Genomic DNA, 118,998 nt, shown 5'->3' with positions numbered 1-118,998 from the left:
CACTCATTTCCATCCTTGATGGGCACGGCGCTCTGAGATCCATCGTGTGCACGTCTAAAGCGTCGACATGCAGTGTCGTGCAAAAATATAAACCGAAGGGGGGAATGAAAATCCCCCCCAAATGCGACTGCGGCTCCACGTCGCCAAAGCCCGGAGTCGTGGTCCTGAGCCACTGCCCCAAAGGGATCGCCCAACGGGGAGAACGGAGCAGCCACTCAACGACCTCCACAAACACCATCATTCGGCTCAATCAACTGGGCCTGAATGATGGCTACATTGCTGAATTTCAAAGACAATGCCGTATATAATTATCACAGCATGTTTGTTTGCATGTTCACCGCAAGTACGTGTGGTTTATGCACACGTTATTCTTTGTTAAAGGTGTCTATTTGGTGTTTGAACATCGCCATAAAGGGTCAAACCTATTATTATTTTTTTCATATCTGCATTGATTTTTGACGTCATCTTTTTGTACATTCAGCCGTACGCACAAAGGTTGCGGGTGTGACCAATAACCACGCATTTACACTGCCGCCTTTGTCTCCCCGAGCACGGATGCTTCCACGCCGCGTAGGGCGCGTGCTGAATGAATTAATTGAGGCTGGGTCGACCGAGATGGAGGCGGAGAGGCTCCCAGGGGTCGCAGGTCGAGATGCGAATCGTGAACGGGAACCCACCAACTTGGTCGGTGGTGCAGTGTGCCAACCACTGAGCCACCGCTCCAACTACGGCATGAACTCGCGGCTCTGCTGTGTACATTACAACTATTTAAAATGTTGTGTTTTTTTTTTTATTTGGCCAGGTAAGGCCCACTGAGCTGGCCACGAATGATAGTCCATCATGTGGAAATGTATCGTAGCAAAATACTCTAAACGCGTGGTGCTTCTAAGTGTGGAGGGAAAAACCGGAGGACCCGGAGAAAAATCCACGCGACCACGGGGAGAAAGAGACACCGCAAACTCCAAATACACAGCAGCAGGCATCGTCAGGGTCGGGATCGAACCCACGACCTTCTGTATAGCAGGTGAGGTCGTTAACATCTCCTAGCCACCGTGGTACCCGTCGTCACCGTACATGCATTCGCACGCGGGGGATTTCTCTCGTACGCCACGTGCCAATTTTTTTCCCATGAAAAGCATTATTTTATTAAACTCGTCTTTTGTATTATCTTCTCACTCATTGTCTGAAGCACATTTTTGCCACACATTTCTCTTCCCGCAATATAGGTCAGTGATGCTATTGCATTATATCTACCTTTGCGTAGGCTATATTACGTACGTATATTTTACACACAACAACAATAACAACAAACAGCCGCCATTGGCACGTTTGCTCACGTGACAAAAGTATTAATTTTCTGTGTCGGGTGGAGGGGGGTGTGTACGACACATATTCTACTTACGCGACCTGACCCACAAATGAACAATGCATCATTCCAATCATATTGATCGCGAAGGACCCTCCACGTGTCGAGCGTTGCCCTTGCCTTACACCGATTCAAAGGCACGACCTTGCGGGGTGTTTCCCTGTCCCGCTGTAAACGTGCAGGCGGCCAGCAACACGCCACAACACAGCGCCGGTGAGAGGTGACACTTTGAGCGGAGCGTACAATGGGTCATCCCATTTCAGGCGCTGTGTGCCACAGGACCTCCTCTCTCTCTCTCTCTGGCTGCGTGCCCCCACCTATATCGTTTTTTTTGTGTATATACTGTCACGTATGAATTTTTAGGAGTCCACTGTGCACTTTTAAATACACATTGAAAACTCATTTATAGAGAATTGCTTTGTCGTGTGCAGTATGCTGTCCTCCCGCACTTCTGATTAGCACGGTTGGCTACGTACGGTGCTAAAGAAGTTTAACATACACACAGTGTGCGCAGTAAGACCCCGGTTTACGTCGGGGATGCGTTCCTGAAAGGTGAGACGACGAATATCGAAACGACGTAAACTCAAAGCGGTTTACCAGCCGTAGGTGGTGGTGGTGGTGGTGGAGGCGGCGTTGGAGGGGGAGGGACGATGCCATCAGCGACGTGAGTGTGGCGCTTGAGGCTCGCGGTGTTAAACCATCAAGTGGCGTCGTGTCTGCGAGACGACGTAAAAGGGGGGTGGGAGACGTAAATTCGGGGTATTCCCGTGCGTGTGTATGAACCTCAGGCGCGCGAGACACAGGGATCATCGCTCTTCGCCCAGACTCCAGACGGCTCGGGCGAGTGAGGGTGAGTGAGGGTGAGTGAGTGAGGGTGAGTGAGTGAGGTGAGTGAGGGTGAGTGAGGGTGAATGAGGGTGAGTGAGTGAGGGTGAGTGAGGTGAGTGAGTGAGGGTGAGTGAGGGTGAGTGAAGGTGAGTGAGTGAGGGTGAGTGAGGGTGAGTGAGTGAGGGTGTGTGAGTGAGGGTGAGTGAGTGAGGGTGAGTGAGTGAGTGTGAGTAAGGGTGAGTGAGTGAGGGTGAGTGAGTGAGTGAGGGTGAGTGAGTGAGTGAGGGTGAGTGAGGGTGAGTGAGGTGAGTGAAGGTGAGTGAGGGTGAGTGAGTGAGGTGAGTGAGAGTGAGTGAGTGAGTGAAGGTGAGTGAGTGAAGGTGAGTGAGGGTGAGTGAGTGAGGGTGAGTGAGGGTGAGTGAGGGTGAGGGTGAGTGAGGTGAGTGAGGGTGAGTATGAGTGAGGGTGAGTGAGGGTGAGGTGAGTGAGGGTGAGTATGAATGAGGGTGAGTGAGTGAGGGTGAGTGAGTGAGGGTGAGTGAGTGAGGGTGAGTGAGAATGAGTGAGTGAGGGAGAGTGAGGGTGAGTGAGTGAGTGAGGGTGAGTGAGTGAGGGTGAGTGTGGTGCGTGAGGGTTAGTGAGGGTGAGTGAGGGTGAGTGAGGCTGAGTGAGTGAGGGTGAGTGAGTGAGGGTGAGTGAGGGCGAGTGAGGGTGAGTGAGGGCGAGTGAGGGTGAGGGTGAGTGAGGGTGAGTGAGTGAGGGTGAGTGAGTAAGGGTGAGGGTGAGTGAGGGTGAGTGAGGGTGAGTGAGGGTGAGTGAGTGAGGGTGAGTGAGGGTGAGGGTGAGTAAGGGTGAGTGAGGGTGAGTGAGTGTGAGGGTGAGTGAGGGTGAGTGAGGGTGAGGGTGAGTGAGGTGAGTGAGGGTGAGTGTGAGTGAGGGTGAATGAGTGAGTGAGGGTGAGTGTGAGTGAGGGTGAGTGAATGAGGGTGAGGGTGAGTGAGGGTGAGTGAGGGTGAGTGAGGGTGAGGGTGGGTGAGGGTGAGTGAGGGTGAGTGAGTGATGGTGAATGAGTATGAGTGAGGGTGAGGGTGAGTGAGTGAGGGTGAGTGAGGGTGAGTGAGGGTGAGTGAGGGTGAGTGAGTGAGTGTGAGGGTGAGTGAGGGTGAGGTGAGTGAGGGTGAGTGAGGGTGAGTATGAGTGAGGGTGAGTGAGTGAGGGTGAGTGTGGTGAGTGAGGGTGAGTGAGGGTGAGGGTGAGTGAGGGTGAGTGAGGGTGAGTGAGTGAGTGAGGGTGAGTGAGGGTGAGTGAGGGTGAGTGAGTGGGGATGAGTGAGGGTGAGGGTGAGTGAGGGTGAGTGAGGGTGAGTGAGTGAGGGTGAGTGAGGGTGAGGGTGAGTGAGGGTGAGTAAGGGTGAGTGAGGGTGAGTGAGTGAGGGTGAGGGTGAGTGAGGGTGAGTGAGTGAGGGTGAGGGTGAGTGAGGGTGAGTGAGGATGAGGGTGAGTGAGCGTGGGTGAGGGTGAGGGTGAGTGAGAGTGAGTGAGTGATGGTGAGTGAGTATGAGTGAGGGTGAGGGTGAGTGAGTGAGGGTGAGGTTGAGTGAGGGTGAGGTTGAGTGAGGGTGAGTGAGTGAGGGTGAGGGTGAGTGAGGGTGAGTGAGTGAGGGTGAGGTGAGTGAGGGTGAGTGAGGGTGAGTATGAGTGAGGGTGAGTGAGTGAGGGTGAGTGAGGGTGAGTGAGTGAGGGTGAGTGAGTGGGGGTGAGTGAGGGTGAGTGAGTGAGGGTCGGTGAGGGTGAGTGAGGGTGAGTGAGGGTGAGGGTGAGTGAGGGTGAGTGAGTGAGGGTGAGTGAGGTGAGTGAGGGCGAGTGAGGGTGAGTGAGTGAGGGTGAGGGTGAGTGAGGGTGAGTGAGGGTGAGCGAGTGAGGGTGAGTGAGGGTGAGGGTGAGTGAGGTGAGGGTGGAGGTTGAGTGAGGGTGAGTGAGTATGAGTGAGGGTGAGTGAGGGTGAGTGAGGGTGAGTGAGGGTGAGTGAGTGAGTGTGAGGGTGAGTGAGGGTGAGGTGAGTGAGGGTGAGTGAGGGTGAGTATGAGTGAGGGTGAGTGAGTGAGGGTGAGTGTGGTGAGTGAGGGTGAGTGAGGGTGAGGGTGAGTGAGGGTGAGTGAGGGTGAGTGAGTGAGTGAGGGTGAGTGAGGGTGAGTGAGGGTGAGTGAGTGGGGATGAGTGAGGGTGAGGGTGAGTGAGGGTGAGTGAGGGTGAGTGAGTGAGGGTGAGTGAGGGTGAGGGTGAGTGAGGGTGAGTAAGGGTGAGTGAGGGTGAGTGAGTGAGGGTGAGGGTGAGTGAGGGTGAGTGAGTGAGGGTGAGGGTGAGTGAGGGTGAGTGAGGATGAGGGTGAGTGAGCGTGGGTGAGGGTGAGGGTGAGTGAGAGTGAGTGAGTGATGGTGAGTGAGTATGAGTGAGGGTGAGGGTGAGTGAGTGAGGGTGAGGTTGAGTGAGGGTGAGGTTGAGTGAGGGTGAGTGAGTGAGGGTGAGGGTGAGTGAGGGTGAGTGAGTGAGGGTGAGGTGAGTGAGGGTGAGTGAGGGTGAGTATGAGTGAGGGTGAGTGAGTGAGGGTGAGTGAGGGTGAGTGAGTGAGTGAGGGTGAGTGAGTGGGGGTGAGTGAGGGTGAGTGAGTGAGGGTCGGTGAGGGTGAGTGAGGGTGAGTGAGGGTGAGGGTGAGTGAGGGTGAGTGAGTGAGGGTGAGTGAGGGTGAGTGAGGGCGAGTGAGGGTGAGTGAGTGAGGGTGAGGGTGAGTGAGGGTGAGTGAGGGTGAGCGAGTGAGGGTGAGTGAGGGTGAGGGTGAGTGAGGTGAGGGTGGAGGTTGAGTGAGGGTGAGTGAGTATGAGTGAGGGTGAGTGAGTGAGGGTGAGTGAGGGTGAGTGAGGGTGAGGTGAGTGAGGGTGAGTGAGGGTGAGTATGAGTGAGGGTGAGTGAGGGTGAGTGAGTGAGGGTGAGTGAGGGTGAGTGAGTGAGGGTGAGTGAGGGTGAGTGAGTGGGGGTGAGTGAGGGTGAGTGAGGGTGGGTGAGGGTGAGTGAGGGTGAGCGAGTGAGGGTGAGGGTGAGTGAGGGTGAGGGTGAGTGAGTGAGGGTGAGTGAAAGTGAGTGAGGGCGAGTGAGGGTGAGTGAGGGTGAGTGAGTGAGGGTGAGGGTGAGTGAGGGTGAGTGAGGGTGAGCGAGTGAGGGTGAGTGAGGGTGAGTGAGGTGAGGGTGAGGGTGAGTGAGGGTGAGTGAGTGAGGGTGAGTGAGGGTGAGTAAGTGAGGGTGAGTGAGGGTGAGTGAGGGTGAGGGTGAGTGAGGCTGAGGGTGAGTGAGGGTGAGTGAGGGTGAGGTGAGTGAGGGTGAGTGAGGTCGAGGGAGTCTCCACCCTGAGGCGACTCTTTGAGGACTGCGTCGTGACGACACTTGTGGAGCAGCAGCACCCCCGTCTCGCGTCCACCACCACCACCGTCTCGCGTTCACCACCACCACCCCCGTCTCGCGTCCACCACTACAACCACCACCGTCTCGCGTCCACCACCACCACCCCCGTCTCGCGTCCACCACCACCACCGTATCGCGTCCACCACCACCACCGTCTCGCGTCCACCACCACCACCGTCTCGCGTCCACCACCACCACCGTCTCGCGTCCACCACCACCACAGTGCTGTGCGGCATCTTGACATTTTGTTGTTTTTACCGAAATCAAACAAAAATGACTTTTATTGTTATTTTGATTTCCGGCTCCTGGGCTAGGTGGGGGGTGAGCGAGGAGGGTGAGGTGTAGGCGGACGGGAGGGGTGAGCGAGTGGGTGAGGGACGAGCGACGTGGCAGAGCGGTGAGCGGGATTCGTGACTCTGGAGGGCAGGGGAGAGGCGAGTGAGGGGTGAGCGAGGGCTGGAAGCTGGTGGGGAGGGGAGGGCTATGGGGAGAGAGAGGATGGAGCTGGGGCTGAGACCGCGGGGCGTGTTGGTGTTCCCATGCCGTCAGGCGCTCCGCCTCAACGTCTCTAATTGAGGGCATAATGAATAATCAGCCCCCGCCGCCGCTGCTATTGACAGCGCGGAGCGCGTTCGTGTCGAGCGAACCTCGACGGCTCGGCCCGCCAAATCCCACGGCGACCATCCTCATTCCAACACCGTCAGCTGCACCCGGGGGGCGTCTCGAAGCGGTGGTGGTGCAGCAGCAGCAGCAGCTACAGCAGCAGCGAGCACTCTGCGCTCCGAGCGACGAATCTGTCGGAGCCGAGTTGGAGTGACAGGTCACGGCTCACGGCGGATTGCGAGTGACGGCTTCGTTCGTCACTGAACACTGTCCGGGTGGCTGGTAGACCGGATTATTGCGCTGGCTGTGATTCAGTTTAGCTTCAGTAATTTGTTTTCCTTCCCTAGAGCGTGCACTCCCATCGTGTTTTTTTGGTCGCGTGCCTTGTTTGTTATTGTCACGGTGCGAGCTGCCCCGACTTGACATCTGTGCTCCGAGCGCTTTATCGCTCGGAGCATTCCTCCGGCATGAATACATCTTCTGATTCCGAGGTGCTATGTGACTGAGTAGCCGTAGCCATAGCGAGATGAACACTGGCTGTGGGGTGTGCCGAACCAGACAGCCTCCGGCTGATATCAAGCCGCTCGTGGCGAGTGACACCGAAACAACACCACCACCCTCCCCCCCCCCGAGCGACACGCTGTTGGGTGGCCTTCATCCAGCAGTGAATTGCCGAAGTGTCACCGGTCTATCCCGAAGCACGTGGTTGCATGGTGAAATGCGATTTCAACCGTATTAGCAGCAGGGTACACGATTGCTCCTACATTAACCTGCAGAGTGTTTTTTGCGGACCTGCCACCTAATTTGTCTGATTTGCTCTCCAAAATTACACTAATTTGCAGTCCTCTACAATTTCCAATTCTTCATTTCCAAGTAAGGCATTCGGGGATCCATTCAAGGGCACCGAATGGACCGGGTGGGTGCTTCACGTGTGAGCGGAGACTGGACAGGGGTGGGTAGTAATGTACAGGTGACCCTTCAGCACATTCACAACAAGCCGACTTTACACTCACATAATATACAGTATATGAGTGTACTATGTACATCGCCAATTATGGCAGTCCTATAAATACAATCCCCATCCTCACTTTAGGAATGTTGAATGGGCAGCCCTGGCTGCTTAGAATCATCGACGACACCGACACCCTGGGCATAATATAATCAACATGAGTGCAAACATAACTTTAAAAAACCTGAACGCAAACTTAACTGAACTTTCCCGTGCCTCCGATTATCACGGTTGGCTACGCACGGTGCGAAGGAAGTTCAACATACATTCATACATTGACGGGTCAGGCAGTGTCGCACTTACATAACGAAGTTGAGATTACTACAGCTCGCAGAGCCGGAATAGTTATAACGGACTGGCTGGGATGGTTGTAACGGACTGGTTGAGATGATTGTAACGGACTGGTTGGGATGGTTATAACGGACTGACTGGGATGGTTGTAACGGACTGGTTGGGATGGTTGTAACGGACTGGCTGGGATGGTTGTAACGGACTGGTTGAGATAGTTATAACGGACTGGCTGGGATGGTTGTAACGGACTGGTTGAGATGGTTGTAACGGACTGGTTGGGATGGTTGTAACGGACTGGTTGAGATGATTGTAACGGACTGGTTGGGATGGTTGTAACGGATTGGCTGGGATGGTTGTAACGGACTGGTTGAGATGGTTATAACGGACTGGCTGGGATGGTTGTAACGGACTGGTTGAGATGGTTGTAACGGACTGGTTTGGATGGTTGTAACCGACTGGTTGGGATGGTTGTAACGGACTGGTTGGGATGGTTGTAACGGACTGGTTGTGATGGTTATAACGGACTGGTTGAGATGATTGTAACGGACTGGTTGAGATGGTTGTAACGGATTGGTTGAGATGATTGTAACGGACTGGCTGTGATGGTTGTGTAGTATTTATAAAGACGAATAAACTTCTTAGGAGGCACACTCTGTTTATTGTCATTCCTTTCTTATACAGTCCTTAACATACAGAGGAGTATCCAGTCCCCTCACCCGATACCCTAAGGAGGTACAGCCTCCGGACTCAGCATAACCTACACACAGGTCTCCTTGATACCTAAGGAGGTACAGCCTCCTATCTTGGCGGGACTTACACGTCTACCGCTATCCCAGAGTCCTCCGGCTGGGACCTAGGGGAGGCTATCTGACCCACCGCTGGCCCGGTGGGTCCTGACCACTGGATACGCCGAGCCTTAGCCCTCAGAAGGGCTGGAAGGCTGGTCCAGGGTCCTAGCTAGTTTTCAGCCCGGGCTTTAGTCTTCGTGTAGGGAGAGAACTCCCCGAGCTCTGCGCGGTCACCCTTCTTATACTCGTTTGTGGCCAGGTACAACCAATCACACATTCCCACGTGGAGCTGGCTGATTGGTTCTCCCCAAACTGTGGCTACGATCCACTTCACCTCGTCTGACCCAAACCGTTATGTACACCGAGGTAACGCTGCACTACCCCCTTGATACCTGGTGGCAATGCAGGTCACCGAACAGTACGTATTTAACACCTCTACAGTTGTAACGGACTGGTTGAAATGATTATAACGGACTGGTTGTGATGATTGGCCCTGGCCAGGAATCTTATTTTAGTCCCAGGTTCGGAGCACAGTGCACTAACCACAGCGCAACTGCTCCTACCATTGGCACCAAATTATTTCTGTCGTTTTCGACAATATTTGCTCATGTTTATATTATATCTTAACAATCCTGCGACTTTCACTTGAAAGACACATCTCACGCTGAACGTGCACAAATAACTGCTTTTCGCCATTTGCTTGCCTATGAAGTAGTATCTTGATTTTTAAGCTTTCGTGACTGCAGGAATCCATACTCTTTGGTTCTTTCTGTAAAGTCACGTAGGTAGAAAAATACTGTGCTGTGAGGCAAGCGCGTCCATGCAAGAGAACCACCGCAATGGTGGTCGCGCCAGTGACACACACAGCTCATCACACAGCCAGAACCATCGAGACATCGAGGCTAAGGGAGCAGAGGGGGCCGTGTTCGTAAGACCCCAGCCCGTTAATACAGAGGCACCTAGCAGGGCAATGCCACTCAGAGAGTCGGAGATAACAGCCAAACGGCAGGGAAGAATGGAAGCACTACAGCAAGTTACGACTTTGCTTGGTTAATAACGTCTACCCACGTGATTTCACCGAAATCACCAATGGATTCCTGCGGTCAAGAAAAGCTTCAAATCAAGATTGAACCGCCTCCAACGGGTGGACTTCCACATGTCTGTTAGAGCTTTTTAACAGACTGCGAGACAAGAAGGCTCACCTGATCGAGTCGCTCACCTTTCTCAAGAGATGCCGCGACAACAAGGTAATACCGATCGATGGTTCTGGCTGTGTGATGGGCTTGGTGTCTCAGTGGCGCGACCACCGTTGTGGCGGTGGTTCTCTTGCGTGGACGCGCTCGCCTCCATCACAGCGCAGTTGGCAGCGCCGCAGCAGCTTGTGTTACACATAGACGTGACTTCAACTTGCTAATCCTCCTAAACTCCCTGCCTAACCTCTCTCATCAACATAGCGCTAACCTCCCATTAACACTGCTGCTGTGCGCATATGCGGGGATGATACTCTTATGCGGCGGCGGAAGCTCATTTCATGCTAATCACTCCCTAATCTCCCCCATTAACACAACTGACGTGCATGCGTGCGGGGATGGAATTCCTTTCCAGCTCAGACCCCGCCTGCTTGCCCATCGCCACGTAAATAACCTCCTCCTTGTTGTTGTAACAGCTCTCTCGCTGGTTCAGCACCTCCACTGCTGGATTATTTTTTCCGCCTGAGGATGACCGCTTGTGTTGCGATCGAAACGTCGTAATACGTAGTTTTTATTTCATTTTATTTTTCTACCTACGTGACCAAAGAGTGTGAAGTAGTAGAAACATTTTAATATTTTTCGGCATGGGCTTACGAGCCTCAGAGCCCCTGCTCTGCACGTGTGTTTAAACATCCCCACACAGGTCTGCAAAGAACACAGGAAATGTCATTGCATATCTGTCATTCGTGTGAACCACCCACCCACACACACATTGCATGTGACACGCATACACAGACAAAGATCCCCCGTATAGCCTTAACAGACTGTAAGGGCAAGTGCTCTGAGCAAGTAGCATCTATGAAGGCAGGGACGGCACACGAGGGGGTGGGTGGCCAGCACTACGCCCTGCCGCCTTTGTATCCCTAAGTATTATGTTGAACTTCTTTCGCAGCGTACGTAGCCAACCGTGCTAATCAGAGGTGCGGGGGAAAGGTCAACAAATTAAGTGCTGATGTTTACACACTGCACCAGATACCCATTTTAGGCTGAGTCGACCTAGGGGAGGCTCAGCACTGGTTCGCATGGAACACAGGTCGCCGGGTTCCTAGCGCCGTGCGCTAACCGCTGCGCCACCGCTCTCCACACATCCAAAATGACAAGACCCACTCTGCACCGGGTACGTGTACTCGTTTACAGCCGAGTCGATCTAGGGGAGGCCCAGCACTGACTGCTTCATAAATTGGCCGCTTGCGATTTAGCCGTGGGCAGGAATTGAACTCAATGTGTGTGGGTTCGTAGCGCAGTGCGCTAACCGCTGCACCACCGCTCCCCACCCACGCACGCGTGTATTACAGTGTGGTCAGCTTCGACACAGCGGCTCGCACACTGCGCTACGAACCTGCTAACTACAGTTGGATTCCCGCTCACGGCCACCACCGGTGACAATTACCTGCACCGGTTCTGGGCCTCTCCCCTAGGTCAACTCAGCCTCAAGTACGCACCTGCTGCGGTGTGTAAACATCGCCACTGGGGAGACGAAGGCGGCCGGGCGTGGCGCTGGCCACCCACCGCCTCGTGTGTGCCACAGTGCCGGCCTTCAACAGGGTCCTCGCTAACAGCACTTGCCCCAACAGTCTGTTAAGGCTATACGGGGGGACCTTTGTCTTGTGCGTTGCTTGACAATGCTGGCTGAGTGTGTGCGTGTTTCGAGGAGGTGGCGGGGGGGGCGAAACGAATGCAGTCATCCAAGCTCTCGCGAAACGAGACGCACGTAAACATTTTTTTTTACGAACAAAACTGCTCGCATCTACACGCCGTTAAAATCGAACGAAGAACGTAACGAACAGTGTGTTGTTATTATGTTTTTACTCGATGCGGGAAGTCCAACAAGGTGGCATGATTGTTTTGTTAAAGCTATTCACAGTGGCATTACGTCTAAATATAATGCAGGACGCCAAACAATATTCATCTGATTATACTTCATGTTTCCGATATCCAGATAAGTGTTTTTCATCGGAAAAAAACGCCAGACAACCATGTATCTGATCATTGGCAATGTACTGCTTTTTAAAGTAAATCAAATGAATAATGGAACTGTAATTTGTGGTGACTGAAAACTACAAAATGTTCCAGGCGTATTCCGTTTAGCCAGGCGAGAACTCAAGAGACCGACATGGAGTCTCATTTGCAATCGTGACCCGGCTCACCAAAAATTGCAAAATAACAAAACAACTAAGTACCACAATAAATAAAATACAAAGTCGGATCAAAAATAAACTCGTGTTACAGAATAAACCGAAAATGGTGCACATACACAAATATTAAATACAGTATATTTCCCGTAACAAACGTCACGATTAGGGAACGATTGTGTGTTTTTGCTCACCCCACCATATTATTTTGTATGTTATCTCACGGAAATCCTTTATTTGTAGAAAAATATATATTTGTATATGTTTAACTTTGTATTATTAGCATCATGGTTGCTGAGCACAGGCCTACAATCGTCAAGCAGCCAGCAACAAACAGCACAAATTAAAGTTCTGAATAACACACGACTTTAAAACTTTTGAAGCTGCATTGAAGCTCAGTTTGTGTGAGTGCACGTTAGGAAACAAGAACGCCGCAGTCATAATAAAGTATTAAAGCTTTCGTGACTGCATAAAATTACTCATTGGTTTTTTCGGTAAAGTCACGTATGTAAAAATACAATAAAATTATATTAAAACATTTATTGTATTTCTACATACGTGACTTTACCGAAAAAACCAATGAGTAACGCCGCAGTGGTTTAGATTCGGGTCCCTCCCGTTCGATTCGATCACCCGGCGATTGAAAAACTGGGCCTAGTATCCCCCCCCCCGATCAATCTGTCCACCCGGGAGCAGTAACGAGGCCGTGGTGGGGTAAAGCGTGGGCCACTCCCACCTCTTCCAGGCCGTGTGTCACCAAGGCGTGGACGGGTAGGTAGGGCCGAGATATTCTCAAGAAGGGACCTCTCTCCGGCAGAGTTCCTTCTGCCGGCAGTGACGTGGGCAAGCAATTTCAGGGCTGCGCTATTTGCTACCAAATACTAATATATGAATTTGGCTTATCGGAGGCGGCCTTCGGGTTTGTGGTGGTGGTGGTAGCGGTGGCACGGTATTTGTCTTCAAAGCCTTTTTGGCAAAGCCCTTAAATTAAAGTTCGTATGCTACTCCAAGTTCCAAAGACTTTGTTTAATAATCAGCGCGTCAACATGGCAGGTTTCCTAATCGTCGCAACTGAAATTTGGAGTGAATAGCAAATCTGTAAAAATGTTAAAACACGTTTTTCATATGTACATACGTGCACATTTACCAAGAGGAAGCAAATAATATGGCTAATAACATTAATAAATAAAGTCCAGGGTGATGGTAAAGTGCCCCGTGAAGTTGCTGGTCTCTTTCATTTGGGGACTGACCAAAGTGGTGGAATAAAACTCGAATGTAAAGAAACGCGCGGAGAGAGACGGGAAGGGGAACGCATTAATTCGAGAAACAAATCGGACATCGGTCACTTCCTCGTAACCATTTCGTCGCTAAATCCGTAAATGGTGACAACATGAGAGCAGAGAGATAGTGCGCAGTTTGTGGGCCCCACGTGTGGATCCTTCCCAGAAGCAGACTCTGCAGCGGTGAGCATTGTTGACTCAAACTGCACTGATGAGTTCTAACAAGGATGAAACCGCCCTATGAGTTGTCCATCCTTGCATATCGTCGCCGCCGCCGCCGCCGCTGCTGCTGCTACCATTCGGTCACATTTGCTCAGGTGAATTTCGATGTGTGACCTGAGGCAGGAGAACTACACTGTGCACGACTTCAGGAACTGCTGGTGAGCTAAATCTTGACCTAAAGCTTTCGTGACTGCAGGAATTCATATTCTTTGGGTCTTTCGGTAAAGTCACGTAGATAGGTTCAAAGCAATAACAAAGAAATACGACGTTTCGACACAAGCGGTCGACCGCTTGTGTAGCGATCAAAACCTCGTAGTTTTTTTTACCTATCTACGTGACTTTACCGAAAGGCCCAAATAATATGCTGATGAGCTGTTGTTTTGTTGTTGTTTTTTGTTGTTGTTGTTGTTGTTGCAGGAGGCAACAAGGGCTGAGTGCTTTCTTTTTTTTACAGGTCTACACTTTGCTGTTGTGGTCGTTGTTGTTGTTTGAAACTGCAGCCACCGTTCCCATAGTGTCCACGCCTCGAGGCGCGTCCGCCAACACCAAGGACTCATTCGTAACCAGCCCTGCTCTTTTCTGTCTCGCGTTTTCAACCAGCGCACGGCGATTCTCTTGTTGCTTCCCTCGCACTGCTGCAGGCTTTAAATTCCCTCCCCATTGTGAGGTCGTTGTAGTTGTTGTTGCTACAACCTTGCTCAATTGCATTGCTCACTTTGAAGTGTGTCAGTTGATCATCTCGAATATCTCTATCAACGTGTTCAGCACGCAGTAGGCTTTCACGACCAGTATCATCCATAATAGAGGTTGTTTTGGGTTAGATCGCGTAAATATAGAAATGTGTCGTTAAAACCCGCCACCACCCGACACAGCCGACTAGTAAGGTATGTCACGTGAACAGAACGTGTCAATTCGTCACTAGTACAGCACACCGGTTGTGTGTTAGATAATGTAAGTTGGCTCATTAATCCCCCCCGCCCCACATTGTGCAAGAGCGCAGAAGCGTGGTCACCACAACAGGAGGACTTCTCCACAAATCTGGCTGTCGCCTGATGAAGCTAGTTGTAATTACTGGCGAAACGTCGTACTCATTGTAAATGTTGTGGCTTGGCTCTCCAACACACAACCGGTGGTGCTGTACTAATATACTACACTATACTACTATACACTAGTGCTGTACTAGTATACTACACTATACACTACACTATACACTAGTGCTGTACTAGTATACTACACTATACACTAGTGCTGTACTAGTATACTACACTATACACTACACTATACACTAGTGCTGTACTAGTATACTTCACTATACACTACACTATACACTAGTGCTGTACTAGTATACTACACTATACACTAGTGATGTACTAGCATACTACACTATATACTACACTATATACTACACTATACACTAGTGCTGTACAAGTATACTACACTATACACTACATTATACACTAGTGCTGTACTCGTGACGAATTGGCCACGTTATGTTCACGTGACAACCCTTACTAATTGGCTGTCGGGTGGTGGCAGGTTTTAGCAACACATTTATATGTATGCGCGATCCAACCCAACAAAACCCCACCTCTATTATGTTTCATGGTGACGTGAGGTCTTATCTGCGTGTCTATCGTAGGTACGCTCTGGTGGTCAGCGGTTGTTTTGTGCAGAGCAGGTCTTTGGAACTTCGCTCAGCAACGCTGTTTTTTTTTAGGTTTGTCGTAATTTTTATGCCGACAAACGGGAAAAAAACCCCAATGTGGGAAGCCTGTCGCCTCCGATCTTTAGCGGGCAGCTAACCACCTGAGTTAGTGAGTTGTTTGGAATGCAATCACACACAACAATACGCTTTTGCCACATTTGTGCCGTCTGGTTTGTATTGTCTGCCTCGACTTCATCGCATCGTCCCTTTTGGAAGCACTAATTCAGCGTCGGTCTAACCACAGAAGAAATAATCCAGAGCCCTGGCCTATTTATGGGATCGTGGGCTTTGACCAGGTCAATAAAGCTGAGACGTAGGTCCTGTTGAAATTCTAGACACCTCTGCAGTGGAGAACTGTCCACCGCTCATGGTGACTGGAGCCAGAACGAGTCCACCGAACCTCCTGCATACCACGTAGGTCTAAACGGTACCGCTCCAGCTCCCGACAGAGGAATGAAAGCTGCTCCTCCGCAATGAGCGTTCGCACAATCCACGTGACCACGCTCAGTGTTTTCCCGGCGTTCATTGTGAAAGCCTGAGCAGAGGGGAAGGGTCTGGCTCGGCCAAGCCGAAACGGGTGTTTCCACCGTGGTTACTGGTCAAGGTTCGCGTTCAAGTCAAGGGGTTACCAGCCCCACTTACACGCTGAGCTTGTTACATACATACGCACACAAAAAATACAAAGACAAAGATCTCCCGTGTAGCCTTAACAGACTGTAGGGGCAAGTGCTGTTAGCGAGCACCTATGAAGGCCGGAACGGTACACGAGGGGGTGGGTGGCCAGCACCACGCCCGGTGGTGATGTTTCCGCACCAGGTACTCATTGGAGGCTGAATCAACCTAGGGGAGGCCAGGGACCGGTTCAGATAATTAACGTCGCTGGTGTTTGCCGTGAGCGGAAATCGAACCCGGGTCGCCGGGTCCGTCGACGGCATCGCGCTAACCACTACACCACCGCTCCTCGCACACACAACAACAACCGCCATTCGCCACTAAGTAGCGGTGACGTCACCACGACGCTTGTGCCAGGCCATGTGCACTTTGAGGCCACGTGAAGTGTCGAACGCCCGCGGGCAGGAGGTCACGGGGCAGACCCAAGTGCCACGGGTCGACTGACTAAGATGACTGAGACGACTGGCTGATGCACCACCTGTGCCCCCTACTGTGCAAACCTGCTGTGCTTTAGCCACCCGGCGCTCCGCTCGTTGTTGTGAGCGTCGCTCCTCCGCCCTCCGTTGTTGTTGGAGGGCGACTACCTCCAAATGCCCAGTAGCATCCTTCACGAGCCTCCTCCACAGAGCCCGATCTTGACACCGCTGGTACCAGTCATCGGCAAGTCCACTCAGCTCCACGTCCTCCTGTACCACATCACTCCATCTCTTCTCTAGCCCGTGCCGCGCCCGGTTATCCCCCTCGATCCGGCCGAGCAAAAGCTGTTTCGGCATGCGGTGGCTGGGCATGCGGGCTACATGACCCAGCCATCGCAGCCTTACCTGCCGGAGCTCACCGATGGGACCTTGCCCAGATCTTGTCCAGATCACACACACATACACACACATATGTACGCTCACCCTCACCCCGGCATCACCACACTCAAACAGTCTAAACGCGCGACGTTAATTCTAAATGTGGAACGAAAAAACGAAGGACCCGGAGAAAAATCCACGCGACCACGGGGATAGAGACGCGCAAACTCCAAATATAGAGCAGGCGTCAGGGTCGGGATCGAACCCACGAACCTCCTGCATACCGTGCGAGGTAGTTAACATCTCCTAGCCACCGTGGCGTCTGTACACCACACCGTACAGAGCCACATCACAAACTACAACATCCGTCGTAGACCGCATTACACCTCGACTATCTTATCAGAATCAACATCTTTATTTATCCTGGAGAAACCCGATGAGCTGCGAAGCACTCGACTAAGCGAGATCAACAAACAAACACACCGAGTTAACAATTGGGGGGGGAACCGTTTTGCTTGATCATGGCTCGAAGCACAGCGAGTTTCGAACATTCCACGGACTTCTCGGCCGTGATAGAGATTCGCTCTGCCTCTATCACGGCGACAAAGACAAAGATCCCCCGTGTAGCCCTTGACAGACTGTTGTGGCAAGTGCTGTTAGCGAGTAGCACCTGTGTGGGCCGGTGGCCAGCACACCTACCCCCCACCCATGTCCCAGAGTAAATCGTCGATGCCGGAATAGGCAGAAAACTCCTCCCCACAGCCCTCCCACAACTCCAGATCACGCGTCCTGTAACCCACCACCCACCTCTCCCCACTCCCCACCCCTCCCCACTCCCCACCCCACTCCACTCCCCACTCCCCCCCACTATCCACCCCACACTCCCCCCCACTCTCCACCCCACACTCCCCCCACTCTCCACCCCACACTCCCCCCCACTCTCCACTCCACTCCCCACTCCCTACCCACTCCCTACCCCACCCCACACCCCACTCCCCTACCCCCCAGCCCTGAGTGAGGGAGCGTGGCCCCGGCAAGTCTCCTTGCACAGCGCGTGTCCCGCAGTCGGACAGGACACGGCTTGGAGTGTCTCTGTGTGTCCCGTCTTGTCACGCCGCCCCCCGTACCAGCTCGTCTGTCTCCCTACATAGCTCTCCGTCTGTGTGTCTCTGTGTCTCCGTCTGTGTCTCCGTCTGTCTCCCTGTGTCTCCGTCTGTGTCTCCCAGTGTCTCCGTCTGTGTGTCTCTGTGTCTCCGTCTGTGTGTCTCTGTCTCCGTCTGTGTGTCTCTGTGTCTCCGTCTGTGTCTCTCTGTGTCTCCGTCTGTGTGTCTCTGTGTCTCCGTCTGTGTCTCCCTGTGTCTCCGTCTGTGTGTCTCCCTGTGTCTCCGTCTGTGTGTCTCTGTGTCTCCGTCTGTGTCTCCCTGTGTCTCCGTCTGTGTGTCTCTGTGTCTCCGTCTGTGTGTCTCTGTGTCTCCGTCTGTGTGTCTCTGTGTCTCCGTCTGTGTCTCCGTCTGTGTGTCTCTGTGTCTCCGTCTGTGTGTCTCTGTGTCTCCGTCTGTGTGTCTCTGTGTCTCCGTCTGTGTGTCTCTGTGTCTCCGTCTGTGTGTCTCTGTATCGGAGCTGTCACTCTCCACTCGTGTCCCGTCTGACTTGGGGCTATTCCCACCCCGTGTCTCTCGTAAGCTCACTGTGTGTCTATCCTGTCCCACCTTCGTGGGAGTTTGCGTGGAGTCGCTGAGTCGACGGGTCGGGCTGAGTTGTTATTGTTGGTTTGTTGATTTGTTTTCGTGATCGCAAGTGGCAAGAGGCGATTAAGGAGTTGAGAAGTTGTAGAGCGAAGGGCCGTGTCGATGCTGCTACACGCAGGGCACGATTAAAGTAAGTGCGTGGCACACACTACACACACACACTACATACACACACTACACACACTCTACATACACACTACACACACTACATACACACACTACATACACACACTACACACACACTACATACACACACTACATGCACTCTACATACACACACTACACACACACACTACATACACACACTACACACACACTACATACACACACTACATACACTCTACATACACACTACATACACACTACATACACACACTACATACACACACTACATACACACTACATACACACACTACATACACACACTACATACACATACTACATACACACACTACATACACACTACATACACACACTACATACACACTACATACACACTACATACACACTACACACACACTACATACACACACTACATACACACACTACATACACACACTACATACACACTACACACACACACTACACACACACTACATACACTCTACATACACACACTACACACACACACTACATACACACACTACACACACTCTACATACACACTACACACACTACATACACACACTACATACACACACTACATACACTCTACATACACACTACATACACACTACATACACACTACACACACTACATACACACACTACATACACACACTACACACACACACTACACACACACTACATACACACACTACATACACTCTACATACACACACTACACACACACACTACATACACACACTACACACACTCTACATACACACTACATACACACACTACATACACACACACTACATACACACACTACATACACACACTACATACATACACTACATACACACACTACATACACTACATACACACACACTACATACACACACTACATACACACACTACACACACTCTACATACACACTACATACACACACTACATACACACACTACACACACACTCTACATACACACTCTACATACACACACTACACACACAACATACACACACTACACACACACACTACACACACACTACATACACACACTACATACACACTACATACACACACTACATACACACACTACATACACACTACATACACACACTACATACACACACTACATATACACACTACATACACACACTACATACACACACTACATACACACACTACATACACACTACATACACACTACGTACACACTACATACACACACTACATACACACACTACATACACACTACATACACACACTACACACACACTACATACACACACTACATACAAACACTACATACACACACTACATACACACTACATACACACTACATACACACACTACATACACACTACATACACACACTACATACACACTACATACACACTACATACACACACTACATACACACTACATACACACACTACATACACACTGCATACGCACACTACATACGCACTACATACACACACTACATACACACACTACATACACACACTACATACACACACTATATACACACTACATACACACAATACATACACACTACACACACACTGCATACACACTACACACACACTACATACACACACTACATACACACTACATACACACTACACACACACACTACATACACACTACACACACACTACATACACACTACATACACACTACATATACACTACATACACACTACATACACACACTACACACACACTACATACACACACTACATACACACACTACACACACTCTACATACCCACACTACACCCACGCTACATACACACACTACATACACACACTACATACACACACAACATACACACACACTACACACACTACATGCACACTACATACACACACTACACACGCAAGACAGTACATCCACACACTACATACACACTACACACATACACTCTGCATACACACTACATACACACACTACATACACACTACATACACACACTACACCCACGCAACATACACACACTACATACACACACTACATACACATACTACATACACACTACATACACACACTACATACACATACTACATACACACTACATACACACACTACACACACACTCTACATACCCACACTACACTCACGCTACATACACACACTACATACACACACTACAACAACAACAACCGCCATTTGCCACTAAGTGGTGGTGACGTCACCACGACGCTTGTGCCAGGCTATGTGCACCCTGAGGCCACGTGAAGTGTCGAACGCCCGCTGGCAGGAGGTCACGGGGCAGACCCAGGTGCCACGGGTCGACTGACTGAGATGACTGGCTGATGCACCACCTGTGCCCCCTACTGTGACAACCTGCTATGCTTTAGCCACCCGGCGCTCCGCTCGTTGTTCTGAGCGTCGCTCGTCCGCCTTCCGTTGTTGTTGGAGGGCGACTACCTCCAACTGCCCAGTAGCGTCCTTCACGAGCCTCCTCCACAGAGGCCGATCTTGACACCGCTGGTACCAGTCATCGGCAAGTCCACTCAGCTCCACGTCCTCCTGTACCACATCACTCCATCTCTTCTCTAGCCCGTGCCGCGCCCGCTTAGCCCCCTTGATCCTGCCGAACAAAAGCTGTTTCGGCATGCGGTGGGTGGGCATGTGGGCTACATGACCCAGCCATCGCAGCCTTCTCCGCCGGAGGAGCTCACCGATGGGACCTTGCCCAGATCTTTCAAGGATTTGTGAACTCCTCACACAATCCAGTCTGGTTAAACCCAGGATGGATCGTAGGCAGGCCAGCCTAAATGTTTCTAGCCGGCGAAGATGTTCCGTTAGGGGGGTCCACATTTCGCAAGCGTAGAGAAGGGAGGGAATGCCTGTGGCCGAGAAGACCTGAAGCTTAGTGCGGAGCGACAGACCAGGTAGCTTCCACACAGCATTACACAACCGATGAAAAGATATTGCCGCTCGACTGATTCGGAGTGAGACCTCTGCTGTTAAACTGGAGCCAGTCATAAGCACACTGCCCAGGTATGGGAAACTCTCCACTCTCTCCACAACTGCCCCATCACCGATTGGGAGTTGTGGGGGTGGAGTGTCCGATGGTACAAAATACCCAGTCAGGTGCTTAGTTTTGGTGGGGCTGATGGTAAAGTCCCACCTCTTAGTGACACGCTCCAGTCTCAGCAGCAGCGTCTCCAACTCCTCCTCTGAATGAGCAGCTATTACCAAATCAGCATACATAACGTGGTTGAGCAATAGGGAGCCATCCCTTGACCGCACCCGGGTGTCGATCAGCCTCCCATTATATCTGTACCATATGGAGATTCCCCCGGTACAGCTATTGAAGGCTTCACGAATTACGTGAGCCAGAGGATATCCCTGTCGCACCCCAAGGTTGACAGGGAATGGCTCTGACTCCCGGCCACATAGTTTTACCCGGGCCCGCTCACCATCATGAAGGTTCTTAATGATCGTGAGCAGAGGGTCAGGTACTCCAAAAGCACAAAGAACAACCCAGAGCCCAGGCCTACTGATGGTATCATAGGCCTTGACCAGGTCAATAAAGCAGAGATGTAGGTCTTGTTGGAATTCCCTACACCTCTGCTGTAGCAGACGGACAGAAAATATGGCATCTGTGCAGGACCGCCCTTTCCTGAAACCGCATTGGGGCTCCGCAAGCCTCTCCTCAGCATGCCTGGCAAGGCGATGTTGAATAATCCTTGCCAGGACCTTTCCCGGCACACTTAGGAGTGAGATGCCCCTGTAGTTGTTACAGTCTGTGCGGTCCCCCTTCTTAAAAAGTGGGACCACCAGGGCATCCTTCCAATCCTGCGGAACCCGTCCAGTGGTCCAGACTGTTGTTATGATGTCATATAGGGCAGTCTGTGCACAAACGCCGCCCTCTCTCAACATTTCGCTTGGGAGATCATCTCTGCCCGCTGCCTTTCCTGGTCTCAGACTCCAGATCGCCTTCAGTACTTCCTCAACAGATGGAACCTCAGCCAGCCACTCACAGGGGGTGACTTCTTCCAATATTTGAGGCACCGCAGCCTCAGCAGGGTCATCCTCACTTTGTGCCACGATGTTTTCCTGGCTGAGGGATTTTCCCTCACCCAGGACCTCACAGAAATGCTCAGCAAATCTGCAAACCTGTTCCTGGGGGTCGGAGATTGGGGCACCGTTTTTTCCCCTAATGATGGTAATAGGTGTGGCGCTGCAGATTACTTTTTTGATGGAGTTAAACAGAGATTTGTGATCACGGGCCACTGAGGCAGACTCCATCTCCTCAGCAACCCGTGACCACCACCCATCCTTGCAGCGCCTCATGGCTCTCCGAACCTCTGGGCAAAGGCTGCGGTAAGCCTCCTCATTCTCTTATGTGGGATTCTGTAGCCGATGACAGTGGGCCTGTCGCTTTTTCTCAACCTTCCTGAACACCTCCTCTGTCAACCAGGGTCTCTGGGGAGGTCTGGACCGCGTACCCAAAGCAGCCATTGCAGCTGCATGAGTCACAGTCCTAAACCTCGCCCATTTACCCTCGACATCAGGAGGAGTCGGGGACGATGCCAATCCCAGCCGCAAGCGATGTTGAAATTCTCGCTTGCAACTTTCATCAGATAACTGAGACCAGGCCACTTTAGGTTGGAATGGGGTCCTGGGTGTACACCCACCACCGGAGTGGAAGAATGGCAGGCGCATCTTACAGATGACTAGTCGATGGTCAGAGGGCAGATCAGCTCCACGATAGGTCCTGGTGTCAAGGACATGGACTCGCATCCGCTGGTCCGTCACTATGTAGTCCAGCAGATGTTCTTGCTTGGACCCGGCATGCATCCATGATGTGTGGATGCTCCGATGCCGGAACAGCGTGTTGGTAATTACAAGCCCATGGGCTGCACAAAAATTTAGCAGCCTCCAACCGTTGTTATTGAGCTGATCTGGCCCATGCCCTCCAATCACTCCAGACCAGGTGCCAGTATCATGACCAACTTGGGCATTGAAGTCACCCAACATGATGACTCTATCCCGAGGGGCCACTTTAGCCAGCACCTTGGACAGGAGATCATAGAAGGCATCTGACTCATCGGCTTTACCTGCATCCCTCCACGGATGTTCATCTTCGGTGGGGGCATAAGTAACCACGACCACCAATCCTCGCCTCCGGTTAATGGGAAGGCGAGCCCAAAGTAGCCTGGGACTTACAGCTTCCCACACCTCACCGCCACGCTCCCACGCCCCCTTCATTCTTTTGTTCAAAAGAAGAGCCACACCCTGTTGTTTGGCAGTTTGCTGCCCCGAGTAGAGGACTGTCCACCCCTCATGGTGGCAGGAGCCAGAGCCGGTCCACCGGACCTCCTGAATTCCACACAGATCCAGGCGGTACCGGTCCAGCTCCCGACAGAGGAGTGGCAGCCTCTCCTCCGCAGTGAGCGTTCGAACATTCCACGTAGCCACCCGTAGTGGCTTTTCGTTGTTTCTGGAGGAGCCCCGAGGGTAGATATTTAATCTCCTGGCTCTGCCAATTGGGGTTTGGCCAGGAGACGTCATAGACGCCTGGCCCCCCGGGGCCTCTGGCACAAGCTTATTAGTTACATATTTCAGTTTAACTCGTGGTTTAGTGGTAATTAATTGAAGGTGGAGGGGTTACCAGCCCCTAACACCCGTCCAGAGCCCCCGTTTAGCCCCTGTGGTGGACACATATGCCATGAGGGGAGGAGCCAATCAAAATTGGACCTCCCCCCACAGCACTGTCCACGACAGAGTTGCCCATCCGGCACCGCGAGGAGGTAGGGGGTTGTTTTGCCGGACACACACTACATACACACTACATACACACGCTACATACACACACTACACACACACACTACATACACACTACACACTACATACACACACTACATACACACTACACACACACACTACACACACTACATAGACACACTACATATACACTACATACACACTACACACACACAATCTACATACACACTACATATACACTACATACACACTACATACACACACTACACACACTCTACATACACACACTCTACATACCCACACTACACCCACGCTACATACACACACTGCATACACACTACATACACACACTACACACACACAAACTACATACACACACTACACACATACACTACACACAACATCCACACACTACACACTACATCCACACACTACATACACACACTACATACACACTACACACACACACTACACACACTACATAGACACACTACATACACACACTACACACACTCTACACACACACACTACAGTGAGGGAAAAAAGTATTTGATCCCCTGCTGATTTTGTACGTTTGCCCACTGACAAAGAAATGATCAGTCTATAATTTTAATGGTAGGTTCATTTGAACAGTGAGAGACAGAATAACAACAACAAAATCCAGAAAAACGCATGTCAAAAATGCTATAAATTGATTTGCATTTTAATGAGGGAAATAAGTATTTGATCCATCTGCAAGACATGACTTAGTACTTGGTGGCAAAACTCTTGTTGGCAATCACAGAGGTCAGACGTTTCTCGTAGTTGGCCACCAGGTTTGCACAAATCTCAGGAGGGATTTTGTCCCACTCCTCTTTGCAGATCTTCTCCAAGCCATTAAGGTTTCGAGGCTGACGTTTGGCAACTCAAACCTTCAGCTCCCTCCACAGATTTGTTCATCAGATTAAGGTCTGGAGACTGGCTAGGCCACTCCAGGACCTTAATGTGATTATTCTTGAGCCACTTCTTTGTTGCCTTGGCCGTGTGTTTTGGGTCATTGTCATGCTGGAATACCCAGCCACGACCCATTTTCAATGACCTGGCTGAGGGAAGGAGGTTCTCACCCAAGATTTGACGGTACATGGCCCCGTCTATCGTCCCTTTGATGCGGTGAAGTTGTCCTGTCCCCTTAGCAGAAAAACACCCCCAAAGCATAATGTTTCCACCTCCATGTTTGACGGTGGGGATGGTGTTCTTGGGGTCATAGGCAGCATTTCTCCTCCAAACACGGTGAGTTGAGTTGATGCCAAAGAGCTCAATTTTGGTCTCATCTGACCACAACACTTTCACCCAGTTGTCCTCTGAATCATTCAGATGTTCATTGGCAAACTTCAGACGGGCATGTATATGTGCTTTCTTGAGCAGGGGGACCTTTCGGGCGCTGCAGGATTTCAGTCCTTCACGGCGTAGTGTGTTACCAATTGTTTTCTTGGTGACTATGGTCCCAGCTGCCTTGAGATCATTGACAAGATCCTCCCGTGTAGTTCTGGGCTAATTCCTCACCGTTCTCATGATCATTGCAACTCCACGAGGTGGGATCTTGCATGGAGCCCCAGGCCGAGGGAGATTGACAGTTCTTTTGTGTTTCTTCCATTTGCGAATAATCGCACCAACTGTTGTCACCTTCTCACCAAGCTGCTTGGCAATGGTCTTGTAGCCCATTCCAGCCTTGTGTAGGTCTACAAACTTGTCCCTGACATCCTTGGAGAGCTCTTTGGTCTTGGCCATGGTGGAGAGTTTGGAATCTGATTGATTGCTTCTGTAGACAGGTGTCTTTTATACAGGTAACAAGCTGAGATTAGGAGCACTCTCTTTTATTCAGGTAACAAGCTGAGATTAGGAGCACTCCCTTTAAGAGTGTGCTCCTAATCTCAGCTCGTTACCTGTATAAAAGACACCTGGGAGCCAGACATCTTTCTGATTGAGAGGGGGTCAATTACTTATTTTCCTCGTTAAAATGCAAATCAATGTATAACATTTTCGACATGCGTTTTTCTGTTGTTATTCTGTCTCTCACTGTTCAAATAAACCTACCATAGACTGATCATTTCAGTCTATAATTTTAATGGTAGGTACAAAATCAGCAGGGGATCAAATGCTTTTTTCCCTCACTGTACATACACACACTGCATACACACACTACACACACACTACATACACACACTACGCACACACTACACACACTACATACACACTACATACACACACACTACATACATACACTACATACACACACCATGACATACCTGTGCACACGTCACACACTACACGCAAGAACATAACCACGTGTACACACCGCGCATACACATCACATACACACCACATGCATACACACCACGTATACATAGACACGTAACATATACACCACGTATACACATCACATACACCCTGCGTATACACACACATCACATACACCCCGCATGCATGCACACCACATATACTCATCACATACACATTGCGTATACACGTCACACACACACCACGCATTCACATACATCACACACACACACCACGCATTCACATACACACACACACACACACACCACACATTCACATACACACCACGTATTCACATACATCACACACACCACGCATTCACATACATCACACACCACGCATTCACATACACACACACGCATTCACATACACACACACCACGCATTCACATACACACCACGCATTCACATACACACACACCACACATTCACGTACACACACACACACCACGCATTCACATACATCACACACCACGCATTCACATACACACACACCACGCATTCACATACACACACACACCACGCATTCACATACAATCACACACCACGCATTCACACACACACCACGCATTCACATACACACACACCACGCATTGACATACACACATACACACCACGCATACACATACACACCACGCATTGACATACACACACCACGCATTCACACACACACCACGCATTTACATACACAAACACCACGCATTCACATACACACACACCACGCATTCACATACACACCACACCACGCATTCACATAGACACATACACACCACGCATTAATATACATCACACATACACATCACGCATTGACATATACACACCACGCATTCACATACACACACACACCACGCATTCACATACACACACCACGCATTCACATACATCACACACACACCACGCATTCACATACACTCCACGCATTCACACACATTACACTACGCATTTACATACACAAACACCACGCATTCACACACACACACACCACGCATTCACATACACACACACCACGCATTAACACACACACACCACGCATTAACATACACACACACACACCACGCATTCACATACATCACACACACCACGCATTCACATACACACATACACACCACACATTGACATACACACACACCACGCATTCACATACACACACCACGCATTCACACACACCACGCATTCACATAGACACATACACACCACGCATTAATATACATCACACATACACACCACGCATTGACATACACACACCACGCATTCACATACACACATACACACCACGCATTGACATACACACACACACCACGCATTCACATACACACACACCACGCATTCACATACACCACGCATTCACATATACATACACCACGCATTCACATACACACACACACCACGCATTCACACACACCACGCATTCACACACACACACCACGCATTCACATACACACATACACACCACGCATTCACATACATCACACACACGCCACGCATTCACATACACACACCACGCATTCACATACACCACGCATTCGCATATACATACACCACGCATTCACATATACATACACCACGCATTCACATACACACACACACACCACGCATTCACATACACACATACACACCACGCATTGACATACACACACACACACCACGCATTCACATACACACATACACACCACGCATTGACATACAATCACACGCGCGCGCACGTAGCACGCACGCATCACGACGCACGAGTGACAGAGCTAGAGGCACGCGTCCGTGACGCCCGCAACAAGCCGCGCGTTCTTTCGCAGGCGCGTACGGCGGCATCGTTCACAGCCCACCTTGTGTGTGTTGTTGATGTTGTTGTTGTGTATAACGGGTTCCATGTTGGCCACCCGAAGCCAGCAGAGCCGCCACCATTCTAAGCACGGCGTGTATGATAATGATGATCGGGCCCTTGGTGAGGAGGAGCCTTCGGTATGGAAATCGTTGGGGGATAAAATAGTCCCACCCGAATCTACTGAAAAAAAAGCTCAGCACGTAGGTCATTGGCATTGCCTTCAAATAAAACAAAAAAAACATACGGATAATATGCGACGTTTCGGGCAATGACCCTTCACAGCACACGTATGATATGCAACTATGGTTTGCTATGAAGAAGGGCAGTGTACAAAATGGGACCTTGATGTAACTGCTCACCCCGAGCTATAACTACCCTGATAGTGTGCCATTGTTTTTGTACTGTTCGCATTTTGGGAGTTCTCTGGTCTTAACACTGGTCGTGAGACTATTCCCATAAAGAAGGCTGTCTCTCGTGTAGGTCAGTCAGTTTCAAAGACAATGCCATATATTATTATCAGAGCATGTTTGTTTGCATGTTCACCAAAGTACCGTGCGTGCGGTTGATGCGGACTTTATTCCTTGCAAAGGGTTTCAATTTGGTGTTTGAACGTCTGAGCACTTTCTGTTTTATTGCCAATTTGAACGAGCGACGGTTAAAGTCACGTGCGACGTCTTTAACAATCATCGGGCAAGTGCGGCACGTAATAACAATAATTTGAACGATTGAAGGCAAACCGGGAGTGAAAGCGATGAAACGCAGTGAAGGAGAGGCTAGGCACAGCAGAATATGGAGTTATTTTGGTAAAATGAAATTTGATCCTGAAAAGCAACTTCTTTTACGAGTGTGTCAAAGTGGTCAAGTTTTGTGAGCGATGGATATTACCCGCTGTGACATGGATCAGAAACGTGGTGTATGTATATGTGAATGCGTGGTCATGCGGCATTAGACTACGGTAGAAAGAGGAAAGCGCTGGGTGAGTCGCAAGCGGAGTAGTATCTGAAGCCTCGAGTCTTAACCGGTTAGAGTGTGGGGAAGGAGTTTACTCATTGCAACCCAAACATGCCAACGTTCCAATGTAGCAGGACCCTCCAGAAAAGGAGCCTCAAGACTCGATAAGGCTGTTCTGGGCAGACAAGTGGGCAGGGATTACATTACGAACGTGCAAGCCAGAATACAGCTTCCCTGCCGGTCCAAACCAGGTATTCTGCAGAGTCCCAGAAGGGAGCTTGATTGGTGTGCAGAAGGATGCTTGGTGGTCAGGTTATTAGAGGTGTAACAATGCATTGATCCATTGATAAGTATCAATTAAGATAAACACATGCACCGAATCATGTGCGTAATAGTTTAAAAAAATTATACCCTATGGTTCTTTCGGTAAAGTCACGTAGGTGAAAAATAAATAAATAATACGGAATTCGTTTCAATGTGATGTATGGAAAGTGATCACTTGACCCCTTGCGAGTGGTTGCTGCAGTCGACTTCACCGAATCGCCTGTTTGGATAAATTGTTAAGACCTCTACTGGGTATCCAAGCCTGGGGTGATGGTTTTCCGTAATGAATGCACGCAACACAAAGTCCCGTTAAATCTCGTTACGCTGCTCAATTTCATAAAATTCCAGCCTCGAGAATGAAAATCAAACAGTTTACCTTGTCACGTGACGGACATTACTTACTCTCTGTGGAAGTTACTCTGTAGAAACGGAGGTCACTTGAAGCAAAGCGAGAGGTAGCTCTGTGATATCCGCTTCTGCAGAGCCGTTCTCTTAACACGACGAACAAGCTGCAGTAACTTGGGTTAGAGCTCCAAATGGAGACTTCTTACTCAGAATGCGATGACAATAGCACCATAGGGATGACATTGAAAAAGAGGGATACACATAAGAAATAAAGGCGGCTATTAGCACGGTTGGCTACGTCTACGGTGGTGCGAATGAAGTTATACATACTCTTTGGTTCTATTCGGTAAAGTCACCAAAGAGTATGGATCCTTGCAGTCACGAAAGCTTCAAATCTAGAAGTTCTACATACATGCTTACAATGCGGTTTTTCCCAACACGACATTTCCCATTCAATGAGGTCTGCCTGTATTCTTAGAATTCACAGTCACATTCTTTTTCAGGATCACTGACACAGTACTTATAAATTATTCCTAGCCGATGGTCATTCTCCTGCTGAATGAAGGCCTTCATGCTAATGTCGGCTGTTGCTTGACCATACCTCGCCATGTTTGATCAGTGCAGGTTGGTGAAAGAGAGAACCCTAACTGGGCCAGTGCAGATAATTAATATCGCTCGTTATCGATGTTACAAGCGGCTAGGAATCAAATTCAGGTCACCCGGTTTACAACTTAGTACGCTAACTGCCGCGCCACCACTGCATACACACTTTTTACCGTAAACAATAAAAGTAAATTACGTGCTTATGTGAACGGAGAACTTCTCAACAGACTTGTCATTGTACGAAGAAATGCGGCCATCTGTGGAAGGGTGGTTCTATTTAAATATATTTCGTGAAATAATGCTCCCTTTGAACCTTGTTATGAACCTTAGAAGGCGACCCTTTGTTTCTATCATTGCGCAATGCCTTCGGGTCTTTGTCTGGCCTGGACCCTTAATTTGGTCTCAATTTAAACGTTGAGATGACACCCCCTCCCCCCCTTAGGCAATTAGCGGCGATGCAAGCAATTTAAGGGGTTATTTGGCACTTAAAACTGCCTCGTCAAATTCAGAAAGGGGGTTTCTCACAGATATGGATGAATTGGGAACCTCTCAATAACTGATTAACTGCAAATAAGTACGTATTTGCGATGAACTGCGAGATTGTGAAATCCTGGCATAAGCAATTCCCCCCTTCGTCTTTGTGCGATCAGGCAGAACGAGAGACCGCAGGGGCGTGAGATGATTTCCCAACGACCGCAAAGCCCGTGGCAGTGACCTCACAAGCTGTTTAACAAGGCCAGTGAGCTCTATTGCAGCTCTCAGCCCCACAGCCATTACCCCCCCCCCACTCCGGTCTCATACCACCACACTGGGGTAGACAGACTGGTAATTAGGATAGAACTGGCCTAGAGCAGAGTGCCCATGTGGCCACGGTAGCTTGTCCTGGGAACATGATTTCTTATCAGATTGTAAACTGGGCTAGCAGACCCGCATTTCATTTTCGAATTTGGTCTTATTTCCACATTTTTATTTGCAGCTATGCAGTTGGTGCCACGTGCGTTGGTTCGCTACTCTCGCAGTGAGGGGAGCATCACCACCATGTGATCGAGAACAGCCCGCAGAAGGTGATGTCTCAGAACTACTTCCGAGATCCCATCAAGTTACCTCTTATCCACTGCTGGACTTTCCCACACACCATGCTTACGGAGGTGGCATTCACGTGGCAGTCAAATCAACAAGAAAAACATTTTGGCTCTCAAGAGTTTTCAATTTTGCCGCATTAAGTGACCGTCAATTCACTGCACTTGAGAGCCAGGTTTAATAACGGGAGGCCCAAAACCCAAACATGACCCCAGGATGGCAACGGCATCGGATGTCAGTGGTCCTCTGATCCCTGAGCCACCTGACTTTCCTGAAGTCGGTTACCAGGTTGCTGTCCATTGTGTCCGGCACTTTTACGCGACTCGCTGTGAATGAATGGGACCGTTTGCAGTTTTAAAAACTAGCGCCGAGCCCCACTTGCTGAGCCTGTGGCCAAAAAAAGCCTACGACGAAATCACACCGTCCAATCTCATCGGATCTGAGAAGCTAAGCAGGTTTGAGCCTACTCAGTGCTTGGGAGGACATCCTGCCTTGGGGTATTGGCTGCAAGTTCAGGAGATGGCAGTACGGAGATAGATTAAGTCACGTAGGTAAAAAATAAAGCAACAAAAATCACGTTTCGGCCACAACACAAGCGGGCCTTCATCAGGTGAAGGGACCAGGCTGTCCAGAGGACAGCGTTGGAGTGAAAACAGCCAAGCCCAGGTCGCATCCTTTAAGCTGTGTGGGAGGGAACAAGCTTAAAGGACGCGACCTGGACTTGGCTGTTTTGACTCCAACGCTGTCCTCTGGACAGCCCAGTCCCTTCACCTGATGAAGGCCCGCTTGTGTTGTGGCCGAAACGTGATTTTTGTTGTTTTATTTTTTACCGACGTGACTTTACCGAATAGAACCAAAGAGTATGGATCCTTGCAGTCACGAAAGCTTCAAATCTAGAAAGGAAATAGATTATTTAATCTATCCACGCGGAGCTGCGTCGTCCGCTCGTAGGCACGGTGTGCTTTCTCCGGGCACTCGAGATTTTCTCTCACGTGAAGCTACGAACGCTCCGCAATGGAATTGACGACCAAAACAATCCAAAGCACCATTTCATGCTCGAGTGATTACAACCGCCTTCATCGGGCGGTTAGCCAGAATCACCGGCGAAACGGCACGCTACTCAAACTGGAAATGTTGTGGCTTTACTCTCCAACACACAACCAGTATGCTGAAGTAGTAACTAATTGACACGTTTTGATTAGGTGACAAACTTTACTTATTGGCCGTGTCGGGTTTAACGACACACTTATAGTTATGCGATCTAACCAAAAAAATACTTTTATCACGGATAATATTGGTCGCGAAAGCCGACCACTACGTGCCAAACTGGTGCCGTTATATGAGACATGTGGCGATCCGGGGTCCGGCTAACTGGGATTTTACTGTTACAAAGTCAAGTGGTGGTCACACCTGTGCCTCACGGCGAGAAGGGCCTTAGACACCAATTCTGGAGTGTGTACGTTCTCCATCCGTTCTGAATGGGTTTCCTGCAGCTTCTCCGACTTTCTCCCATAGGTAAAACAAAGACACCCCATACAATGTAACCGGCATCGGCCTAACATCCAAGACTGAATAACCACCTGAAAATTTGGGATTCCACACAGTCGTAGCAGCGTCGCCCCCGTTACTTTTTGCAGGACCCTCCTTAAAAGTAGTCTTGAGGCCTACTGAGGCTTTACCTGGGTACAATTAAGGATATTGCAATGATTATTAAACGAGCTGATATCTGCAGCAAATCTGCAGCTGTTGGGGCAAGTGCTGTTAGCGAGCATCTATGACGGTCGTTACGGTACACGAGGGGGTGGGTGGCCAGCACCACGCCCAACCAGTGGCGATGTTTACACACCGCACCAGGTACTAATTTGAGGCTGAGTCGACCTAGGGGAGGCCTAGGTCCGAATCAGATGATAGTCACTGGTGTTGACCGTGAACGGAAATCTAACCCTCGGGTAACCGGGTTCGTAAGTGCAGGGCACTAACCGCTGCACCACCACTCCTCCCACACACATGCGCACACACACGGACACACGCACACACATGCACACAATAATCTGGAGATGCAATTCTTACAAAGAGCGGTAAATGAGTGTCACGTGCCGTGGCGCTGGGTGAGATGAAACTGGACTTCCCGGGCTGGGCCAGACTCACTTTATCTGAACACAAAAGAGTCGGCGGCTGCATGAGACGCAAGAGAAGTGAGGAATGTGTGATTGTTGGCTTGGCTGATGATGATGATGGTGGAGATATGGTTTGATGATGATGATGAAAACGTCTGACGTGCTGCATGTTGCTGATGATGACGATAAAAAAAAGAATCTTTGATTCCGATGATTATGAAAATAAATGTGCCATGCTGTTGATCAGTTGAAGCAAGACCATCATGCTGAAATGTTTCGTGTTGTTTAGAGCGGTGTTGATGATAATGAAAATGATTGATGCTGATGGTGGTAAGCATCACAAGCTGCCTGCTTTGGCATTATACATCATCAATCTGACATCTACCTGCACGATCTAACCCATTAGAATCGCATTATTTGTTCTAACGGTCGTTGAAAGATTATGTATAAGATAGTGATCGTGACGATCACGACACCGATGCAAAGCAACCTGAGTGGCGGAGCTCAGAGCGTCACATCTTGGCTCTCCATCAGTATCCCACAAAGACAAAGGTCCCCCTTATATACTTTACAGACTCTTGGGGCAAGTGTTGTTCGCGGGCAGCACCTATGAAGGCCGACAGGGCGCACAAGGCGATGGGTGGCCAGCAACACGCCCGGCCGTCTTTGTCTCACCAATGCTATTGTATGCACACCGCATCAGTGACTAATTTGTGACTGAGTCTAGCAAGGGGAGGCCCAGGACTAGTTCAAATATTCGCCACTGTTATTGGTCGTGAATGGGAGTCAAACTCGTGTCGCCAGATTTGCAGCGCAGTGCGCTAACCGCTGCACCACCGCTCCCCGTACGTGCACGCACACGCGCGTGCATCTCTCGCGAAGAATGCCACCGGACACGCGCGAGTTCTTTGTCCCGATTTTTGCGCGCCTGCCAATCTCTCGCCGGTGGGGTGGCGGACAAGGAGGGAGGAGAAGGAGGTCTAAGAGCGCGCGTGTGTCATACGTGACACACGCACGCGCGCACAAGGTGCGGCTGATGGTGCCCGACAGTGACGATGATGCAACGGACCGTTCCGTTCACTCCTTGAGCGTTATCACAACAATGATACCTACACATCGTCCTTGACACACGTAGCGCAGTTCTGGGCAATTGATGATGCCCTCTCAGTTTTCACATCATCTTGTGCACTAAATGTTGCCACCCATGATGCACCCTGTCCTCCAGAAGTGCAATTTGAAATTCAACATTTATAAACTTCTGATAAACCCCATGCGTTCTCTACATTTGATGCTGACAACAATGCGAGAGACACAGCCACAGAACCACAAGACACTCGGGATTCAAACCAGAATCGCTGGAGGAGATATAAGTGCAATAGAGGAAAAATATATAAATGCCTGGTAAAATTGAGAAATGTGCATCAAAGTCTTACGGGGAGGTTAAACCAAGGACCATGAGGAACAGATGAGGCAATTTATGAATCTAGAGCATTTGTAGAGCTCACTAGCTGCATTGAAATATCTGTGGTTTCTGCAACCATCTTTAAGCTGTCTGATCTTCATTCTCTGTTTGTGAATCACCTACAAGGACTTGGGCTTCAGGAAACTCGTCAGCACGACCACACTAGACAGCCGATTGCTGGAATTCTTTCCAGAGGCTTGGGAACAAGATTTATGGCAGAAACACTCTTTAACCTTTTTTTTTTTAGAGAGGGACCGCTATCAGTTTGTTTACAATTTCCACCAAGACGGAGCATAGTGAGTGCAGACCACCTGTGATGATGCCACCTTCTGGAAGTCCAAATACACGCTCGTTCTGACAGCTATGCCTGTGTCTCAGCTGTAGCACTGAAGAATACTGCTGCCGCTGTACCTGTGCGAATTTGACCACTCCAGAGCTGCGTATTTGAGGCCAGAGGGACCGGATAAATAATTGCATTTGCAGCTTATTGGAAAAGGCCAGCTCACGAATGATGATGCCATTGGGTGGGCTGCATGTCATGTCTCTCTGCAGCCTCCTCTCAATGACCCTCCAGATTTTACTGTACTCCTAACATCTTTTCTGCGAGAAATCTTAGACTTCGGCCACGATCACTGCTGCGTCATGCACAGTTCATGACTCTCACCTCTGTGAGCGAGGCCAAAATGGATCTCTTTTGGACAAATTATCAGGCTGGACGGGCTGTCTACCAGGTTGGGATTTGGGTCACAAGCACCGCGCCACAGCAGCTGGCTCCTTCTCCAGAGGGCTTTTTGGTTGGACCAAAATGGACAAATCATGGATGGCAATTTGGATAGCAATTCCAGAGGTGTCTAAAGCATGTAGAGAGCTGATCAAATGTTCCTGCAAAGGATATTGTCTCAACTGCTAAGTGTGGAAAAGCCAACATACATTGCACTTTGCAAATGCAAATCGAAGGAATCTGTTATAGAAGACTGAGAAACAGCAAGTTGTACACCACTTCTCAAGTTCAAATGGTGGAAGGCTGTAACATTATTGGAAATATTAACGGTTATGATTCTTTACACATTTCTGTAGCTGGTTGGGACATACTAACCCTGCTTCAAACAGCTTGGTATATGTCTTCCCACTGATAGACGGCTATCTTGAACACTCTCAAACATTTAGGAGGGCTTCTGGCCTTTTCTGATTCCAAGGACTTACAAGACACAAACACTACATTTGGTAATTTTATCCACTGTGTAACTTAATTATATATTGTGGCCAATGGTCAAGTTTATTTTTTTTACCAAGCGAGATCAAGATAGTCTCATTTACAAGAGTGACCTCGGCCATTAGACTTGTCAGTAGGGAGCAAAGATTGCTCATTATAATCCAAAATTTCGCACCTCCGATTGCCATGGTTGGCTACGTACGATGCGAAAGAAGTTCACCATGCGTAGATACAAATTGAGTAGCCAGCGGTATAATTTTTGAATTGGGCAAATTTGGAACCGTGATGTTGTCACACAGTGGCCTGCTGTGGCGATTGACGTCAGGGGATATTAAACGTGAACTGTGGAGCTGGGGAGAGTGCTGTATCATCAGGTTTACTACAGCCGCAGCCACAACGGTGGATTGTAAACAGCCAATGCTATAGCACGCTGCGGTTTGACAACGCGTGTGTCCGTGAGTGACAACGATTGATTTTGATCGGCAAAATCGATCTGTTCTTTGGCAACGTGGCGCCTGCCCGCTCACAAAACTACAGTGGCACGGGAAGTGGAGGGCAGATCATTCTGCTTGATAGCGGTCAGGATTGCTGCAGCTGTTTTTTGGCTGATAATGGAAAAAAAAACATTTCTTTGTGTGGTTAGATGTGCGATTACACATGGCAAGAAAGAATAATTTTATTTCATTTCAAATTGCCAAGGGTTTTATTTATTGTTTCGCAAATCGAGCCCTCGCGTCACACCACGGGACATCTTTTCTTAAACGTTACCGATGTTCTGTAATCCATTCGAACATGGTACAGTAAAATCTCGGCAGGCCGCAGTCACAGTGAAGAGCCCGAGTCCAGCAAGCTGAGAAGTGTGGCGAGCTGCACGTCTCATTAAAATCAATGTGAAAAACAGTAGCAAGCCTGTGTTGCTGTACGTGGATACTGCGCGGGGAGCGGTGGTGTAGCGGTTAGCGCTACGCTGCGCTACGAACTCAGCCCCCCGAGTACGATTCCCGCTCACGGACAACAGTGGTGACGTATATTTGAACCAGTCCTGGGCCTCTCCTTGGTCTACTCAGCCTGGTGCGGTGTGTTAGCATCGCCACTAGGGAGACAAAGGTGGCCGGGCTTCATACGTGCTCGCTCACAGCACTTGCCCCAACAGTCTGTTAAGTCTATATGGGGGACCTTTGTATTTACTTTATATTACTGTGAATATATTAGTATGTAATGTGTGTTTTATTGCACAGACAAACAAATATAAAGTGCTTAGGGTATGCTATGTGCTGTTTTGCCGTGCTGTGTGGGATTTATGTCCATCGGTCGGGGGGGTAATACACCTGTCCCCCCCTCTCCTATCTCCAACCACTCCTGCCCTATCACCTCACAGTGATGAAAGTCTTGCATGATGTTGATTATTTTTGTCAATGATAATTGACGGTAACCGTGATCATAGTGACGATTAAGGTGATGGTGGTGACGATAATGATAAGACTTGAGCAAGACCTGCCACTGCACATCATTCCTGCAAACGTTCATCCGATAAAGCCTTACCGAGTCTAAAGACCCCCTTTTAAGGAGGGTCCTACCACATTGATACGTTGGTCCAGTCGCTTTTAAAGCAGTGCTTTTCACGTGGCAAGGCGATGAGGCACCTGAGAAAACCCGCCAAGCGTGCAATATTTACACGAGTTAAAACAACAGAACTTTGCAAATATTTTGTTATTGCATTCCCCAAACCGCCCGGAATGCGCCTGATATCGTGTGACCTCGGAAGATAAACGACTGTGCTGTTTCTACGTCCAGATCGCCGCGCTTGCCAGGAGTCGGCGATGCATTGAGACGGACGGGCGGACGGAATGGACGGCCTCTGTCGGAGAGAAGGCGCCGGCGTTGGCACCGCAAGCGGCTCGTGGTTCGGGGCCATGGCGTTGTCGGGACGGGCGTCCAACCGGGACCCCGCGCGCGAGCCTCCGAAGCTGACCCACGACCCTCCCTGGGAGGAGACCTTTGACCCCGAGGTGTCGCCCAGGTCGCAGGACTCCCCTCTGGACCTCACCCGCGAAAGGGGGGTGCCCAAGACCTACGACCGGCGTAAGTGTTCCCGGGAGCGTCTCGCGAGAAGTGCCGCTTTTACGATTCCATGACGGTGCGGCCGACACGGCGTGCTGCTGCTGTTTGTCGAAGGAGGAGGAGCCACGCGGCCGACAATCTGAGCACCGTTGCTGACCCCGTGGGAGGGACTGTGTCCAAAAATGGTCGTCGCTTGATCCAACGACGTTGGTGTAGCCGGCCTAAAATGACGAACTCTCGAATTTCAATGGGGTAATGTGGGGGCGAGGGAATGTGGGAGCGGGGAAATGCAAGTCGTGCGTAAATTTGGCCATATGTATGTTGTTTACTTCTGTAGAATGTAGAGCGCCTTTCATACCACGAGATTCAAGGTTACGTCACACAACGCATTATTATTCGTTCAGATAAAGAGACAAATCATTTTCAACGGCGAATGTACACATAATATGATAAATACATAAAAAGAAGGAAAACTCAATGAAGCAGTAAAATATGGAATAGATGCTATAATTAAGGCAAAATTATACAACTAGGCCTCAGGCCTTGTTTATTTTTTTCTAGCAATTCAAATAATACAAATAATAACAGTATAGAGTTTGGTAGTGGCACCATTCTTATCTGAAGCGTTTGTTTACATTTCATTGTCCGTAATATTTTGCACTCATGTCACTCCTGAGCCGGAACGTTTTCCGCCGTGCCCGTCGCGACCAGATGGAGCCCTCGACCTGTCCCTGAAGACGACCCCGTGGGGGCGCGCCACCGACGAGGGCGGCCTCACCGTGCCCGTGCCCTCTCTCGTCGCCGCCACCACACGCGCTCGGGGATACCCGGCGGCCTCTTCCGCCCAGTAGGTCCCCGCGTGCCGCCGCCGCTGCTGCATCGCACGCCAAGCCGCACCGACTACCACACCAGCGCATCGTCACCCGCTGCGCTGGTGAACGACCGCCACCATGCCAATGAACCACCAGTCGCTCGAATTTGTGTTGTCCTTCTAGGCCTCCCCTAGGTCGACTCGGCCTCAAATGAGTTCCCGGTGCGGTGTGCAGTAAACATCGCCACTGGGGAGACGAAGGCGGTCGGGCGTGGTGCTGGCCACCCACCCCCTCGCGTGCCGAGCCGCTAACGGCACTTGCCCCAACAGTCTGTTAAGGCTATACGGGCGATCTTTGTTGTTGTATTCTTGTTCCCCCGCACCTCTGATTTGCTGTCCTTCCCCAGCATCCCTCTGATTTGCACACTTGGCTACGTACGGTGCTAAAGAAGTTCAACGTGCATGCATGTACATACATATACATACATAAAGATAAAGATCCCCTGTATAGCCTTAACAGACTGTAGGAGCAAGTGCTGTTAGCGAGCACCTATGAAGGCCGGAACAGTACACGAGGGGGTGGGTGGCCAGCACCACGCCCGACCGCCTTTGTTTCCCCAGTGGTGATGTTTACACCGCACCAGGTACTCATTTAAGGCTGAGTCGACCTCGGGGAGGCCCAGTACCGGTTCAGATAATCGTCACTGGTTTTGGCCGTGAGCAGGTCGCCAGGTTCATAGCGCAGCGCGCTAACCGCTACACCATCGCTCCCCACATACATATACATACACATACATACACATACATTCACATACATACAAATGCGCTACCCCACTGCTGCTGGACCAATACCAACATCGAACAGACCTGCCACCTCCGATTAGCATGGTTGGCTAACACACATACAGCGTGCTAACACACATACAAGCGTGCTAACACACATACAAGCGTGCTAACACACATACCAGCGTGCTAACACACATACAGCGTGCTAACACACATACAGCGTGCTAACACACATACCAGCGTGCTAACACACATACCAGCGTGCTAACACACATACAGCGTGCTAACACACATACAGCGTGCTAACACACATACCAGCGTGCTAACACACATACAGCGTGCTAACACACATACCAGCGTGCTAACACACATACCAGCGTGCTAACACACATACAGCGTGCTAACACACATACCAGCGTGCTAACACACATACCAGCGTGCTAACACACATACAAGCGTGCTAACACGCATACAGCATGCTAACACACATACCAGCGTGCTAACACACATACACTACAGTGCTAACACACATACAGCGTGCTAACACACATACAGCGTGCTAACACACACACAAGCGTGCTAACACACATACAGCGTGCTAACACACATACAAGCGTGCTAACACACATACAGCGTCCTAACACACATACCAGCGTGCTAACACACATACCAGCGTGCTAACACACATACCAGCGTGCTAACACACATACAGCGTGCTAACACACATACAGCGTGCTAACACACATACCAGCGTGCTAACACACATACCAGCGTGCTAACACACATACAAGCGTGCTAACACACATACAGCGTGCTAACACACATACCAGCGTGCTAACACACATACAAGCGTGCTAACACACATACCAGCGTGCTAACACACATACCAGCGTGCTAACACACATACAAGCGTGCTAACACATACCAGCGTGCTAACACACATACCAGCGTGCTAACACACATACAGCGTGCTAACACACATACAGCGTGCTAACACACATACCAGCGTGCTAACACACATACAGCATGCTAACACACATACAGCGTGCTAACACACATACAGCGTGCTAACACACATACAGCGTGCTAACACACATACAAGCGTGCTAACACACATACAGCGTGCTAACACACATACAGCGTGCTAACACACATACACTACAGTGCTAACACACATACACTACAGTGCCACACTGCCCCAATACACCGCTACTAACTACATCAACAGTGCCCTAACGTAAAAAGTCTCCACACCGAGCACCACCACAACACCCATCACCACCACAACACCCATCCCTACCACACCACCCATCCCTACCACACCACCCATCACCACCACACCACCCATCCCTACCACACCACCCATCCCTACCACACCACCCATCACCACCACACCACCCATCCCCAACCACACCACCCATCCCTACCACACCACCCATCCCCAACCACAACACCCATCCCCAACCACAACACCCATCACCACCACACCACCCATCCCCAACCACACCACCCATCCCTACCACACCACCCATCCCTACCACACCACCCATCCCCACCACAACACCCATCCCCAACTACACCACCCATCCCTACCACACCACCCATCCCAACCACAACACCCATCACCACCACACCACCCATCCCAACCACACCACCCATCTCTACCACACCACCCATCCCTACCACACCACCCATCCCTACCACACCACCCATCCCCAACCACAACACCCATCACCACCACACCACCCATCCCTACCACACCACCCATCCCCAACCACACCACCCATCCCTACCACACCACCCATCCCCAACCACAACACCCATCCCCAACCACACCACCCATCACCACCACACCACCCATCCCCAACCACACCACCCATCCCTACCACACCACCCATCCCCAACCACAACACCCATCCCCAACCACAACACCCATCACCACCACACCACCCATCCTCAACCACACCACCCATCTCTACCACACCACCCATCCCTACCACACCACCCATCCCAACCACAACACCCATCCCCAACTACACCACCCATCCCTACCACACCACCCATCCCAACCACAACACCCATCACCACCACACCACCCATCCCAACCACACCACCCATCTCTACCACACCACCCATCCCTACCACACCACCCATCCCTACCACACCACCCATCCCCAACCACAACACCCATCACCACCACACCACCCATCCCTACCACACCACCCATCACCACCACACCACCCATCCCAACCACACCACCCATCCCTACCACACCACCCATCCCTACCACACCACCCATCCCTACCACACCACCCATCCCTACCACACCACCACACCACCATACCACCACACCACACCACCACCACACCACCCATCCCCACCACACCACCCATCCCCACCACACCACCCATCTCCACCACACACAAGTGCACACCACCAGGTCACCCGTGGCACTAAAGCACTGCTGTCACATTAATGAACCCACTGCCACAAACGCAGCGCGACTCTTCAGTCCACCACCCGCAGCCCCAGAATCTTTCAGCGTGGCTGGTTTTTAGGAATTCACCGCTCGTAACCATGGCAGCAACCAATATTACACAGCTCCGATGAACAATTTAACAAAAATCACGTGCCCGGTAGCTAAATTGGTGATGGATGTAATTCTTTTTGGATCTCCTGTGGTGGGATACAATGTGGGGCGCCTGTCATTTCCTCTCAGCCACGTGTCTGACTGTGGTTAAGTGCCTCAAGGAAAGCGGTGGATGAGTAGCCACGGGGGATTGGGGGGGGTGTCTCATAACAATGTTATTACAGCGAGCTTACGACGTGCAAGCGGCGCGCATTCGTGATGCACAGGACCTACACGAGTGCGGCGATAACAAATGTTCGGGATGAGATCAGTCTTGCTCCGTCCATCCACGGGAGCCCAAACCGAGTCGTGGGACTCTTCTTGCCGGAGGGTCCTGCCCGCGCCGCTACGTTGGCTTTTTATTAGAAGGCGTTTTTATTCTAAGAAGTTTTTATTATAACATGTTTTTCAACCGATGAGTGAGTTGCTGTATATACACGTGGGAGGAAACCGGAGCGCCCGGAGAGAACCCACACACACGCGCACACACGCACACACACACGCACACACACGCACACACACGCACGCACACACACACGCACACACACGCACGCACACACACACGCACGCACACACACGCACGCGCACACACACGCACACACGCACACACACGCGCACACACACGCACACACGCACACACACGCACACACGCACACACACGCGCACACACGCGCACGCACACACGCACACACACGCGCACACACGCACACACACGCGCACACACGCACACGCACGCACGCACGCATGCACGTGCGAGCTAGGGGGCAACGCTCTATCCCACTGGCGATTAGTCCACACGCTGTGCTGCCTTCTCCTGGCGGGCCAGAGTATGGCGCATCCTCGACGCGCACGGTAAGGGAGTTTTACGACATCCGTGCAGTGATCTACCAACGCTCGCCTCCACAGCGCTGGATCACAGGCCAACTACCTTACTCATAATGTCAGAGGAACTGCGTTTACACCGCTGTTACTCTGGGCTCAAACCCTGTGATGAGGCCAGAATGTCAGGTGCTTTGAATCACTTACAGCTTGCTCGTTTCAGCGTTATTGTCGTTCAATTGACATTATTTTTCAAGGAAAATAAAAGGTAAGGCCCTCTAAGATGTGCCGAACCCGTAGACCCCCGCACATATGGTGCAGTTAGCCAGAACCAAACCTTTCAAAAACATTTTTTCGGCGCACCCGAAAACCAGGCGGTTCAACTCACCGACAGGACGGATGCAGCAAGTCGAAAATGCCGGTCAGGAATTGACACAGCCGATGAACCTTCCCCGGCTCGGTTCGGTCGTGTCACGAATCTCCGCAAAACCCACCGACGTCGACCAAAGCGCCGGCTCGCGTGACGGCGTCTCGCCTCCCCGCCGCTCGCCCGTCTCCCTCTTCCCGCAGGGACCCTGACGGCGCGACGGAACGGCCCGATGGCGGGCAGCACCCTGGCCGGCTGCACGCGGTGCTCTCGCGGCTGCGCACCGCGCGCCACCACGGCCTCAAAGTCCGCGGCCCCGAAGGGCCGGCGCGCGACCCAAACGCGAACGGCGGCAACGGCGGCATCGGCGGTGGCAGCTGCTGCCGGGGCCAGCGAGCGGCGCTGGCCCCTGTGCGGCAGCAGCAGCAGCAGCTGCAGCAGCTCCTGCTGCGTCACCGCTCGCCCACCCTGCCCCTTGCGCTGCCGGTGCTGGCGTCTCGGCAGACGGCAGCTCCACAGGTGCAAAGACAGTCGCAGCTGTACGCAAATTCGCAGCTGCACGCAAATTCGCAGCTGCACACGAATTCGCAGTTGCACGCAAATTCGCAGTTGCACGCAAATTCGCAGTTGCACGCAAATTCACAGTTGCACGCAAATTCGCAACTGCACTCAAATTCACAACTGCACTCAAATTCACAACTGCACTCAAATTCCCAGCTGCACTCAAATTCACAGTTGCACACAAATTCACAACTGCACTCGAATTCCCAGCTGCACTCAAATTCACAGTTGCACACAAATTCACAACTGCACTCAAATTCACATCTGCACACACATTCACAACTGCACTCAAATTCACAGCCGCACTCAATTTCACAATCGCACTCAAATTCACATCTGCACACAAATTCACAACTGCACTCAAATTCACAACTGCACTCAAATTCACATCTGCACTCAAATTCACAGCCGCACTCAATTTCACAATTGCACTCAAATTCACAACTGCACTCAAATTCACATCTGCACACAAATTCACAACCGCACTCAATTTCACAACCGCACTCAAATTCCCAACCGCACTCAATTTCACAATTGCACTCAAATTCACAACTGCACTCAAATTCACATCTGCACACAAATTCTCAACTGCACTCAAATTCACATCTACACACAAATTCACAACTGCACTCAAATTCACATCTACACACAAATTCACAACTGCACTCAAATTCACATCTGCACACAAATTCACAACCGCACTCAAATTCACAGCCACATTCAAATTCACAGCCTCACTCAATTTCACAACCGCACTCAAATTCCCAACCGCACTCAATTTCACAATCGCACTCAAATTCACAGCTGCACACAAATCCACAGCTGCACTCAAATTCACCACTGCACTCAAATTCGCAGCTGCACTCAAATTCCCAACTGCACTCAAATTCGCAACCGCACTCATATTCTCAACTTCACACAAATTCACAGCTGCACTCAAATTCACAGCCGCACTCAAATTCGCAGCCACACTCAATTTCACAACTGCACTCAAATTCACTACCGCACTCAAATTCTCAAGTTCACACAAATTCACAGCCGCAATCAAATTCGCAGCCACACTCAAATTCGCAGCCACACTCAAATTCACAACCGCACTCAAATTCACAGCTGCACTCAAATTCACAACTGCACGCAAATGTGCAGCTACACACAAATTCAGAGTCACACTTGAATTTCCAACTGCACTTCAATTCACAGGCACACTCGAATTCACTGCCATACACACATTCGCACACATACTCAAATTTGCAGTCACAGTCGAATTTACAAGCACACTTGAATTCACAGTCGCACTTAAATTCACAGCAACACCTGCAACCGCATTCCCAGCCGCGCTCACGACGGACGGATTTACAAACGCAGCCACAATCCCAACATCAGCCGCACTCGCGACAGTTGCATCCGCAGTCGCCGATGAACGTGGACTTTCAATCGCAGCCCCACAGTCAATCGCAGCTACAGCCATACCCGCAGTTAGACTCGCAGCCACAACTGCCGCTGCACGCGCACGCTCAGGTGCAGTGCCAGCATGTGGGGCCTTCCCCGATGCAACCGTCGCCCCAGCTGCACTTCCACACGCAACAGCAACAGCAGCAACAGCAGCAGCAACTGCAGCAGCCGCACCATCCGCACGCCCGGCTGCTACCTCATCCTCAACTCCCCGCCACCGCCCCGGCGATTTCCTCCGGCGCACGGTGGCCGTTCCTCACTCACAGCCCGGACGCCGCCGCCGCCGCCTCCGTCAGCAGCCACGGAGGGGCGTCCGAGCCGTCGTACGGGGCCCCGTCCTGCTGGCGCCGGGCGGCAGGCACGAGCGTCGACGGGCAGCGAGGACGGCCGGACGCGATCGCCAGGACGCGCGTCTCGTCCAATGCCGCCTGCGAGATGCGGCGTCAGGCGGAGGCGGAGTGGGCTGGGTGCGCAGGGAGGGAGCCGTCGGCCGTCCCTCCTGCGGCCGTTCCTCCGGCGGCCGCTATCACCCTCAACCTGGCTGACGGTGCGGGTGTCGATCCGGCCACGCGAGCGCCGTGGGCGGTGGTGCCACGGACTTCTGCGGCTGCTACGGCGGTCGTGCAGACGCCGTGCGAAGGTCCCCCGTGGGGCTCTCGGGGGGCCGTGCGGCCCGAGGGACGCCCTCCCGTGGGGCCCTCGCTCCCCGCGCCTCACCGCTGCTCACAGGTAAATGACGCGCGTCTGAGTTGACGTCTTGTGGAAGGGTCCGTTGAGTGCATCCTCTGTCGTCGTCGTGACGATTGCCAGGATTGTCGTCATCGACGTCACCGTTGACACCACCGTCATGGACCACCATGAGTAGAGGCAGTAGTGGCATCACTGGGTTGTGTAATGATTCATTGCGTTGCGATTGAATAAACTATCGCAATTTAGCTTCACAATTCTATCCCAATAATTCAATGTGATGAATACAAATGTTGAAAATGTAAGAATCAACATTAATCCTAGAATCGATCAACTGTTAGACAACTTATTCTTGGTTCTTTCGGTAAAGTCACGTAGAAGGGAAACAATAAAATAATAAAAATATAAAACAATAAAATGATCAGGTGTGAAAACCACAGCAAGGAAATTTGAAAAAAGTGGTGGTATTTTTTCAACGTTAGCACCACGGAGAGAGATTTGGCAGTTATTCAGATGGACGAGTCCATCTATGTTCGGAAAAGAGGAGGGGGGAGACGAAAATAATGGATGCGGTCTGAAAGCCACCATAAGCGTGAACAATCAATTAAGACCCGAAATGGTTTATCAAATCCTTCCAATGATTGCTAAGCCAGAATCCATCTTCTCAGTTGAAAGTGTCTCTGTGTTTGTATATGAGGATAGCCTCATGAACGAATCTCTCTCATGGTAGCCAGATGGCTTACAAAGAACCTCTGTATTGGAGAAGTCAATGTCATGTGAGCCTACTGAAATATAACAGTGATCTGCCACGGCCGAGGTGTTGGTCCTACCGTGTTTAAGGTCTGCTTTGTGTTCACGAATGCGGTCCGAGACATGTCGTTTGGTTTCTCCAATGTAACTACTACCACAGAGGCAACTTAGTTTGTAGATGCCAGGGTACTGTATGTCCGGTATCACATCTTTTACAGATGGAACCAGATCACGGATTTTATGTAATGTGCTGAATCGGACCTGGATCTTGTGTTTATTGAATATTTTGGAGATCTTTTTTGTGATCCCCGCAATGTAGGGTAAAGTGATGGTTTTGAAAGGCTCCTCAAGAGGGTCCTTCTTCATGGTTGGAGTGATAGCTTTGCGGATTGTGTAGTCAGAGTAACCATTAGCCTTAAGAGCTTGGTGTACGTGCTTGAGTTCACTGGCTATGTGTTCCTGGTCGGTTATGCATTGGGTTCTATGGTGCAGAGTCTTGATGAGGGAATTCTTCTGGGATGGATGGTGGTGGGAATCCGGTTTCAGGTAAGCATCCGTATGGGTAGCTTTCCTGTAGACAGAGTGGCTCATTGAACCATCCGGTCTCTTTTTTATTAGGAGATCCAAAAAAGGTAGCTTGCCATCTTTTTCGACTTCCATGGTAAATCTGATGGCTGGGTGTATGGAATTTATGTGGTCGAGGAATTGGTCTAGAGCAGGCCGGCCATGTGGCCAGATGACAAATGTGTCATCCATGTACCTCTTCCATAAGGTTGGGTGCAGAGTGGCAGTATGGATGGCGTCAATCTCAAATTTCTCCATCAAAATGTTGGCTTCAACCGGAGATAGGGGGGAGCCCATTGGGGTGCCCTCAGTTTGTTTGTAGTAAGTTCCATTCCAAGTGAAGTATGTATTGGTTAAGCAGTGTCTCACCAGGGGGGGTACCTCAGTATTTAGTCCTTGATGAACCAAGTCTTCAATGATTGCGATGGTATCAGGTACAGGAACTTTTGTGAATAAGGAAACTACATCAAAACTGACAAGCAGGTCGTCTGGGGACAGGGAAATACCCGTGATTGTCGATACCAGGTGAACAGAATTTTGTACCACAGAGGTGGTTTTTCCAGTGAAAGGCCGCAGGATTTCAAACAAAACGAGCCAGTTTGTAGGTGGGGGAGTTGATAGTAGAGACGATGGGACGAAGGGATGTATCTACTTTATGTATTTTTGGTAAGCCGTATAATCTTGGTGGCCTGGCAGCAGAAGGTTTCAACGAGAACTGTTTGGTTTGATCAATTAATGCGGTTGAATCAGAAGTGATTTTGTTGATTTGTATGACGAGGCTGTTGGTGGGATCTCTTTTTATTTTTGTATAGCTGCCATCGTTAAGTAATTCTTCAATTTTGATGTTATTTTCTATTTTATCCATGATGACAGTGGCATTGCCCTTGTCGGCTGAGAGGATGACAATGTCATCCCTCTTTTTTAATTTATATAATTCACAACGCTCATCTTTGCTGACAACTTGTTCATGCTGGGCATCATTCGCAGCTATGCCACCATACATTTTTATGCCACCTTTGATTCCCTTCTCTTCGAAATGATTCCCCACGTAGGTTGGATACCAGCCAATCAGCATCATCGACCTGACCAAGGAAAATGGCAGCTCATACCACGACCAGCTGGCAACCTTCCCAAACACCTCCTCCTTGTCCTCATCCTCCTCCTCCACGGCTGCCACGCCGACGCCATGCCGGCAGGGCCTGCAACTGCCGCCGCTGCTGACTCCTCGCCTGCCGCCAAGCGTGCCCGACCCGGCGAGCCCCAAGGAGGGTGGCCTGCTAGAGTCGCCGACAAAACACGACCGGCTTCTGGACGAGGTGCGGGGGTTCGTGCGGGCGGCCGCAGCTCAGGGGGACGAGAGCTCCGCGCTGCGTCTCCGGCGCTACGAGCGGGAGGTGCTGCGTGCGACGCGGGATGGCCGCGCCGATCGCTCGCCGCCATCGACGCCTTTGCCGCAGGGGGGGGGGCAGCAGGAGCGGCTCCGGCACGGTCGTCGGGGAGGAAGCCCGCCGGATCGCCGCGGCGGAGAGACGCGGCCACAGGCAGCAGCGGCCCGGCGGCAGGACGCGCTCCGGGGCGCCGACGATCGGAGCCGGAGCCGGAGTCCGGAACGGGCACGCGAGACGCTACGCGACGATCCGGAACACTTTGCAAATTGCCGTCGGCGGGAGCGGCGGCTGGACGGCCAGGACGAGAGTCAACCGCGTCACGATTGCGTTCAGGATCACCATCAGGATTTGGATTTCCATCAGGATGAGTTTCAAGCGTGTTTGGATCGCCAGCAGGTTATCACGTGGGATGCTTATCAGGACGGTCGGCAAGATCGGTGCCATCCCACGGATGAGAATGCATTTCAGCAGGCGAGAACTGATGGTGGGGCAGTGTGCAGGGAAGTTACGGTGAGCGGAGCGGCCATCTCAAAGAGAATCGATCCAGATTCAGACGGCATGCTCGGTGGGAGCCAAGCGTCCGAACTTTCCAACGACCAGCACGCCGGGAATTTCCACGCCGCTGGCCCGTTTGTGGAGCCAACCGCGGAAGAGAACGTCACGGCAGAGAGCTGCGTGTCGCGGCCGGTCAACGTCACGACGGTCGCCACTTCGGAGGGAGCCGCAGATGCCGACCAAACGACGGGGGCGCAGCGGAGCGGCGCCGAGAATTCACCCGCAGGCGGTCGCGCTCATCGACGGCGAATCGGCGACGACGGCGACGACGACGACGACAACGGGCGGCCGCAGCCATCCGGGCCGGCCATAGACCGGCCCGGTGCGCACGCGACCGTCAAGCGCTCGTTCTCGTATCCCGTCACCGAGCGCGACGTCCAGACGGAATGCGACATAGTCTTCGTGAGTGAGATGCTCGCGGAGGAGGAGGCACGGTGGTCCGGGGCGACGCAGGGGCCGGCCGCGCGCCGCACGGCCAGGAAGAGCACCAGGGGTCACGTGAGCAATGAGGAATTCTGGGAGCTGCAGACCAGGAGGCTCACGGCGACCGATTGGAAGCCGGCGGCGAGGCAGACGCGCCCGCACGGTTCCGTGGCCACGGCGGCCGATGCCGCGGTCAGCGAGCAGCTTCGAATTCAGGGGGACGTGGTCGCCAAATTTGGCCACAAGCACACAAAGATGACAGCCCCCCACTTCTCCAAGAAATGCCTCGTGACGCTGACGAGAAACATCGACTCGTTGGTTTCGCGCGGGCGCAGCTCCACTGTCGTCGAGGGCTGCACAACGACCAAATCTGCGTGGAAGCTGAGATCCAAAGGAGGCCCCGGGAAGATTCCTTCCGTGGTCGAAAAGCTCAAGAGGCGGGGGTCTCCGTCTCGGCTGCCGAGCCGGCACAGGCTGGTGGTGGCGCTGTGGGACCCAAGCAAGGGCCCGGACGTCGAGAGCATGGCACCGCGGAACGCGTCATTGAAGGAGTGGATGGGATTGCAGTTCACCAGAGTGAAGAGCGAACATGACGATGGGTGGAGCTCTGGATCTGGGGAGGCGACGCGCAAACCGCACGCCGTTCAGCCTGCTGACGATGATGACGGTTGTGGTGATGTGAAGCCTCCATTACTCTTGATTGAGCAAGAGGAAATGAATGCGATGAAAGGTGCGAGTCACGGGCTGGTAGGAAACGTCGATGAAAAGCACGCAAATTGTGACCCAAACATGGGGGGACACGCCGTGATGAAGAGCGAGATCTGCGTTGCGGACTGCCTCAACGAGCTGGAATTCGACGAAGACGACAACATCGTTTATTCCGACGAGCCGCCACTCAAACAGAAAATAAAGCAGGAGCCTGACGACCGTGAGAAGACGCCCACAGTTCCGGCACGCGTCCTCCAGCACGCGTCCTCCACGGGGTCGGTGCCTGGCGCCCGCGAGAGTAAAACCTCCGGAACGGCGCGACGTCGGGCACCGCCTGCCGGCAGCCGCGACTCGGAGCTCGCCGCCACCGGCGTCGGTGTGCGGTCTCGCAGGAAGCGCGACGCTCCGCGCTCCGGCCCTCGCGATGGCGCCGCCCGCGGGGAGAACAGCGGCGGAGGCAGCCCGTCGAGGGATCGGGATGACGACCAGGCCGACGGGTGTCGGCGGGGCACGGGGCCGCTCGAACCGTCGGTGTTGGCGGAGGCCCCCGCCCCGCAGCACCGAAATTCCGGCACCGCCGCACCCTCCCTTCGGCTCCTCGAACACTCCCGCGCCGGTCCCGACGCCGGGCGGGCGTCTGCACCCGCTGCCCGCGACTCGTCCGCCGCATCGACCGGGGAGGAGCGCGGCAACCGGAGGGCGGCGGCGATCGCCGGGCGGAGGGCGGCGTCGGGCACCGTTGGCGCACCCGCGTCGAAGAGGGCCGAAGTTCGACGGCGCGTTCAAAAGGAGCGCGCCGACCGCTCTCGCGGCCACCGGCGTACGGCGTGCCGGGCGGATGCCAGCGACCGCTCTGTGGGGCCGGATGGGACGCGGGCGGCCGGCGGCGAAACCGCCGCCGCGGCGCCCGCTTCCCGCCTCGTCGTGGAGCGCCCGTTCGCCGCTTCGGCGTTCGGCTTGGACGCCGGGCCAGGCGGAGGGCGGAGCTCGCCCGCGGGAGGCCCCGCGTGGGGCCAGCGGGACGCCGGCCTCCTCCGCTGCGGGCAGCTGCGCGGCCTGCGGCCGTGCCAACTGGAGTGGGTCGAGCAGCAGTACGCGCGCCTCAACGTGGGCTGGGTCGCTCCGGCGCCGGGTTTCGCCGCGATTCCCCGCACCGACTGCCCGAGGGTGGCCATGCAAGTGGCGAGGAGGGACGAGCCGGAGGCCCGCGACACCTCGCTGGTGAGGGAGCTGTTCGGCAGGAGCGTGCGTCCCGAGGAGGTGAGGCGCCTCTTCGTGGAGGAGTCTGCCGAAACCGCCATCGCGACCTACGGTGGCGTCGTCGCCGAAGTCCCGACGGGCGACGAGCGGCAGGGCGGCCCAGCGGGCGGAGAGGGTTTCTCGGGAAGCGCCAGCGTGCGCGTGATCTGCAGGGTGGGGATACGGTCGCGTGGTAAACCAAAGAAGAAGAAGAAGAAGGGCGTAGAGAGGGGAGCTCGTCACAGGAAGAGGAGGAGGGCCGTCGCTCGCCCCGCAAAGCCCGCGTTGAAAACCGATCGTGCGAGAAATCCGCCACGCTGGGACGCGTCACGGAGTACGCTGGAAGGCCGAGTGGAGGCTCTGTGCGTGGACTCACCCGATGAGCGCACCAACTCCTCGCCCATCTACGTCATAGAAAACTCTTACGGAATCGACGAGGTAGACGGATATCCGGTCGAAATGCCGGATTTCGCTTACGACGGCGAAGCGGACACGTCAGAAGCGAGCGCAGCCGACGGCGCGGTCGTAGGAAACGGAGCACCTCCCTCGCAGGAACCTGCGGCGAGTCCTTCGGCCGGTCCCCGCCACGGGGATTCGACGCCGCAAGATGGCGGCGTCGAACCGCCGCGCGACACCGTCGACGCGGTTCCAGATCGCGACCGGGGCTCCGACTCGGGCGACTCAACCACCTTCCCGAGCGGCGTCTGCGGCGTGCCAGACGTCGCCGCACCACGCCCGCCCGTCACGGACGACGCGCGAGCGCCGGGCGACGGCGAGAACGGTTTCGTGTTGGAGGGAGACATCTCGCCAGGCGTGGGTCTCGGCCGGGAGGCGGATGAGGCGATCCCGCCGGGGGCGCCGGCGTTCTGTTGCACGGTAGCTGAGCGGTGCCCCTCGGGGCCTCCCGTCTGTGACGTCACCACCGGGCTCGGCGGCGCCCGCGTGGGTGCGGGTTCAGAGGCGGCTACGGCGGAGACGCAATGCCACGCCGACGTCGCCGACTCCAAGCCGCCGTTCCATCCGGCGGTGGAAATCACGTGGGTCGGCAACGGCGCCGGTGGGGCCGCAAACGCCGGCGCGGACGTCGGCACTCTCCTTCCGCGCCTCGACGTTTCCGCCCGGATCTCCGGCGCGATGGGAACCGCCGGCCCGTGCGCCGACATCGGAAGTCCGCTCTTCTGGAACGCCGTTGATTTCATCAGCGGTCCGCTGACGCCGACGGCACGCGGCGGCCGCTTGGACGCCAGCGGGGATTCGGCTTTCCCCTCCGAGGCGCTCGCGGACGGTGCGGTGCCAACTCTCGACGGCCCGGAATGGAGCGAGCTCGCGGGCGCCGGCGGCCGTCGGCCGTTGGCGAGCGCCGATCGCTCGGCCTTCGGAGATGGGGGCGACAATCCCGCGGGCGGAGCGGCGGGAAGCGGCGTCGCCGACGGCCGGGCTCCTCTCGGTGCCCGCCAGCCGCCGCTGCCCGCCGTCGCTCTCGCGGCCGCCGGCGAAAGCTGCATCGAGTTCCCCAAAGACTACGTGTACATGCCGGAAGGCGGCTCCCTGGCAAGACCGGACGGGGCGGAGAGCAGCACGATGGGCGCCCGGTCGATCCCCTACCCCTCGCTGTACCGCGTGCCACCCTCTCTCCTCTGACGGTGCCCGCAGGATCTTCGGGTGCCTGCTTCGGATGGTGGCAGCGCTGTCGGCGAAGTTGTTTACTTGGCGATACGGCGTGATGACAACGACGATGATGGCCTTCCTTCCTTGACTAGAAAATCAAACTAAGGGCATTCGGTTTCATAGTGCAGAACGCTAACCACTGCACCACCCCTCTCCAAAAGTTGTGATGAAGTGTTTACATTATTTTAAATGTTTTTTTATGTTGCCAAAATGCTTGACTTTTATCGTTTATTTATTTTTGCATTTCAAATACTTTTTTCCAAATAAATGGTTATTAACTGGTATTGTGTCATGAGCAGGGGGTGTGCAGTCACTCCTTCATCTGACGATGCAAGCATCGAATCGCGCGTGTCTTTCGAGTCCGACACCTTAGTTGTATGTCATCGGTTCAACGTTATCCCCCGTAGGGGTTGCCACGTTCTCCACGGGAGAGACGTAAAGGAACCGATGCTGAAATGGCATCACGACCACTGGGTCAGATCGGTTCACCGATTTACGGCACGAAATGGTCGAGCGAAAATTGAAGCAGGAATGGCGAGCGCGAGTTGATAAACCCGTGTCTGTGTGAGCCGCGCAAGGGGTTTGTGGCGGCTGGGAGTGCAATTGCGAACACCGTGCCCATTGTCTGTTTAGGGGACGTGAGAGCGTGGGCAGCTTTGAGACCGAGTTTTTCCCGCAGATTGCTACTCGACGCCGACCTCGCAAACAAATGCCCGCGCTCAGTTTGATGCGCTGTCCATTCAAGAGTCACGGAGGGCCATCATCGCGCCCATCGCACCGTTTCCACGTTGGCACGGTGGACGAGATGGTGGCCTTCATTATTTTTTCTTATAAAACTGAAAGTTATTTATTTTTGCTCACCCCATCATTTTTTATTGCGATTGGCGCTGTCGGCATCGCGTTCCGGCGTCGTCGTGCACGCGGTCTTCCGGCTAAGAAGGGGTCGGGTTTGGGGGTCTGAACGCAGCCACTAAGAAGGGGTCGGGTTTGGGGGTCTGAACGCAGCCACTAAGAAGGGGTCGGGTTTGGGGGTCTGAACGCAGCCGCTAAGAAGGGGTCGGTTTTAGGGGTCTGAACGCAGCCACTAAGAAGGGGTCGGGTTTGGGGGTCTGAACGTAGCCACTAAGAAGGGGTCGGGTTTGGGGGTCTGAACGCAGCCACTAAGAAGGGCTCGACTTTGGGGGTCTGAACGCAGCCACTAAGAAGGGGTCACTGCTACGGGTCGGGCCGAGCCGCTCTGTAAACCTGGCGACGTGAACGACGTTTCCTCAGCGCCCCTCTGACAGGGTGTGGCGCGGACACTCGGCCCCGTGACACGACATTTTCCCGACACTTGCGTTAAACAGCTTCGTCCAAACGTCGACTGAACCGCAGCAGAGGCAACGGAACTCACCGCGGTACAAACGTGGCAACTTTTTTTTCAGATGTCGGTCATTGTCAGTTTTCCCGAGAAAATGAAGCGCGGTCGCGCGTGGATTTCAATGCTTGCAACGTCATAGCACCGTCAAGTATGTAGAGGACCGCAGAGCTTGGATAATTGCAGGTGGCTGCTGCTCCTGCCTTCCCACGGCGCGTTACAAGTTGACATCGTCATCATCATTGTCAGACAGATACAGACTTGAGCATCTGTTGGTGGATGGAGCACGCGCAGATGTGTGCCCGGAAACGGCTCGCACCGCTCGCTGCGGGTTTATTTCATCGGCAAGTGGAAGTCTGTCGGACAGCAGACGGCGTGCTGTGACGGTCAGTGTCCACGCAGACATTGGACACGAATGCCTCGGAACTGGAACGTTTTTAATTTCCCTTCGTCAAAGCGACAACAGTTTACACTTACTGCTGCTTAACAGGCGCTATTGTACGTGATTTTAGCCGAGTGAGTGATGTGTCCCGCGTGTGGTCAAATGTGTCGCGGAATTCGTGTTTGTCTTTTTTTTTAGCAAGAGGCCTTTTAGATGTATTGGACGTGAGTGCCTTAGACACTGTGAGAATCGCGCATTACCCAAACAAGTAGGGATATGGCTTCGGCATTCATCCTCTTCGAAGGCACCGGTGGTCGGGGTGGTGGTGGTGAAACCTTCAACCGCGTCCGAAAATCAACAGCGGGGCCGAACCGCACACATCTTCTTCACGAATGGAGAATGAAAGACATAAGACAGAGCAGTGCGACTGTGGCTATGCGACTCACACTGTGGACCCACATAGGAAACCCGTAGAGACTCATCGAGACTCCTCATAGAGATACACAGGGACGCATAGAAATACACAGAGACCCATAGAGATACATAGAGACACAGACCCATAGAGATACGTTAGAGACTCATAGAGAGACACATAGATACACAGACTCACACAGAGACCCATAGAGATACATAGAGACAGAGATACACAGGTACATAGAGAGAGATACACAGAGACTCAGAGATACATAGAGGTACACAGAGATACACAGGTACACAGAGACATACACAGAGAATGAGAGGGATACAAAGACACAGAGACTTGTAGAGATAGACTCAGAGATACACAGATACTCATAGAGATACATAGAGACAAAGATACACAGAGGCTCATAGAGATACACTGAGACACGTAGAGATGCATTAAAGACAAGCCTCAGTTGTGCGATTGTGGCCATGCCATCCAAACTGCGGGCCACGTTGTAAACCAGTGGAGGCTGCGTTCCTTCAACAGAGGAGGGGGTAACAGCGACACCACATGAACACTCTCCTTGCTGACGCCCTTTCGTCGACAAGAACATCTCAACATATCGTTGTCATTTGCAGGAAGAGATTTTTTTTTTAATGCGTGGGCTCGGGTCGGGCTTGTGAGTGTTCGCGGTGAGCGAGTCGAGTTGATGGCAGAGGTGCGCTTCCACTCGGAGCACCGCTTCACACAGGCAGGTGGTCATCCTGGGACTCGTCCCAAGGAAATACTTTCCCAGGGATTCGAGTGAAAAGGCTATGGCCGCGTAGCCAACGATATTCCACGTTGATCGCAACGACACCACCAAGAAAAACTACAAAAAGGTCAAATTCAATATTCTGCCGTCTGTAAGATATTCGATTCGGACGGGTTTGGTTTATAATATTAGCTTATTCTGCTGCTGCTGATCCACGCGACACACGACGTCGCGAAACTTTGGGGTCCCCCGGAGAATGCGGAGGCCGCGGTCCCAAAACGTCGCGGTGCAGCCCTGGCGGAGTCGGGGGCTGCGCTCGGGATGTTGGCGACCCGGGCGATGGGGAGACGAGGGTCGTGCGTGGCTCGTGGTGGATCTACGGAGTGCGTGCTCGGTAGCTACTACACGTGTAGCTACTACACGTGTAGTAGCTACTACATGTGTAGTAGCTACTACATGTGTAGTAGCTACTACATGTGTAGTAGCTACTACACGTGTAGCTACTACACATGTAGCTTCTACTACATGTGTAGTAGCTACTGCATGTGTAGCTACTACACGTGTAGCTACTATACGTGTAGCTACTACACGTGTAGCTACTACACATGTAGCTACTACTACATGTGTAGCTACTGCATGTGTAGCTACTACACGTGTAGCTACTACACATGTAGCTTCTACTACATGTGTAGTAGCTACTATACGTGTAGCTACTATACGTGTAGCTACTACACGTGTAGCTACTACACATGTAGCTACTACTACATGTGTAGCTACTGCATGTGTAGCTACTACACGTGTAGCTACTAAACGTGTAGGTACTACACGTGTCGCTACTAAACGTGTAGTAGCTACTACACGTGTAGTAGCTACTACACGTGTAGTAGCTACTACACATGTAGCTGCTGCATATGTAGCTACTACATATGTACAGTGAGGGAAAAAAGTATTTGATCTCCTGCTGATTTTGTACGTTTGCCCACTGACAAAGAAATGATCAGTCTATAATTTTAATGGTAGGTTTATTTGAACAGTGAGAGACAGAATAACAACAACAAAAATCCAGAAAAACGCATGTCAAAAATGTTATAAATTGATTTGCATTTTAATGAGGGAAATAAGTATTTGACCCCCTCTCAATCAGAAAGATTTCTGGCTCCCAGGTGTCTTTTATACAGGTAACGAGCTGAGATTAGGAGCACATGCTCTTTGGTTCTATTCGGTAAAGTCACGTAGGTAAAAAATATATAAAACAACAAAAAATCACGACGTTTCGGCCACAACACAAGCGGCCTTCATCATGTGGCCGAAGCGTCGTGATTTTTTGTTTTATATATTTTTTACCTACATGACTTTACCGAATAGAACCAAAGAGTATGGATCCTTGCAGTCACGAAAGCTTTAAATGTAGAATTAGGAGCACACTCTTAAAGGGAGTGCTCCTAACCTCAGCTTGTTACCTGTATATAAGACACCTGTCCACAGAAGCAATCAATCAATCAGACTCCAAACTCTCCACCATGGCCAAGACCAAAGAGCTCTCCAAGGATGACAGCGACAAGATTGCAGACCTACAAAAGGCTGGAATGGGCTACAAGACCATTGCCAAGCAGCTTGGTGAGAAGGTGACAACAGTTGGTGCGATTATTCGCAAATGGAAGAAACACAAAAGAACTGTCAATCTCCCTCGGCCTGGGGCTCCATGCAAGATCTCACCTCGTGGAGTTGCAATGATCATGAGAGCGGTGAGGAATCAGCCCAGAACTACACGGGAGGATCTTGCAAATGAGCTCAAGGCAGCTGAGACCATAGTCACCAGGAAAACAATTGGTAACACACTACGCCGTAAACGGTTGAAATCCTGCAGCGCCCGCAAGGTCCCCCTGCTCAAGAAAGCACATATACATGCCCGTCTGATGTTTGCCAATGAACATCTGAATGATTCAGAGGACAACTGCGTGAAAGTGGTGTGGTCAGATGAGACCAAAATGGAGCTCTTTGGCATCAACTCAACTCGCCGTGTTTGGAGGAAGAGGAATGCTGCCTATGACCCCAAGAACACCATCCCCACCGTCAAACATGGAGGTGGAAACATTATGCTTTGGGGGTGTTTTTTCTGCTAAGGGGACAGGACAACTTCACCGCATCGAAGGGACGATGGACGGGGCCATGTACCGTCAAATCTTGGGTGAGAACCCCCTTCCCTCAGCCAGGACACTGAAAATGGGTCGTGGATGGGTATTCCAGCATGACAATGACCTAGAGCACACGGCCAAGGCAACAAAGGAGTGGCTCAAGAAGAAGCACATTAAGGTCCTGGAGTGGCCTAGCCAGTCTCCAGACCTTAATCCCATAGAGAATCTGTGGAGGGAGCTGAAGGTTCGAGTTGCCTAACGTCAGCCTCGAAACCTTAATGACTTGGAGAAGATCTGCAAAGAGTGGGACAAAATCCCTCCTGAGATCTGTACAAACTTGGTGGCCAACTACAAGAAACGTCTGACCTCTGTGATTGCCAACAAGGGTTTTGCCACCAAGTACTAAGTCATGTTTTTCAGATTGGTCAAATACTTATTTCCCTCATTAAAATGCCAATTTATTTATAACATTTTTGATATGCGTTTTTATGGATTTTGTTGTTATTCTGTCTCTCACTGTTCAAATAAACCTACCATTAAAATTATAGACTGATAATTTCTTTGTCATTGGACAAACGTACAAAATCAGCAGGGGATCAAATACTTTTTTCCCTCACTGTAGCTACTTTCAAGGGCCCCGCGCTAAATGCTTTCAAGCTATCATTTCCGGTTCAGTGATTCTGCACTTGCTCTAGTACTATAGTACTAGACTGCCTTCAACTTTTACAATCGACTGGGTGTTTAAGGTTAGCGATTCATCGTCATTATCTGGCTGTAACTTAAAAAAATACAATTACTTTACTATGCAAGTTACTAATTTGTGTTTTAATAGTCATGTGTTTTTTTTTATTTAGGGCACCTTTATAACATCATATGCTCAGGGCCTGCACGAGCTTCATCTTGCACTGGGTGGGGGGGGGGGTCTATCTGACCCCCCCCCCGCCCTCGTTGCAGTTGGTGACTGCGATGACTCCTGTAGTTGGCTCAGGAGAGGCACAACGCGGGTGGGAATCGTAAGCGGGTCGGGCTGAGTTCTCGCGGAGCGGCTCTAATATTCCCTGGCATCTATAAACGAGGAGCATTCTATTTCGACTTAAAGCTTTCGTGACTGCAGGGATTCATCTTCTTGATTCTTTCGGTAAAGTCACGTAGAAGTGAAATAATAAAATAATAAAAATAAAACATAATAAAATAAAAAACACAATGAAACAACAACTTAAATTTTGATTTAAAGCTTTCGTGACTGCAGTAATTCATATTCTTAGCTCTTTCGGTAAAGTCACGCTGAAGAGAAACAATAAAATAATAAAATATATATAAAGCAATAAAAAATTATCACGACGTTTCGACCATAACACAAACGGTCGTCATCAGGTGTGTCGGTTTGCATTAATTGATTTATTTTTAAACGGTGTATTTATTTACTTATAAAAAACGTCAGCGCCACGCGCAGCGATTTGGCAGTTTATTTAGAAGGACTAGTCCATCTATGTTCTGAAAAGAGGAGGGGGGAGACGAAAAATGAATGTATGCTGTCTGAAAGCCAGCGTAAGCGTGAACAATCAATTAAGACCTGAAATGGTTTATCGAATCTTTCCAATGATTGCTAAGCCAGAATCCATCTTCTCGGTTATAGCTAACATTTTCATGGATAAATTTGAGACTGACGACATCCAGACTGCCACTCTGCGCCCAACATTATGGAAGAGGTACGTGGATGACACTTTTGTCATCTGGCCACATGGCCGGCCTGCTCTAAACCAATTCTTCGACCACATCAATTCCTTACACCCAGCCATCAGATTTACCATGGAAGTCGAAAAAGATGGCAAGCTACCTTTTTTGGATGTCCTAATTAAAAAGAGACCTGATGGTTCAATGAGCCACTCTGTCTACAGGAAAGCTACCCATACGGATGCTTATCTGAAACCGGATTCCCACCACCATCCATCACAGAAGAATTCTCTCATCAAGACTCTGTATCATAGAGCCCAATGCATATCCGACCAGGAACACATAGGCAGTGAACTCAAGCACGTACACCAAGCTCTTAAGGCTAATGGTTACTCCGACTATACAATCCGCAAAACTATCACTCAAACCATGAAGAAGGACCCTCTTGAGGAGCCTTTCAAAACCATTTTACCCTACATTGCGGGGATCACAAAAAAGATCTCCAAAATCTTGAATAAACACAAGATCCAGGTCCGTTTCAACACATTACCTAAAATCCGTGATCTGGTTCCGTCTGTAAAAGATGTGATTCCGGACATACAATACCCTGGTGTCTACAAACTAAGTTGCCTCTGTGGTAGAAGTTACATTGGAGAAACCAAACGCCATGTCTCGGACCGCATTCGTGAACACAAAGCAGACTTTAAACACGGTAGGACCAACACCTCGGTCGTGGCAGATCATTGTTATAATTCAGTAGGCTCACATGACATTAACTTTTCCAAGACAGAGGTTCTTTGTAAGCCATCTGGCTACCATGAGAGATTCGTTCATGAGGCTATCCACATATACAGGCACGGAGACAATTTCAACCAGGAAGATGGATTTTGGCTCAGCAATCATTGGAAAGATTTGATAAACCATTTCAGGTCTTAATTGATTGTTCACGCTTACGCTGGCTTTCAGACAGCATACATTCATTTTTCGTCTCACCCCTCCTCTTTTCAGAACATAGATGGACTAGTCCTTCTAAATAAACTGCCAAATCGCTGCGCGTGGCGCTGACGTGTTTTATAAATAAATAAATACACCGTTTAGAAATAAATTAATGCAAACCGACACACCTGATGACGACCGTTTGTGTTATGGTCGAAACGTCGTGAGAATTTTTATTGTTTATATATTTTATTATTTTATTGTTTCCCTTCAGCGTGACTTTACCGAAAGAGCTAAGAACATAAACAACAACTTGAGAACCCACAAATGTCAGTGTGCAGGACACACACAAAAAACCTATTCACGATGCTGTTGAAAGTGGGACACGAACAAAGTGAATTGTTATCCTGCGTGCAAATGAGAGACAATGCAAACTGTGCACTGGGAAGTGTCCCAATGAAGCTCGCTCGCGTTGGTTGTTTTACAACAGCGATGTCTGCGTGCGTCCTGGACCTTCACACGTGGCCTGGCGCCTGCCATAGAAATGTGGAATGTCCACCACGAACTCAGTGCTACCCCAGTGAAGACAGAGCAACCACTCTGCACTTATGTTGTTGTTGCAGGGAGCTGCTTTTGACCGCCGTGTGATTTGTTGTTGAATACTCCGCGTTCAGATCGTTTGGTTGAAACTTTTGTGGATTTGAAGTTTTTTGCACTTTCTAGACAAGTGAGAAATGGTTCATCAAGTTTTATAGTAGTGGAGGGGGGGGGGGTTTATCGTTCAAGAAATGTGTCCATCGTTGAATAAAAGGAGTCAACTCGGATTGCTGCGGTCACTCTTGAGAGTCTACGATTATATACGTGCCCGTGAAGTACAAGACGGACCCACTATAACTCGTTTTTGAAAATGTTTTTTTATGTTATTGACAGCCACGGTCAATCCACTGCTGGATGAAGGCCTGCCCAAGCCGCCACCACCGCCGCGAGTAACCGCTCGTGATCCACCCAGCTCGTGCTTATTTCATCGCTCCATCTCCCCTCCCCAGGATCCACGCTCTCTCGGAAACGTTCCATTCCACTCCGTTACAATCCTTGACCATCGGCCGCATCGTCCCGTCTAACCGCGTGTCCTGTCAAGCCCACGCGCTGACCACGACGGGGAACGTCACAAACATGTTGGGCGCGTCTCAACACAAGTATCCCATCGTTCGCTGACGCTATGGTGGCACCACGGGGAGGGGGGGTGGTGTGCCCAGGGTTGGTGTACGTGAAGGGTAAAACCCCGGGGGTCTCGGCAGCTTACACGAAGCCATCCGCGAACGCCATCCTCGGTTGTGTTCAACCAAAAACGGAATTCCCCCACGCGCTCGCACTGCCTCGTTACATCGAATTCCAGCACGGCCTACGTGGTCCATTGCTCCCAATCATCACCTCCACAAAAGCGAGCAGACTTTACCGACGATGTAACAGTTATGCGAATCACCCTTTATCGGCAAACGCGTATGTTTTGAGATTAAGAATCGTAGTATTGGTGGTGAGAGTCTCTGTATCACATTCGGCGTTACGTAAACTGAAAAGGCTGCTAGCTGTAGGTTAATTAACCTGTTAATCACGTTTGATATTTAGCGCGGTCTCACAAGCGCTGTAGAGACGTATTACATTTCTGACCCGCCCCTACTGACTTTATGAACCGCCCCTACTGGCTTCATAGCTCATCGGATTCCTCGAGGATACAAACAAACTATGAACTTCACTGTGGACGGTTTGTTCCTTTCAATTCTCTGTCTCGTTGGTTTTGAATCACCGTCATCATCATGAATTACCGTCGTCATCATCATGAATCATCATGAATCACCATCATCATGAATCACCGTCATCATCATGAATCATCATAAATCACCGTCATCATCATGAATTACCGTCATTATCATGAATCATAAATCACCGTCATCATCATGAATCGTCATGAATCACTGTCATCATGAATCATGAATCACCGTCATCATGAATCATCATAAATCACCGTCATCATCATGAATCGTCATGAATCACCGTCATCATGAATCATGAATCACCATCATCATAAATCATCATCATGAATCATCATGAATCAAGTTTCATTTATTAGGAATAGCCCTGTGAGCCATGCGGCTCTTGAGTCGGGTGCAACCGCAACAAACTAAATGTGAACAGAGAAACATCTTAAAGCGACGACGTGCAACAGAAACATCCTGGATAAACCAGCAAATCTTCCATAAAAAAGACAGCGTATTACAACGCTGTGTGCAAAAATCCCAGTGTGATGCAAGTCAAACAATAACAACCATGAGACAATTTAGATTCAAGTTATCAGGCCAACTCCGCACTTCCGCAAGAAACATGGCTTAACCATATGTTTTAGAAATCACCAAAATAAAGCTATAAAATACAATGTAACAACAGTAATCATAGGAACTTTGATTCAAATTTAACAATAAACGACATACATAACATGTACGAACAAACTTGCAGCCATATCTGTCAGCATGACACTCCCCGTGTATGATGTGAGTGAGTCAATGGTAGTGAGTGTATGATGCGTGAGTCAGCGTATGATAAGTGAGTCAGCGTATGATGTGTGAGTCAGTGGTAGTGTGAGTGAGTGTATGATGTGTGAGTGAGTCAGCGTATTATGAGTGAGTGTATGATGAGTGAATCATTGTATGATGAATGAATGGGTCAGTGGTTGTGTAAGTTTATGATGTGTGAGTGAGTCAGTGTATGATGAGTGAGTGAGTGTAAGATGTGTGAGTGAGTGAGTCAGTGTAATATGAGTGAGTGAGTGAGTGTATGATGAGTGAGTGAGTCAGTGTAAGATGAGTGAGTGAGTGTATGATGAGTGATTGAGTCAGTGTATGATGAGTGAGTGAGTGTAAGATGTGTGAGTGAGTCAGTGTAAGATGAGTGAGTGAGTGAGTCAGTGTAAGATGAGTGAGTGAGTGAGTCAGTGTAAGATGAGTGAGTGAGTGTATGATGAGTGAGTGAGTAAGTGTAAGATGTGTGAGTGAGTCAGTGTAAGATGAGTGAGTGAGTGTATGATAAGTGAGTGAGTCAGTGTAAGATGAGTGAGTGAGTGTAAGATGAGTGAGTGAGTCAGTGTAAGATGAGTGAGTGCATCACGGCATCCTCCACGCCATCTTGGCGCGGCAACGAATTAATCATCATGAATCATCATCATGAATCATCATCATGAATCATCATCATGAATCACCGTCGTCATCATCATGAATCACCGTCATCATCATGAATCACCGTAATCATCATCATGAATCATCGTCATCATCATGAATCATCATCATCATCATCGTCGTGAAATTGGTGGGTGCCGTGTTATATATATTTATAATAAATAAAAATAATAAACGATGGTAACGCCATCGTTCTCGTCGTTCTTGCGCTCAGGACAGCGGTGCGTGTGAAGATGGCACCGTTCGCCGGTCGCTCAGATTTGCGCCTTCACCCCCAACGAGACGTCCGCGTGCGTTCGTGAGTGCGAGCGAGCGAACGTGAACACCAAACGCTCCTGCGTCACGCTCCCCGCCCTCACCCCCCGAGTCTCTTCACCGCCTCTTTACAAGGCTGGCGAGTTTTTACTTTGCACGTGGCGATTCTACGACGCGCGTGTTTCACATCCTCGCCCACGGCAGCGGTTGGCATCCTCGCAGAACGCGACGAGCTAACGGCGCTGCCCGGGCCTCCTCTCGCTCTCCCCGCCGAGCTGTTTGTTATTTGTCTTGTTGTTGTTGTTGTTGTTTGTTCGACTGCGTGCGATGTCCCGACGCTTCGCGCCGAGTGGCTCAGGAGATTCGATGCCTGGCGAAGCTCCCCGGGGGGGGGGGGGGGGGGTGCATCCAAATCGTCGGACTTCAACGCCGCGTCAATTACAGGGGGCATTGATGAGACGGGGGACAGCAGGTGCGATGAGAAGAGAAAGAGAGAGACAGCGGATTGCATTTATGGGGACGTCCAAAGAGAAAACACGACAGACCGAATGCGAGCATGCGCGGGCGTTGCCTGGGAACATAACAAGTGGACGCAACGGGGAGAATCTAATGCAAGGTGATTGAGTTAATGCAATGGACAGAGGTACACGTAAGAAGGCGAACAGCTTTGAAAAACGCCTCTCGACACAATGACGCCTTCAATCAACGTGTTCGCAATTTTCATCCAGCAATTGAAACAAAAAAAATAAATGACTTGTCTAAGAAGGGAAGACAGCCTCTCCTTTGGGTACAACAGACTGGCCGAGGTGATCGACTCGAACCACAACGGCTGCGTCACACAAAAACCGACAGACTCACACCACGACATTGCTGCTGTGCGCGTCGTCGCCATCACCATCGTCACCGCACGCTACCCGCACAGAGAGACGCGTTTTGTTCTCACAGCTTCTGTGTCGCTTTGTGCAGCAACGATTGGGGGGGGGGGGGAGGGTCAAGGAAAAAGACAATTCAGGGAATGGTTTGTTCGCTACATTAAACACGAGGTTTTTAATTTAAATTTTTACTAGGTTTTTTTTGGGTATGTTATTTTACCAGGTGAATCTCGCTCAGCTGTGCGCTTCCTTTTCAGAAGCGACCTGGCGATCACAAATGAGAACGCACGTGGCTTCTCGTCATCGCGTGTAAATGTGTAGCAGTAGCCCAACACTGGAGATAACCTCGAATGAGCCGACCTCTCCAGCCAGGACGCACGGACCTGCCCGTGCAGAGCCCCACGTGGCGCTTGGTAGGTGAAGGGCCTCACGGGCTGTCCAAACTCGGTCGTTTCATCTTCACCCCGCTACCCTGTAGAGCAAGCGGGCTGGTTTCCCCCTCCTGGGTTTCATCAGCGGTTGTACCAATGCGCGTGTTGGACTTCTTTTAGCGCCGTACGTAGCCAACCGCGCCAATCGGAGGTGCGGACCCAGGCAGGCCGCGAGCACGTGCCCCCAGCATCACCATCATCATCACACTGCGACTGTGGCTACTCCCTGCACGTCTACAACTACAGCCCCTAATCACTACCCCTGTCACTACCCCTATCACTACCCCTATCACTACCACTACCTCTATCACTACCCCTTTCACTACCCCTATCACTACCCCTTTCACTACCACTACCCCTGTCACTACCCCTATCACTACCCCTATCACTACCACTACCTCTATCACTACCCCTTTCACTACCCCTATCACTACCCCTACCACTACCTCTACCACTACCCCTATCACTACCCCTATCACTACGCCTACCACTACCCCTATCACTACCCCTATCACTACCCCTACCACTACCTCTATCACTACCCCTTTCACTACCCCTATCACTACCCCTATCACTACCCCTACCACTACCCCTATCACTACCCCTATCACTACCCCTACCACTACCTCTATCACTACCCCTTTCACTACCCCTATCACTACCCCTACCACTACCTCTACCACTACCCCTATCACTACCCCTACCACTACCCCTACCACTACCCCTATCACTACCCCTATCACTACCCCTACCACTACCCCTATCACTACCCCTTTCACTACCCCTATCACTACCCCTACCACTACCTCTACCACTACCCCTATCACTACCCCTATCACTACCCCTACCACTACCTCTACCACTACCCCTATCACTACCCCTATCACTACGCCTACCACTACCCCTATCACTACCCCTATCACTACCCCTACCACTACCTCTATCACTACCCCTTTCACTACCCCTATCACTACCCCTATCACTACCCCTACCACTACCCCTATCACTACCCCTATCACTACCCCTACCACTACCTCTATCACTACCCCTTTCACTACCCCTATCACTACCCCTACCACTACCTCTACCACTACCCCTATCACTACCCCTACCACTACCCCTACCACTACCCCTATCACTACCCCTATCACTACCCCTACCACTACCCCTACCACTACCTCTACCACTACCACTACCTCTACCACTACCCCTACCACTACCCCTATCACTACCCCTATCACTACCCCTATCACTACCCCTACCCCACGCGTGCGAGGAGGAAACGTGATATCCCATACAGTCGAAACACGTGGAGGCCAACATTTTTGCTGTAGAAGGGAGTTTCACAACATGTGTGTGCGGTGATCCAACAACCCTTGCTGCAACCCCCACAGTGGTCGATCACAGCCAACAGACACGTGCAGCAACGTAGCCACCAACACCACCACCGCCACCATCAACAACCGCCACCATTCGCCACTAAGTGGCGGTGACGTCACCACGACGCTTGTGCCCGGCTATGTGCACGTTGAGGCCACGTGAATTGTCGAACGCCCGCTGTAAGGAGGTCACGGGGCAGACCCAGGTGCCACGGGTCGACTGAATGAGATGACTGAGATGACTGGCTGATGCACCACCTGTACCCCCTACTGTGCCAACTTCCTGTGCTTTAGCCACCCGGCGCTCGGCTCGTTGTTGTGAGCGTCGCTCCTCCGCCCTCCGTTGTTGTTGGAGGGCGACTGCCTCCAACTGACCAGTAGCATCCTTCACGAGCCTCCTCCACAGAGGCCGATCCTGACACCGCTGGTATCAGTCATCGGCAAGTCCACTCAGCTAAACATTCTCCTGTACCACATCACTCCATCTCTTCTCTAGCCCGTGCCGAGCCCGTTTAGCCCCCTCTATCCGGCCGAACAAAAGCTGTTTAGGCATGCGGTGGCAGGGGAATGCGGGCTACATGACCCAGCCAACGCAGCCTTGCCTGGCGGAGGAGCTCACCGATGGGACTTTGTCCAGATATTTCAAGGATTTGTGAGCTCCTCACACAATCCAGCCTGGTTAAACCCAGGATGGATCGTAGGCAGGCCAGTCTGAATTTTTCTAACTGGAGAAGATGTTCCATTAGGGGGGTCCACGTTTCACAAGCGTAGAGAAGGGAGGGAATGACCGTGGCCGAGGAGACCTGAAGCTTCGTGCGGAGCGATAGACCCGGTAGCTTCCACACAGCGTTACGCAACCGATGAAAAGATAATGCCGCTCGACTGATTCGGTGTGAGACCTCTGCTGTTAAACCGGAGCCGGTCATGAGCACACTGCCCAGGTATGGGAAACTCTCCACTCTTTCCACAACAGCCATCGTGAAGGTCCTTAATGGTTGTGAGCAGATGGCCAGGGACTCCGAAAGCATGAAGAACAACCCAGAGCCTATCACCACCACTACCACCACCGCCTGGATGAATAAAAACTGTCGCGACACAACTCGTTCTCGTTCGGCCCCATTTTTCCCACGAGTCCACGGAGGTTTAATATATTCAAATGCAAAAACCCTTTTCTGTGAAATGATGAGAAAAGGCAATCACGGCGGCGGGTGCGTCGTGCGAGGCTGGGATTAAACGGACCCACAAAGGTGCTACTCGCGCAAGTGGCAGGAAGGCAAAGCCCCCATCAAGGCTGTTATTGTCGGTGCATAACACACGACGGCTGTGACGACGATGGAAAATGTCAATATCTCATCCAACTCTGAAAACATGAATAATCATACATTTGAATTCTGTCAACGTGCATAAAGATCGTCTCGCTGCCTCTTTTTTTGATCGCTGTAGATTTCCCGCGGTGACAGCGGGTCGAGGGAAAGGAGGAGGAAAGAAAATGGAACAAGAGATATGAGCGCGATTAAATACGGTCTCCGCATAATCGCGCGGCCCTCTCAGATGCGCTGCGGCCGTCTGGAACGCTCTTCCTTCCGATATTAGGGAACAACTGGAGCTATATGCACTTTTAAATCAGCATCAGCAACTCGATTGACAAACTCGTTTCTTTAGAACTGCTGCTTTTTTCTCCTGCGTTGAGTGGCCCGCGCCTCCGATTCGCCACGGTAGGCTACGCGCGGTGCTAAAGAAGTTCAACACACGTGCACACACACACACAGAGACGCAGTGGGGATTGCGTTGAGAGGCAGCGAGAGGGGGCACGTTGATTCGAGGCGAGCGGACGAGAGAATCGCATTGAGCTGTCAAGCGAATCAAAGTGGGGGGGGGGGGGGGGAGAGCGTTGCCTCGGACTCGATCCCTGTAACGATGATGACGGCTTAGGGCGGTTGAGCCTCAGGACGCGGGGAGCGAACGCACGGCCATCCTGGAGATGCGGCGATGAGATCTCACGCAAAAAAAGGGTCCGAGTGTTGAATGTCATCGATCCGCATGATTGATTTCATTAAGTGTTTAAATAAATGTTTTTTTTTTTATTTTAAAAATAAGAAGCGTGTGTAAATGTAAACATGGGCTGCTGCTGCTGCTGTTGTTGTTGTTTTTTCCGGCCCAGCCGCCCTTGGGTAAAAAAAGATCTCCATCAGAGCTCGCTGGGGCTTCCGCTAAATGCCACTCAAGACGCGCGGACACAAGCGCATGTAGGTGCGCCTACAGTGAGGGAAAAAAGTATTTGAGCCCCTGCTGATTTTGTACGTTTGCCCACTGGCAAAGAAATTATCAGTCTATAATTTTAATGGTAGGTTTATTTGAACAGTGAGAGACAGAATAACAACAAGAAAATCCAGAAAAACGCATGTCAAAAATGTTATAAATTGATTTGCATTTTAATGAGGGAAATAAGTATTTGACCCCTCTGCAAAACATGACTTAGTACTTGGTGGCAAAACCCTTGTTGGCAATCACAGAGGTCAGACGTTTCTTGTAGTTGGCCACCAGGTTTGCACACATCTCAGGAGGGATTTTGTCCCACTCCTCCTTCAAGATCTTCTCCAAGTCATTAAGGTTTCGAGGCTGACGTTTGGCAACTCGAACCTTCAGCTCCCTCCACAGATTTTCTATGGGATTTAAGGTCTGGAGACTGGCTAGGCCACTCCAAGACCTTAATGTGCTTCTTCTTGAACCACTCCTTTGTTGCCTTGGCCGTATGTTTTGGGTCATTGTCATGCTGGAATACCCATCCACGACCCATTTTCAATGCCCTGGCTGAGGGAAGGAGGTTTTCACCCAAGAGTTGACGGCACATGGCCCCGTTCATCGTCCCTTCGATGCGGTGAAGTTGTCCTGTCCCCTTAGCAGAAAAAACTTCCCCAAAGCATAATGTTTCCACCTCCATGTTTGACGGTAGGGATGGTGTTCTTGGGGTCATAGGCAGCATTCCTCCTCCTACAAACACGGCGAGTTGAGTTGATGCCAAAGAGCTCCATTTTGGTCTCATCTGACCACAACACTCTCACCCAGTTGTCCTCTGAATCATTCAGATGTTCATTGACAAACTTCAGATGGGCATGTATATGTGCTTTCTTGAGCAGGGGGACCTTGCGTGCACTGCAGGATTTCAGTCCTTCACGGCGTAGTGTGTTACCAATTGTTTGCTTGGTGACTATGGTCTCAGCTGCCTTGAGATAATTGACAAGATCCTCCCGTGTAGTTCTGGGCTGATTCCTCACCGTTCTCATGATCATTGCAACTCCACGAGGTGAGATCTTGCATGGAGCCCCAGGCCGAGGGAGATTTACAGTTCTTTTGTGTTTCTTCCATTTGCGAATAATCGCACCAACTGGTGTCACCTTCTCACCAAGCTGCTTGGCAATGGTATTGTAGCCCATTTCAGCCTTGTGTAGGTCTACAATCTTGTCCCTGACTTCCTTGGAGAGCTCTTTGGTCTTGGCCATGGTAGAGAGTTTGGAATCTGATTGATTGATTGCTTCTGTGGACAGGTGTCTTTTATACAGGTAACAAGCTGAGATTAGGAGCACTCCCTTTAAGAGTGTGCTCCTAATTTCAGCTCGTTACCTGTATAAAAGACACCTGGGAGCCAGAAATTTTTCTGATTGAGAGGGGGTCAAATACTTATTTCCCTCATTAAAATGCAAATAAATTTATAAAAATTTTGACATGCGTTTTTCTGGATTTTGTTGTTGTTATTCTGTCTCTCACTGGTTAAACCTACCATTAAAATTATAGACTGATCATTTCTTTGTCAGTAGGCAAACGTACAAATTCAGCAGGGGATCAAATACTTTTTTTCCCTCACTGTATGTTGAACTTCTTTCGCACCGTACGCAGCCAACCGTGCTTAGGGAAGGGGACCGAGGATGGACGGCGACTTTCTCGAGGCGAGGAAGGATGGAGATGACCTGTGGACAAAGCGTGGCTCGTGATGACAGTGATGAGGCGTGTCACCTCCGTAGAAATATAAACATGTTTTTAAAATAATTGCTGTGATCTCGCAAAGGTGCATAAGAAAGGGACTGAGTAACATTCAAATTGATTCTGAAAGGTAACATTTATTTTTTTTGGACAACAAAAAAATCCCATTTTATAAAGCGACTCTTTCTGAGCTGTCGGAGAATTGTCTGTCGAACGTAAAACATATCCTTGACGGCAACGCATGAATTAGTCGCATTAATTAATCGCATTAATTCGGACACTCTGAGCGTCGGCAGGGTTCTGAACACGTGGTCGGATTCAACCGAGCAGGGCTCTGGGAATACAGCGGCGATCGCCTGCCGGAACAATTCGCCCCTTAGGCCCTGCTCTCTGTTCGGGTCTCATTTGTTTAAAGCAAAGACTATTTGTCGTGCCATGAATGCTCAAAGAATTCGAATATTTATTGATGCTGGAAGAATCCGATGAGCTATGAAGCATCTTCCTCGCAGATGTCCAATCGGGGCGGATCAGAACGTTAAAGCAACAACCCGTGCAGAAACACGATAGCAGTGCAAAGCATAGCACAGGGAAACAGATCACTTAAAAAAGTATACCAATGAAACTAAACCGTTTTTCGTGGTTTTTTTATCTTACGGAGTAAAGCCCATTGAGCTATAAACTTATTTTTCAGAAGCGACCTGGCAATAAATGATGAACTCAACAAAGTGGCTTATCGCGTGTGTGTGTGTGCATTTCTAGCAGCAAAATCATCTCAACGTTGGTCTAACGTTGGTTCTAACATTGGTCCCACGTTGATCTAACGTTGACCCACCGTTGGTTTAACGTTGGTTTAACATTGGTCCAACGTTGACCCAACATTTACCCACCTTTGACCCAACGTTGGTGTAACATTGGCCCAACGTTGGTCTAACGTTGACCCAACGTTGACCCACCTTTGGCCCGACGTTGGTCTAGCGTTGGCATTGGTCTAACGTTGATGCAACGTTTCATCTTAACTGGGTCTTCACCCAGCAGTGGATTGATATGTCGGTGCATTGTGACAATCGCACAGCAGCCACTGCCATTGAATAAAGCGGGGGTGGGGGGGGTGAGACAGAGATACGATCGTGGGCGAGCTCCAATTATGTCCATTGATAATTATCTACCGATAATGAGTGGCCCAGCAGGTGCAGCCTAACGAGGCATTCACACACAATGCCCATTGTGGCAAGAGAGCTTGAGTGGGGAGCTTTTTTTACCAACTAAATTCCTAAAAAAAACAACAACAATAGGCTTTAATCTGTGGCAAACTGCGCATTGTTGTACGTGTTCTAGGGGTAGGCGCTTGGGTCGGGAATGAGTGAACAATATGGCCATTGATAATTATATTATCAATCACATTTGCCAAACTTAATTTAATAATTGTGCACGTGACTGTCTGACAACGTCTGCACGCGCTTTGTTTTGTGACGCTCAGGTTAATTAAATCTGCAATCGAGGGGGACACTCGCGACGTTTCGGGCAGTTAAGACAGGTGAGTGAGCGGATTCGTAGGGATGATGGTGGTGATGAGGATCGGATAGGTGGAATATCCGACTGGATATCTGTAACATAGAGCTTCATATCCCATGGGATTTCCTTCACTCTGAAAAAACATATTTGACGTTTATTCTAGAAGACTCAACGATTGATTGACGGCTAAGGGTATGAGAAAACACGCCCGGGAATGAGGGAGATGGAGTTACGAATTCGGGCCGCATGCAAATCAATCCTCGCCGTTGTCATCCCGAACCCATCCATGCAAATAACATCATGGTAATCACTCTGGCTCCTCACAATCACCCGTCTCTCTCTCGTTTCCTCTCTGACCCAGCGTGTTCGACTCCGTAATTATCTCGTTCACGAATTCGCGCCTGCGTCCGAGTCCATTCGACGGCGAGGGAGCGAGCGAGAGTGTTGATTTGAATAAAATTTAAATTTGCATGCGAAGGCATACCAAGAAAAGAAAAACGTTTACTCTCGAATTTTGTCTTTGAACAAGGTCACCAACAGCCAAGCCTGGCGCAAATGTGTGCGCGTTATGTTAATTACCTTGGGTGTCCGGGCGACTTGAAAGCCATCCCTTGCCAAATGTTACCCATCGGTGACATTTCGGACGCTGAAATGTCGCGTGTAGTGAGTGGCGCAACGTGCAGTGAGTGTGTTCGAGTGCGTGACTGTGTGTGTCTGTGTGTGACTGTGTGTGCGTGTGCGGGGAGCGGTGGCGCAGCGGTTAGCGCACTGCGCTGCAAACCCGACAGGGACCCGAATAAGATTCCCGCTCGCGGCCAACACCAGTGACGATTACCTTGTACGAACCAGTTCTGGGCCTCCCCTAAGTCGACTCAACCTCAAATTGAGTACCTAGCGCGATGTGTAAATACATCGCCACTAGGGAGACATGCGCCCCCTCGTGCGCCGTTCCGGCCTTCATGGGTGCTGCTGCTCGCTAACAGCGCTTTGCCCATGCGGTCTGTTCAGGCTTGGGGCGGAGGGAGCTCTTCGAGTGGCGGGGTTCACAGCGGTCGCGTCAGAGGCACCGTGCCCACGGTCTCGCCGACGGCCGGGAAACCTGCGGGTCTCAGCCAGGCGAGATGAACGACCCCAGTTTGCCCACGTGGAGTCGGCTTCGCAAGGCTATGCGGGGGTTTTCTGTGTCGGTATGGGTTCGACTCGCAGCCAGCCGTTACAATCGGTGACGCGCACGCACACGTGGCGTCGACCTCGAGGACTGTGGGTAGCTTTAAAATAAAAAAAAATAACCCGCGTGCTTCGGTCAAAGCACTGGGAAGACAAAGGCGGTCGGCGACGTTGTAATTACGCCGCCATCCACACTTGTCGACGTGGCCCTGTGATTTGTTCCTCTCACTTTAAACACCTCTACTCGGCTGGATAATGAATTCGTATTCATGAGCGGGGATTCTGGTGGTGTTTCTGTATCGGCTGGCCACTCTCTTGGCAAGGGGAGCCGTCACTTCGTTGTGCTTTAACCGCATTCCGTCCCAGCGGTCATCTCCTTTCACTCGGAAGACCGTGACGGGGCGTTGACTCAACGACGCACGAAACGCAGTGCCCTGCCGCTGTTGCGGAACGTTACTGAATGGTCGCATCCGTGGTTGGAGGTGGTGGTGGCGGTGGCTTGCAAGAGGACTTCGTCCAGCGAAGGATTGACCCCGGCCGATGGTTTAGGACTTTTACAATGAACGATGTTCAGCCGTTTGTTTAAGCGGCTGTTGTGCGTGGGCACTGGTTGGGGGAGTTGTGTCTCTTCTCTCTGACGAAATATTTTACGCACTGGCTGCGCGTTTGCGCGGGATACACGGCCTGGGGTGAGGGGGGGGGGCGTGACGTCATCACGCAGATGCGCGCGTGACGTCACCCGCGGGCCAGCGAGACAGTCAGGCAGCTGTCATACTCCAAAAAGTTTGATATTTTGCACCCAATTGATGAATGTGTGTCGATTGCTTTTCAACATCACCCGTGTTCCGACGCGGCGATACATTCGGCAACGCTTGTTCTTCACGGGACAACGTTAGCACGCCTAGGATCCGCTCCCTTATGGAATTGCCCCTGTGTAAACAACAAGGTGTATGATGCATTCAGAACGGGGTCCTGGCATTTCAATGGAGCGATCGTGCCAATATCGTCCTGGTCATCTAGCGCCTGGCTGCTGACGACATCCAGAACATCGAAACCGGACCAGAGTTTTTGCTCTCGTTAAACAAATGCTGCTAAATTAATATTGGCCTGGGAAGCCAAGCGGCTGATGAACTAAAAACATAGACATTTAAAATATATATTTAGTTACGTTCGAGATATGCATTACGGAGATTTTGAAAACACAAACTGTGAACACATTTAGTTTGTTTAACCAGCTGGGAACTATAGACCGGAAATAACGAGGGCGGCAGAGGGAGTCGAACCGTGAACATCTGCAACCAAGGTATTTGGCCTGGCGACGGAGAAAATTGGTGGATCACACACAGATGGGCTGTGAAACTCCCTGAGAGGCCGTTACCCCATTGGCTCGCTACGAGAATGCGGCACGGCAACGCAAACGTCACTTCCGCACGTTCCGTCTGGACGGGATAGAGTGTTTCCCCCTCGCACGCGTAAGTTTTTATTTCTCTGCGGGCGCTCCGGTTGTCTCCTCCCACGCGCAGACGCGCAGTAATTGGCTAAACACGTCTTCAATACGTAGGGGACCGCAGAGCGTGGACAATTGTTGATGGCGCCGGCTGCTCACCATCGCGTGGCTGCTGCTATCGCGGTCTTCTTCCTGCTCCTCGTCCGCCGTTTCTCCTCCCCATCCCCCTCCTCCTGGCGCCTCCGAGTCGTCGCCCTCTTTTATCTCTCTCTCTACGGAGGGCGAGCGAGCAGTGTTCGGCGGCGCAGCGTTACGAAGCTGGAAATCGTCTTCGTCATAATTCTCATTGTGCTCGGGCGCCAGGTGTTGTTCGCGCGAGTGATCATCAACCAATTAAAATTTCCAAATTAAAAACAGACAACACGCAACACGCGCGTGATTTATATTTTACTGTCATGACTCAGGCTCGCCCTCCAAATCAACAAACCATGAGCCAGAGCTGCTGTGCTCAAAGACCGTATTGTTCCCTGTCCATAAAATGTATTTGAAATATTCGAAGACCTTTTTTCTTTTCATTAAATATCTGAGACATTTCAGGGTACGAGTCCAATTTCTAATTCGTAAAGGATTCAGTGAAATGCAAATCCCCTTCATATCCAGAGGCAAGGCCCCTTCCAATCGCAATGCACGTTATGTTTGCTTATATACGGATTGGCTTCCTACGTCGTTAAATTGATATAATAATATTGCTGAATCGCATGTTCTTGCACAACCCTTGCCGCGGTGCTCAGAGGCACGAGTTCGCGTCCGTTTGTAATCCGACAAATCGGCGCGATTGGACCACCACCCTCCTCGGTCGACTCAGCCCTAAACGAGAAACCTTCTTGCGCTCTCGGTGTACATCGTGAACATCAATACAAGTGGATGAGAGCGGGACACAGGCACGAGTGGTGTACACCGCGGATAGCACTGCACCACGAAACACAGATGCTCAAGTTCGATACCCACTGATGGCCGACATCAGTGACGGATATCGGTCCCGGGCCTCCCGTGGGACGACTCGGCCTCAATTATTTAGGACCTGGTTCGGTGCGTAAACACATGCACTGGAGAGACAAAGGCGGCCGGGCGTGGGGTTCGCCACGCACCCTCTCGTATGCTGTGCCGGCCTTAACACGTGCTCGTTAACAGGCTGTTAAGGTCTACACGGGGGGGAGGGGTCTTTGTCTTCGTATAATCCACAAAAGTTATCTCTTCGCCTCTCTCCGTGCCAATGATGCCTTCTCTTAATCCCCCACTCGAAGATTATTATTTGTAAGCTCAACATCGAGAGGGGAGCCACACAGAGACACACAGAGGGACACGCAGAGAGACACGCGCAGACTAAAACTAGACACGCGTGCACACAGAACCACAGAGACGGACAGCGACACAGACGCGCACAGAGGATCGACGCAGACAGACGAGACGGGCACACGTCGTACACAGATGTACTAAGAGGGAAACAAAAAGACACAGGGGCAAGTGCATAGACGGACAGCGACACACAGACGCACACGTTCACACACACAGACGCACACGTTCACACACACAGACGCACACATTCACACACACAGACGCACAAATTCACACACACAGACGCACACATTCACACACACAAACGCACACATTCAAACACACAGACGCACACATTCACACACACAGACGCACACACTCACACACACAGACGCACACATTCAAACACACAGACGCACACACTCACACACACACTCACACACACAGACACACACACAGACACACACACAGACACACACACAGACACACACACAGACACACACACAGACACACACACAGACACACACACAGACACACACACAGACACACACACAGACACACACACAGACACACACACAGACACACACACAGACACACACACAGACACACACACAGACACACACACAGACACACACACAGACACACACACAGACACACACACAGACACACACACAGACACACACACAGACACACACACAGACACACACACAGACACACACACAGACACACACACAGACACACACACAGACACACACACAGACACACACACAGACACACACACAGACACACACACAGACACACACACAGACACACACACAGACACACACACAGACACACACACAGACACACACACAGACACACACACAGACACACACACAGACACACACACAGACACACACACAGACACACACACAGACACACACACAGACACACACACAGACACACACACAGACACACACACAGACACACACACAGACACACACACAGACACACACACACACAGACACACACACAGACACACACACACACAGACACACACACAGACACACACACAGACAAAGATAAGATCCCCCATATAGCCTTAACAGACTGTAGGGGCAAGTGCTGTTAGCGAGCACCTATGAAGGCCGGAACGGTACACGAGGGGGTGGGTGGCCAGCACCACGCCCGACCGCCTTTGTCTCCCTAGTGGCAATGTTTACACACCGCACCAGGTACTCATTTGAGGCTGAGTCGACCTAGGGGAGGCCTGGGACCGGTTCAGATAATCGTCACTGGTGTTGGCCGTGAGCGGGAATCGAACCCGGGTCGCCAGGTTCATAGCGCAGCGCGCTAACCGCTACACTGTCGCTCCCCACAAGAACAAAGATCCCCCATATAGCCTTAACAGACTGTAGGGGCAAGTGCTGTTAGCGAGCACCTATGAAGGCCGGAACGGTACACGAGGGGGTGGGTGGCCAGCACCACGCCCGACCGCCTTTGTCTCCCTAGTGGCAATGTTTACACACCGCGCCAGGTACTCATTTGAGGCTGAGTCGACCTAGGGGAGGCCCGGGACCGGTTCAGATAATCGTCACTGGTGTTGGCCGTGAGCGGGAATCGAACCCGGGTCGCCAGGTTCATAGCGCAGCGCGCTAACCGCTACACTATCGCTCCCCACACACAGACACACACATTCACACACACATTCACACACACACACAGACACACACATTCAGACACACAGACACACACATTCACACACACACAGACACACACATTCACACACACAGACACACACATTCACACACACAGACACACACATTCACACACACAGACACACACATTCACACACACAGACACACACACATTCACACACACACAGACACACACATTCACACACACACACAGACACACACATTCAGACACACAGACACACACATTCACACACACACAGACACACACATTCACACACACACAGAGCGACGCTTATCATCACCGCCATCCAATCATCATTAATTTCCTAGCAACAAAGCAGCCACAGTCGCTGACTACCCAGTACTGCTCATCAGCATTCGTCATCATCATCAGCTCTGCTCATCAGCATCAAAAGCATTGCTCACCACCATCAGCACTGCTTATCATCGTCATCGGCACTGCTTATCATCGTCATCAGCACTGCTCATCATCAGCAGCAGCACTGCTCATCATCATCAGCAGCACTGCTCATCATCATCAGCAGCACTGCTCATCATCATCATCAGCACTGCTCACCACCATCAGCACTGCTCATCGTCGTCGGCACTGCTCATCATCATCGTCATCAGCACTGCTCATTATCATCAGCACTGCTCATCATCATTATCATCAGCACTGCTCATCATCATCATCAGCAGCACTGCTCATCATCATCAGCACTGCTCATCATCGTCATCAGCACTGCTCATCATCATCATCAGCACTGCTCATCATCAGCATCAGCACTGATCATCATCAGCACTGCTCACCATCGTCATCTGCGCGCCTCTTCACCTCTCCCCTGCGACCCTTGACCTGCACAGGTGGCGATGGCGATCCCCGGCTTACGAACCGGCCAGGTTCCAGAGACGCGAGCCAAGTCGGCACCGATTCCACTCGCTGTGCGATTCGAGAGTGTGCGCGCGCGCGTGCACGTGCACGTGTGTACGGGAGACGTTGTGTACGCATCGCCACTAGGGAGACAAAGGCGGCTCGGCGTAGTTGCTGGCCGCTCACCCCCTCGTGTGCCGTGCCGGCCTTAATCGGTGCTCCTCGCTAACAGCACTCGCACGAGAGTATGTCAAGGCTACACGGAGGATCTCTATCTTTATAGGGGGGAACGGTGGCGCAGTGGTTAGCGTACTGCGCGATGCGAACCCAGTGATCCCCGAGTTCCATTCTCGCTCACGACCAATAATCGTGACGAATATCTGCACCGGTCCTGGGTCTCCCCCAGGTCGACTCAGCCTTAAAATGAATACCTGGCGTGGTGCGTAAAGATCAGCACTGTGGAGACAAAGGCGGCCGGGCGTGTTGCTGGCCACGTGTGCCGTGACGGCTTTCATGGGTGCTGCTACTCGCGAAACCGCACTTGCTCCATCGGTCCGTGAAAGGCTACACAGTGTGGGATCTTTGTCTAATTACGAGCGGGGAGTCTGAGTGTAGCCACGAGCGCAAGACCGCACGACGCCAACGAGCGAACCTGGGTCCGATTCTCGTTCGCGACCCTCATCAGTGGCGAATATCTGCGCTGGTCTGGGAAGCTTTGCCAAATAGACCGAGCCGTAAGTGAGTACCTGATAGCTGCGGCTGCGTATTTAAACATCGGCGCTGGGGAGACAAAGACGGCCGGACGTGATGCGAGCGACTCTACGTCCCTCCTGCTCATGTGGTGCTCGCTAGCAGCACTTGCCCCGACAGTCCGTCAAGGCTATACGGCGGGTCTTTGTCATTGTGTTTAATACATTTTCTGCCGAAAACGCTTAAAGCAGTTTCCAATATTGGAGCATCGTGATGATAAGGCGAAGAGCTCGTTCATTATAAGCGAGTAAAGGCGTAAATCACCGCTCAATTTAATCACGTAGCTATTATTGCGACGCTGACTCGTCGGGTACTCTCTCTGTGACAGAGTGGGGAGCGGTGGGGCAGTGGTTAGCGCATCGCGGCTGCGAACACCTTGAGACGAGAGACACCTGCGTCGTTCCCGAATCACCCTGAGGTCGACGCAGCGTGAACACGAGTACCCGGCGCGCCGTGTAAACATTGACTCTGGTAGGACAGACACTGACACACACACTCACTGATACACTCACACACTCACTGACACACTCAACAACAACAACAACCGCCATTCGCCACTAAGTGGCGATGACGTCACCACGACGCTCGTGCCAGGCTATGTGCACCTTGAGGCCACGTGAAGTGTCGAACGCCCGCGGGCAGGAGGTCACGGGGCAGACCCAGAAGGTGCCACGGGTCGACTGACTGAGATGACTGGCTGATGCACCACCTGTGCCCCCTACTGTGCCAACCTGCTGTGCTTTAGCCACCCGGCACTCCGCTCGTTGTTGTGAGCGTCGCTCCTCCGCCCTCCGTTGTTTTTGGAGGGCGACTGCCTCCAACTGCCCAGTAGCGTCCTTCACGAGCCTCCTCCACAGAGGCCGATCTTGACACCGTCATCGGCAAGTCCACTCAGCTCCACGTCCTCCTGTACCACATCACTCCATCTCTTCTCTAGCCCGTGCCGCGCCCGTTTAGCCCTCTCGATCCGGCCGAACAAATGCTGTTTCGCCATGCGGTGGCTGGGCATGCGGGCTACATGACCCAGCCAACGCAGCCTTGCCTGCCGGAGGAGCTCATCGATGGGACCTTTCAAAGATTTGTGAGCTCCTCACACAATCCGGCCTGGTTAAACCCAGGATGAATCGTAGGCAGGCTAGCCTAAATGTTTCTAACCGGCGAAGATGTTCCATTAGGGGGGGCCACGTTTCACACACACACTCACAAAATCACTCACAAAGCCACACACACACACACTCACTCACACACTCACTCACACTCACAAAGTCACTCACACACTCACTCACACACACTCACAAAGTCACTCACACACTCACTCACATACTCACACGCCTACACGAACCCAAACTTACACGATCCCACAGCTACATGAACCCACACACCTACACGAACTCACACACCTACACGAACCACACACCTACACGAACCCACACCTACACGAACCAACACAGCTACACAAACTCACACACCTACACGAACCCACACACCTACACGAACCCACACACCTACACGAACCCACACAGCTACACGAACCCACACACCTACACGAACCCACACACCTACACGAACCCACACACCTACACGAACCCACACAGCTACACGAACTCACACACCTACACGAACCCATACAACTACACGAACTCACACACCTACACGAACCCACACAACTACACGAACTCACACACCTACACGAACCCACACAGCTACACGAACTCACACACCTACACGAACTCACACAGCTACACGAACCACACACCTACATGAACCCACACAGCTACACGAACTCACACAACTACACAAACTCACACAGCTACACGAACCCACACAGCTACACGAACCCACACAGCTACACGAACCACACACCTACACGAACCCACACAGCTACACGAACTCACACACCTACACGAACCCACACAGCTACACGAACTCACACACCTACACGAACTCACACACCTACACGAACTCACACACCTACACGAACTCACACACCTACACGAACCCACACAGCTACACAAACTCACACACCTACACGAACTCACACACCTACACGAACCAACACACCTACACGAACTCACACACCTACACGAACTCACACACCTACACGAACCCACACAGCTACACGAACTCACACACCTACACGAACTCACACAGCTACACGAACTCACACACCTACACGAACCCACACAGCTACACGAACCCACACAGCTACACGAACTCACACACCTACACGAACTCACACACCTACACGAACTCACACACCTACACGAACCCACACAGCTACACGAACTCACACACCTACACGAACTCACACAGCTACACGAACTCACACACCTACACGAACCCACACAGCTACACGAACCCACACAGCTACACGAACTCACACACCTACACGAACTCACACACCTACACGAACTCACACACCTACACGAACTCACACAGCTACACGAACTCACACACCTACACGAACTCACACAGCTACACGAACTCACACACCTACACGAACTCACACACCTACACGAACTCACACACCTACACGAACCCACACAGCTACACGAACCCACACACCTACACGAACCCACACAGCTACACGAACCCACACACCTACACGAACCCACACAGCTACACGAACCCACACACCTACACGAACTTACACAGCTACACGAACCCACACAGCTACACGAACCCACACACCTACACGAACTCACACACCTACACGAACTCACACACCTACACGAACCACACACCTACACGAACTCACACACCTACACGAACCCACACACCTACACGAACCCACACACCTACACGAACTCACACACCTACACGAACCACACACCTACACGAATTCACACACCTACACGAACCCACACACCTACACGAACTCACACACCTACACGAACCCACACACCTACACGAACCCACACACCTACACGAACTCACACACCTACACGAACCACACACCTACACGAACTCACACACCTACACGAACCCACACACCTACACGAACCCACACACCTACACGAACTCACACACCTACACGAACCACACACCTACACGAACCACACACCTACACGAACCACACAGCTACACGAACCCACACACCTACACGAACTCACACACCTACACGAACTCACACACCTACACGAACTCACACAGCTACACGAACTCACACACCTACACGAACTCACACACCTACACGAACTCACACACCTACACGAACCCGTACAGCTACACGAACTCACACACCTACACGAACCCACACAGCGACACGAACTCACACAGCTACACGAACTCACACACCTACACGAACTCACACAGCTACACGAACTCACACAGCTACACGAACTCACACACCTACACGAACTCACACACCTACACGAACCCACACACCTACACGAACTCACACACCTACACGAACTCACACACCTACACGAACTCACACAGCTACACGAACTCACACACCTACACGAACTCACACAGCTACACGAACTCACACAGCTACACGAACTCACACACCTACACGAACTCACACACCTACACGAACCCACACACCTACACGAACTCACACACCTACACGAACTCACACACCTACACGAACTCACACACCTACACGAACCCACACACCTACACGAACCCACACAGCTACACGAACCACACACCTACACGAACCGACACACCTACACGAACTCACACACCTACACGAACCACACACCTACACGAACTCACACACCTACACGAACCCACACACCTACACGAACCCACACACCTACACGAACTCACACACCTACACGAACCACACACCTACACGAATTCACACACCTACACGAACCACACACCTACACGAACTCACACACCTACACGAACCCACACACCTACACGAACTCACACACCTACACGAACCCACACACCTACACGAACTCACACACCTACACGAACCCACACACCTACACGAACTCACACACCTACACGAACCCACACACCTACACGAACTCACACACCTACACGAACCCACACACCTACACGAACTCACACACCTACACGAACCCACACACCTACACGAACCCACACACCTACACGAACCCACACAGCTACAAGAACCCACACAGCTACACGAACTCACACACCTACACGAACCACACACCTACACGAACTCACACACCTACACGAACCCACACACCTACACGAACCCACACACCTACACGAACTCACACACCTACACGAACCACACACCTACACGAATTCACACACCTACACGAACCCACACACCTACACGAACTCACACACCTACACGAACCCACACACCTACACGAACCCACACACCTACACGAACTCACACACCTACACGAACCACACACCTACACGAACTCACACACCTACACGAACCCACACACCTACACGAACCCACACACCTACACGAACTCACACACCTACACGAACCACACACCTACACGAACCACACACCTACACGAACCACACAGCTACACGAACCCACACACCTACACGAACTCACACACCTACACGAACTCACACACCTACACGAACTCACACAGCTACACGAACTCACACACCTACACGAACTCACACACCTACACGAACTCACACACCTACACGAACCCGTACAGCTACACGAACTCACACACCTACACGAACCCACACAGCGACACGAACTCACACAGCTACACGAACTCACACACCTACACGAACTCACACAGCTACACGAACTCACACAGCTACACGAACTCACACACCTACACGAACTCACACACCTACACGAACCACACACCTACACGAATTCACACACCTACACGAACCACACACCTACACGAACTCACACACCTACACGAACCCACACACCTACACGAACTCACACACCTACACGAACCCACACACCTACACGAACTCACACACCTACACGAACCCACACACCTACACGAACTCACACACCTACACGAACCCACACACCTACACGAACTCACACACCTACACGAACCCACACACCTACACGAACTCACACACCTACACGAACCCACACACCTACACGAACCCACACACCTACACGAACCCACACAGCTACAAGAACCCACACAGCTACACGAACTCACACACCTACACGAACCCACACACCTACACGAACTCACACACCTACACGAACCCACACACCTACACGAATTCACACACCTACACGAACTCACACACCTACACGAACTCACACACCTACACGACCTCACACACCTACACGAACTCACACACCTACACGAACCCACACACCTACACGAACCACACACCTACACGAACCACACACCTACACGAACCCACACAGCTACACGAACCACACACCTACACGAACCCACACACCTACACGAACTCACACACCTACACGAACCACACACCTACACGAACTCACACACCTACACGAACCCACACACCTACACGAACCCACACACCTACACGAACTCACACACCTACACGAACCACACACCTACACGAACTCACACACCTACACGAACCACACACCTACACGAACTCACACACCTACACGAACCCACACACCTACACGAACTCACACACCTACACGAACCCACACACCTACACGAACCCACACACCTACACGAACCCACACAGCTACAAGAACCCACAGAGCTACACGAACTCACACACCTACACGAACCCACACAGCTACACGAACTCACACACCTAAACGAACCCACACACCTACACGAACTCACACACCTACACGAACTCACACACCTACACGAACTCACACACCTACACGAACTCACACACCTACACGAACCCACACACCTACACGAACCCACACACCTACATGAACCCACACACCTACACGAACTCACACACCTACACGAACTCACACAACTACACGAACCCACACACCTACACGAATTCACACAACTACACGAACCCACACACCTACACGAACCCACACACCTACACGAACCCACACAGCTACACGAACTCACACACCTACACGAACCCACACACCTACACGAACTCACACACCTACACGAACTCACACACCTACACGAACTCACACACCTACACGAACTCACACACCTACACGAACTCACACACCTACACGAACCCACACACCTACACGAACCCACACACCTACACGAACCCACACACCTACACGAACCCACACAGCTACACGAACTCACACACCTACACGAACTCACACACCTACACGAACTCACACACCTACACGAACTCACACACCTACACGAACTCACACACCTACACGAACTCACACACCTACACGAACTCACACACCTACACGAACCCACACACCTACACGAACTCACACACCTACACGAACCCACACACCTACACGAACTCACACACCTACACGAACTCACACACCTACACGAACTCACACACCTACACGAACCCACACACCTACACGAACTCACACAGCTACACGAACCCACACACCTACACGAACTCACACACCTACACGAACCCACACACCTACACGAACTCACACACCTACACGAACTCACACACCTACACGAACTCACACAGCTACACGAACCCACACACCTACACGAACCCACACACCTACACGAACTCACACACCTACACGAACTCACACACCTACACGAACCCACACAGCTACACGAACTCACACACCTACACGAACCCACACACCTACACGAACCCACACACCTACACGAACCCACACACCTACACGAACTCACACACCTACACGAACTCACACAGCTACACGAACCCACACACCTACACGAACCCACACACCTACACGAACTCACACACCTACACGAACTCACACACCTACACGAACCCACACACCTACATGAACCCACACACCTACACGAACTCACACACCTACACGATCTCTCTCTCGCTCACCCACGCACCGGTTTCTCCATCCCTCCCCCCCCACCCCCCAACCTCTTCCGCCCTCGTTCCTGTATCCCTCTCTCTCTCTCGGTCTCTCTCTCTCGGTCTCCCTCGGTCTCTCTCTCTCACCGCACGTCACCACCTCGACCGCTCCGTCGCACAAACTCGCGTCGCATCGCACGCGCGCGAGCAGACCAACCTCGGTTAGCACCGTTCGCTACGTACGGTGCGAAAGAAATTTAAACGTACACACACACGTACACACACACACACACGTACACACACACAGACATACACACACACAACCATAAACCCCAACCAAGTGTCCACCCCCCACGCCACCCCGCGCCGTGCTCGATGTCGAACTCAACGTTCAACGTGAGCGGCGACGCAGCGGCGAGTTCGTCGCACGCGCCGCTGCAGGCCACCTACGTGCTGCTCTGCGTGTGCGGAGTGACGGCCAACGGCGCCGTCATCTGCGCGCTCGCGTGCGGCGGCGGCGGCAAGAGGCGCCACGTGTCGGACGCGTACGTGTTCAACCTGGCCGTGGCCGACCTCCTCTTCCTGCTCGGCATGCCCTTCCTCGCGCACCAGCTGGTGAGCGAGCAGAGGTGGCGCTTCGGGTGGTTCATGTGCAAGGCGCTCACGCTGGTGGACGTCAACAACCAGTACACCAGCGTGGGCACCGTCACGGTGCTGTGCATCGACAGGTGAGCGCGGGGCCGGGCGAGTGGGCGGTGGGGGCGCGGAACTCTGCTGCGTTTCGTCTGGAGGGGCCATCCGTGCACAGGCGAAGGGGCACGGATGGTACCTTGTGACCGTGATTAACGTCAGTGGCAAGTGATATCAGGTTCGATTATTTGTCTCGATCATTCGGGACCGAGATTGTATTACTTTTGCACGGTATTTAACGTCTAGTTTGCATTGCTTCTAAAAATATATATGTACACATAATATACATTGTCTCGTTCATTCCATTTTATTCGCTCCATCTGCCCTCCAGACTCTGTATCGAGCACCGGTATTTGATCATTTCTTCAAGCACGAGTCGACTTATGCCGGCATCGGGAGCCTTGTGAATATATTTATTGTTCTATAGCAACGTTCTTCACTATTCTTTTCAGGGGAAGAGGAAGCCACTTTGGCCGTTAAAACGGAATCAGTCTGTAAGGGCCGACACACATTTGAAACCATTAAGGTTTGACAGCAGCGCGATGATGATGATGATGATGGGGGGTATTTTCACCATGTGTGTATTGTCGGGAGCCGCACTAAAGGTCCACCAGGGTCTCGCCATTCGCCCGCAGTGCCTCGCAATGAAGAACGCCGCTCGATATCCACAGATGAATGGATGTGTTCAAATCCAGGCAGCAACCCTGCGATTAAACCCGGATCTCAGGTGCAGTGAGCTGATGGCCTTAGCTCCTTCCTACCGATGACTGCGCTATGCGAACGCATTCTATCTGTGAGAATGAAACGCCGCTGTCGCTGTCACGCGACGCACGTTGCTCTCCGAGTCGGTGAACGTGCTGCCGCCTGCCACCAGGGTTCACTTATAAGGCGCCGCATCTTCAGCAGCAGTTCCCTGACATCCGCTTCCGCGGGCCATCCTCCCAACACAACGATCGATGAAATGCTCCGCCACAAACCAGAGCGGGTGCCTCCGTTCTCGTTCACCTGCCACGTTGAAGCAACTCGCTGACCCGACCCTCGCGGACACCCGCTGAAACAAAAACGAGCTTCGTAGCGCATCGGATTCTTCCTCCGTTGATACAAACTTAAAAAAAAAACATAAACAATAAAAAAATAAAATTGTAAACGTTAAATTAAAAAAAGTAAAACAATTTAAATTTCAAAAAATGTAACATTAAAACCAAAAATCCGAATCCGCTGTCACCTGCCTCGCCGCAGATACATCGCAGTGGCGCACCCGCTCACCGCTGCCACGAACCGCACCATGCGCGGCGCCTTCCTCGTCAACCTCCTCGTGTGGCTCTGCAGCCTCCTCCTCTCGCTGCCCGCGCCCGTCTACGCGAGCGTGCTGCACATCGACGGCGTCGAGGTGTGCGCCCTCGACTTCCCCGAGGCGCGCCTCGGCGCCACCGCCTTCGCCGTGGCCAACTTCGCCCTCGCCTTCGCCGCCCCGCTCGCGCTCATCAGCGTCTTCTACGCCCTCGCGCTGCGCCGCGTCTCGAGCGCCACGCGGCGCGGCGCGAGGCTCCGGCCGCAGAACTCGCGGAGCCGGCGCGCCACGAGGACCGCCGTTGCCATCGTGGTGGCGTTCGCCGCGTGCTGGGCGCCTTTCCACGCCATGCAGATGGTCGGCCTGACGCTGAGCGAGCCCACGGACGGCTTCCACCTCGCCTACCAGCTGAGCATCTGCCTGGGCTACGCGCACAGCTGCATCAACCCCGTGCTTCTCATCTTCTTCACGGAGTTCTTCAAAGAGCGGCTCCCGTGCGCGCGATTCCGTGCCAGACGACAGTGCCGCTACCACGACAACCGCCAGCGCCGGCGTTGTTGCTGCTGCCGCCGCCGCCGCCGTAGTTGTTGTTGTTCGCGTTTGTGTTGTTGGTGTTGTTGTTGCTGGGACGGAGGAGCTACGTCCGGCGATGTGGGGAAGATGCCGGGAAAAGCGGGAGAGAGACGGAGCGCGTGGTGCAGCGATAGAAATGCCGCGGGTGACGACGGCGGTGGTGGTGACGATGAGGAGGTTGCGGCTGCGACTCTGATGACCACGACGAGCACGCCGCCGGCGGTGGCGGCGGCGCCGATGGGAGAGGGGAGCGACGCAAGGGTGCAGGAGCAGCTGCACGTGGAAGAGTTCACTACCACGTGCCTATCCGTCTCCTTGGTGGAAGCGGCTCCGGCCATGCCAACACCCAGTGACGAATGTCTGAACCGGTCCTGGGCCTCCCCTATGGCGATGCAGCCTCAAATGAGTACCTGGTGCTGTGTGTAAAACTTCGCCACTGGGGAGACAAAGGCGGTCGAGCGTGGTGATGAACACGCACCCCGACGAAGTGGTTTACCATGTTTGAAAGTTATCGCAGCCAAGATCTTGGAAACGCGTGTTTTGTTCTAAATGTGGGGGGGGGGGACCATTTCATGACCTCGACGGGCCAGGTTCTAAGTTGGCGTCAGCGCATGGGAATAGATGGAGGCTGCGTCCACAATATTTTTGTCACAGTGGTGAGATGTTAACGACATCGTTGATATGCAGGAGGTCGCGGGTTCGATCCCGATCCTGACGCCTGTTAAATATTTGGAGTTTGCGTGTCTCTCTCTCTCTCTCTCCCCGTGGTCGTGTGGATTTTTCTCCGGGTCCTCCGGTTTTTCCCTCCACATTTAAAAAGACAGCGTTTAGGGCATTTGGCTGCCACAAATTTCCCCACTAGAAACACCACCCCCTCTCTCTCCTCCTGCCGCCGATCCCTCTGTAAATTGCATCCACACTTAGCTCGCTCGTTATGGCAGCCCCTCGCCTCCCTCGGATTAGCTGACGCTTGCTAGCCTTCTGTTTGCTCGCCTTACATTTACTATATAACCTCTTGCTTCTAGCAGCTGTCTCACCACTTTTCGCCTGATGACGGACGCTTGTGTTGCGTCCGAAACGTCGTGATCTATTATTTTGCTACCTACGTGACTTTACCGAAAGACCCAAAGAGTATGGATTCCTGCAGTCACGAAAGCTTCAAATCAAGATAAAAAATATATATAATAAATCAATGTTATAAAATAAATGCACACGGGTACACGAGAAGGTGGTTACGCGCAGATGTGTCGGCGAGCGAAACGCTTGCAGAGCTACGCGCTCCACGTGAATATGAAATGTACGCAAAATCACGCCCGTGTGTGTGTGTGTGCACGTGGGGGAGCGGTAGTGTAGCGTTTAGCTGCGCTGCGCTATGAACTCGGCGACACGAGTTCGATTCCCGCTCACGGCCAACACCAGTGACGATTACCTGAAACCGGTCCTGGGCCTCCCCTAGATCGACTCAGCCTCAAATGAGTACCTGGTGCGGTGTGCAAACATCACCACTGGGGAGACAAAGGCGGTCGGGCGTGGTGCTGGCCACCGACTCCCTCGTGTATTGTTGCGGCCTTCATAGGTGCTCGCTAACAGCACTTGCCCCTACAATCTGCTAAGGCTATGTGGGGGATCTTTGTGTTGAACTTCTTTCGCACCGTACGCAGCCAACCGTGCTAATCGGAGGTGCGGGATAATTACAACAAACGGACACGCCTAAGGCAGTTCTGAAGAAGTGAGTTTTTCAATCGCGATTATTTAAAAGTGCACAGCTCCAGTGTGCCTCCATCTGACCACCGTCTTTGTTCGATGGACAGCAGCTAAAACCCTCACAAGCACAGGCCATCAAAGCCTAACCCAGGAAAGCCTTGCCGTGTCCCAAGCCTCTGGCAACCAGTGACGGAAAACAGCTCGAGGCGGATTGTGGGAGATGGCGATGGGTAGACTCTGGGTGGAGTCCTTCATCCAGCAATGGATTGATCACGGCTGATGATGATGCTGATGCTGATATACAGTCTGCTTTAAAAAAATGTTAACACTTACATGCGGCTGTCGTTTAAATGAAAGAAGAACGAATCATATACACTGTAACATGATAACAAATGTAATATTCTTAGTTTTTTCGGTAAAGTCACGTTGAAGAGAAACAACAAAATATATATAAAACAATAAAAAATTATCACGACGTTTCGACCATAACTCAAACGGTCATCATCAGGTGTGTTGGTTTGCATAAATTTATTTTTAAACGGCACGTTTATTTATTTATTTAAAAAAAACGTTGGCGTCACGCGCAGCGATTGGCAGTTTGCCCAGGACTAGTCCATCTATTTTTTTGAAAAGAGGAGGGGGGAGACGAAATTTTTTATAATGTATGCTGTCTGAAAGCCACTGTAAGCGTGAACAATCAATCAAGAACTGAAATGATTTATCAAATCTTTCCAATGATTGCTAAGATAGAATCCATCTTCTCGGTTGAAATTGTCTCTGTGCTTGTATATGTGGATAGCCTCATGAACGAATCTCTCATGGAAGCCAGATGGCTTACAAAGAACCTCCGTCTTGGAAAAGTCAATGGCATGTGAGCCTACTGAATTAGAACAATGATCTGCTACGGCCGAGGTGTTGGTCCTACCGTGTTTAAGGTCTGCTTTATGTTCACGAATGCGGTCCGAGACATGGCGTTCGTGAACATAAAGCAGACCTTAAACACGGTAGGACCAACACCTCGGCCGTAGCAGATCATTGTTCTAATTCAGTAGGCTCACATGCCATTGACTTTTCCAAGACGGAGGTTCTTTGTAAGCCATCTGGCTTCCATGAGAGATTCGTTCATGAGGCTATCCACATATACAAGCACAGAGACAATTTCAACCGAGAAGATGGATTCTATCTTAGCAATCATTGGAAAGATTTGATAAATCATTTCAGTTCTTGATTGATTGTTCACGCTTACAGTGGCTTTCAGACAGCATACATTATAAAAAATTTCGTCTCCCCCCTCCTCTTTTCAAAAAAAATAGATGGACTAGTCCTGGGCAAACTGCCAATCGCTGCGCGTGACGCCAACGTTTTTTTTTAATAAATAAATGTGCCGTTTAAAAATAAATTTATGCAAACCAACACACCTGATGATGACCGTTTGAGTTATGGTCGAAACGTCGTGAGAATTTTTTTATTGTTTTATATATATTTTGTTATTTTGTTGTTTCTCTTCAACGTGACTTTACCGAAAAAACTAAGAATATGAATTACTGCAGTCACGAAAGCTTTAAATCAAAACAAATGTAATGTTAATAGCTTCAAAAAGTCTAAGAGTCTCCCACTTGTTCGCCATCATTGTCAACGCGTGCCTGGGATTTTCTCCACGTGGTCTCTAGAGCTCGGAGGAGGCAGCACATGTCACGTGGTGCTGTTGCAGTTTCTCAGAAGTGTTCAAACAATTTTTTCAAGCACCCTGTATTGTGATGGTGGAGACACAAATGGGTTCACAACGCCCAGATGCTTCTGGACTGAAACATTACATTTTCACCGTTCATGTTGAGACTCATATTTAGTTGGTGTTTTTCGATTTAAAGCTTTCGTGACCGCAAGGATTCATCTTCTTTGGTTCTTTCGGTAAAGTCACGTAGAATGAGAATAAAATAATAAAATAAAACAATACAATTCTCACGACGTTTCGGCCACAACACAAGTAGCCGTCCTCAGGTGAAGAAACAGGACTGTCCAGAAGACAGCGCTTGAGTGAACCCTGTCAAGCTTGACAGCGTCTTTCAAGCTGTGTGGGAGGAGCAGAGAGCCTTGACAAAGGAGCATGTAACTGGGAGATTAGCATTACGGAGAGCGAACGAGCTGGGACTGGAGGAGGGGGGAGGGGAGTTTACATATAAATTAGCATGTAACTGGGGGATCAGCATGATGTCGGTGTGAGGGATTAGCACCACGGCGAACGACGAGCTCGTACCGGGGACGGGGGGAGAGGAGTTTACATATAAATTAGCATGTAACTGGGGGATTAGCGTTGGTGTGAGGGAGAGAAGAGCACCAAGGAGAGAAAAAATGGCGGTTTTTCCCATCTCCTCAACAACCAGCACCAAGGACAGCGACATTCAGGCGGACGGGTCAATCTATACTCGGAAGGGAGGAGGGGGGAGGGAGAAACAGTCACAATGCCAGCGAAAGAGCTGCGGTCTGACGGTCACCGCAAAATACAATTAATTAAGAACCGAAATGGTTTAAAACATCTTTCCAATGGTTACTAAGCCAGAATCCATCCTCTCGGTTGAAATTGTCTCTGTGTTTGTATATGTGGATGGCTTCATAAACGAATCTCTCATGGTAGTCGGTTGGCTTGCAAAGAACCTCCGTCTTGGAGAAGTCAATGTCATGTGAACCCGCTGAATTATAACAGTGATCTGCCACGGCAGAAGAGTTCTTCCTCCCATGTTTCAAGTCTGCTTTATGTTCGCGGATGCGGTCCGAGATATGTCGTTTGGTTTCCCCAATGTAGTTGCTACCACAGAGGCACTTTAGTTTGTAAACGCCCGGGTACTGTATGTCTGAAACAGCATCTTTTACAGATGGAACCAGATCACGGATTTTATGTACTGTGTTGAATCGGACCTGGATATTGTGTTTATTCATTTTCAGTAACCCCTGCAATGTAGGGTAAAAACCATCACCTTACCCTTACATTGCAGGGGTTACTAAAAAGATCTCAAAAATCCTGAATAAACAGAAGATCCAGGTCCGATTCAACACAGTACATAAAATCCGTGATCTGGTACCATCTGTAAAAGATGCTGTTCCAGACATACAGTACCCGGGTGTTTACAAACTAAAGTGCCTCTGTGGTAGCAACTACATTGGGGAAACCAAACGACATATATCGGACCGCATCCGCGAACATAAAGCAGACTTGAAACATGGCAGGAAGAACTCTTCTGCCGTGGCAGATCACTGTTATAATTCAGCGGGTTCACATGACATTGACTTCTCCAAGACGGAGGTTCTTTGCAAGCCAATCGACTACCATGAGAGATTCGTTTATGAAGCCATCCACATATACATATACAAACACAGAGACAATTTCAACCGAGAGGATGGATTTTGGCTTAGTAACCATTGGAAAGATGTTTTAAACCATTTCGGTTCTTAATTAATTGTATTTTGCGGTGACCGTCAGACCGCAGCTCTTTCGCTGGCATTATGACTGTTTCTCCCTCCCCCCTCCTCCTTTCCGAGTATAGATTGACCCGTCCGCCTGAATGTCGCTGTCCTTGGTGCTGGTTGTTGAGGAGATGGGAAAAACCGCCATTTTTTTCTCTCCTTGGTGCTCTTCTCTCCCTCACACCAACGCTAATCCCCCAGTTACATGCTAATTTATATGTAAACCCCTCTCCCCCCGTCCCCGGTCCGAGCTCGTCGTTCGCCGTGGTGCTAATCCCTCACACCAACATCATGCTGATCCCCCAGTTACATGCTAATTTATATGTAAACTCCCCTCCCCCCTCCTCCAGTCCCAGCTCGTTAGCTCTCCGTAATGCTAATCTCCCAGTTACATGCTCCTTTGTCAAGGCTCTCTGTTCCTCCCACACAGCTTAAAAGACGCTGTCAAGCTTGACAGGGTTCACTCAAGCGCTGTCTTCTGGACAGTCCTGTTTCTTCACCTGAGGACGGCTACTTGTGTTGTGGCCGAAACGTCGTGAGAATTGTATTGTTTTATTTTATTATTTTATTCTCATTCTACGTGACTTTACTGAAAGAACCAAAGAAGATAGTTGGCGTGTCTTAGTCATGCCATGTGTCCGTTTAATTTTTAATTAACCGGTTAAGAAACGGTTAATGAATGGTAGTTACAAATCAATGCTACGCGCGGAGCGGCTTTCAAAGATTTAGCCAATCTGTGGGGCACATCGTTGCGTCAACAACAACAACAACAAATCGATTCGTTAAATATAATCGTGGGGGTGCCTTCTTGCACCTACCCAGCGGGTAGATATGATGATGGCTACAGTGATGATAATTAGGTTGATGATGATGACGATGATTAATGTACAAAAGTAAACACATGTTGTTTTATAGGTGACGATGATGATCCCAATGATGATGATTAAGATGATACGTGATAATCGAGATAACGATTTTAACACGAAAAAACACGTTTTGCGGAATTCATTCCAGTTATGATTTTGATGATGATGACGATATTTATGACGGTAATAATGGTGGTGATGACGTTGAAAAATGATTATGTTGTTGATGATGATGACAAAAATTATCCTAAGTATTGTGTTATCAATTATCACAGCGATGACAATTATGTTTATAATAACGGGACCGGTGATGATGATGATGATCATGACCACGATGATGATGACTACGTTGAACGTGATTATTTGATGAAAATTATATATACGATAATAATGATGATCCTGATGACCATGATGATGATGATGATGACGACGATCATTATGATGATGACGTCGACGATCATGATGTTCATGACAATGACACCCAAGGTCACGTGTCCGCTGATAAGTCACTCCAACCACAGTGCTGACTCCACCCGTGCGCGAGGAGTCACGATCCCCCCCCCCGACAACCCCCACCCCCCATCCCCCCCTCCACCCCCCACCCCCACCACCCCCCATCCCCCTCCCCCCGCCCCCCCCCCTCTTGGGCTCCTCCTCGCCCCGCGAGACGCGCCTCGTACGGGACCCGTCCTGTGCTCTGTCATTCCTTGTCTTTCCTGACGAATATAAAATGATGAATTTTGTTCCCCATCCATTCATTCCTGTTACTCGTGGTTCTTTTGAGGGTGCTTGCGGAGTGGAGGGGGGTGGGGGTGCTGAAAATATTCCATGAGAAATTATCGGACGTTCATTGCCAGACAGAGAGACAGTGAGAGGTTGGACAGCGACTGATCCGATGTGACATCAGCCGCCTGTGCCACCCAGCCCAGGATGTCAGTTCGTGCGCAGAATGACGATTGAGGCATTGGTGTTGACCTGCGGTACCCCAGCCCTCTTGGTCAGTGCTGGAAATGCCTTTGATGGGGGGCGAGACTCTCCATAGGAACACCGTCTGTTGGTGACTCCCCCTGCAGAGTAGGAATCGACTCTCCTCCACGCACTCTCCTACCTCTCCCCTCTCATCCCACTCTACTCCCCTCCACTCACTCTCCTACCCCTCCCCTCTCATCTCACTCCACTCCCCTCCACTCACTCTCCTACCCCTCCCCTATCATCTCACTCCCCTCCACGCACTCTCCTACCTCTCCCCTCACATCCCACTCTACTCCCCTCCACTCACTCTCCTACCCCTCCTCTCTCATCTCACTCCCCTCCACGCACTCTCCAACCTCTCCCCTCTCATCTTACTCCACTCCCCTCCACGCACTCTCCTACCTCTCCCCTCTCATCTGCTCGAGAGGGTTTAACTCCGGTGGCTCTAACGCGTGCCGGCGGGACGGCCAGCCAGACTCATCTTCATCCGACAGTGCCCTCTCGACCGAACGTGCGCTCCGCACGTGTTTGTGTGTGCAATGTGCGTTTTCGTGACAGACACAAAGATCCCCCGTAGCCTTGCCAGACCGTCTGGGGAAAGTGCTGTTAGCGAGGAGCGCCTATGGAGGTCCCCACGACATACGAGAGCGCGTGCGGTAGAGGCACCGCGCCCGACCGCCTTTGTTTTTTTTATTTCATTACCTCCCTGAAAATTGCTCCCTTGAAGATTGAAAGCGATGTTTTGTTGTTGTTGTTTGTTGTGATTAGCGGTTATTTATGTTCAGAAGCAGCGTTGTCCTCCAGCACGCAGCGAGGGATCCGCGAGAGCCATGGGAGACGGCACGGGGTGTGTGGGGCCTCGTGTCTGTACAGTCGCGCGTTCTTTGTGACCACGGAACCCCCACCCCCCCCCCCCCCCCCCACCTCCGCAAAACACAAACGAATGTTTCCGGCTCAAGGTGAGCAAGGACTCTCGGATTGCAGATCAATGCGGGGCGCGAGCAGAGCGGGAGTCGGGACGGTCACGCAGAGTAACGGGGCGAGGGGGATGGAGGGGGGCGCGCGGATTGATTGTGGATCGACCGCGACATCCACGTGGTGCCACGGATGTGTCGCGTCCCGTGAGCTGTTGCGGAGGTGCGGGGTCGCGTGAGTGCGTGGGTGTGTGTGTGGGTGTGTGTGTGTGTGAGTGACCCCCCTAATGGAACATGGACCCCCCTAATAGAACATCTTCGCCGGTTAGAAACATTTAGGCTAGCCTGCCTACGATCGATCCTGGGTTTAACCAGGCCGGATTGTGTGAGGAGCTCACAAATCCTTGAAAGATCTGGGCAAGGTCCCATCGGCGAGCTCCTCCGGCAGGCAAGGCTGCGTTGGCTGGGCCATGTAGCCTGCATGCCCAGCCACCGCATGCCGAAACAGCTTTTGTTCGGCCGGATCGAGGGGGCTAAACGGGCGCGGCACGGGCTGGAGAAGAGATGGAGTGATGTGGTACATGAGGACGTGGAGCTGAGTGGACTTGCCGATGACTGATACCAGCGGTGTCAAGATCGGCCTCTGTGGAGGAGACTCGTGAAGGACGCTACTGGGCAGTTGGAGGCAGTCGCCCTCCAACAACAACGGAGGGCAGAGGAGCGACGCTCACAACAACGAGCGGAGCGCCGGGTGGCTAAAGCACAGCAGATTGGCACAGTAGGGGGCACAGGTGGTGCATCAGCCAGTCATCTCAGTCAGTCGACCCGTGGCACCTGGGTCTGCCCCGTGACCTCCTGCCAGCGGGCGTTCGACACTTAACGTGGCCTCAAGGTGCACATGGCCTGGCACAAGCGTCGTGGTGACGTCACCGCCACTTAGTGGCGAATGGCGGTTGTTGTTGTGTGTGTGAGTGCCCGTGTGTGTGTGTGCCCGTGTGTGTGTGTGTGGTGTGTGTGTGTGTGTGTGCCCGTGTGTGTGTGTGCCCATGTGTGTGTGTGTGCCCTGTTCCTGTTCCTGGGGGTCGGAAATTGGATCACCGTTTTTTCCCCTAATGATGGTAATAGGTGTGGCGCTGCAGGTTACTTTTTTGATGGAGTTAAATAGCGATTTGTGATCACGGGCCACTGAGGCAGACTCCATCTCCTCAGCAACCCGCGACCACCACCCATCCTTGCAGCGCCTCACGGCTCTCCGAACCTCCGAGCGAAGGCTGCGGTAAGCCTCCTCATTCTCTGACGTGGGATTCTGTAGCCGATGACAGTGGGCCTGTCGCTTTTTCTCAACCATCCTGAACAACTCCTCTGTCATCCAGGGTGTCTGGGGAGGTCTGGACCGCGTACCCAAAGCAGCCATTGCAGCTGCATGAGTCACAGTCCTAAACCTCGCCCATTTACCCTCGACATCAGGAGGAGTCGGGGACGATGCCAATCCCAGCCGCAAGCGATGATGAAATTCTCGCTTGCAACTTTCATCAGATAACTGAGACCAGGCCACTTTAGGTTGGAATGGGGTCCTGGGTGTACACCCACCACCGGAGTGGAAGAATGGCAGGCGCATCTTACAGATGACTAGTCGATGGTCAGAGGGCAGATCAGCTCCACGGTAAGTCCTGGTGTCAAGGACATGGGCTCGCATTCGCTGGTCCGTCACTATGTAGTCCAGCAGATGTTCTTGCTTGGACCCGGCATGCATCCATGATGTTGTGTGGATGCGCCGATGCCGGAACAGCGTGTTGGTAATTACAAGCCCATGGGCTGCACAAAAATCTAGCAGCCTCCTACCATTGTTATTGAGCTGATCTGGCCCATGCCCTCCAATCACTCCAGACCAGGTGCCAGTATCATGACCAACTCGGGCATTGAAGTCACCCAACATGATGACTCTATCCCGAGGGGCCACTTTAGCCAGCACCTGTGACAGGAGGTCATAGAAGGCATCTGACTCATCGGCTTTGCCTGCATCCCTCTACGGATGTTCATCTTCGGTGGGGGCATAAGTAACCACGACCACCATTCCTCGCCTCCGGTTGATGGGAAGGCGAGCCCAAAGTAGCCTGGGGCTTACAGCTTCCCACACCTCACCGCCACGCTCCCACGCCCCCTTCATTCTTTTGTTCAAAAGAAGACCCACACCCTGTTGTTTGGCAGTCTGCTGCCCCGAGTAGAGGACTGTCCACCCCTCATGGTGGCAGGAGCCAGAGCCGGTCCACCGGACCTCCTGAATGCCGCATAGATCCAGGCGGTACCGGTCCAGCTCCCGACAGAGGAGTGGCAGCCTCTCCTCTGCAGTGAGCGTTCGAACATTCCACGTGGCCACCCGTAGTGGCTTTTCGTTGTTTCTGGAGTAGCCCCGAGGGTAGGTATTCAATCTCCTGGCTCCGCCAATTGGGGTTTGGCCAGGAGACGTCATAGACGCCTGGCCCCCCGGGGCCTCCGGCACAAGCTTAGTTGTTACATATTTCACTTTAATTCGTGGTTTTGTGGTAATTAATTGAAGGTGGAGGGGTTACCAGCCCCTCGCACCCGTCCAGAGCCCCCGTTTAGCCCCTGTGGTGGACACATATGCCATGAGGGGAGGAGCCAATCAAAATTGGAACTCCCCCCACAGCACTGTCCACGACAGAGTTGCCCGTCCGGCACCGCGAGGAGGTAGGGGGTTGTTTTGCCGGACAGGAACAGGTTCGCAGATTTGCTGAGCATTTCTGTGAGGTCCTGGGGGAGGGAAAATCCCACAGCCAGGAAAACATCGTGGCACAAAGTGAGGATGACCCTGCTGAGGCTGCGGTGCCTCAAATATTGGATGAAGTCACCCCCTGTGAGTGGCTGGCTGAGGTGCCATCTGCTGAGGAAGTATTGAGGGCGATCCGGAGTCTGAGACCAGGAAAGGCAGCGGGCAGAGATGATCTCCCAAGCGAAATGCTGAGGGAGGGTGGCGTTTGTGCACAGACTGCCCTATATGACATCATAACAACAGTCTGGACCACTGGACGGGTTCCGCAGGATTGGAAGGATGCCCTGGTGGTCCCCCTTTTTAAGAAGGGGGACCGCACAGACTGTAACAACTACAGGGGCATCTCACTCCTCAGTGTGCCGGGAAAGGTCCTGGCAAGGATTATTCAGCATCGCCTTGCCAGGCACGCTGAGGAGAGGCTTGCGGAGCCCCAATGCGGTTTCAGGAAAGGGCGGTCCTGCACAGATGCCATATTTTCTGTCCGTCTGCTACAGCAGAGGTGTAGGGAATTCCAACAAGACCTACATCTCTGCTTTATTGACCTGGTCAAGGCCTATGATACCATCAGTAGGCCTGGGCTCTGGGTCGTTCTTCGTGCTTTTGGAGTACCTGACCCTCTGCTCACGATCATTAAGGACCTTCATGATGGTGAGCGGGCCCGGGTAAAACTACGTGGCCGGGAGTCAGAGCCATTCCCTGTACACCTTGGGGTGCGACAGGGATGTCCTCTGGCTCCCACATTATTTAACATCTATTTTGACCACGTAGTTCGTGAAGCCTTCAATAGCTGTACCGGGGGAATCTCCATATGGTACAGATATAATGGGAGGCTAATCGATGCCCGGGTGCGGTCAAGGGATGGCTCCCTATTGCTCAACCACGTTATGTATGCTGATGACTTGGTAATAGCTGCTCAGTCAGAGGAGGAGTTGCAGACGCTGCTGCTGAGACTGGAGCGTGCCACTAAGAGGTGGGGCCTTACCATCAGCCCCACCAAAACTAAGCACCTGCCTGGGTATTTTGTACCATCGGACACTCCACCCCCACAACTCCCAATCGGTGATGGGGCAGTTGTGGAGAGAGTGGAGAGTTTCCCATACCTGGGCAGTGTGCTTATGACTGGCTCCAGTTTAACAGCAGAGGTCTCACTCCGAATCAGTCGAGCGGCAATATCTTTTCATCGGTTGCGTAACGCTGTGTGGAAGCTACCTGGTCTGTCGCTCCGCACTAAGCTTCAGGTCTTCTCGGCCACGGTCATTCCCTCCCTTCTCTACGCTTGCGAAACGTGGACCCCCCTAATGGAACATCTTCGCCGGTTAGAAACATTTAGGCTGACCTGCCTACGATCCATCCTGGGTTTAACCAGACTGGATTGTGTGAGGAGCTCACAAATCCTTGAAAGATCTGGTCAGGGTCCCATCGGTGAGCTCCTCCGGCAGGCAAGGCTGCGATGGCTGGGTCATGTAGCCCGCATGCCCAGCCACCGCATGCCGAAACAGCTTTTGTTTGGCCGGATTGAGGGGGCTAAGCGGGCGCGGCACGGGCTAGAGAAGAGATGGAGTGATGTGGTACAGGAGGACGTGGAGCTGAGTGGACTTGCCGATGACTGGTACCAGCGGTGTCAAGATCGGCCTCTGTGGAGGAGGCTCGTGAAGGATGCTACTGGGCAGTTGGAGGCAGTCGCCCTCCAACAACAACGGAGGGCGGAGGAGCGACGCTCACAACAGCGAGCGGAGCGCCGGGTGGCTAAAGCACAGCAGGTTGGCACAGTAGGGGGCACAGGTGGTGCATCAGCCAGTCATCTCAGTCAGTCGACCCGTGGCACCTGGGTCTGCCCCGTGACCTCCTGCCAGCGGGCGTTCGACACTTCACGTGGCCTCAGGGTGCACATAGCCTGGCACAAGCGTCGTGGTGACGTCACCGCCACTTAGTGGCGAATGGCGGTTGTTGTTGTTGTTGTGTGTGCCCGTGTGTGTGTGCCCGTGTGTGTGTGCCCGTGTGTGTGTGTGTGTGCCCGTGTGTGTGTGCCCGTGTGTGTGTGAGTGCCCGTGTGTGTGTGTGTGCCCGTGTGTGTGTGTGTGCCCGTGTGTGTGTGGGGAGTGATAGTGTAGCGGTTAGCGCGATACGCTACGAACCCGGCGACCCGAGTTCGATTCATGCTCACGGCCAAAACCGGTGAGGATTACCTGAACCGGTCCTGTTTCTCCCCTAGGTCGACTCAGCCTAAAATTCGTACCTGGTGCAATGTGTAAACCATCGCCACGAGGGAGACAAAGGCGACCGATCGTGGTGTTGACCACCCATCCCCTCGTGTGCCTGCCGACCTCCGTAGGTGCTCGCTGACAGCACTTGCCACAACAGTCTGTTCAGGCTATATGGGGGATCTTTGTCTTTAGCGGTAGCGTAGCAGTTAGCACGTCGCGCTACGAAACCAGCGAGCCGAGTTCGCGGCCAACATCAGCGAGGATTGTCTGAACCGGTCATAGGCCTCCCCTCGGTCGACTTAGCATCAAATGAGTACCTGGTGCAATGTGTAAAACGTTACTCTTAAAGACAAGGGCGGCCGGGCGTGGTGCTGGCCACCCATCCCATCGTGTGCCGCTCCGGCCGTCATAGGTGCCGCTCGCAAGCAGCACTTGCCCCAACAGCTTCTCAAGGCTGTACGGTGGATCTTTGTCTTCATCGTGATGCCGGTGGTGGCCTTTGGTTGTTGGCCGCTTCGATCAGCTGTGACAAATCTCCCTTTTGTTCTCCCCGTGCCAGTGGAAGGCTGCTGACCGGCCTCACGGCCGTGAGTGGCAGAGGCGATGGGTGGCGAGTGGGGTTCGTGAGTGAGACGAGAGGGACGGTTTCCACGGCGGTAGCGACCACGCCCGTGGTGAATTGAAAGGCTGTGGTCGACTCGCGTGGTGGAATTTCATTTTGCAACTTTTCACACTCGAGCATGGCGGATGATTTCCCCCCCCCCCCACCGCAAGATGAAAAATCTCGGGTTGTTAGCGAGAGTGACCGCAAAGTGACTCCGACCCGTTACTCACACACACACCCTCTGGCAGGTTGTGTTAAGTGAGGGCACAGGTGGTGCATCAGCCAGTCATCTCAGTCATCTCAGTCAGTCGAACCGTGGCACCTGGGTCTGCGCCGTGGCACCTGGGTCTGCGCCGTGACCTCCTGCCAGCGGGCGTTCGACACTTCACGTGGCCTCAAGGTGCACATGGCCTGGCACAAGCGTCGTGGTGACGTCACCGCCACTTAGTGGCGAATGGCGGTTGTTTATATATACTCTGGGCTTAAACTGTTAGCGCAAGTGAAGCGTAGAGATACACGCCGCTGGCTTTCAAATTATAAGTGGGATAATGTGTCCCGCTCGCGTATAATGATTCGTTGGCCATGCTGTTGCTGATACTGCGTTAGCGGTGGAACACGAACCACAACAACAACAACCCAAGCACAATCGTCAAGAACAACAGCCGTGCGTGTGTGCGTGGCCATTGACACGTTTCCCTGGCACGCTGCTCGACACGAAGGAGGCCACCACCACCGCCACTGTCGCTCTCTCGCCGCGATGTGAATCATCGCTACCCGGCCAAGCGCTCCCTCCGGACACGGAAGCGGCTTCATCGCTCATCCCCTCCCGTCGGCGTCTCCTCGCTATTACGCTTTGACATCCACCATTAGTTCACACACCCACCACCACCACCGTCAGCAGCAGCCATGATCTATCCACTGCTGAATGAAGGCCTCTGCCCACGTGCTGCCGCCGCACCAATCAAGACCACGCGGATTCCGTAGCCCTGACCCCATCCTCGGGAAGTGACTCCTCGTGCCGCTCCTCTATCGCCCGCGGCGAGATGGTCGATCCCTCCCCTGGCTGCCGTTCCATCACCAGCCTCGTCCCTCGCGCGCAAGGGATTTAGCGAACGCATTGCACGGCGCTCAGACTTGCGGAGTTCCCTACTCCCCTTGGAGGTCAGGGACTCGCAGTCGATGGGCGCTTCTAAGTCCTGGCTGAAGATACCACCGCTGATTTAACACGGCTTCCTCTCTCTCTCTGTGTGCTTCTCCGTCTCTTGAGTCTCTTTCTCCCCGGTGACTCCCCACTCATCCCGAATGACACCCGGAGATCCATTGCTTAAAGGCACCTTATACATCTAAATTATTAATATTAATATTAAATCGTGACCTTGGCTTTTCTATAGGTTACTTAGCAATTCTAATTACATGCATAGCTTGCTTTTTGAAATTCGAGAGTGCAAGAGACGGGATAAGAATGCACGGGCGCGGTGGTGGGAGACGTGGGTTATGGGATGAGAATGTTGGAGGGGTGGGAAGAGGTGGGGACAGGGGGTAGTGGCTAATTAAATTAATTGAAATACCTCCCACGTAAGTCTCGGTGCGACGACACACGGGAATGTCAACATTGGATGAGAATGGAATGCTAACGGCGCGCGCGGTACATCACGGGGCCGCTGGATTTCCTCGCGCGTCGATCAGGGCGCTTGTGTGTGCGCTAACGAGGCGTCTGTGATGTCTCAACACGTGGGGGGAGACTGGACACGAGTGGGTTGGGGGAGCCGGTGGTGTCGTGGCGGTGAGCGCGCCGCGCTACGAACCCGGCGACCCGAGTTCGATTCCCGCTCACGGCCTAACGCCAGTGACGGTTATGAGAACCGGTCCTGGGGCTCCACTTGGTCGACTCAGCCTTAACAAATACATACCTGGTGCGGTGTGCAAGACATCAGCATTGGGGAGAGCAAGGCGACCGGGCGTGGTGCTGGCCACCCACCCCCTCGTGGACCGCCATGCCGGCCATAATTGGTAATCACTAACAACCCTTGACCCCAAAGCCTGTGTAAGCTACACGGGGGATCTTTGTCTAGTATACTTCTTGTGTACATCTTTGCCTATCTTTGGAATTCCCTCCATCGTTCTCAAGTACCTTTTTTGTCTGACACTGCTTTGGTCGTGAGTGCATAAAGTAACAACATAGAGCCTTCTACGTGTCTCATGAAAAAGGGCCAAGTGGCCGAAACGTCGCGTATCTTATACAACCTTGCTTGATTGAGCCGGAGGAGGATCAGTTATTTAAGGCGTGGGGGGGGGGGGGGGGGGGTGTGAGAGGGAGGGGAGGAGTAGCGGAGGGAGAGAGGTCACCTTGCGTGGCTGAGTGAGAAAGTAAAGTGAAGTGAATTATTGCTGAGAGCAACGGGCGGCGTGGAGTGAATTCTGAACCGTGCTATTGACAAGATGGTCAGCGGCGTTGTCAATTTCGTTCGACGTAGAACATCTGCCATTGCGAACCCTGCCAACAGCGAGCAGTGCATCACCCTGTGCCGAGAGAATGGTCACTGAACTTTTGACTTCTTCTGAAGTTTTTGTGGTGAAAATTACTGGTCGCGGGCCGAGACAATGCAACCTCCACATGGGAAAACGTGGTTTCATTGTGACTCACCTGCGAGGTCTCTGTGTGACTCATCTGCGAGGTCTCTGTGTGACTCACCTGCGAGGTCTTTGTGTGACTCACCTGCGAGGTCTCCGTGTGACTCACCTGCGAGGTCTCTGTGTGACTCACCTGCGAGATCTCTGTGTGGCTCACCTGCGAGGTCTCTATGTGACTCACCTGCCAGGACTCCGTGTGACTCACCTGCGAGGTCTCTGTGTGACTCACCTGCGAGGTCTCTATGTGACTCACCTGCAAGGTCTCTGTGTGACTCACCTGCGAGGTCTGTGTGACTCACCTGCGAGGTCTCCGTGTGACTCACCTGCGAGATCTCTGTGACTCACCTGCGAGGTCTCTGTGTGACTCACCTGCGAGGTCTCCGTGTGACTCACCTGCGAGGTCTCCGTGTGACTCACCTGCGAGGTCTCTGTGTGACTCACCTGCGAGGTCTCTATGTGACTCACCTGCAAGGTCTCTGTGTGACTCACCTGCGAGGTCTTTGTGTGACTCACCTGCGAGGTCTCTGTGTGACTCACCTGCAAGGTCTCTATATGACTCACCTGCGAGGTCTCTCTGTGACTCACCTGCGAGGTCTCTGTGTGACTCACCTACGAGGTCTCTATGTGACTCACCTGCAAGGTCTCTGTGTGACTCACCTGCGAGGTCTCTGTGTGACTCACCTGCGAGGTCTCTATGTGACTCACCTGCAAGGTCTCTGTGTGACTCACCTGCGAGGTCTCTGTGTGACTCACCTGCGAGGTCTCTATGTGACTCACCTGCGAGGTCTCTGTGTGACTCACCTGCGAGGTCTTTGTGTGACTCATCTGCGAGGTCTCTATGTGACTCACCTGCAAGTTCTCTGTGTGACTCACCTGCGAGGTCTCCGTGTGACTCACCTGAGAGGTCTCTGTGTGACTCACCTGCGAGGTCTCTGTGTGACTCACCTGCAAGGTCTCTATATGACTCACCTGCGAGGTCTCTCTGTGACTCACCTGCGAGGTCTCTGTGTGACTCACCTACGAGGTCTCTATGTGACTCACCTGCAAGGTCTCTGTGTGACTCACCTGCGAGCTCTCTGTGTGACTCACCTGCGAGGTCTCTATGTGACTCACCTGCAAGGTCTCTGTGTGACTCACCTGTGAGGTCTCTGTGTGACTCACCTGCGAGGTCTCTATGTGACTCACCTGCGAGGTCTCTGTGTGACTCACCTGCGAGGTCTTTGTGTGACTCACCTGCGAGGTCTCTATGTGACTCACCTGCAAGTTATCTGTGTGACTCACCTGCGAGGTCTCCGTGTGACTCACCTGAGAGGTCTCTGTGTGACTCACCTGCGAGGTCTCTGCGTGACTCACCTGCGAGGTCTCTGCGTGACTCACCTGCGAGGTCTACGTTACATTGAGTCCGCGTTACATCGAATCCACGTTACATTGAGTCCACGTTACCTTGAGTCCACGTTACATTGAGTCCGCGTTACATCGAGTTCATGTTACATTGAATCCACGTTACATTGAGTCCGCGTTACATCTAGTTCACGTTACATTGAGTCTGCGTTACATTGAGTCCACGTTACACTGAGTCTGCGTTACATTGAGTCCACGTTAGATTGAGTCCACGTTACATCTAGTTCACGTTAGATTGAGTCCACGTTACAAGCTACACAGTTCTGTTTTGGGTGGTGACCACAGTCGCGGCACACTGATCAGAGAGTTTTTAATTGCCCTATTGTGCAAAAACATCACCAACATCATCATCATGGTTTGTGTCGAGGATGGAGTTCAGGAGTTGTGTCTCATGTTTGTGTGTCGTGTTTGTGTGCCTCGTGTTTGTGTGTCTCGTGTTTGTGTGTCGGGGTGCTTACTGCCTCTCCCTCCTCCCCTCTCCTCGCTCTATCCTCCCTCTCCACTCTCTCCGTCCAATTTCTCTCTCCGCGCTCTCTTCAACAGCGATTGCATTTATAGCGCTTGTTTATTTGTGTTGCTGGTGACTTTGTGTATTTCATATCGGAATCGCCTCCAGTGCTGTTGCTGCTGGTGGTAATAAAAGTTGTCTAAAAGTAAAAAAAAGTATCTTCAACTGCACGCGGGCCACGTGCGTGACGGCGCTTGCATCGCACGTGGCCGTGAGGCGCACGTGCCGCGGGTAGCGACTGCCACGTGGCTCGACTCGGTGTTGCTGGTCCCGTATCGACAACGGCTCCAGAGCTATTGCTGCTGGCAGCAATAAAAGTGGTTTACAAATCAAAGTCTCTCCTCTCTCTGATCCTTTCTTACTCCTATCTCCTCTCTCTCTCTGCTTCCCTCAGCCGTGTGGCTCAGAAAAAATCACCCCAGGGTCATCAGATCTGTGTGCGTTCTGCGGTGCGAAGTAGGATCTGGGCCCACCGGTACTTGGGGTGTCCTCGGCTGAACCCAATATTCCGGCTCTTGGGATCCATCTTCAGTAAACTGGGGGTGCCCTTTTACAAGAGCTGGTTATTCTACGGGGGCCTTACCTGGCAAATAAGCGCCACGATCTTGTGAACTTTGTCTGCGCCTAAGCAAAGATGGCAGTCTACAAAACCCGGAAGAAGAAGCTGAAGCTGCAAGGCGACACGGACGATGGCTGCTCAGCGGCGGCGATGTTGAGTGGCCTGCTCAAGGCGCGGCTCCGGCTGGAGCACGTCTCGTACCGCTCCTATGCTGGGGACGTGCACGCCACGTTCCTTGAACGGTGGGGGGGGGGGGGTCAGGCCCTCTGCACCAACACAAACGGTGCACTGATTTTCACGTTCTGACCGGTCGACTGTCAGCGGGCGATGTGCGTGACGACGCGGTGCTCGCGTTGCACGTGGCGGTGTGGCGCACGTGGCGGTGTGGCGCACGTGGCGGTGTGGTGCACGTGGCGGTGTGGTGCACGTGGCGGTGTGGCGCTCGTGGCGGTGTGGCGCTCGTGCCGCGGTTGTGCAATGGCGACGTCGCTGTACTCGATGTTGGTGACCCCGTAGTGGCACCAGAGCTGTTGCTGCTAGCAGCAAATAAAATTGGTTTAAAAGTCAAAAGTCTCCTCTCTCCTCTCTCTCTCCACTTTCTCTCTGCTCTCTCTACACTTAAGAGTCTAAGTGCCGGGCTCTGCCCTGCCGCGGCCTCCTGGACCCAACACCCACGCAGAGGGACGCCCCCTGGCGAGACGCCTCTCAGTCTCAAGTTTCATCCCTTGGCTCAAAGGTCCTCCCGCTTCACCGGAGCTACAATGAAGCGTTCATGGTAGCTCTGTCGTCCCGACAGGTTTGTTCCTTTCACCTGAAGAAGGCCACTTGTGTTGTGGCCGAAACGTCGTGAGAATTTTATTGTTTTATTTTATTATTTTATTCTCATTCTACGTGACTTTACCAAAAGAACCAAAGAAGATGAATCCTTGCAGTCACGAAAGCTTTAAATCGAAATTTAATAAGCTTGTGCCAGAGGCCCCGGGGGGACAGGCGTCTATGACGTCTCGTGGCCAAACCCCAATTGGCGGAGCCAGGAGATTGAATCTCTACCCTCGGGGCTCCTCCAGAAACAACGAAAAGCCACTACGGATGGCCACGTGGAATGTTCGAACACTCACTGCGGAGGAGAGGCTGCCACTCCTCTGTCGGGAGCTGGACCGGTACCGCCTGGATCTCTGTGGCATTCAGGAGGTCTGGTGGACCGGTTCTAGCTGCTGCCACCATGAGGGGTGGACAGTCCTCTACTCGGGGCAGCAGACTGCCAAACAACAGGGTGTGGCTCTTCTTTTGAACAAAATAATGAAGGGGGCCTGGGAGCGTGGCGGTGAGGTGTGGGAAGCTGTAAGCCCCAGGCTACTTTGGGCTCGCCTTCCCATCAACCGGAGGCGAGGAGTGGTGGTCATGGTTACTTATGCCCACACCGAAGACGAACGTCCGTGGAGGGATGCAGGCAAAGCCAATGAGTCAGATGCCTTCCATGACATCCTGTCACAGGTGCTGGCTAAAGTGGCACCTCGGGATAGAGTCATCATGTTGGGTGACTTCAATGCCCGAGTTGGTCATGATGTTGGCACCTGGTCTGGAGTGATTGGAGGGCATGGGCCAGATCAGCTCAATAACAACGGTAGGAGGATGCTAGATTTTTTTGTGCAGCCCATGGGCTTGTAATTACCAACACGCTGTTCGGGCATCGGTGCATCCACACAACATCATGGATGCATGCCGGGTCCAAGCAAGAACATCTGCTGGACTACATAGTGACGGACCAGCGGATGCGAGCCCATGTCCTTGACACCAGGACCTACCGTGGAGCTGATCTGCCCTCTGACCATCGACTAGTCATCTGTAAGATGCGCCTGCCATTCTTCCACTCCGGTGGTGGGTATACACCCAGGACCCCATTCCAACCTAAAGTGGCCTGGTCTCAGTTATCTGATGAAAGTTGCAAGCGAGAATTTCATCATCGCTTGCGGCTGGGATTGGCATCGTCCCCGACTCCTCCTTATGTCGAGGGTAAATGGGCGAGGTTTAGGACTGTGACTCATGCAGCTGCAATGGCTGCTTTGGGTGCGCGGTCCAGACCTCCCCAGAGACCCTGGCTGACAGAGGAGGTGTTCAGGATGGTTGAGAAAAAGCGACAGGCCCACTGTCATCGGCTACAGAATCCCACTTCAGAGAATGAGGATGCTTACCGCAGTTTTCGCTCGGAGGTTCGGAGAGCCGTGAGGCACTGCAAGGATGGGTGGTGGTCGTGGGTTGCTGAGGAGATGGAGTCTGCCTCAGTGGCCCGTGATCACAAATCTCTATTTAACTCAATCAAAAAAGTAACCTGCAGCGCCACACCTATTACCATTATTAGGGGAAAAAACGGTGATCCAATCTCCGACCCCCAAGAACAGGTTTGCAGATTTGCTGAGCATTTCTGTGAGGTCCTGGGGGAGGGAAAATCCCTCAGCCAGGAAAACATCGTGGCACAAAGTGAGGATGACCCTGCTGAGGCTGCAGTGCCTCAAATATTGGAAGAAGTCACCCCCTGTGAGTGGCTGGCTGAGGTGCCATCTGTTGAGGAAGTACTGAAGGCGATCCAGAGTCTGAGACCAGGAAAGGCACCGGGCAGAGATGATCTCCCAAGCGAAATGCTGAGGGAGGGTGGCGTTTGTGCACAGACTGCCCTATATTACATCATAACAACAGTCTGGACCACTGGACGGGTTCCGCAGGATTGGAAGGATGCCCTGGTTGTCCCCTCTTTAAGAAGAGGGACCGCACAGACTGTAACAACTACAGGGACATCTCACTCCTCAGTGTGCCGGGAAAGGTCCTGGCAAGGATTATTCAACATCGCCTTGCCAGGCATGCTGAGGAGAGGCTTGCGGAGCCCCAATGCGGTTTCAGGAAAGGGCGGTCCTGCACAGATGCCATATTTTCTGTCCGTCTGCTACAGCAGAGGTGTAGGGAATTCCAGCAAGACCTACATCTCTGCTTTATTGACCTGGTCAAGGCCTATGATACCATCAGTAGGCCTGGGCTCTGGGTTGTTCTTCGTGCTTTCGGAGTCCCTGACCCTCTGCTCACGATCATTAAGGACCTTCATGATGGTGAGCGGGCCCGGGTAAAACTACGTGGCCGGGAGTCAGAGCCATTCCCTGTACACCTTGGGGTGCGACAGGGATGTCCTCTGGCTCCTACATTATTTAACATCTATTTTGACCACGTAGTTCGTGAAGCCTTCAATAGTTGTACCGGGGGAATTTCCATTTGGTACAGATATAATGGGAGGCTGATCGATGCCCGGGTGCAGTCAAGGGATGGCTCCCTATTGCTCAACCACGTTATGTATGCCGATGATTTGGTAATAGCTGCTCATTTAGAGGAGGAGTTGGAGACGCTGCTGCTGAGACTGGAGCGTGCCATTAAGAGATGAGGCCTTACCATCACCCCCACCAAAACTGCCTATACCTGGCTCCAGTTTAACAGCAGAGGTTTCACTCCGAATCAGTCGAGCAGCAATATCTTTTCATCGGTTGCATAACGCTGTGTGGAAGCTACCTGGTCTGCCGCTCCGCACTAAGCTTCAGGTCTTCTCGGCCATGGTCATTCCCTCCCTTCTCTACGCTTGCGAAACGTGGATCCCCCTAATGGAACATCTTCGCCGGTTAGAAACATTTAGGCTGGCCTGCCTACGATCCATCCTGGGTTTAACCAGGCTGGATCGTGTGAGGAGCTCACAAATCCTTGAAAGATCTGGGCAAGCTCCCATCGGTGAGCTCCTCCGGCAGGCAAGGCTGCGTTGGCTGGGTCATGTAGCCTGCATGCCCAGCCACCACATGGCGAAACAGCTTTTGTTCGGCCGGATCGAGGGGGCTAAACGGGCGCTGCACGGGCTAGAGAAGAGATGGAGTGATGTGGTACAGGAGGACGTGGAGCTAAGTGGACTTGCCGATGACTGGTACCAGCGGTGTCAAGATCGGGCTCTGTGGAGGAGGCTCATGAAGGACGCTGCTACTGGGCAGTTGGAGGCAGTCGCCCTCCAACAACAACGGAGGGCGGAGGAACGACGCCCACAACAACGAGCGGTGCGCCAGGTGGCTAAAGCACAGCAGATTGGCACAGTAGGGGGCACAGGTGGTGCATCAGCCAGCAGTCATCTCAGTCAGTTGACCCGTGGCACCTGGGTCTGCGCCGTGACCTCCTGCCAGTGGGCGTTCGACACTCACGTGGCCTCAAGGTGCACATGGCCTGGCACAAGCGTCGTGGTGACGTCACCGCCACTTAGTGGCGAATGGCGGTTGTTGTTGTTGTTGTTGTGTATGCGTGTATGTGTGTGTGTGTCTTTTGTGGGGAGCGGTAGTGTAGTGGTTAGCGCTACGCTGTGCTGTGAACCTGGCGACCCGAGTTCGATTCCCGCTCATGGCCACCAACACCAGTGACGATTATCTGAACCGGTCCTGGACATCCCCTAAGTCGACTCAGCCTCAAATGAGTACCTGATGTGGTGTGTATACATCACGACTGGGGAGACAAAGGCGGCCAGGCGTTTTGTTGACCGCCCACCCCCTCGCGTGCAGACTCATCATCGAACTTCATAGGTGCTGCTCGCTAAGGGCACTTGCCCCAACAATCTGCTCAGGCTATACGGGGGGTCTTTGTCTTCGTCTTGTTGTGGGTGCTGGGTGTGTATGCGTGTGCGCGGTCAGAGGAGCGACGCTTACAACAACGAGCGGAGCACTGGGCAGGTAACATTTGGGGGCCACCGGTGGCGCGTCTGCCAGACATCTCAGTCAGCCAACCCATGGCACCTGGGTCTGTCCCGTGACCTCCTGCCACTTCACGCGGCCTCGGAGTGCACCTAGCCTGGCACACGGCCAACACCGGTGACGATTATACGGAACGATCCTCGGCCTCCCCTAGGTCGACCCACCCTCAAATGAGCACTTCGTGCGATGTGTAAGCAAAGCACAACGAGTACACTCGTGCGGTGAGACAAAGGCGGCCGTGGGTGGTGCTGGCCACCCACCTTCACGTGCGCCGTGCCCGCTGTCATCGCTGCTGCTGTTCCTCTCTGACAGCACTGGCAGATGCAAAGGAAAGACCCACGGGCATTACACAGCCACGCGCAGCTCACCTACATAAAGACAAAGGTGCCCCCGTATAGCCTCAACAGACTGTTGGGGCAAGTGTTGTTCGCGAGCACTTCCGTAGGCCGGCACGGGGTCGGTGGCCAGCACCACGCCCGGCCGCCTTTGTCTCTCTAGTGGCGATGTTTACGCACCGCGCCGGGTTCTCATTTGAGGCTGAGACCCAGGGACCGGTTCAGGTGTTCGTTACCCGATGCTCATCGACTCACGTAAATATTCACACGCGCGCGTAGAATCACCATTTACCTCGGGTTGCACAACAAATACAAATTCATCTCTCACGGCATTTGATAAAGGCTCGGATGTGGAGCCAAACGGCTTCCATGCACCCGCGCCACCTGTCAGTGTTCTTGTGGGAGCAGAGAGAATGGGATTGTGTATGATGCGCCTGCGTGTTGGGGAGCGGTGGTGCAACGATTAGCGCTACGCTGCGCTACGAACCCGGCGACCCAAGGTCGATTCCCGCCCACGGCAACCAACACGAGTGACGGCTATCTGAACCGGTTCTGCCCTCCTCCCCCTAGGTTGACTCAGCCTAACATGAGCACCTGGGGCGGTGTCTAAAACATCGCCACTGGGGAGGCAAAGGCGGTCGGGCGTGGTGCTGGCCACCCACCCCCTTGTGTACCGTTCCGGCCTTCATAGGTGCTCGCTAACAGCACTTGCCCCAATAGTCTGTTCAGCCTTTACGGGAGATCTTTGTCTTTGGTGGGGAGCGGTGTCTTTGAGCGAACCACTGAAGCCAGTGACCCGAATTCAATTCCCGTTCACCATCAAAAACAGTGGCGAATATTTTAACCGATCCTGGGCCTCCCCTAGGTCGACTCGGCCGTAAATAAGTACCGCTGCGAAAGCGCGGCTCGAAATCGATCCATGCCACATCCGTGAGACGCGCGTGCCCACTTTTAATGATTCATCTGAGTCCGAGGCTCTGGGCTATTGGTCACTGGGTGAGACGGGGGACAGTCGCATGTCATGTGACATGCAAAGACAAAGATCCCCCGAATAGCCTTAACAGACTGTTGGGGCAAGTGCTGTTAGCGAGCAGCACCGATGAAGGCCGGCACTGTGGCACGCGAGCGGGTGGGTGGCCAGCACCACGCCAGAACGAACGCCTTTGTCTCTCCAATGCTGATATTGTTAACAAAACAGGTTCTTGTTTAAGACTGAGTCGACGTAGGAGACGCCCAGGACCGGTTCAGATATCAATTACCAATGTTGGCTGTGAGCGGGAATCGAACACGGGTCGCTGGCTTCGGATTGCAGTGCACTAACCGATGCGCCACCGCTCCCCACAACAACATCCGCTATTCGCCACTAAGTGGTGGTGATGTCACCACGACGCTTGTGCCAGGCTACGTGCACTTTAAGGCCACGTGAAGCATCGAACGCCCGCTGGCAGGAGGTCACGGGACAGACTCAGCTGCCATAGGTTGACTGACTGAGATGACTGGCCGATGCGCTATCTGTGCCCCCTACTGTGCCAACTTTCTATATTTTAGACGCCCGGCGCTCCGCTCGTTGTTGTGAGCGTCGCTCATGAGCCTGCTCCCCCCCACACACACACTCATACCCACACACACGCAAAAATATGCCCCCATAACCTATACTGTATAGACTGTCAGGAAAAGTGCTGTTAGTGAACACTTATGAAGCTAGCACGGCGAACGAGGAGATAGTCTGGCCAACACCACACCCGGCCGCCTTTGTCTCCCCAACCGTGATGTTTAAACTCCGCAAACATGTAGGCGCATGCTCAGAACCGGTTCTGACATCACTTGCCGCGCGATGTTACCCGAGGCCAGGAATCGAACTCAGATTGCCCGTTTAGTGGCGCAAGCGCGCTCACCACTACGCCACCGCTCCCCGACACTCTCGCAGGCGCACGCAACTCTGACCCCACCCCTCCTCCCGACTTGCAAATCGTTGCCACGCGAAGCCAGAAGGGGGAACCTTGGACACGTGGAGCGACATCGACGGCGCGGGAGTGGTGGTGGTGGTTGCGGGCGGGCTCACAGCGCCACGGGCAGCCTGCGACCGAGGAAGAGCCCGTTGTAGAGTGGCCACGCTTGCCGCGTCCACTGCGCCCTCGCTGCAAATGCTCCTCGCCACAGGCGCACGTTGGAGATAGGAGGGAAGGTTTTGGGGGGCTTTGGTTGTGGTTGGTGCAGTACTGGGTGCGGGGTTGACGCTGCTAGAGCTCGAGGCGCGGGTTAGGATTTGTTATTTGGGGGTTTTGGGAGTGTGATCAGTGTTCGGGTTATGGTAGGATTTTGGAACTGTCCTCTTTAGTTAATGTTGCGGCAAGGGTATAATGTCCCAGGTAGGGTTCGAGCTCGGTGCTATGGGTATAGAATTAAGGGGTGCCGACGTGGTTCGGGTTCACGTGACGGGAAGGGTGAGCGATGGGAGTCGGGCCAAGGCAGGGGTGGCATGCGGTGGGGTCTTTAAGGACCGCTTCGTGTCGTCGTCCATCAAGGACCACCGCCGTCTCATGCACTCACAGTGCAGTGTGGCTCGTGAAACATCGCGTTGTGTTGTTGTTTCTAGATTTGAAGCTTTCGTGACTGCAAGGATTCATACTCTTTGGTGTTTTCGGTAAAGTCGCGTTGGTAAAATACAATTTTAAATAAAAGAAAACAACTCAATTAAATCACGACGTTTCGGAGGCAACACAAGCTTCCGTCTTCAGGTGGAACAGTCACAGCAAGATAGCTGCATCAAGATAGCTGCAAGATAACTGCATCACTTGATGCAGCTATCTTGCTGTGACTGTTCCACCTGAAGAAGGAAGCTTGTTTTGCCTCCGAAACGTCGTGATTTAATTTAGTTTTATTTTAAGTGTTGTGTTGTTGTGTTTGTTTTGCCGAATTCTAAGAGAGTTATGTTGGGTTGCCCGTGGGTTTGTGCCAGGGTCAGGGTGATTGGTGGCCAGGCGCTGGGGTCAACCTTGGAGACATTTGGGGCGAGGGTTTTGGGTTCCATGCCGTAGAGTTGCTCGCTAAGCCCGAGTCCAGCTCTTTATCGCCTCTCATCCCCCGGAGCGCACTGCACGCAGTCGGCACAAATGAACACCTCCTCACTGCGCATTGTCCCTCCTCCTCCTCCTCCTCCGCCTCCTCCACCTCCTCCTCCACCTCCTCCTCCTCTGCCTCCTCCACTTCCTCCTCCTCCACCTCCTCCACTTCCCCCTCCTCCACCTCTTCCGCCTCCTCCTCCATCTCCTCCGCCCCCTCCTCCACCTCCTCCGCCGCCTCCTCCACCTCCTCCTCCGCCTCCTCCTCCTCTGCCTCCTCCACCTCCTCTGCCTACTCCACCTCCTCCACTTCCTCCTCCTCCACCTTCTTCTCCTCCACCTCCACCTCCTCCGCCCCCTCCTCCACCTCTTCCGCCTCCACCTCCTCCGCCTCCTCCACTTCCTCCTCCTCCGCCTCCTCGTCGTCGTCACGTATCTCCGCGCCGCGCCCGTGTCAACCTGACACCGCGAGTCGCCGCGCGTGTTCACGCGTCCTGTCCTGTTCCCTCCGCGTGCCCGTGCGTGGTGGGGGTGGGAGGAGGGGGGTGGTCGGTGCTCACTAACGGCACTTGCCCCGACAGTGTGTTGCAGGCTATACGGGGTAGCTTTGTCTTGTTCGAGGGGGGGTGTAGCGGTTAGCGAGCTGCGCTACGAACCCGGAAAGCCGGGTTCGATTCCCCGCTCACGGTCAAAACTGGTGACGATTATCTGAATCGGTCCTGGGCCTCCCCTAGGTTGACTCAGCCTCAAATGAGTACCTGGTGCGGTGTGTAAGACATCGCCACTGGGGAGACAAAGGCGGCCGGGCGTGGTGCTGGCCACCCCACCCCCTCGTGTGCCGTGCCGGCCTTCATAGGTGCTCGCTAACAGCACTTGCCCCTACAGTCTGTTAAGACTATACAGGGGCTCTTTGTCTTTGTACAGGTGGGGGTGGGGGGCACGCACCCTCGACTGAACGAAGTGAAAACAACTTTGAATATTGTGGTGGGGGGGGGGTGCAGTCATTGGTGAGCGGTCTGAGACCATCAGCACACGACGACTGAGCGACTGAAACACGGCGTTAGAAGATGCCGTCTCAGCTGTCTCTGACATGGCTATTGTGATCCGCGACCCTCACCACCAACCACCACCCCCGCCACCACAGCCAACTCCTGGATCTTGAAAGGCCCCCACGTGCACGCGCGTGCAGTGACGCTGATGACACGCGGGGCGGCGCCATCGTCCAACAGATGGGTTGCTTCCCGTGAGGCGCGTGATGGTGATGATGGTGATGGTGGTGATGATGGGGATGGTGGTGATGATGATGGTGATAGTGATGATGGTGATGATGATGGTGATGATGGTGATGATGGTGATGATGATGGTGATGATGGTACTGATGATGATGGTGATGATGATGGTGATGATGGTGGTGATGATGGTGATGATGATGGTGGTGATGATGGTGATGATGATGGTGGTGATGATGGTGATGATGGTAATGATGATGGTGATGATGATGGTGATTATGATGGTGATGATGGTAATGATGATGATGGTGATAGTGATGATGGTGATGATGATGGTGATGATGGTGGTGATGATGATGGTGATTATGATGGTGATGATTTTAATGATGATGATGGTGATGATGATTGTGATGATGGTGGTGATGGATTGCCAATGACTCGATTCGTCAACAAATCATGTAAAAACCCTCCTGGGGGATGGGCCCTGGGCTCATTTCAAAATCATCGTCGACAATTATCGCCGTAACAATCGTTGACTGTTAATCCGACATTGTGATCGTGTGTGTGTGTTGAGCTTCTGTTGTTGTGTGGATGTGTTTGCTGTGTCTGGGCAGCGGTAGAGCAACGCGGAGTGCGCTGCACTACGAAACCCGCCCATCAGAACTCGATTCCCACTCACGGCCAACGCCAGTGACGATCATCTGAGCCAGTACTCCCCTAGGTCGACTCAGACAGAAACATGAATACCTCGTGTGGTGGGTAAACATCGTCACTGAGGAGACAAAGGCGGTCGGGCGTGGTGCTGGCCACCCACCTCCTCGTGTACCGTGCCGCCCTTCATAGGCGCTCGCTAACAGCACTTGCCCCAATAGTCTGTTAGAGGCTATACGGGGGATCTTTGTTTGTGTGTGTAAGTCGTAATGCGCGTGCCCGCCTTTGTGACTGTGCATCTGACAGTCATCTCAGTCAGTCAACCCCAAGGCACCTGGGTCTGTGCCGTGACCTCCTGCCAGCAGCGAGCCTTCAACACTTCACGTGGCCTCACAGTGCACCTAGCCTGGCACACGCTCTGTTATGACCTCACCGCCACTTAGTGGCGAATGGCGGCTGTTGTCGTTGTTTTGGCTGCCAGAGATATGCGAATGAACGCGTTGTTCAGGAACTGTTCTGTCGATGAGACTCGCACCAGCCATAGGATTGTGGAATTTCCACCACTGGCTATGAACATAGCGCTGAGAGATATCGCACACTCACGTTTGATTATGAAAAAAAGTCGACAATATTTTCACAAATCGTTGCCGATTTTTTTTTTAAAAACCTCCCCACCCACCATGTTGCGGTTTATTGGCCATACTTCA

At 52.0% G+C, this 118,998-nt stretch overlaps 2 protein-coding genes across 2 annotated transcripts; both read left to right on the top strand.

Annotated features, from left to right (window-relative positions):
* The first annotated feature begins 17,402 nt into the window (after positions 1-17,402).
* LOC116941465 (uncharacterized) lies at positions 17,403-65,538 on the top strand. Its single transcript, XM_076066442.1, has 6 exons — positions 17,403-18,270; positions 38,015-38,302; positions 38,993-39,128; positions 43,897-44,212; positions 45,665-46,435; positions 48,760-65,538. Exons 2-6 carry the CDS (start codon positions 38,068-38,070, stop codon positions 53,659-53,661), a joined length of 6,360 nt encoding a protein of 2,119 aa, XP_075922557.1. The 5' UTR covers positions 17,403-18,270; positions 38,015-38,067; the 3' UTR covers positions 53,662-65,538.
* A 21,544-nt stretch (positions 65,539-87,082) lies between these two features.
* LOC116941379 (melanin-concentrating hormone receptor 1-like) lies at positions 87,083-92,317 on the top strand. Its single transcript, XM_032952444.2, has 2 exons — positions 87,083-87,818; positions 89,020-92,317. The coding sequence occupies exons 1-2, from the start codon at positions 87,466-87,468 to the stop codon at positions 90,068-90,070; spliced, it is 1,404 nt and encodes a 467-aa protein (XP_032808335.2). The 5' UTR covers positions 87,083-87,465; the 3' UTR covers positions 90,071-92,317.
* The last annotated feature ends 26,681 nt before the right edge of the window (positions 92,318-118,998 follow it).

Source organism: Petromyzon marinus, chromosome 11 (genome assembly GCF_048934315.1).
Source record: "Petromyzon marinus isolate PM22_M1 ecotype Great Lakes invasive population chromosome 11, UKy_Petmar_22M1.pri1.0, whole genome shotgun sequence".
Classification (NCBI taxonomy): domain Eukaryota; kingdom Metazoa; phylum Chordata; class Hyperoartia; order Petromyzontiformes; family Petromyzontidae; genus Petromyzon; species Petromyzon marinus.
The sequence above is the reverse complement of the archived record's forward strand: the minus strand, read 5'-3'. Positions and strand labels throughout refer to the sequence as shown.

Coding starts and splice junctions, on each gene's coding strand:
- LOC116941465 (XM_076066442.1), top strand. CDS start 38,068: ATGGACGGCCTCTGTCGGAGAGAAGGCGCCGGCGTTGGCACCGCAAGC. Junction 44,213..45,664: donor GGCAGACGGCAGCTCCACAG/GTGCAAAGACAG, acceptor TTGCATCCGCAG/TCGCCGATGAACGTGGACTT. Junction 46,436..48,759: donor CGCCTCACCGCTGCTCACAG/GTAAATGACGCG, acceptor TTCCCCACGTAG/GTTGGATACCAGCCAATCAG.
- LOC116941379 (XM_032952444.2), top strand. CDS start 87,466: ATGTCGAACTCAACGTTCAACGTGAGCGGCGACGCAGCGGCGAGTTCG. Junction 87,819..89,019: donor ACGGTGCTGTGCATCGACAG/GTGAGCGCGGGG, acceptor GCCTCGCCGCAG/ATACATCGCAGTGGCGCACC.